This window comes from Helianthus annuus, chromosome 4 (assembly GCF_002127325.2).
Source record: "Helianthus annuus cultivar XRQ/B chromosome 4, HanXRQr2.0-SUNRISE, whole genome shotgun sequence".
Taxonomy (NCBI): domain Eukaryota; kingdom Viridiplantae; phylum Streptophyta; class Magnoliopsida; order Asterales; family Asteraceae; genus Helianthus; species Helianthus annuus.
In genome coordinates this window covers 55,790,462-55,934,640 of record NC_035436.2, presented here as the reverse complement: position 1 = coordinate 55,934,640, position 144,179 = coordinate 55,790,462, and the positions used below count along the sequence as shown (strand labels likewise).

Sequence of the window (144,179 nt, the reverse complement as noted above, 5' to 3'; positions counted from 1 at the left end):
CTTGGATCCGACACGTGTATTAGTATAACCTTTGATTATTTTCGCACTTTTGCACTTGTTTAAGAGATTATCTTAGTTATTGTAGTAGGCCCCTTTTTCGAAGGCGACGTTACCCTCAACCCAGTAGTTTGAGTCAGCAAGGATACAATCCTAAAGGGTCGGATTATTGAAAGATAATGAATTAAGTTATTAATGCAAATTATGGTAGGCCCCGTTTTCGGCGGTGACGTTACCCTCGGCTAAGTAGTCTGAGTCAGCAGGGATACAGTCCTAAATAGCCGGGTTATAGTATTAATAGTAGTTAGCTTATGAGGGGGTCAAAGAGTTTGGATCCCCGCCATCCAATACCTATGGGCATTGAAGGAGATCCTACTAAATTTGACCCAGGTCCCAAGCAGGACCTCTAAACGCTGAACAAGGGCAAGACCTTTACCAAACCGTTCCCTTAACCCCCGACCAGGTAGTCAACATACCTCCATATAGACCGTGGAGATATGAATGGTGAAAATCTTTTATTTTATATAGACAGTAAAATAATGCCAAGACACCACGGACAAACGATAAGGAAAGATCACCTTCAACATAAGTAACTAGTTATTAAAGTCATTAATACAAAACCAAATAAAAAGTGCAAAAGATTAAAAATAAAAAGTATTATACTAAACACTTGTCTTCACCAAGTGATGTAAGAGACTTAGGCAAACATGGCCTTGATTGTCAAGAACTCTTACGATCAATCTTGGATCCCGAGACGACTCACACACTCTATGATGGACAATGGATGATGGTGGTGGATGATGGTGTTATGGTGGTGATGGGTGGTGGATGAAGTGTGAGAGAGGTGGTGTGCCAAGGGATGAGAGAGAATGAAACCAAGCTCCTCTATTTATAGGCTGAACAGAACGCTGGACACGGCCCCGTGTCCGCTGGACACGGCCCCGTGCCCGTCTGACATTCTCTCTCTTCATTAATTGTAATTGCGAATTACAATTAATGCGCCTGCTGTACTTTCAACACGCCCCCGTGTCCGCTGGGCACGGCCCCGTGGTGAGCAATGGAAGCTTCTACTGGTTTGTCTTTTCTGCTGCTTCCTGGGCACGCCCCCGTGTTCACTGGACACGGGGCGTGTTCAGACTTCTGTTCTCTTCTCTTTGTCTTGGGAGGTGCCGTTGAGGGTCCGGGCAGTTTACTTTTGTCCCTTTTCTTGTATTTATGGTAGAATTAGTGGTCTTTTTGCTTCTTTTGTGATTTTGAGCTCATTTCATCCTGAAAATACAAAAGGAAGACAAAAACACTCTTTTTCCAACATTAGTACTTAAAAAGGGTTAGTTTTATGCCTTAATTGATGTGTTTTATATGTTGCATTTTACACACATCAAATACCCCCACACTTGAACTTTTGCTTGTCCTCAAGCAAAACTCTTTTAATGTGGCTTACACTCCCAAATGGAATAGGTAGAAGAGAAGTTTTTAACTTGTCCTAGAGTGTCGGGAATCCAAGGTTTGTATAGGTTCTATTTTTATTTTATTTACAATCTTATTCGTCATGGTTTATTTTGAACTTTTCATAAGATAAACTACTTATTTGGGCATAGCATGCCTTATTAAAACTCCATTTATATACAAGTTCACATACCTCACGGGAGATCACTCAATCACTCGGCCGAAGGTGTATATTTAAGTGAATCGCTCGAGAGCGGCACGGATTTACATTCTCCATATGCTTGCCAAGCGATCAATCCTCCTCCTTTTTAACTTTTTACCTTTGTAAATATCAAGAGGTCTTTTGGGGTGAAGGCTTGGGTTTAAAGGTGGGTGGTTGGTTAGTGGTTAGTAAAAAGGGCGAAAATCGTAACAAGTGTCGGTTTTCGTGAAATACCTTATTTTTGGTGACATCTATTTTTGAAGTATTTCTCCAAACAAGCTTTTTGTAGCTTAAGTTTGTTTTTGACTTCATTCATTTTTTTTTTTCCGTCACTTAAAGGGTATGTTTATGAAAAACCGAGTTTGTTACTAAAATAAAGGTGAAAAAAAATAAAAAAGGTTTTTGGTGGGTAAAAAAAAATTTGTTTTGGGGGTAATGAAATGAAAAGTTTAGGCTCAAAGGGGTTTTCTAGGGGGGTTTTGGGTAGGTAAAAAAAATTGAAAAATAATGGTTTTGAAAGAAAATAGTTAGTCCTAATGCCTCCATCATTTACTTACTTGGGTTTAAGTTGGTAAGGACCGGGAATGTATCGTCGTGGCAAGTTCTAGATTTGTAAAGACCGAGCGGCTATTCACACAAGAAACGAAAAATGAGCATTTAATCTAAATATGTGTATTTTTATGCTCAATAAAGGCTCAAAACTCACTTTTTGTGGGAATGGGTTTTTAATGTGACCAAGCATATATAATCGAATTTTAGCTAGACTTGTTATACCGGTTCATAATTTTCTTATGTTAGTTCTTTTTATCACGACGCTATCGGTTGTAAGTTTGTAAAAATATAACCCTTTTATAACTTGTTATTCCCAACTTAAACTAAGACAAGTAAATAAAAAAAAATGAAAAAGTTTTTGAAAAAATTTGGGGTGTTTAGCGGTTCCAATAGAGTTTTGTGTAAGGCTTGTTTTAGGATTTTGCAAAATTCCAAGGTTTTAGCATCCCCCCCACACTTAATTTACACATTGTCCTCAATGTGTCCAAAAATAAAGTTTTTGGTTGATTAGAATATGTAAAAGTGTGTTTAAAAACAAAGATTTGTGTTACTGGCGCTCTGGACACGGCCCCGTGTTGACCGGGCACGGCCCCGTGGTCAAGTGCCAGTAACAAAAATTATAGAAGTGAAACAGAAGCCTGGACACGGGGGCGTGTTCGCTGAACACGGCCCGTGTCCAGTTACCTGAACTGGGTGATTTCCTGCAGGGGGCTCAGCACGGGGCCGTGTTGGTTGGGCACGGCCCGTGTGGAGCCTTCTGTTATGGAGATTTTTGTCGGTTTGTTCTGTTCTTCTGCATGGTTCCATTTTTTCTCGTTCCCTTTTTCATCCATTACCACCATGAGTGTGATTTATTCTGCAAAAACTAAAAGATTAAACTAAACTAAGGATAGGTCCGCGGAATGCCTCCGTGGTGCGCCACGTTTATAAGGGTCCTTGGCTAGACCCAATTCCCGGTCACACGTCTTTTGATTGGGGTGCCTTGCCTCCCAAGTTACACCGTCGGAGAGCGGCATCCAAGCTTAAGTCGATAACCTTCATGTAGTGGATCGGGTCGTCATCCTCTATTCTTTTCCCAACTCCGAACTTTACCTCATCGTCCCCATATCTCAAAGTTAGTGTCCCGTCATTCATGTCCACTACTGCTTGTGCGGTGGCAAGGAAAGGTCTCCCTAGAATAAGAGGGACCTCGGTGTCTTCCTCCATGTCGAGTATGACAAAGTCAACAGGATAAACGAATCTGCTTACCCTTACCAAGACATTCTCGATGACACCTTGCGGGAACTTGACCGATCGATCCGCGAGTTGTATGCTTATTTTTGTGGGGCTTGTGGTTCCCAAGCCAAGCCTTTTGAACATTGAAGAGGGCATGAGGTTAATGCTAGCCCCTAAGTCGGCCAAGGCATTGCGAACGGGAGATTCCCCTATTGAGCACGGAATCGTGAAACTTCCGGGATCGATTTTTTTTTCGGGTAGTTTATTGAGCACGAGGGCAGAGCATTCTTCGCCTAAATTAACTAATTGCAAATTTTCAATTTTCTTTTTATGTGTAAGGAAGTCCCTCATAAATTTAGAGTATTTGGGCATTTGGGTTAGGACTTCGATAAAAGGAATATTGACATGCAATTGTTTTAGCAAACTTTCGAATTTTGCGAATTGCTCGTTGGTTTTTTGACGAATTAACCTACCGGGGTACGGAACCCGAGGAGCCTTGGTAGGCTCTGTTGATGGGGGAGGGTCCTTCTCCTGCAGATTTGTTGGCGTTGATTCTTCCACGGCTGGAGGTACTTCTGCAGGCCCTACGGTCCGGTTTCGTAGCGTGATGAGGTGAACTTGCGCCTTCGGGTTGGTTTCGGTATTGCTGGGTAATGCGCCTTGTGGTCTTTCGGAAAAATTTTGAGCTAGTTGATTTATTTGTTTTTCTATGTTTTGAATGCTAGCCTGTTGATTCCTAAAGTTTGATTCTAATTGTAGGAATCTTTCCGAATTTTTCTTGTCAGTGTCAGAGACGAGGCGAGATATAGTATCTTCGAGCCTTTCTCTTCCACTTTGTTGTTGAGTGAAATTTTGTGACTCATTTCTTGATTGCTGAAAGTTTGTTCGTTGTGGTTGTTGGTTACTACTATTGCCGGGCTCCCTCCAACCAAGGTTTGGGTGGTTTCGCCATCCTTGGTTGAAAGTCCCTGTTGGAGGACCCGACGGCCTAGGTCTATTATCAATGTAGTTTACCATTTCTTGTTGATCGTCCGTTTCTTTCATGCAACTCCAATTTTCATGTGACCCACCACACCCCTCACAAGCCATAACCGAGACTGTTTTTGTCATTTCTAATTTTTTTATTTTTGAAGAAAGGGCCTCGATTTGGGCTTGTAACGAGGTGCTTTCGTCTACCTTATGGGCGCCCGGGGCGATAGTTTTATTTCCCCGGGGAGTGTGCCATTGAAAATTGGTTTGAGCAATTTCCTCAATCTGATTATATATTTCGTGTGGGCGTCGATTACCTAAAAGTCCCCCGGAGCTAGAATCAAGTGTCTGCCTAGTATGTGGCAACAACCCATTGTAGAAAGTGGATACTTGTTGCCATATTGCGAGGCCGTGATGGGGACACTTGCGTAATAGCTCCTTGAACCTTTCCCAAGTTTCATACAAGGATTCCCCGTCCTCTTGTGAGTATGTGTTAATTTCAGCCATTAATTTAGCAGTTTTGGAAGGAGGGAAATACTTATATAGAAATTTTTGGGCTAGTTCATCCCAGGTGTTTACCGATCCAGCTGGGAGGGTGTTGAGCCAAGCTTTTGCTCGGTCTTTTAGTGAGAATGGAAACATACGAAGGCGGATGGCGTCGTTCGATGCTCCATTGATCCGAAATGTATCACATATTTCTAAGAAATTAGTTATATGTAGATGGGGATCCTCGTCCGCGAGCCCGTGAAAGGTTGCGGAGTTTTGGAGCATTTGTATCAAGTGCGGTCGAAGTTCGAAGTTATTGGCTTCGACATTCGGGGCATTGATAGCGGCGCCGAGATTACCTACGGTGGGCCGTAAGTAATCCATGAGGGTACGTTGGTCCGCCATTGGGGGTGGGTCACCCGAAACTTTCTCTTGGTTTTTGGCTTTTAACCTTTTTCTGAGAAAGCGTTCGGGTTCTTCTAATGGTTCCTTTATGTCTTTATTGGAACTGGAGCTCATACACTACGCGAGGTTGGCGTCGGGTTCCAAATCCTGCAATAAAAACAGAAAAGAATGTTGGTCAGAAGGTTCACCACGGCCCCGTGTCGAGCGAACACGGCCCCGTGGTCGGAGGTACAGTGGTTGTTTTTCAGATCCCAGTTACTGGAAGTTGGACACGACCCCGTGTTGCACCGACACGGCCCCGTGGTCAGCCTTCTGTTAACTTGAAAAACAAAAACTGCCAGTAATGTTGCTGAGCACGGCCCGTGTCCGACCAGGCACGGCCCCGTGCTGAGCTCTGCAGAAGCTGAAAAATCTAAAAAAAAATCCTAAAAATTAAAGAAAAATAAAAAGATGATTAGGCCGTTGATTCCTAACTTTCTTAAAATCCTTGTGTCCCCGGCAGCGGCGCCAAAAACTTGATGCGTGTTAGTGTATATATGTTTTTAGATATATATTTAAGCCCTTTTTACACTTTTAGCCAAGTTTTAAATTTATAAAACACGATATTTACTAACACTAAGCACACATATGGGCAAGTGCACCCATCGTGGACGTAGTATAGTGTTGGTAAGATACCGAGGTCGTCCAAGGACACAAGAGCTTTTAATACCGGTTTATCCTCAACGTCTAATCAAATCAAAAAGTTAGAAAAATGTTTTAAACTAAGAAAAATAAAAACTAACTAAATGCTGAAAAATAAAAATAAAATAAAAACAGATAGACAAGATGAATCACTTGGATCCGACACGTGTATTAGTATAACCTTTGATTATTTTCGCACTTTTGCACTTGTTTAAGAGATTATCTTAGTTATTGTAGTAGGCCCCTTTTTCGAAGGCGACGTTACCCTCAACCCAGTAGTTTGAGTCAGCAAGGATACAATCCTAAAGGGTCGGATTATTGAAAGATAATGAATTAAGTTATTAATGCAAATTATGGTAGGCCCCGTTTTCGGCGGTGACGTTACCCTCGGCTAAGTAGTCTGAGTCAGCAGGGATACAGTCCTAAATAGCCGGGTTATAGTATTAATAGTAGTTAGCTTATGAGGGGGTCAAAGAGTTTGGATCCCCGCCATCCAATACCTATGGGCATTGAAGGAGATCCTACTAAATTTGACCCAGGTCCCAAGCAGGACCTCTAAACGCTGAACAAGGGCAAGACCTTTACCAAACCGTTCCCTTAACCCCCGACCAGGTAGTCAACATACCTCCATATAGACCGTGGAGATATGAATGGTGAAAATCTTTTATTTTATATAGACAGTAAAATAATGCCAAGACACCACGGACAAACGATAAGGAAAGATCACCTTCAACATAAGTAACTAGTTATTAAAGTCATTAATACAAAACCAAATAAAAAGTGCAAAAGATTAAAAATAAAAAGTATTATACTAAACACTTGTCTTCACCAAGTGATGTAAGAGACTTAGGCAAACATGGCCTTGATTGTCAAGAACTCTTACGATCAATCTTGGATCCCGAGACGACTCACACACTCTATGATGGACAATGGATGATGGTGGTGGATGATGGTGTTATGGTGGTGATGGGTGGTGGATGAAGTGTGAGAGAGGTGGTGTGCCAAGGGATGAGAGAGAATGAAACCAAGCTCCTCTATTTATAGGCTGAACAGAACGCTGGACACGGCCCCGTGTCCGCTGGACACGGCCCCGTGCCCGTCTGACATTCTCTCTCTTCATTAATTGTAATTGCGAATTACAATTAATGCGCCTGCTGTACTTTCAACACGCCCCCGTGTCCGCTGGGCACGGCCCCGTGGTGAGCAATGGAAGCTTCTACTGGTTTGTCTTTTCTGCTGCTTCCTGGGCACGCCCCCGTGTTCACTGGACACGGGGCGTGTTCAGACTTCTGTTCTCTTCTCTTTGTCTTGGGAGGTGCCGTTGAGGGTCCGGGCAGTTTACTTTTGTCCCTTTTCTTGTATTTATGGTAGAATTAGTGGTCTTTTTGCTTCTTTTGTGATTTTGAGCTCATTTCATCCTGAAAATACAAAAGGAAGACAAAAACACTCTTTTTCCAACATTAGTACTTAAAAAGGGTTAGTTTTATGCCTTAATTGATGTGTTTTATATGTTGCATTTTACACACATCAATGTTGAAGAAAAGTGGGAAATCAGTTGGAAAATGTTTAGATTTAGTTGAAATCATTGTGAAAACGTGTAGAAATCCATCATATTCGAACCATTCTTGATGAGATGAGGTCACACTTCAATGTTCATAAGAACTTCATGATGACGTCATCCTAGAATAGCCCAAATCGAGTGATTTCACGGTGAAAAGTTGTGGTTTGATGGAGAAGATGATGAAGAAGTGTGTAATGATCACGAAAGCACAAGATTCAGAGTGAAAACTTACAAGAATCGCGAGGAATCGACAGAAAAGAGGCTGAGAATGCACTGGGTCGGGGGGAGCTGTCACATCAATGAACAGTGATGTGACAGGTGGGTATTTATAGTGTGAGGGTGAGAAAGGCGGTGCAAAGCAAATAGATCGGACGGCCTTTCGATCGGATGGCCATCCGATCGGATGGCGTGTGCGAGTTCGTTTCCGACTTCCGTTTCATGTGTTGAGCGTTGCGTTGCGTTTAAGCGAGTTGCGAGTAAGCGATGCGATAGTATTAACAATAGTTACACAAATAACATAACTGACATATAACATAAAAGTATAACTTATTTTCGAGTCCGCGATGAGATTGCGTTGCGATAGAGTTGCGATTGCGTTTGTAAATAACACCTCAAACAAATATAAACATGCACAAGTAACACATAATAGCACACACACACACACAGAACAATACCAATTACTGCGATTCGAGTTGCGATGCGATAGCGATGTGTTAGCGTTAAGTAGATTAGCGTTTAATTATGTTTATCGGAGTGTTACTCCACATATTACAAATCGTAGCATAAAATAGCGTAAACTAAAGTATCGAGTAGCGAGTTCGAGAGTACAAGCAATAATTAAGTCAGAAATGACAGATCTGAATAGCAATCTTTTCTTCCTTTGACTTTGACTTTGACTTATACTTTGACTTTAAAAGTCGAGTTGTTACAAATGAAACTCGAACCCTATGAGAATACCCTATACAACGGGTATATGGTCAAGTAATCGGGTATGGGATTACACTTTTGAAATTATTCGAGGGTATGAGATTTGATGATATACTTGTTTACGTGATCCAGTTACATAATTTGCCCGATTATATCCCCAAAATTATTTTCTTTTTAAAATTTAATTTTTAAGCTTATATTCTCAAATCCAATCCAATAGTTCCCACCATCCCAATTCCTAGGTCATTCCCAAAACTTGTAGCATTTGTATGAAATTTATTTATACCACAGAATCGTTTCTAAGGAAACACTTGATTTTTTTATTAATAGTAAACCAATGGGTATACGCTAAGAATATTTAAAAAACTAACGAATATACCCGAGACTTGTTTGTATGCCCGATACTCGTTGGGTTTTGGGCCGGTATGGGACAAACTTTTATAATTAGGTATACAGATTACCAAAACCGTCTTAAACCCGACCCATTTCCGTTCCTACTAGAGGATGTGCTTGTGTTCAAACAAAATGATTTTTAATTAGAAAAGTTGGAATAATCCTATTTCTTCTATACAGATACATTTTTCTTGTACTTGTAATCATACACATTGAATTTATATTATTAGCTTTAAGTCAATTATTTAAAAAATGACTATAGTAAGTTGGCAAATTGGCATATGTACACCCCACTTGCAATAAGAAAAATGTGAAATTCATAGAATCTAATATGTCACTAATGTAGAGGCCGAAGAGATGTGATTCACAAAGAAAAATATGTTGGGTATGTTTAGCCTCCACCCAAAAACCAATGAACATCTTTTCATTTATCAAAACCCTAAAACGTTCTCAATATTCTATTAGATTTTTGCGAGTTTCTCAATACGATGCAAAACTTCAATCAAGAGCAAGGACAATCTTTTTTGAATAAAAAGGACTTTTGTTACCCAATTGAGAAAAACCATCTTGCTTTTGTAACCATTTTGCTTAGGTGCATGCATGCCCATCAGAATAATAAGGTTCCTAGCTAGCTCTTATCTCTACCGAATTTCTTAGACTACTAATCTATATCTATATCTATACTATATATAAAAGCATATAGGAAGGACTACTTAACATAATTTGTCATTCCCTTAAAACACCCTTTCTTAATGCATAATGTACAACCCTCTAAAGCACAATATTAATTTACTTTTCCCACGGTACCCTTCTCTTTTGGGCGGCCAAATCTCACTCTAAAATTTTCAATTTCCGCTCACTCAAAGCAGATACATCTCCCCTCTCCATTTTAGAACTCAGATTCCACTCCCAATTCTCTCCCTCACAACTTTTACAGCTTGTTCAAAAGAATCCCTAAATCGTGTAGTAGTAGAAGCAAGATTGGATCTAGAAATGAATAGATATATATAAATTTTAAAATAAACGAAAAAAAACTCAAATAACATACTCAAATAAAACGGTTAAAACTAAAAAGTAAATCAAATAAAACGGTTTATAAGAATTTTTTTGTTACGGCGTTTTAAAAATTGAATATCTTATATTGTTTTTAAAAATAGCTTTTTATTTGATAATATTAATGAACCGTTTTAAATAAATATACGACACTTTAATATATATGAATTGGCTTTTAAACGGGTTTCTTAAAACCGTTTTAATTACCTTTGAAACATAATCTTGGATATTACATTGACTTGATGTATAATGCTTAAATTCTTCTATAATCTATTTTGGAAGAGTGAGTTTGCGTCTTGATTTTTGTTTATGCTAAAATAGCATGAAAACGACACTAGTTTCGTTTTTATAACAAGATAAAAAGCCTAAGTTCTTTGTATTGGTCACTTATAAACGAAACAAAATTTGTTCTATTTCTCTCGTTACTTTAATTGGCCATGCAGATATATATTGTTTGTAACACCCCCAAAAATTCCACCTGCGGAAACCTCGCGAGGCGTGTTACGCATCAGAGTTCGAGCCACCAATCACATTGAACCAATGATAGATATTAAATAAGTCATGACATTAACTAATATTATAAAATGTCAACATGTTATCAATTCTCAAAAGTTGTGTAGCGGAAGCATGTATTAATTCGTTTAGTAATAGTTTCATGATAACATTCAAAATCAATGTAACGTTTATAAATCACCCAAGAGTCTCGATCCATGACCACTCCAGCACTCCCAGATAGCAAGTCCATGTTCCAAACGACAATGACCTACAAGCATGCAAACAAGTGTGTCAGACTACGCTGGTGAGTTCAAAGTGTTGCTTACGTGTTATGTTACCAGTTATATGTTAATGCGATTCAATGACGCGTTACGATGTTGCTCAAGTTAGTTACCCTAGGGACTACGCCCTTACGTAACCGAGGAGTGTGCCTCTTAGCAACCCACTATGTTGTCCAGTTAGTTACCCTAGGGGAACCGCCCTTACGTAACCGAGGAGTGTGCCTCTAAACAACCATAGTGAACCCAGATAATTAGTACCTAATAGCGCTATCAACTAATTACCCCCATTGCCCTCCAGGCAATAACCAAAACCGATTAAGTTATTTACCCAATGTTTCCCTTCCAAATGTTTACCAGTTGTCCCAAACCACCGGGACGCATGCTTGAGAAAATGCAATGAACTCACCTTGATTTGCTCGGCAGAATATTTCACTTGTTTTAGTTATTAAATTGGTCAATCGCATCCTATCACAGGTATTATGTTTAATCAGATTCGCATACAATTATTCACGTATTCAAATAGCACATAGGTCACGTTCCATATAACCCACACATACTTGATCAAATTACATGAACAGTATCACATTGGCCCAAAAGAAAACATATTACTTAAATGTGTGCGTGTGGCCCAAACATCAAATGGGTATATGACTAGTTTATTTTGTGGGAGTGTGCGATCAGATTAGCATGTGTTCAACAAATTTAGGTGACAACCACTCATATAATTAAAATGGAAAAACGACAAACTGCTTTTCATATACAACTTTGAATTTCGATACCCACATCTATGTACATAAATCAACCGAATCCTAGTACCACAAGTAATCACACCTCATAACATTAATCCTACCTGTCTTATCAACAATTATCATCATCATATGACATAACAAATTTCGAGATTTACCATAATTATTTCAAATAGAAATCGACACCTATTATCACTTATAATTATGATCACCTATTTCCTGATTATCTCGGCCCACTATGCCTGCTTTCAGTCACGCAGCCCAGTAACATTCACAACCGGCCCAACTTATATAATTTTCATTTAGAAAATTTTAGTGACCCACTTAACAAGTATCAGCCCATTTAAATAAAAACAGTTTCATCCTATCCTTATTTTCACCGAATAAGACAAAAACAACTATCACCAGCCTTTCAAATATTGCACTTATCTTCTTCCTCACATTCACATGCATCGCTGACTTGTACAACAGGCTTGTATATATGTACCCTCCATGAAAACACAGCATCATATAAACAAATGACAGTACCTATGACCAAACTTTAATCATGTATATTCCAACAGTTCACAAAACTCCATCAATCAAAGATATCATTTACACAGACATATATTGATTGCTAAAAAGAATCATGTACGACTTAACATTAGTTCGAACTAACCGCGACGAGTCTACTACCAAGAACTACGGACGAGAAGGAGATATCTTACCGGTGTTCGTTAGCGAACTCGCCGGAGAAGAAGGTGATGTTCGCCGGAGAGGGAGATCGCACCGGTAAGTGAGGGGGTGAAACCTTGCTGCTGCCGTAGGGTTCGGGTGTTATGCGTGTGAGGATAAACATTACGTATATGGATTCATGTATAAATAATTATGGCTGAATATTGGCGGTGGGGTTTGATTGTGTGGGCCGATGCATGGGTTAAGGTGGGCTGGGGGTTGGGTTTCGAACAGTAATCCAAACCAACACTTACTCAATCTTCACATTATAATTGCAACACATAAAGTATGAATAAGTATTATGTGTTAATTTATTTAATTATTACTATTATTATTATAATATAAATATATTTATACACACAATGCATCAACAATGTCGTGTACAGTATCCATGCTATCTTTTGACCCTTTAAGGTTTCGGGTTGCGCGAGTAGGTTGGGTTGGCAAGCGAGATATATGATTTGGTTCAAACGGTTCGGATGTAAAGATTTGGTTTCAAATATTCGTTGACGCACTAGAATTTTAATAAGCATATAATTAATCCATCAAGTAAAATAACTATAAGATTTGATTTATAAAAGGGAAATAGATGGGCTTTTATCTCAAAGTTACGAGTTGTCACATCATCCCCAACTTGAAAGAAATTTCGTCCCGAAATTTGACAAGTAAGAACTGAGGAGTGAAGTGAGGAAATTAGGATTATTGCGGATTTTGCTCGGGTGTCACATTGTTGCTTACCTAACTCTATTATTAAAATCCTGATACATTATTAAAGTTAATAATTGTGATTGTTGAGATGGTATAATATTTAAGAAAAGCATCTGATGCGGTGACAACAAATGAGAGAGGCAGTAAAGAATGTTGCAAAGTACTTTCCTACAGCAATAATTAGCGGACAAGGCACATTATTCTTCTTAGCTTGTTTGGCTTTTTATGGTCAAAGTTAAAGTAGGTGGATTAAGTGTATTGTTATTTACCAATGGGGTGGTGGTCCATTGGCAAAGGCAAAGCCTTTAAACACCTTTGGGGGGGAGGTATTGGGTTCAAGTCCCACAAACGACAGGAATATAAGAAATTTGCCATTAAAAAAAGCGTATTGTTATTTAGCATTCATGCATGCATATGTTACTCCTTAAGGTTAAAGTATTACTGAATTATCTGTTCATTGTTCTCCCCTAATAAGCTTGAGTTGGAAAGTGGGTGGATGTGGATGAGTTCATGAAGAAAAGGCCGGAGGTAGTTAGGGGAATACGATTGATTTCGAGGTTGATGTGAGAGTGTAGATTTTAGATGATAGCATGAAAAAGGTGGCAAATGCATATGGAACGCATTATAAGTTGGCTTTCTCTAGCACTAGCACCACCACCAACCTCCTATGTAGTAAGGCAATCAAAATGACAAGATTTATATGGATATTGCTTTTTAAAAGAACTACTAAGGCTGGTATAACAATTACTATTAATTTCTTTCATGATTGCTCAAAGATCAATTTAAGTAACATGCATGGGAAAATTGTTAAGATCTGAGTTTCTTATGATTGTGTTTTTGTTTGAGAATTATGAATATGAATGAGTAATTGCAGCGGAATTAAAATGGAACAAACTTTCAACACACAATCAAATGGAAGAATTGCTTTTAACACACATGTTTGTCATGAAATCGAATGATTATATTTATTACAATATTCAATTACACTTGCATGCATGCAATACAATCTCCCCCTCAGCCTGAGCTCACACTGGTTTGTTCGTACTGATATTTGCTAATTTACACATATTTTAGTCCCCCGTTTTACCCCTATTTTATGCGTTTTCGGCCGTAAAACCGTCATTCAGATACTTAATTATCTACATTTTTGTTTACAGACCTAAAACAGCATACCAGACAAGATGATAGCGAAAACGAGGACTTTCCGGACAAAACGACGAAGCTGCGAAGATTCTGTTGGAAAAACTGACCTGTGCGTGTTGCACGGTCATGCGACCTCATGCACGACCGTGCATATCCGACAAATCATGAATGCCGGCAGTGAACGAGGCGTGCAACACTGCGCGCAAGGCATTGCAGGCCAACCCGAAAAGGCACGGTCATGCCAAGTGCGGAACGGTCGTGCGGCTCCGACGTTCCAGGAAAACCTCGGAACTGAACGACCACAAGACAAGGCGTGCAACAAAATGCCGGTATGGAACGGCCGTGCCAGATCAAGAACGCCCGTGCATATGCGAAGACCAGTCAACGATCTGTGACGTCATGCTGTATGGTGGCCCACCACCAATAATGCTTAAAGTGCACGGTCGTGCGATCGGGAGAACGGCCGTGCGACACCGAAAAAGCATAAAAACAGAACAGAACCATTTTATTAGTAACTCTGGAATTTTGGAGAGCCAAGCAGGCGATTTTGAGGCTCCGAAGGCTCCTGCAGTCACCCGGATTCATGCCACATTGCCCGGTTTTGCTCGTTTACTATCCGGATTCTTAATCTTGTGCTTGTTTATGGTTTGGATTTCTAACCTTTCCAGAATTTTGTTAATGTTTCAAGCATTTAGATTAATATTTATGTATTATTGTAGCCTTTGGGCAAAAACACAACAATCCCTTGCTTGATTATAACCATTAGTATGTTAATCTATGTTTGTAATGAAATTTGGAAGTGTTTTCTATGATTATCTTTGATGATTAGTTTGCAACCTTGTTATTGATATTGATTTCTTGATTATAAATAATTGTGTTTGATGATTGGTGCTTGGTTAGGTAAGATAGTTGCAAAATGAAGCTTATTTAATCATGTATTAGTAAACTTTTAATTTGGTTAACTAGTTTAACTTGGTTAAAATGTGGGCACCATGATACTCTAACGGGTTAGTGGTTTAATAAAATGTAATTATTGTTAATCAAGAAAGCTTGCCTTCACGGAAGGACTCTAACGGGTTAGATGGTGTTGTTATGAATTCTTGCCATGATTTGTTAGCTTAGTTAGTAGTTTCGGCCAAAATTGCTATCTTGGTGAATTTATGTGCAAGATTTGTAAAATGGACTCGGTTGTGATTTAATCTAGTTTATGCTTGTCTCGGTGGTTGCATTGTGTTTATCGGTGTTGCTTTCCTTGATTAAGTGAGGTTAGAAAACTCCTAACGGATGACTAACTTATTTTTAGGAGATCTTCATAGACATTTATCAATTGCACGTTAAAGAACAATTTTAGGTGGTTAAAGTGTGTTTATCGTTTTAACTTTCCGAATGATTGTCATGTTAGGATTCCCAAAAGGGATACTAATTGTCTTAAAATGGAAAATTGACCGAATGCTTCTAGTGCCAAAACTGACTTAGATGACATGCTTTGGTTGTGTATTAAGCAAGGCTATTTATATATAATTTACTATGTTTTATAAGTATTTATTTATGCTTACTTTAGTTTAATTAAAACCAAAACAACTTATGTTTTTACCGGTAATTTAGTGACAAAGGTCTAGTATTATTTCTCCGCCCATTTCCGTGGATCGATACTTGGTTCTTACCGATACTTTACTACATATATGACGGGGTACACTTGCCCTTTCGTGTGTGTTTTGATGTAAAAGTAATAATCACTTTTATAAATTTAAAACCAATTCGTGTGTAATTTCATTGTAAAAATATGTACAGTCGCGCACGTACCAAGTTTTTGGCGCCGTTGCCGGGGAATGGCGAGTTTTAGGAACGACCCGAGTCATTGTGTTATCGGTGTATATACTTGTTAATATTTGTGTATATTTTCGTGATTATTTATTTGTTAATATTTCTAGCTTTTAATTCAATTTATTCATTTTCGTGACTCTTTTGTACACTTGTAAATTTTTATTCTATTTATTTGTTCAAATCCGGATTTATTTATTCATTTATTCTTTGAGTTTTCGGCTCTTAAAAATCATTTTCATACTAGCCGATTCGATTATTTTCGTTGCTTTAATTTTTATAAAAATTTCGGCCCATTTTCGGATTTTTATAAATTTTACAGCCCATATTTATACATATTCTGCTTATATTCAGCTAAAAAAAACATTATTATATTAATAAACTATTCATTGTGTCAGTTTTTCGTTTGCAGGTTGATGTCCTCAACTCCCGCGCCCGCTATTGCTGAGCCTACTAACGAACCAGCGCATAATCTTAGAAGAAGTAAGAGGCTGCGCGAAAGGTCGCTTGTCGTTGCACAACGCATAGCAAATGCAATCGACGAGCCGGTGATTATCTCTGAAGACGAAAGCTCAGAGGACGAGGAGAGAGTCGTCATGGCGGACGACGACCGACCGCTGAATGAAACAAATCAGCCCGGAAGGGCAGGCCTGGAGCCGAGTATCCTTCAGCCTACTATAGATACTCCTACTTTTGAAATTAGACCTAGTATTATTAATATGGTACAAAATTCTGTACAGTTTGACGGACGTGAGCATGAGGATTCTGGGAGACATATCGCTGCTTTTCTCGCTGTCTGTTCGACATTTAGGATTACAGGTGTTTCGGAGGATGTGATTCGGTTGAGGTTGTTTCCGTTTTCGTTACGTGACAAAGCTAGAGCTTGGCTTATGTCACTTCCTGCCGGGTCCATCAGGACCTGGAATCAGTTGGCGGAGCAGTTTATGCAGAAATATTTTCCACTTGAGAAAACGAACAAACTACGGAACCGGATTGTTTCCTTTCGCCAGGACGAGGGCGAGTCATTGCATGCGGCTTGGGAGAGATTCAAGGATTTGTTGATTGATGTGCCACATCACGGCTTCTCCAAGCGACAGCTGGTTTTGACGTTCTATCAGGGGCTCAGCTATAATACGCAGGAGCGATTAGACGTGAACGCGGGCGGCGATCTTGGAACTAAGACGCCGACTGAAGCGTATGATATTATCGAAAAAGCTGCGTTGAAATCCAGCTCGCGTCGGGACGGAGATAGAGGTCGGGCATCATCTCGTTCAGGAGTTCATGCTGTAGACGATTACACGGCCATTACTGCACAAATCTCGGCTCTTGCATCGAGATTCGACAGGTCCCAGATGATTGCGCATGCTGGCTCGGGATGTGACCAGTGCGGAGTGTCACACGAGCCTGGGGCATGTTTTCAGGGAGTCGTATATGAGGGCCACGAAGAAGTAGATTTCGTGAGTAATCAGGTAAGGCCGCAGAACAACCCGTACAGCAACACCTATAATCCCGGTTGGAGAAATCACCCAAATTTTGGGTGGCGGGCGAACGCAGGAAATCAGAACCCATTGGGGTTCACTCAGCGTGCTCCAGCGCCTCAGCAGGGTCAGCAGTACCAGCAGTACAACCAACCCTACCAGCAGCGTCCATATTCGTACCAGAATCAGAGCACTGGGAGTAGCTCCTAGCAGCAGGCCCCTCAGTCTAGTTCCAAGCTGGAGGATATGATGGCTCAGTTTCTCTCTAGCTCTGAAAAACGATACCAACAAAGCGAAGATCGTTTTCTAGCTAACGAGGGAGAAATGAGGAGTCAGAAGGCCTCGATTCAGAATATCGAGAATCAGGTTGGTCAGCTGGCACAGATGATGTCCAAAAGACCCCCAGGCGGTCTTCCGGGTAATACAGAACCAAACCCGGGCGGACACAGGGATGTGAATGCTGTCATGACCAGGAGTGGAAAAACTACCGGACCCGTCATATCGGACTCAGCACCGATCACTGAAGCGGTCCCGACTGACACACCGGACGAGGTGCAAGCCAGGCTACGCCCAGCAAGTACAGCACAAGTCCAGGAGCCGGTCAAAGATTACACTCCTCCAGTACCTTATCCAGGCAGGCTGAAGAAGCAGAAGAATGAAGAACAATACGGTAAGTTCCTTGAGTTGTTTAAGCAACTACACATCAATATACCGTTTGTTGAAGCCTTGGCCCAGATGCCAAAGTATGCGAAATTCCTTAAGGATATCCTCTCGAATAAACAGAAGCTCGAGGATATATCATGTGTGGTGATGAATGAAACTTGTTCCGCCGTTCTGCAAAACCGTCTGCCCACGAAAATGGGAGATCCTGGTAGCTTTACGCTCCCGTGTTTGATTGGAAACATGTCTGTTAGCCATGCATTGGCTGACTTGGGAGCGAGTATTAACCTTATACCGTATAAGGTTTTTACTAAACTGGATCTGGGTGAGCCGTCACCCACTAAGATGAGCATTCGGTTGGTAGATCGCTCAATAAAGTATCCGCGCGGGTTTGTGGAAAACATGCTTGTAAAAATAGATAAATTTGTTTTCCCCGTGGACTTTGTTATCCTTGACATGGACGAAGATTCAAGGGTACCTTTGATACTTGGACGTCCTTTCCTCAATACAGCGAGGACGATTGTTGATGTGGCAGCTGGCCAAATCACGCTCCGAGTGAATGATGAGCACGTGACATTCGATATCAAAAGATCGATGCAGCATCCGCAATGTCACGATGACAAGCTTTATTACGTCGACATTGTCGATGCATGTGTGTGCTCTCATTTTCAAGGTACTATTAACGAGATTGATTCGGACACACGTCTGTCGTGTGGGGACCTGATTGGCATTACGCAGGAGGGCCATGATTTCGAGCAGCCAGTCTATCAGATTGGTGATGATGGTTCCCAGAGTCCGGAGAGATTTCTTGAAATTGACCATGTGAAAAAAGGAGGAAGCAGAGCCTTCGGTTGAAGATCCGACGCCTTTGGAGTTGAAAGAACTCCCACCACATCTCGAGTATGCATTTCTGGACGAGGAGCGTCGCCTACCGGTCATAACTTCGGCATCATTGGAAAAGGATGAGAAAAATCAGCTTCTTGAGGTTCTGAGACTTCATAAGAGAGCCATTGCATGGAAAATCATGGATATCAAGGGCATCAATCCTTCTTTCTGTACTCACAAGATTCTGATGGAAGACGAGTACAAACCATGTGCACAGCATCAGAGGCGTTTAAATCCAAATATGCAGGACGTGGTGAAGAAGGAGGTAATTAAGTTGTTGGATGCCGGCATGATTTATCCTATTTCGGACTCTGTGTGGGTGAGTCCAGTGCAGGTCGTACCTAAAAAGGGTGGTATGACTGTAGTCTCGAATGATAGGAATGAGCTAATTCCTACCCGTACCGTCACTGGGTGGCGAGTTTGCATTGACTACCGCAAGCTCAATGATGCTACTCGCAAGGATCACTTCCCGCTTCCATTCATCGACCAGATGTTGGAACGTCTGTCGGGGAAGTTGTATTACTGTTTCCTTGACGGATTCTCTGGGTACTTTCAGATTCCTATCGCTCCTGAGGATCAGGAGAAGACTACCTTTACATGCCCCTTCGACACATTCGCCTACCGGCGGATGCCTTTTGGGTTGTGTAATGCACCAGCGACCTTCCAGAGATGCATGGTCGCAATTTTCCATGACATGATCGAGGATTCCATGGAGGTTTTCATGGATGATTTTTCGGTATTTGGGGATTCCTTCGATCACCGCTTGGAAAATTTGAGAAAGATGTTGAAGAGGTGTGAGGAGACGAATCTGGTCCAGAACTGGGAGAAATGCCACTTCATGGTGAAGGAGGGCATAGTTCTGGGACATAAGATTTCGCATGCTGGTATGGAGGTCGATCCAGCCAAAGTGGATATCATTTCACGACTTCCGCCTCCCACCTCTGTTAGAGCGATACGGAGCTTTCTCGGTCATGCCGGGTTCTATCGGCGATTCATTAAAGACTTTTCAAAAATCGCCAGACCCATGACCCGTTTGTTGGAGAAAGACGCTCCGTTCATATTCGGAGATGATTGCTTGAGAGCCTTTGACCTTCTCAAGCAAAAGTTGATTGAGGCTCCTATTTTAGTTGCACCGGACTGGAGTCTACCGTTTGAGATTATGTGCGACGCGAGTGATTACGCCATAGGGGCCGTTCTTGGTCAAAAGAGAGAAAAGCACTTTCACCCGATCTATTATGCGAGCAAAACTCTTCACGACGCTCAAGAGCATTATACCACGACTGAAAAAGAGCTCTTGGCGGTCGTTTTCGCATTTGACAAATTTTGATCGTACTTGGTGCTTTCGAAAACCGTTGTATATACTGATCACGCTGCCATCCGATATCTCTTCAGCAAACAGGACGCTAAACCACGTCTGATCCGGTGGATCTTGATGCTGCAAGAGTTCGATATCGAAATTCAAGATAAAAAGGGTGCGTTGAATGTAGCGGCTGGCCATCTATCTCGGTTAGAGCATGGAGACATCGTGGACGCGCGTTGGGATTCCATAAATGAAAACTTCCCACACGAGTCTTTGATGAGTGTTGAGATATGCGATGAGTCGCCGTGGTTCGCTGACCTTGCGAACTACCTTGCTTGCGGGATTCTGATTAAAGGGTTGACTCACCAGCAAAAGAGGAAATTCTTTTCGGATGTCAAGCACTACATTTGGGATGACCCTTACTTATTTCGGGTTGGTGCTGATCAGGTGATCAGGAGATGTGTTTCAGGGAAAGAAGCGACCGATATTCTGCGCCACTGTCACGAGGGACCTACCGGAGGCCACCATGGAGCCAACTTTACCGCCAAGAAAGTGTTAGACTCCGGGTTTTATTGGCCGACTATATTTCGTGATGCGCAGAGTTGGGTTAGAGCGTGCGATGCTTGCCAAAGGGCGACAAATATATCGGCACGTGATGAAATGCCTCAGACCTGGATTCAGGTTTGTGAAATCTTTGATATCTGGGGGATAGACTTCATGGGACCATTTCCCCCCTCACGAGGTAATAAGTACATCTGGTCGCGGTTGACTATGTATCGAAGTGGGCGGAGGCACAAGCCTTACCCACCAATGATGCCAGGGTGGTCGTGAGATTTTTGAAAAGCTTATTTGCCCGGTTCGGCGCTCCGAAAGCGCTTATCAGTGACAGGGGGACGCATTTTTGCAATACTCAGCTCGAGAGAGCTTTGTCCCGTTACGGTGTGCATCACCGTCTATCCACGCCCTATCATCCACAGACAAGCGGGCAGGTGGAAGTCACGAACCGGGGGCTGAAAAGAATCCTTGAGCGGTCGGTAGGTGCAAACCGCAAGGATTGGTCGGATAAGCTTGATGAAGCGTTGTGGGCTTTCCGTACGGCTTACAAGACGCCTATCGGGACTACTCCATTTAGGCTTGTGTACGGAAAAGCATGCCATTTACCGGTTGAGTTGGAGCATAAAGCGATGTGGGCGCTAAAAACCGCAAATCTGGACCTAAAAGCCGGAGGTGAAGCCGGTTTCTCCAGATTCATGAGTTGGAAGAGTTGCGACAACGCGCTTATGAGAGCTCCGTGTTGTACAAGGATCTGACCATAGAGTTCTTTGCATCATATGCCTACGAAAAGTCGGGCTCTGCTCGACGACCCAAATTCCGCTACAAGGATCGGATAGCTTTCAGATTGTGTGGAAGATGGCACAAGTGGTCGGTTGGTCGTTTGGGAAGGAGACTCGGGATCTACACTAGGGAAGACATGGATGATCCCGATGTCTTCACAGATCAGTTCACCTTCCCGTCTGATGCAGCACGGGATGAGTTTTGGGCTGCAAATGTCGTTGAGGACCCATACAACCCAAGGATGTCAAAGGCCTCACGACTTAAAGACCCTCTGGTGCGAGTGATGCACCATGTGTTTAGCCACACTATATGCGGTCGCATGGACAGTCTTGGTAACTGTCCAACACCAGATTTGATTTTCTTTACGCATTGGTGGAAAAGGCGCCCATCAACTTAGCGGCGCGAATGGCTGAATACTTTGTGAAGTGCTCAGGGAGGACTCCTAGCAGTCAGATACATGGCGGTCAGTATGTGACCGAAATTGCGTACAACGAACACTTAATGACTGAGGAGGTGCTTCAGAGTCTCACTCTGATAACTGAGGGGGTTCATGTTGACATCAGGTCACTGAAGGCGATGGGGGTGATTGTTGAGTTAGATAGAGGGGATAGGTTGAGGGGGCTGAATAACGAGGTCTGGGACCCGTTACCCCCGCTCCCAGAAGAGGAAGAGGATGTAGAGATGCAGGAGCAGCAGCACGGACCGCACACACCACCGCACCACACACCGCCACACCAGCCGCAGCACCATGAGTACTACCAGCATCAGGATTGGCCTGAATTTTATTAGCAGTTCCAGCAGATGCGTGTCACGCAGGAACAGCATGGTACGTACATCGATCAGATTAGGACCAGCCAGGACCAGATCCGGGCTAGTCAGGATCAGCTCAGGGTCACGCAGGATCAGCTGAGACAGAGCCAGGAGAGCTTATACCAGGGGGTGAGTGCCGGATTCTCATACCTATTCGGGGAGATGCACCATGCATATCCCGACTACTTTCAGCACCCTCCACAGTTCCCACCGTGGAACCCACCTGGTTATGGCGGTGCGGGCCCATCTTTCACGAGAGACGATGACGGTGATGATGAGTAGGAGTTGGTGGTGATGTTCGTTGGTGTTTTTTTTTATTATTATTGTTTTAGTACTTGTCATTTCGGGTGTTCTTTTTGCTTAGTATGTCGAACACCCTCGGATTGTATTGTATTTTAAAACACTTTACTTTATGTTGTGTCTTTGTTTGGACTAGTAGTATTTATGTACATTATGGTTTATTTGTGTTTATTCTATTACTGTTCTGTTTTGCTGTGCCATATGACATACTTGCAGATTTTGGCTATCAAGTCTTTGACCGGAGCATATGACAGACGCAGCTTTGGAAGTCTCGATTCATCAGATATCATCTTGAGGGGAGTACTATTATCCTTTTTCTCTATATTTCGGGTTTCGCATTGGGGACAATGCGAAGTTCAAGTGTGGGGAGGGGATTAACTTTGTTTGTCCTCATATGTTTATATATAAAAAAAATCAGAAAAATCATTCAAAAATACCTGTATTTTGTATATATTTTAGTAAATAAACCGGTTGATTGTGTTTTAGAAAGCATCGGACTTGATAAAAACTCGACAAGCAAAATATTTTTGAAAAAGGAAACCGGAAAGCGTGACAAACAAAGAAAGACTTACATGATAGTTTTCACACTTTTACCCATTCCATCCGTTACGTGAGCATATTTGAGCCTATTGTTATATATTTGTTCATGTAGGATATAGGAGTGAGCCGGATGTTATGTGTAATATAGAACTTGTCACTAGTATGCTTGTTAAAACCATGAACTTGTGAATTTGTGTAAAACTGATAGAGGCACTTAGATTACCCCTTTGTTGTAAACCTTGTTCTTTGTGTTGTGCTTCCCGTTCACCTTATATTACCCTTTAGGATTAACCATGTCGAGCCTTCCCGTTTACCTTTGTTTACCCACATTATCGCCCACTTAGCCAAATTTAGCCTTTGTATGTTTTAAACCCTCTTTAGTGTTGAAACTCGGACAAAATAATCGTTTAACTAGCATTTGTTTCAGTTTATTGTATAGTTATTTATAAAAAAAAAAAAAAAAAAAAAAAAAAAAAAAAAAAAACCCAGAAAATAAAACACCCTAAAATAGGGTGAAGTTGATAGAAATCGAGCAATTTTGAATGCTTAAATGTTAAAATTTCGTTGATAAGCTCGATTGCGCTTTAGTCGCCTTTTTAAGGCGTTTGTATGTATAGTTGTATTATTTTCTTGCTAGTTAAACGCTACTACCGAGTTTTAACCATTTTCGCCACTTTAAATGTCTACTTCCATACCCTTCGCCCAAGCCTAACGTTACAACCCGTAAAGACCTCTTGATTTACACTTATTTGCATGTTAGTTGGTGGAGACGAGATCTTATGACAAGCTTATGATATTGCATGTTTCATTGACGAGGCATTGAGTGTTTGCACATACACATTATATGTATGTTTCATAAATAAACCCGAGTGTGTGTGAACATTGTGAGTCGCGTGAAGATTAACATGTTGAGTCGATTAAATGTGAAGTCATGGCTTTTTGGTTGTCGCTTTATAATTGCATATGCTTGTTGGGTTTGAGTCTTTTGATGTTGTCTTTCGACAAACCGGCTAACCGTTTATAGTAGTTTTCAATAAAATAGTGTGTAAATTATCGTTCTTGTTTGTTTCCGTCTTTTATTGCTTTTTAGTTCAGCTTGCTTGAGGACAAGCAAGGTTCAAGTGTGGGGAGATTTTATATTCGCTAATTTACACATATTTTAGTCCCCCGTTTTACCCCTATTTTATGCGTTTTCGGCCGTAAAACCGTCATTCAGATACTTAATTATCTACATTTTTGTTTACAGGCCTAAAACAGCATACCAGACAAGATGATAGCGAAAACGAGGACTTTCCGGACAAAACGACGAAGCTGCGAAGATTCTGTTGGAAAAACTGACCTGTGCGTGTTGCACGGTCATGCGACCTCATGCACGACCGTGCATATCCGACAAATCATGAATGCCGGCAGTGAACGAGGCGTGCAACACTGCGTGCAAGGCATTGCAGGCCAACCCGAAAAGGCACGGTCATGCCAAGTGCGGAACGGTCGTGCGACTCCGACGTTCCAGGAAAACCTCGGAACTGAACGACCACAAGACAAGGCGTGCAACAAAATGCCGGTATGGAACGGCCGTGCCAGATCAAGAACGCCCGTGCATATGCGAAGACCAGTCAACGATCTGTGACGTCATGCTGTATGGTGGCCCACCACCAATAATGCTTAAAGTGCACGGTCGTGCGATCGGGAGAACGGCCGTGCGACACCGAAAAAGCATAAAAACAGAACAGAACCATTTTATTAGTAACTCTGGAATTTTGGAGAGCCAAGCAGGCGATTTTGAGGCTCCGAAGGCTCCTGCAGTCACCCAGATTCATGCCACATTGCCCGGTTTTGCTCGTTTACTATCCGGATTCTTAATCTTGTGCTTGTTTATGGTTTGGATTTCTAACCTTTCCAGAATTTTGTTAATGTTTCAAGCATTTAGATTAATATTTATGTATTATTGTAGCCTTTGGGCAAAAACACAACAATCCCTTGCTTGATTATAACCATTAGTATGTTAATCTATGTTTGTAATGAAATTTGGAAGTGTTTTCTATGATTATCTTTGATGATTAGTTTGCAACCTTGTTATTGATATTGATTTCTTGATTATAAATAATTGTGTTTGATGATTGGTGCTTGGTTAGGTAAGATAGTTGCAAAATGAAGCTTATTTAATCATGTATTAGTAAACTTTTAATTTGGTTAACTAGTTTAACTTGGTTAAAATGTGGGCACCATGATACTCTAACGGGTTAGTGGTTTAATAAAATGTAATTATTGTTAATCAAGAAAGCTTGCCTTCACGGAAGGACTCTAACGGGTTAGATGGTGTTGTTATGAATTCTTGCCATGATTTGTTAGCTTAGTTAGTAGTTTCGGCCAAAATTGCTATCTTGGTGAATTTATGTGCAAGATTTGTAAAATGGACTCGGTTGTGATTTAATCTAGTTTATGCTTGTCTCGGTGGTTGCATTGTGTTTATCGGTGTTGCTTTCCTTGATTAAGTGAGGTTAGAAAACTCCTAACGGATGACTAACTTATTTTTAGGAGATCTTCATAGACATTTATCAATTGCACGTTAAAGAACAATTTTAGGTGGTTAAAGTGTGTTTATCGTTTTAACTTTCCGAATGATTGTCATGTTAGGATTCCCGAAAGGGATACTAATTGTCTTAAAATGGAAAATTGACCGAATGCTTCTAGTGCCAAAACTGACTTAGATGACATGCTTTGGTTGTGTATTAAGCAAGGCTATTTATATATAATTTACTATGTTTTATAAGTATTTATTTATGCTTACTTTAGTTTAATTAAAACCAAAACAACTTATGTTTTTACCGGTAATTTAGTGACAAAGGTCTAGTATTATTTCTCCGCCCATTTCCGTGGATCGATACTTGGTTCTTACCGATACTTTACTACATATATGACGGGGTACACTTGCCCTTTCGTGTGTGTTTTGATGTAAAAGTAATAATCACTTTTATAAATTTAAAACCAATTCGTGTGTGATTTCATTGTAAAAATATGTAACAGTCGCGCACGTACCAAGTTTTTGGCGCCGTTGCCGGGGAATGGCGAGTTTTAGGAACGACCCGAGTCATTGTGTTATCGGTGTATATACTTGTTAATATTTGTGTATATTTTCGTGATTATTTATTTGTTAATATTTCTAGCTTTTAATTCAATTTATTCATTTTCGTGACTCTTTTGTACACTTGTAAATTTTTATTCTATTTATTTGTTCAAATCCGGATTTATTTATTCATTTATTCTTTGAGTTTTCGGCTCTTAAAAATCATTTTCATACTAGCCGATTCGATTATTTTCGTTGCTTTAATTTTTATAAAAATTTCGGCCCATTTTCGGATTTTTATAAATTTTACAGCCCATATTTATACATATTCTGCTTATATTCAGCTAAAAAAAACATTATTATATTAATAAACTATTCATTGTGTCAGTTTTTCGTTTGCAGATTGATGTCCTCAACTCCCGCGCCCGCTATTGCTGAGCCTACTAACGAACCAGCGCATAATCTTAGAAGAAGTAAGAGGTTGCGCGAAAGGTCGCTTGTCGTTGCACAACGCATAGCAAATGCAATCGACGAGCCGGTGATTATCTCTGAAGACGAAAGCTCAGAGGACGAGGAGAGAGTCGTCATGGCGGACGACGACCGACCGCTGAATGAAACAAATCAGCCCGGAAGGGCAGGCCTGGAGCCGAGTATCCTTCAGCCTACTATAGATACTCCTACTTTTGAAATTAGACCTAGTATTATTAATATGGTACAAAATTCTGTACAGTTTGACGGACGTGAGCATGAGGATTCTGGGAGACATATCGCTGCTTTTCTCGCTGTCTGTTCGACATTTAGGATTACAGGTGTTTCGGAGGATGCGATTCGGTTGAGGTTGTTTCCGTTTTCGTTACGTGACAAAGCTAGAGCTTGGCTTATGTCACTTCCTGCCGGGTCCATCAGGACCTGGAATCAGTTGGCGGAGCAGTTTATGCAGAAATATTTTCCACCTGAGAAAACGAACAAACTATGGAACCGGATTGTTTCCTTTCGCCAGGACGAGGGCGAGTCATTGCATGCGGCTTGGGAGAGATTCAAGGATTTGTTGATTGATGTGCCACATCACGGCTTCTCCAAGCGACAGCTGGTTTTGACGTTCTATCAGGGGCTCAGCTATAATACGCAGGAGCGATTAGACGTGAACGCGGGCGGCGATCTTGGAACTAAGACGCCGACTGAAGCGTATGATATTATCGAAAAAGCTGCGTTGAAATCCAGCTCGCGTCGGGACGGAGATAGAGGTCGGGCATCATCATCATCATCTCGTTCAGGAGTTCATGCTGTAGACGATTACACGGCCATTACTGCACAAATCTCGGCTCTTGCATCGAGATTCGACAGGTCCCAGATGATTGCGCATGCTGGCTCGGGATGTGACCAGTGCGGAGTGTCACACGAGCCTGGGGCATGTTTTCAGGGAGTCGTATATGAGGGCCACGAAGAAGTAGATTTCGTGAGTAATCAGGTAAGGCCGCAGAACAACCCGTACAGCAACACCTATAATCCCGGTTGGAGAAATCACCCAAATTTTGGGTGGCGGGCGAACGCAGGAAATCAGAACCCATTGGGGTTCACTCAGCGTGCTCCCGCGCCTCAGCAGTACCAGCAGTACAACCAACCCTACCAGCAGCGTCCATATTCGTACCAGAATCAGAGCACTGGGAGTAGCTCCCAGCAGCAGGCCCCTCAGTCTAGTTCCAAGCTGGAGGATATGATGGCTCAGTTTCTCTCTAGCTCTGAAAAAAAATACCAACAAAGCGAAGATCGTTTTCTAGCTAACGAGGGAGAAATGAGGAGTCAGAAGGCCTCGATTCAGAATATCGAGAATCAGGTTGGTCAGCTGGCACAGATGATGTCCAAAAGACCCCCAGGCGGTCTTCCGGGTAATACAGAACCAAACCCGGGCGGACACAGGGATGTGAATGCTGTCATGACCAGGAGTGGAAAAACTACCGGACCCGTCATATCGGACTCAGCACCGATCACTGAAGCGGTCCCGACTGACACACCGGACGAGGTGCAAGCCAGGCTACGCCCAGCAAGTACAGCACAAGTCCAGGAGCCGGTCAAAGTTTACACTCCTCCAGTACCTTATCCAGGCAGGCTGAAGAAGCAGAAGAATGAAGAACAATACGGTAAGTTCCTTGAGTTGTTTAAGCAACTACACATCAATATACCGTTTGTTGAAGCCTTGGCCCAGATGCCAAAGTATGCGAAATTCCTTAAGGATATCCAGTCGAATAAACAGAAGCTCGAGGATATATCATGTGTGGTGATGAATGAAACTTGTTCCGCCGTTCTGCAAAACCGTCTGCCCACGAAAATGGGAGATCCTGGTAGCTTTACGCTCCCGTGTTTGATTGGAAACATGTCTGTTAGCCATGCATTGGCTGACTTGGGAGCGAGTATTAACCTTATACCGTATAAGGTTTTTACTAAACTGGATCTGGGTGAGCCGTCACCCACTAGGATGAGCATTCGGTTGGTAGATCGCTCAATAAAGTATCCGCGCGGGTTTGTGGAAAACATGCTTGTAAAAATCGATAAATTTGTTTTCCCCGTGGACTTTGTTATCCTTGACATGGACGAAGATTCAAGGGTACCTTTGATACTTGGACGTCCTTTCCTCAATACAGCGAGGACGATTGTTGATGTGGCAGCTGGCCAAATCACGCTCCGAGTGAATGATGAGCACGTGACATTCGATATCAAAAGATCGATGCAGCATCCGCAATGTCACGATGACAAGCTTTATTACGTCGACATTGTCGATGCATGTGTGTGCTCTCATTTTCAAGGTACTATTAACGAGATTGATTCGGACACACGTCTGTCGTGTGGGGACCTGATTGGTATTACGCAGGAGGGCCATGATTTCGAGCAGCCAGTCTATCAGATTGGTGATGATGGTTCCCAGAGTCCGGAGAGATTTCTTGAAATTGACCATGTGAAAAAAGGAGGAAGCAGAGCCTTCGGTTGAAGATCCGACGCCTTTGGAGTTGAAAGAACTCCCACCACATCTCGAGTATGCATTTCTGGACGAGGAGCGTCGCCTACCGGTCATAACTTCGGCATCATTGGAAAAGGATGAGAAAAATCAGCTTCTTGAGGTTCTGAGACTTCATAAGAGAGCCATTGCATGGAAAATCATGGATATCAAGGGCATCAATCCTTCTTTCTGTACTCACAAGATTCTGATGGAAGACGAGTACAAACCATGTGCACAGCATCAGAGGCGTTTAAATCCAAATATGCAGGACGTGGTGAAGAAGGAGGTAATTAAGTTGTTGGATGCCGGCATGATTTATCCTATTTCGGACTCTGTGTGGGTGAGTCCAGTGCAGGTCGTACCTAAAAAGGGTGGTATGACTGTAGTCTCGAATGATAGGAATGAGCTAATTCCTACCCGTACCGTCACTGGGTGGCGAGTTTGCATTGACTACCGCAAGCTCAATGATGCTACTCACAAGGATCACTTCCCGCTTCCATTCATCGACCAGATGTTGGAACGTCTGTCGGGGAAGTTGTATTACTGTTTCCTTGACGGATTCTCTGGGTACTTTCAGATTCCTATCGCTCATGAGGATCAGGAGAAGACTACCTTTACATGCCCCTTCGGCACATTCGCCTACCGGCGGATGCCTTTTGGGTTGTGTAATGCACCAGCGACCTTCCAGAGATGCATGGTCGCAATTTTCCATGACATGATCGAGGATTCCATGGAGGTTTTCATGGATGATTTTTCGGTATTTGGGGATTCCTTCGATCACCGCTTGGAAAATTTGAGAAAGATGTTGAAGAGGTGTGAGGAGACGAATCTGGTCCTGAACTGGGAGAAATGCCACTTCATGGTGAAGGACGGCATAGTTCTGGGACATAAGATTTCGCATGCTGGTATGGAGGTCGATCCAGCCAAAGTGGATATCATTTCACGACTTCCGCCTCCCACCTCTGTTAGAGCGATACGGAGCTTTCTCGGTCATGCCGGGTTCTATCGGCGATTCATTAAAGACTTTTCAAAAATCGCCAGACCCATGACCCGTTTGTTGGAGAAAGACGCTCCGTTCATATTCGGAGATGATTGCTTGAGAGCCTTTGACCTTCTCAAGCAAAAGTTGATTGAGGCCCCTATTTTAGTTGCACCGGACTGGAGTCTACCGTTTGAGATTATGTGCGACGCGAGTGATTACGCCATAGGGGCCGTTCTTGGTCAAAAGAGAGAAAAGCACTTTCACCCGATCTATTATGCGAGCAAAAATCTTCACGACGCTCAAGAGCATTATACCACGACTGAAAAAGAGCTCTTGGCGGTCGTTTTCGCATTTGACAAATTTTGATCGTACTTGGTGCTTTCGAAAACCGTTGTATATACTGATCACGCTGCCATCTGATATCTCTTCAGCAAACAGGACGCTAAACCACGTCTGATCCGGTGGATCTTGTTGCTGCAAGAGTTCGATATCGAAATTCAAGATAAAAAGGGTGCGTTGAATGTAGCGGCTGGCCATCTATCTCGGTTAGAGCATGGAGACATCGTGGACGCGCGTTGGGATTCCATAAATGAAAACTTCCCACACGAGTCTTTGATGAGTGTTGAGATATGCGATGAGTCGCCGTGGTTCGCTGACCTTGCGAACTACCTTGCTTGCGGGATTCTGATTAAAGGGTTGACTCACCAGCAAAAGAGGAAATTCTTTTTGGATGTCAAGCACTACATTTGGGATGACCCTTACTTATTTCGGGTTGGTGCTGATCAGGTGATCAGGAGATGTGTTTCAGGGAAAGAAGCGACCGATATTCTGCGCCACTGTCACGAGGGACCTACCGGAGGCCACCATGGAGCCAACTTTACCGCCAAGAAAGTGTTGGACTCCGGGTTTTATTGGCCGACTATATTTTGTGATGCGCAGAGTTGGGTTAGAGCGTGCGATGCTTGCCAAAGGGCAACAAATATATCGGCACGTGATGAAATGCCTCAGACCTGGATTCAGGTTTGTGAAATCTTTGATATCTGGGGGATAGACTTCATGGGACCATTTCCCCCCTCACGAGGTAATAAGTACATCTGGTCGCGGTTGACTATGTATCGAAGTGGGCGGAGGCACAAGCCTTACCCACCAATGATGCCAGGGTGGTCGTGAGATTTTTGAAAAGCTTATTTGCCCGGTTCGGCGCTCCGAAAGCGCTTATCAGTGACAGGGGGACGCATTTTTGCAATACTCAGCTCGAGAGAGCTTTGTCCCGTTACGGTGTGCATCACCGTCTATCCACGCCCTATCATCCACAGACAAGCGGGCAGGTGGAAGTCACGAACCGGGGGCTGAAAAGAATCCTTGAGCGGTCGGTAGGTGCAAACCGCAAGGATTGGTCGGATAAGCTTGATGAAGCGTTGTGGGCTTTCCGTACGGCTTACAAGACGCCTATCGGGACTACTCCATTTAGGCTTGTGTACGGAAAAGCATGCCATTTACCGGTTGAGTTGGAGCATAAAGCGATGTGGGCGCTAAAAACCGCAAATCTGGACCTAAAAGCCGGAGGTGAAGCCCGGTTTCTCCAGATTCATGAGTTGGAAGAGTTGCGACAACGCGCTTATGAGAGCTCCGTGTTGTACAAGGATCTGACCATAGAGTTCTTTGCATCATATGCCTACGAAAAGTCGGGCTCTGCTCGACGACCCAAATTCCGCTACAAGGATCGGATAGCTTTCACAGCAGTGGTTGTGCTGCTGTGATCACCTTGAGCAGTGAGCTCAACAGAAGGATCCTGAGGAGCAGTGGTTGCTGCTAAAGTCTGCTCAGGAACCTCTGTTTGTGTTTTGGAAGTTTTTGATAGCCTTGTGAAGGTTTCAGAGGTTAGGCTGTTTATTTGAAAAGGATTTACTTGAATAAGTACATGAGAATTATCCTTGGAAAATTTCTTTTGAAAATAGTAACTTAAAAACCTTGGAAAAAATAAAAATGATTTTTTATTGACATTTTTAACAAGATTGTTGAAGATCTCCTGGGAGTAGTTAAAATTTTCTTCATTCAGTATAGCATAACCCAGGTATTTGATCTTCAATGGAATTTCATTGAAAGCAATGGTTTTGTTTGACACACACATTAGGATGGTATGAAATAAAAACCTTGTGGCAGGTGGAAAACTGCCCTTTTGTAAAGTATCTTTTTTCATTTCTTCTTCATACCCTCTTTCAATGAAATCGGTTTGATACTCTGTTTTTGGGAAAGAGGTTTTACCTGTAAGATCATCGAGTTCAAAGACCTCCGAAATGGTTTGAGGTGTGATGGTGACTGAAATACCCTTTATTGATGAAGTAATTGCTAAGGGCTTTTTGTCCATAGTTTCAAGTTTGGCATTTTTCCATAATTCTTGTTGGGTATCCAGGTAAATCGGAGCATCACAAGTCAACAAAGTTTTGTACTTTGAAGATGACAAAGCATCAATTACAGAGTTGAAGGTTGTGGTATGACTTGGTTTTTCAAGTAGACCCAAGTAATTATGAGGAGTTTTGAATGGAAGAGCCATGATTGAACAAAGATGATTAAGAACGAATGATGAAGATGGGTAATTTGAGAGAGAATTTAGGAGAAACTGCTTTGTGAAGGGAATTTTGAATTTGATTCGACAGTGAAAACCCTGTTTGGGGTTTTGATCGGGGTTTTATAGGTGGAAAAAGTGTATGCTGACGTGGCAGCGGTTACAAAAGATCTGACGGCTAAGTATTGTCCACGTGAAGCAATATCAGTGGTTTACAACGATTACAATGAGAACAGTGGCTGATTTTAAACTATCAGTGGATAGCCTATCAGTGGATTAAAAAAACTGATGTTTGATCAACAGTGATTAACAAGGAAATGAAAGAACAAAGGTTGACTTTCAGCAGTGGACAACATTTAACAAAACAGGTGTTTGAACCAAAAACAGTGGTTATGGCAGACTTTTAAGGATTAATGAAAATTTTCATTTTTAGCTATTTTAAGGATGAATTTTTGATTTTCTGAAAACATTTTAATGCTTTTATTCATAGAAAAACAGGATTTTGCCTGTCATTCCATGTTCAGCATGCCAATCCTAGAGATCAAGCTTTCAAAGGTGGATGTGTCTAAAGCCTTTGTTAGCACATCTGCCAGCTGATCTTTATTTGGAACATGATGTAGAGAAATCAAACCTTTTTCATAGCAATCCCTCACAAAGTGATGTCTGATATCAATGTGCTTGGTGGTTGAGTGAGAAACTGGATTTTTGATGATATTTTCTGCTGTCTGACTGTCCAACATGAGAGGTGTCTTTAAGGCAGTGATACCAAAATGCAGAAGTTGATTTTGAAGCCAAAGCAGTTGGGTTGTACAGCTTGCAGCAGCTATATACTCTGCCTCAGCAGTGGATGTTGAAAGAGCTGCTTACTTTTTACTTTGCCAAGACACTAAGCAATTGCCTAGGAATTGGCACCCTCCTGAAGTGGACTTCCTTGTTGTGTTACATCCAGCAAAGTCACTGTCTGATAAACCTGAAAGCTTGATATTTCCATCAGCTGGATACCAGATACCAAGTGTGGGAGCACCTTTGAGGTATCTGAATATCCTTTTTACAGCAATAAGGTTTGACTTTCTAGGGGCTGATCGGGATCTTGCACAAACACATGTTGCAAACATGATGTCTGGCCTAGATGCAGTTAAGTACAATAAAGACCCAATCATGCTTCTATAAAGAGTTTGATCAACCAAATCATCCTTTTCATCAGACATGACTAACTTAGTGGTTGCTGTGAGTGTACTACATGGTTTGCAATCATTCATATCAATTTTTTTTAAAAGTTCTTTGGCATATTTGCCTTGATGAATGAAAGTACCATTTTGCAATTGCTTTACTTGGAGACCAAGAAAGCACTGTAGTTCACCCATTGCACTCATCTCAAACTCAGCTGTCATGAGTTGTCTAAACTCTTCACACATTTTAGAATATGTGCTTCCAAAAATGATGTCATCCACATAAATTTGGACAATCATCAAGTCTTTCCCTCTCCATTTTAAAAACAATGTTTTGTCTATTTTACCTCTTGTGAAACCAATGGAAAGAAGAAAGGTGGAAAGAGTTTCATACCAGGCTCTAGGTGCTTGTTTCAAGCCATACAAAGCTTTATTTAGCTTGTAGACATGATTTGAATAAAATGGATCCTCAAAGCCAGGAGGTTGACAAACATATACCTCTTCTTGAATCTTACCATAGTCGAATGCACATTTAATATCCATTTGAAACACCTTTATGTTGTGGTTGACAGCAAAGGCCAGGAACAGTCTAATAGCTTCCAATCTTGCTATAGGGGAAAAAGTTTCATCATAATCAATGCCCTCTTCCTGTCTGAAACCTTGAACCACTAGCCTTGCTTTATTCTTGACAACAATGCCCCTTTCATCAGTTTTATTTTTGAAGACCCACTTTGTGCCAATAGGACTCACACCCTCTGCCAGTGGTACAAGCTCCCATACTTGTTGTCTTTTAAACTATTGGAGCTCCTTTTGCATGGCCTCTACCCAGCTGTTTTCTTTCAGTGCCTCTTGGTACTTGACTGGCTGATGGAGAGATAGAAAACCAGCAAAAAGACAGATGTTTTGGGATTGACTTCTTGTGAGCACCCCTTCACTGATGTTGCCAATGATTTGGTCTGGTGGATGAGATTTCAAGAAGATTAGATCTCCTTTGTATGGAACAATGGTATTTAATGGTGAGGGTTGCAGATGTGAATCATCTGAGCAAACAACTATTGATGACTTTGATGATCCAACAGTGTCTTGAAATGGAGGTGGAGGAATAGGTGGAACTTGTGTGAAAACATGTTGACTTTTATCCACTATGTGAAGACTTTTATCAACAGTGTTTGATGATGTGGAAGCAGAGGTTAAAGGGCTACTTTGGTCAACAACTGTTGAGGTAGCAGTGGTTGAGCTTTGACAGCTGTTTTGAACATCTGCTGCTCTGGCAATGGATTTGAAGGTTTGTAGTGGAAGAATCACTTCATACCCATTGTCTGATAGAGGATTTTCAGATGGACCTGCATTGTTAGTCTTGACAGAAACATTTTCAAAAGTAAATTTATCAAGATCAAACAATTCTGCAGGGTTTGCATGGATTTTCATTGAAGAAAGTTCATTGAACTTCACATTCAAAGTCTCTTCCACTGTTTTGGTCCTTGTGTTAAACACTTTGTAGGCCTTAGCAGTGGTTGATTATCCCAAATGATATCCACTATCTACTTTGGCTGCAAATTTTGAAATTGAGTCTTTTAAGTTCAAAATAAAGCATGGACAGCTAAATACTTTAAAGTATGAGATCAGTGGTTTGATTTTATACAGAAGTTCATAGGCAGTCTTTTGATTCCTGGGGTTGATTAAAACTCTGTTCTGGACATAGCAAGCAGTGTTTACTGCCTCTGCCCAGAAAGTTAATGGCAAACCTGAATCAGCAAGCATGGTTCTGGCAGCCTCAATCAGTGTCCTGTTCTTTCTCTCAACAACCCCATTTTGCTCGGGTGTCCTTGGAATGTTGTACTGCCTTACAAGTCCCTTTGACACACAAAATTCATCCAACTCCCTGTTTCTGAACCCTATGCCATTGTCACTCCTGAAGACTTTTACTGGCAAGTCTTGCAGTATGCCTGCAGTCTCATCTTTGGAATGTAAGAAATAAGTCCATGTAAACCTAGAAAAGTCATCTACAATTACCAAACAATATCTTTTCTTTTTAAGACTCATGACTTTTACTGGGCCAAACAGATCCATGTGCAGCATTTGCAAGCACTTGGTTGTTTTGGACTCTTCAATGGACTTAAATGAGCTTTTATGTTGTTTTCCTTTTAAACAATAAACACAATGCTCAGGACAGGTGAACAGTTTTTGAGGTAGACCTCTTACTAACCCCTGTTTTGACAAAGCAGTGATTGTCTTGAGATTTGTGTGCCCTAATCTCCTGTGCCAAAGTTCTGTCTCTTTGTTAGAGGCAGCTAAGAACAGACAGGCATCAGTCCTGGGGCTCTCTTTTGACAAATCAACTATATAAACATTGGCACTCCTTTGAGCAACAAGTTGGGTTTTTCCATTTTTTATTATTTCTTTAATCTTTTTAACCATTTCTGGTCCAACAATCCTACAACAATCCTTAGTAAAGAATGAGCCATAGCCCTTATCACTCATTTGTGATACACTAAGGAGGTTGAATTTTAGATTGTCTATTAGATTGACATTTTCAAACTTAATATTTCCAGACTGTACTGTATCAGAACCCATCACCTTCCCTTTACTATTATTACCAAAAGATATATCACCCCCTCCATGAGTTTTGAATTCTTTGAGTAGGGCTCTACATCCTGTCATATGCCTGGAGCCTCCACTATCTACATACCAAATACTATCTAAGCATGCAGAAGCTCCCTACACATCAAGTAAAAGGTTAGTTCATGAGGGTCTCCAAAGCCAATAAGGCTTTGGATGGGGTCTCAACAGTGTCTGTGTTAAGTTCAGGTGGATGGACAGTGGTTAGCTCAGGGGTTTGGACAGTTTTGGGACTGTTTTTCTCTAACCACTGTTGGGGGTCCTGCCCTATCAGCTGTTGATACCCACAGGGATGCCTGTTCACTCTTGGTTTAGAAGGCCTTTTGTAAGCCTCATAACCATGTGGGACCCTTGGGTATGGTGGTTGACCTTTACCTCTTCGGTATTGGTTAGCAGGGGGTGCATCAGTCACCTGAACTTCTCTTTTAACAGAGGTTTGGTTCAGCTGTTTGTAACAGCTGTTTGAACTGGTACAAAAAGTGGTTGATTCTTTACTTGAGGTTTTCATGAACTCATTGGTGTTTTTGAAATGTACTCTTCCTTTTTTACCTCAAAGGATTTCAAGTACACACACTGTTGAGTAGAATGATTTGTTTTACCACAGATGGTGCAGCTCTGTGAAGGCACAATAGTACTTGTTTTGTTAAGATCATAAACTTTTAAGTGAAAACAATCTTTGGTCAGGTGATTTTTCTTTTCACAAAAGTCACAAAACAGGTTTTTAATCTTTTCTCTTTTCTTCTTCTTTTCAGACTCCTTAGCAACAGAGTTTTGAACTACTGTTGGGATGTCCTTAAGAGGAATGACCTTGGCATTAGGAGCTTTGACACCATCTATAGTTGTAAAATCCATGGGTTTGAAGTTTTCAAGGATGTCACACTCATCAGACCATGTGGGTTTGAATTGGTATTTCTCAATCTCCTCAAAAGTTGAGGACCCCACAGATCTTTCCAGAGTGATTTTGTTACCAAGTTTATCAGTTATTTTAACTTCTTGGCCATCCTTGTTGGTGGGTATAATTTCAACAGAGGTTTGAACAGATTCATTTGCAGCAGTGTTTTCAATTTAGTCATGTTGTCTAAAACCTACACCAAATTTTACATTGCTTTTGATCTGTTTTTCAAGCATAACTTCATAACCTTTGCAGGATTCCACCCATTTTTCACAAGTTATTTGGGTGGATTCCAACTCCTTCTTACAGACTTGATATTTTTCTATCATGGTCTGGAGTTGGTCCTTGGTTATGCTATGCTCTTGTTTGAGACTGTAGATTTCATTATCTTTTTCAGCCAATTTGATTTTTAACTCTTTTAAAGATTTTTCAAATTGAACTTCATCATTTAACACTCTATCCCTAAGGTTTTCATTCACCTCTTTGATGTTAGCAAATGTTATGATGCATTTGTCTGAACAAAGGTTTTAAGAACCTGAGATGATACTTTAGCTGCAGCCATCATGGCACAATCACAAACATGCTCTTTCTCTTCTTTTTCACCTTGTTTCTTTTCTTCTTCTTCATACCAGGGGTCAGACAGTGGTTTCAACAGGGGTTCTGAATTTTCTCCCAACAGTATTTCACCAGCAACAGCAGTAACCACTGCTTCAGCAATTTCATCCACTGTTTCAGCATTTGACTGTCCTTCTTCAGTTTCCAGCCCTTCTGGTATTGACTCTAATGCCATAAAACAGTAATCATCATTAGAAGCATCATTAGTAGCATAAAGTGCAAAATTTTCATCACCTAGCTCATCAGGTAAGTTGCTCCAGTCAACAAAGCCTTGGGTGAAAAAGCTTTGCTGATCTGGTTGAACCACTGTTGGTGCAGCTTGTTGAGGTGCAACTGGTTGCACTTGAACCTGAGGGACAGGAGCTTGGACATACTGAATTTGTGGGACAGTGGTTTGGACATAATGCACAGGAACAGGGGTTGCAGGATGTGCATAATGGGCAGTGTTTACATGGGCAGCATGGGTATATTGGGTATACTGCACAGTGCTTTGGTTATTTTGTGGTCTTGGGCTAGGATGTGTGATAATTGGTCCACTATTTTGACTCCTACACTCTCTAGCAAAGTGACCTAACCTGTTGCACTTGTAACATTTAATCTTTGACTTATCCAACCCTACATTTAGATTCCCATGCAACCCTGGAAATTTTCTCCCTGTCCTTTTTGTAAAACTTGTTGGTTCTAACACTCAGCAGTGCAAGTTGGTGTAATATGTCCATTTCCTCTAAATCAGTTGGATCAAAATGCTGGAGATCATTGAGTTCAAAGCACATATTATCAGAGTTCTGGCTTTCTCCATTTGCTGTAAAAGCATAATTGGATGAGTGAGAATCAGAGTTAAAATTTCCACCAGCTGTTATGTCAATAAAGTGATCATAACTCTGATCCTTACTACTGCCAGACTCTTCCTGACCCAAAAGAGTTGTGTTACCAAATGAATAGTCATCTGCAACTTTTACAGACTCTTGTAATTTCTTTTTCTGGTTCAACTCCCTTTCATAGGTCAGGAGTCTACCATGAAGCTGGGTTAGGGTCAGATCTTTGAACCCAACAGAATTCCTGGTTACAAAAGCAATTGTGTCCCATTTATCAAGAAGTGACCTAAGAAACCTGCTATTTTGGGCTGCATTAGTAAATTCAACCTTAACAAGTTTTAGTTCACTCATGAGACAACTAAAATGCTCAAACTGTTGTGTTAATGATTCACCCTTAATGTGACAAAATGTTTCATACTGTTGGTTTAAAATTTCCCTGTTATTTTCAAGTACTTCTTTAGTCCCCCCAAACTGTTCCTTAAGTGCATCCCACAACTCTTTGGCACTGTTACAGTGTAACATCCCAGCATAGATCTCATTTGGTAGTGCAGATGCAACTATGCTGAAGCCTTGGCATCTAGTTCAAGTTTCTGAAAATCCTGATCAGTGTAGTTCTCTAATTTCTTAGGAACAAAAACCTTTAGATCCTCAGTACTCGGCACCATTGGAACATGTGGTCCATAGATAACCGATTTCCAACATCCGGTGTTCTGTTGAGCTAGGATGTGACCCATCCTTCGCTCCTAGATGTTGTATTCATCCTGGTTGTTTTACAGGTACTGATTAATTAACTTTGCTCGTGATTAAACCTTACTCTGTTTTTCAACAAAACGAACAATTAAAAGTATCAACGATTTTGAGCTGAACTTTTACGTCAAAATGATTATTAGATCAAATTTGACTGTCCTAGCTCTGATACCAATTGTTAAGATCTGAGTTTCTTATGATTGTGTTTTTGTTTGAGAATTATGAATATGAATGAGTAATTGCAGCGGAATTAATATGGAACAAACTTTCAACACATTGTCAAATGGAAGAATTGCTTTCAACACACATGTTTGTCATGAAATCGAATGATTATATTTATTACAATATTCAATTACACTTGCATGCATGTAATACAATCTCCCCCTCAGCCTGAGCTCACACTGGTTTGTTCGTACAGAATGACTTGGAGAAGAAAGAGCTAATAGAACAGTACAGGGTACTGTTCTATTTATAGTACCAAACAAACCACTAAAGCATCTTTGCTGACATCACCATGAAAGTGACATCTAACCTCCTAACAACCTACAACCACTGATCTATACAAGCACTGTTATCTAGCCACTGATTACAATACAATACAAAGAGGTAAACTAAACTGCTGCTTCTCATTCCACTGTTATACTCCCAGCAGTGCTTGTGTCTTCAGCAGTACTTGAACCATGACAGTAGATTGAGCATCAGTACTTAGCCTTAGATAGTCTTTAATAGTCTTTAACAGTTGTTGAAGATCAGCAGTTGTTGTAGACGAACAGTGGATGGAGGTCATCAGTTGTTAAGGCCACTTCCAAGGGGAAAGACTGATGCAAACATCTGCTTATTCTGAATCCACTAATCTGATCCAGTTTTGGCTTTAATCAACTGTTCCTTTGTAGGGTTCAATCCCAACAAAAATGATTTTATATTTCTCTTGGGGGGTACTTAATGGCCTCTATTTGTAAGATAATACAGGCCTACGAATATTAAAGTACTAACACTCAAGTTGAAGAAAAGTATGTTTAACTTTATACACATTAATTCAAGTCTACATATGATTTATCTAACAAGTTAGTGAGAATAATAAGGTTCCTAGCTAGCTCTTATTTCTACTGAATTTCTTAGACTACTAATCTATATCTATACTTACTATATATATAAGCATATAGGAAGGACTACTTACTTAACGTAATTTGTCATTCCCTTAAAACACCCTTAATGCATAACGTACAACCCTCTAAAACACAATATTAGTTTACTTTTCCTACACTACCCTTCTCTTTTGGGCGGCCAAATCTCTATCTATAATAAAAGAACAAAAGGTTGGGACACATGTCCCCTCCACATTCATCTGAGACACATGTCCCCTTCTCCTTTCATTTGCTATCATGTTCGTCATTAAGCCTATCCACGTCTCCTTATTCTGAACCTGGTTTTTTTTCTCCATGTATTCTTCCAAACCCTAATCCTTTCCCCAAAATATTCAGCCGTTTCTACTCTTCCCTGTCTCTGCAACTCAAGGCGAACTTCTTATTTTCTTCCAAATATTTCATTGTTCTTCTTTATCTCTCTCTAATATTACCCACCTAAGATCCGCCCCTGCAGAGTCCTATTCAGTAGGGTTTCTTTAATCCCGTTCAGTAGGGTTTTAAATCCAAAACAGATTCTGCAGAGTCCTATTCAGTAGGGTTTCTTTAAAGAACGATGATGAGAGTTTCGGTGTTAAAAATAGACAAAGAACCGGTTAGATCTGCAGGTCAATTAAGTTTTTCGATTCTGTTCAGTGGTTAGATCTCTCCTAATTTGCTTTCCGTGAGGGCAACTTCACCGGTAATCCTTATAATAATCTTCTTTGTTGTTATCTGTAACCGATTTACTCCTTATCTTTCCAATTTGTATGTGATTGATGTGTATGTTAACGATAATTGTTGTTGTGTAGGGATGAAATGTGTATGGGATGATGTGTATAGCAGTTCTCAATTCAAGCGGGCGTTTGTTCCTCCTAGAGGAGATATGTACGGTTTCTGTTTGTTTTGTTTTGTTTAAATTGTTTGTTTTTGTTAGGTTTTAGTGTGTTGGAACGTGTTTTTGTGGATTCATGTGATTTGAGGGGGATATGTGTTTTTGTAATGAATTGTTTGACTTTTGATCCTCTTTCCCTATTTTTTTCATGTTTGAGTTTATTAAAGAGCGATTAGTCAAAGTAAGTTGAATACACAGTGTGATTGATGGTGAGAAAATTAGGATCACAATCATATATTAGCAAGTTTTGTTTGACCTTTGAATCTAGGTTTAATTAATCTAATTTTGTTTCCTTAAATTTTTTAGTATGTTGTTCTTAAAACTCTATTCATCCTACTAGAGGTGGCTTTGATTATGTTCATTGCATTTGATCATCATTGGGAAAGTGTACGATGATCAAATTATTGTCAATTTTATACATATATTGCTACAGAAGTAGACAATGAAGCATATTATCAATTTATTTGTTAGGATCTTCCTTTGGACCTAACGGGAACAATTTATAAATTTCGAGAATTTGTTGAATCGGATGTTGATTTTTGTAAGTGGATTGGCAGTGCAGTTGTTGTAGTTCAGGTTAGTATTTTCATGCATTGGTATTCTTAAAGATGAGTTTAGATAAAATGGTTCAAAACCGATTATTACCCTTTAAATTCATTATCCACTTTTTTCAGGTTGTATGTCTGCTGTTTGTTGTGGTGTTGAGAGCAATGGTGAATATACAGATGAAACTTGATGAAGATGACATTGAAGAAGATGTAAGATGTAACGCTTAGGAGTCGTTGCTCAACCCGCATGTAGCCCAAACATCCGTGTCAGTTAGTGTTAATGGTAAATCTTTCCATTCTGACATATGGAGTTCAAGAATGCGAGAAAAGGTAATTTTCTGATTCTCAAATATACTTAGGTACACATTCAATACAAAACCAATTTGAAGTAAATGTTCATGCGTGAGAACTGAATAATCACGTGTACGTAGTGCTTACCAATTATTGTGTATTTGTGTGTAACCGCCTCTTGTCTCATAGTTAAAGTTAAATCAAAATGTACATTTCTCTACTAATTAATTATAACTGGTTTGGTATTGAACAACCAACCCTCTATATATAACTACTATACATCAATAACATTATCGGCAATGAGTTAATATTCATTTATGTGTATTGCAGTATGACTGGGTAGAAGTAATGTCAAGTAAGCAGGCAAGTCTAAACACTTGATTTCTTCTACAGAGGTCTCATTCTCCTCTCTATTTTGTGTTTTACAAAGCTAAATTTTGCCGAATTTTATTAATTACGACACCAGAAATCTCGGCCCACAACCCCATTTTCTTTATTTACATTTTTCGTTATGTACTTTAGCTAAATGTTTTATTTGGTAAGTTATGTTTACTTCGTAGCTTCACCATTGCTGCATTTTGAAGGAAAACACATGGTTAAAAGAAATAAATTTCTAATTTTTGTTTTAATTATTTTTTTTTCTTAAGTCTCTTCATCAAATGTTTACATTTTGTGTAACTGTTTGGCTGGTGTAGTCTTAAAATTTGTTGTTTCTGGTTTCATTAACAGGTAAAATGTTTATATACATGATTATTTGGTAAAGAGAGATTTGAAAGCTTCTACTCAGGCATTTCTAGCTAAAGGAAAAGTCTCATCTGGACCTGTTGGTAAGAATTTTTTGCAAATATGATTATTTTTATATATAAAAAATAAAGATTTTTTGTTCTTTTTAGTTCATGTAGTTTTTAAAAATAGTGTGTAATTTCGGCAGCTATTGACGCCCCTGGTGGCTTTCTTTTTGACTTTGCATCAACAAGGTAATAAACCTCTTCAAAAAAAAAAAAAAAAAAAAAACTGTTCACTTTTTTTACTTTTCAGCATTCCTAAAGTAAAAAAACTGTAAAACAAAACAAAACAAACCCTGTGTCCTTACTTTGACCTATACCTTTGAACTTATCAAAGGTTTTCTCTCTCCATTTGACCTTACACATAAATGGATCCTTACTTTCTGCAACATAATACTTTTTATACCAGTTTTGAAGTTGATAACGTTGGTCAACTATAAAGACAGGTTATACATTTCAAATTTTTTCACATTTTAGTTATCTAACTACCTAACCAAGAAACTTAACCTTTTCTGTATACTTTCATACACCCTCAAATAGATTTGTTTGTTTGTTTCATCACCAACTATTTATAAAGACTACCTCCACTCTCATATTTCAACATCCAGAATTACTTTCTTGCATTTTACCTGTCAAACTCTCAACTCATGGAGCACGGGTACATCTCTAATAACTTTGCATATCATAATTTACACATTCATATCATATATTATAATTAATACTAAATATATATATTATGGTACAGTAACATCACCTATTTGAAGGACTTGGATTTGGCTCGTCGTGATTACACTGTGAAGGTTCGTATACTCCGGTTATGGAAGCAACCCATGTATAACAATCCAGGACAGTTTTACTTGATCGAAATGATTGTGGTTGACGAACAGGTATATGTTTCAAAAATCTAATTTTTAAATATTTCACATTTTGCCAGTTGTTATATTATTCTAAACCTATTTAAAGGATAAACATATTCATAGTTTATATTTTTCATCTTTTATGTTGTAGGGAACAAGGATGCAAGCCAATGTTCTCCGAAGATGGTTTCCCAAGTTTGAGCATCTTTTAAATGAATTAGGTACATGTTTCAACCTTTGCAGAACTTACTTTTTAAACAAAAGTCTTAGAACTTTCAATAGCCATTGATCTTAAATGGATATGATTAAACAAAGGTGTTATTGTAAAAGTTGGCATTTAACTCAATTAATTATTTTATTAGTGCACACTTAAGTTCGGGGTAAACTATAGTTTTGTTATAATATTTTTTTATTGTTCTGGTATGGTAGAGCTAGCCCAAAAATTAACTATTAGAAAATGCATCAATTTAATATTGGAAGTAGTACACTATCATTGATGCATATCTGCAACTTTAGTTAACAGAAACAAGTACAAGTATGTGGACAACCAAAACAAGTTGAGCATCTACTGTGATAGCAATGTGTACCTATGTGATGATTTCAATGATCCAACCTATGGCTTCTCATTCACATCCTTTAAGGATATCATTGACAAAACTTTTCCTAAAAACAAATCTTTATGTAACCAAAACCTCATAGATTAATTTTATTTTTTCTTAAATACTTTAATCTGTTTATATATTTAATTAGATTTTCATTATCTAGATGTGATTGGTTTTGTTGCTGATGTTAAAGACCATAAGAAGTTTAAGACGGCAAAGGGGAAAGACACCAAGAAAATCTATGTCATTATTCAAGATCTAGAGTATGTATTTTTTTATTCTATATATATATATATATATATATATATATATATATTAATATTCAAATTTTATAATGTTAACACCTTTTGTAAAAACCTAATATTTATTAATTTTTTTAAGGATGGATTCAATATACTTGTCTTTGTGGGATTCTTATGCTGATCGGATTTTAGAGCACTGGGAAAACAGAGATCAACATGGTGTTATTGTTGTCATTCTCCAGTTTGCTACATTGAAGTACTTTGGACCATTTGGATATGTAAACAGTTGTTTCAATGTTTCAAAGCTTTTCATCAATTCTGATATTGATGATATAACTTCTTTTCGAAACAGGTTTTATATGTCAAATAATAAAACAAAAAAAATAATTTTTAACTGTTTTCACTGATCTAATATATATACTTATAACAGCCTTATCCAAAACTCTGCTGCTTCTTCATGTTCGAGTCAATCATCTAGGCTTTCAGGAATTTTTTTATCATTGTATGATGAATATGGTGTCAAAACTGAATTCAACAACATAGCCGAACTTAATCTCAGTGAGGTAAACTACATTATTGTGTTATATTAGTAACATGTTTATGTCTTTATGACAAAACTAATTTTTTTAGGTCAAGTCTATTGTTATTGTTGGAACTGTTCAGATGATAGCTGAGTTGCCTTGGTATTATTTTGCTTGTAAAGCTTGTAACAAGAAGGTTACTAAGAAAACCAAGAATGATACACCTACTGTTGGTGTCTTGGTTGATGAAGAAGAGGTTTATGAGTGCAAAACGGAAACTTGCAAGAATAGTGTGATTCAATATGTGCAAAGGTCTGAATATACATACATACATATACAAATATATATTATTTGAAAGTTATTTTCTCAGTTCATTGTTTAGATTTCATACCTTACATGACAACACTTTGTTCTTTAGGATAAAAATCCCATTGACTGTTCAAGATTCAAGTGGAACTGTGTCGTTGACATTGTTTGATAGAGATGCTTGTAAAATTCTGAAAACAACTACATCAAACTTAATTGAAAAACATCTTGCTGTAAGATTGTCTTATTAAATTTACAATTCTTATATTTTCTCCATGTAATATGTCATTAATATATTACTATATATATATACTACAGGGTGGTGATAAGGGCCTTTATCCCGACGAGTTTGAAGCTCTTTTGGGAAAAAAATTTGCGTTTAAGATTGACATCAAACAATTCAACATTGATAACAACTTTTGGTTTTTTTGGTGTATCTAAATTGACTGATGATGAGGATATCATATGCGAGCTCGAAAAGAAAGCAAACAACATTGAGGTAATACTATTATTGAGTACTTTATTTTAGTTAGATTTAATATTGAAAGTGATTTGTCATAATATGTGAAATACATTGTAGGTCGACAAGTCTGCTTCTTTGACAAACAGGTTCACTGATATGGATTCACAAGAAACCGTTCACTTGAATGTATGCATTCTATAATCTCAAAAATTTCTCATCAGTAATATATCTTTTTTATTATATATGTTTACATTCTTAACCTTCTAAATTTAATTTTCTGAGAATTTATTTTATATACAATCCAGGATGATAACCCGATTGATGTTACTATGAGAATCTGTGTTGGCACCCATTCAAACGAGAATCTCAAATCAAAGGTATGTTAATTTAAAAATATACTTCAAATTATGAACACTTTAATCTATTTAATTCAAATTATGTTCAGTCTTTATTTGTGAGACCAATTGTTTATGTCATTTTTAGGCTGTTACTGAGTCGATGGATGATAATGTCATAACTCCTTTGCGAAAAAATTTGGATGGCGATTTCATTGAAAGTAAGCATGTTGGTGAGGCTGTAATCTTTAAGAGGAAATCAAAGAAACCTGATTTCAAGAAAAACTTGGTGGAGAATTATGATTTTGAGGAAAATGGAGAATTGTCAACCACCAAACCAGTTAACCATGTCAAACCAACTCTCCTGATTCCCAAAATTGAAAAATGAAGACTTCAAACGCTTTATGTTCCAAGTGTTTGGATTATGTTAGTTGTTTAAGAACTATTTCATCAGCTTGGAATGATTCCAAGTTTTATGTTTTAAGAAGTTTAATTTCCTTTTGTCGGACTCATTGCTCTAAGACATATATGCCAAAACAATTATTATGTTTTGGTTTGTAATGTAATGTTTTGTTACATTTATGTTTTGATTTTTACAGCATTATATTTTTGTCATTATAATGTAAAAAAATAAAACCTTTTTCAACCAATATCATCTTTCAACAACTTTATTCTTATAGTACAGATTATTATCTTCACTTGGATAATTACTATAAATTTCAGTCAGTTTTTAAAAATCGACAATCACAATGAATTTGAGTGTATTATATTATCAACAATGAAGGCTATAAAACACTTATTAGCAAATTGTAAAACAATGTTTGGTATTGAGTTGGACAACTTTATTCTTATAGTACAGATTATTATCTTCACTTGGATAATTACTATAAATTTCAGTCAGTTTTTAAAAATCGACAATCACAATGAATTTGAGTGTATTATATTATCAACAATGAAGGCTATAAAACACTTATTAGCAAATTGAAAAACAATGTTTGGTATTGAGTTTGACAAGGACGTATTCAATTATGTAGTTTTTTTTAAATGCCACATTTAAAGCACCATTTTTGATACATCAGTCGTGAGGTTTATACACTTTTAACATACAAAATTTATTGAATATCAAAGTATTTGTTTAATTATAATGTATTTATAAAATGTAACAACTCAATAAGTTGTTTTTTGATTTATCGCCAAATGTGCTTTATTTTTTACTCTAAGTAAATTAATTATTTTCACACTTATGTTTTATTTTCCACAGATCAAAACGATCGATCTTTTGAAGCAAAGCTTATGCGAAAGAAAAGGAAATTGCATATGGCAGCCAAAAAAGGACAACTCTCTGATTTTAGTTCCACAATCAAAGGTCATATTTCAATACATTCTCATATATGTCATTCAATATTTTATTTTACAAATTATAAATCAGTTATTTGAAACTAATGAAATTTGCATCTTATTTTTTGTATTCAGACATACAAATTCGAAGTCCGCTATCTAACATTTCAAATGGTATATATTTAATTTTTTTGCTTATTACTTATTCAATAATGTCTTAAATGTCTAATGTCATTATAGATTGTAAAGAAAGAAGACTAATGAGAAAAAAAAAAGATGGATAAAAGAAAATCCAACAACAATTTAAAAGGTAATATATATGTTTAAAAGTTTTTTGTTAATAATAACATATATTTTAAAGTTAATGTTCATTAGTAAGACCATATATAATTAACATTTTTAATTCCTGTAAATAATAATTGTATATTATTATTACAATACTCAATGTTTGATATGTTAAAGCAGGTTTGCAAAATATCCAACTCAGTTCCAACAAATCACCAAATAACAGAAGTGTCATTTATGGGAAGGAAGTGGTTATTCCTTATCAATCAATTCAAAATTAACATACCATTGTTACTTCTTCAGATATCTATTATACTCCTCCGCTATCACATATTACAAATGGTATATATAAATATACTTTCTATTTAATCCGTCATTTAAAAACTACATATTTCCATTTAGTTTTTATTTTTATATACAACATTCTATGTGTCTGATTACACTAGCCCCAAGTTTTGTCGGAGCATCAGAAAACGATATCTGGATAGCAAAAAACTAACCTATAAATCTACATCTGTAAACTTTCAAAGTTCAAGTACACAAACATATATCAAATTATCTGAAAGTATTCTAGGTACTGACATATTTTAATTGCAAAATATAAATTCAAACTATTTTACATTATCTATTTTTATATTTATATGAACAAATGTTAAATATGAATTCCTTTTTCAGGTACATCTACGTTAAATAACAATATTCAAGCATCTTCATCCAACAATTTGCGAGAAGAACACCATCTTAACGGAGAAATTATTACAAACATATTTTGTGGCAAATCAAAAGGTAATATTCGATTTACAATATCTTTATTTATAAGTTTCACTTTTAGAATACTATATTATAATTATATATTAATCAAATTAAACAATGCCATTAACAGATTACTTGGATCATGGTGATCAAAGTCATACATGTGAAACATGTCATGCAAAATTATGGAAGGATGAAGTCTTAAGAAGTTATCAAAGAAAGACTAAATCAAGCTTTTCTCTATGTTGTGGTTACAGCAAAGTCAAACTTCCAGATTTCAAGGACCCCCCCCCCCCCTCTGATTATAAAAGTCTTTATACTTCTTTGGATTCAAAAAGCAAACATTTTTTGAAAAACATTCGTCGTTACAACTCAATGTTTTCTTTTACTTCCATGGGTGGAAAAGTATATTCCTCCATTAACAAAGGTAATTCTCCCTTTGTATTCAGACTTACTTATCGGTGAAAATTATCATACTATTGGAAGTCTTCTACCAACGGATGGATCAAAGCCTAAATTCTCTCAGTTATATATATATGACACTGAGAATGAGGTTGCAAACAGACAAGCCGCTTTAGGGTATGTTTCCTAAATCATTTATAAAATTTCATTTAGCTAAAATACAGTTTTTTATCTAACCTTATTTACTTTATATTGTATTTATTCCAATTAGGCAAACCAAAAAAGTCTCCACATCAAGTACAGAAAATTTGGATTTTGAAATTATTCAAGATTTGAAGGCAATGTTAGATTCACAAAATGAGTTGGTTAAGTCTTATAGAATGGCTCGAGATTGTTTTCGAAGCAATCCTCATACAAATCTAAAGATACGCCTTATTGCAAAAAGGAATCAAGATGGGAGGACATATAACTTGCCAACTACTTCCGAAGTTGCTGCTTTAATAGTTGGAGATATTGACACTTCGTTTGAACCTAGAGATATTATTGTCAAGACTAAAGAAGGTTATCTCCAACGTATTAGTGAACTACATCCTTCTTATTTAGCTCTTCAACATCCCCTACTCTTTGTGTACGGTGATGATGGTTATAGAATTGATATCCTTCATCGCGATGTTTCTACTTCAACCATCAGTAAAAGACATACATGCACAATGAGAGAATACTTTTGTTATAGAATCCAAGACAGAGTAAATACTTTTTCTTTGATTCTTAATTCCAGAAGGCTTTTTCAACAATTTTTGGTTGATGCGTATACTATGATTGAAAGTGAAAGGCTCTTATACATACGTACTCAATAAAAGAAATTAAGACGCGAGACTTATGAGAATTTATGTTCTGTTAAAAATCAAGGAAAAAGTGATGTCTCCAAAATCGGCCAGCATGTTATATTACCTTCTTCTTTTACTGGTAGTGCACGGTACATGTTTCAAAATTATTTAGATGCCGTGTCACTTTGTAAATGGTATGGATATCCAGATTTTTTCATAACAATCACATGTAACCCAAAATGGCCTGAAGTGAAGAGGTTTCTTAAAGACACGACTCTTAACCCGGAAGACAGACCTGATATTTTAGGTCGATTATTTAAAATGAAGTTGGATTCCATTATCAAAGACTTAAGGGACCATGCAATTCTTGGAAAGCTTCAAGCATGTATTTCATATCTTCATTTTATTCTTCAAATGTTTCTACATTGTTATGACATTTCTAATAAACTATGTTATATATGCATATGAACTCACTAAATGGTAACAAACATTATAAATCAATTATATGACACAAACTTTTTATTTTTTTTTTATTATTGTAGTTGTATATACGGTGGAGTTTCAAAAACGTGGATTGCCTCATGCTCATTTGTGCTTATTTATGCATGCCGACCACAAACTTCCAACCGTTGATTATATCGATCCATTCATTTCTGCCGAAATACCAGACAAAGACAAAGATCCAGAGTTATATTCTCTTATAAGTGAGTTCATGATTCATGGTCCTTGTGGTGTTGAAAATATGAACTGTCCATGCATGGTTGACGGAAAGTGTTCTAAAAAATTTCCAAAGAAATTTCGTGAATCTACATGCATAGATGGTGATGGTTTTCCTATTTATAGAAGACGCAACAATGGTTTTTTTTGTTGACAAGTCAGATGTCAAGTTAGATAATCGAAGCGTTGTGCCATACAACAAAATACTTTTACAAAGATATCAAGCACACATCAACGTTGAGTGGTGCAATCAGGCTGGTTCAATCAAATATTTGTTTGAATACATAAACAAAGGTCATGATAGGGCATCAATTTGTTTTGTGCCAACTTATGAAACAAATGACCATGAAAAGAAGGTTGATGAAATCAAAGACTACTATAGTTGTAGATACATATCTGCTTGTGAAGCATCTTGGCGGATTTTTTCTTATGATATACATTATAGGAATCCTTCAGTCATTAGGCTTCCTTTTCATCTTCCTGGATAACAACATGTTATATGTGAGAAAATTGAAGAAATAGAAGGTGTCTTAGATAAACCTTCAGTGGCTGCTTCAATGTTTTTAGAGTGGTTTCGTTGCAATCAAAGTTACCCAGAAGCACGTCAACTAACTTATGTCGAATTCCCTACAAAATTTGTTTGGAAAAGCAACAAACGTATGTGGAAACAAAGAAAAAGAGGGTTTTCAATCGGCAGAATTCATTCAGTTTCTCCTTCTGTTGGGGAAGCTTTTTATTTAAGAATTTTGTTGAACAAGGTGAAAGGTCCAAAAACATTCGAGGATATTAGAACAGTGAATGATGTTGAATACCCTACTTTTAGAGATGCATGCATATGGCCTTTTGGATTATGACAGCGAATATGTTGAAGCAATTGTAGAAGCAAGTTTCACAGGCTCGGGTTATTAGTTACGAAGTTTATTTTGTACAATGTTAATGTCCGAGAGTATGTCTAGACCTGAATTAGTGTGGGAAAGAACATTCACTTACTTGTCATATGACATTCTCTACAACCGACGTCTTACTTTAAAACATCCAAGTATTATCCATTATATTATTTTATAAACAAATGTTAAAGTAATGTAATTTATATCATTTTAACAATATTTTAAATTTTGTAAAGGTTTAGTACTTAATGAAGATCAAATTAAAAACCTAACATTGTTTGAGATCGGAAAGTTTCTTCTCAGAAATAATTCGACTCTAAAAAGGTTTTCAACAATGCCTTTTCCTAATCATGATTGTATATCTTCCGCAAACAATCTTTTACTTAGTGAAGAGCTGGCTTACGACAAGGAGATATTAGCTGAAGAGTTTCATAACCTTTTTTCTTCACTAACTGATGAACAACGTGTTATATATCAAGAAATCATCACGGCGGTTGATAACAACAAAGGAGGCGTGTTTTTCGTTTATGGTTACGGTGGAACTGGAAAAACATATCTTTGGAAGACCTTATGTGCATCTATAAGATCGGAAGGCAAAATTGTTTTAAGTGTTGCTTCAAGTGGAATTGCATCTCTTTTGCTATCAGGATGGAGGACTGCTCACTCCCGATTTCAAATTCCTATAAATTTAGATGAGGATTCTTTTTGCTTCATAAAGCCAGACAGCGACCTTGCACGTTTATTACAAGAAACATCACTTATTATCTTGGATGAAGCTCCAATGGTACATAAACATGGATTTGAAGCTTTGGACCTATCGTTAAAAGACATCTTTAGATCTGCATCTGGAGCATCATCAGAATTACCATTTGGTGGAAAAGTTATAGTTTTTGGAGGAGATTTCTGACAAATACTACCGGTGGTCCCAGGTGGAAGTAGACAACAAATTGTAAATGCTTCTTTAAGTTCGTCTTACATCTGGAGAAATTGCAGGGTCCTTAAATTGACAAAAAACTTGAGGTTGAGTACCTCAAATGATTCAGTTGAAATAGAGAAAACTAGGGACTTTGCAAAATGGCTTTTGGATATAGGGAAAGGTAATGTTGGTGGTATCAATGACGGTGATGCAAAAATACAAATACCCGAAGATCTTCTCATCAAAGACTCATCAGATCCCATTAATAGAGTTTGTATATCCGTATATTCTAGATCATTTCAATGATGAAAATTTCTTCCATCAAAGAGCAATCCTGGCTCCAAAAAATGATGTTGTTCAAGAAATTAACGACCGGTTGCTCTCAGTTTTTCCTGAAGAAGAAAAGCAATATCTAAGTTCAGATAGTATATGTCCAACAGAAATGGTTAATGAGAATTTAGATGACAGTTTATGCTCACCGAATATTCTTAATGGAATTAAAGCTTCAGGTTTGCCCAACCATAGGTTAGTGTTGAAGGTAGGTGTTCCGGTTATGCTTCTTAGAAATATTGATCAAAAAAGTGGACTGTGTAACGGAACTCGATTAAAGGCGGTCTATTTGGGTCAGCGTGTTATACAGGTAGAGATTATATCCGGAAGTCACATTGGAGATCGTCATTATATTCCTAGAATTACATTGATACCTAGAGGCAAAAAAAACTTCACATTAAGGTACAAAGAAGACAATCCACGCTTGCGGTATCTTTTGCAATGACCATAAACAAAAGTCAAGGACAATCTCTCTCCAGAGTTGGTTTGTTTTTGAAAAAACCAGTCTTTACACATGGTCAATTATATGTTGCATTATCAAGAGTTACAAGACGAGATGGCCTCAAAGTTGTTATTCTAGATAGTGATGGTAATCTTTTAAATACAACATCAAATGTTGTATACAAAGAAGTTTTTAGAAATTTGTAAAGTATGTTTATATATTTTTTTTGTACATCTTTCATGTCAAATTATTTAGTTTGTTATTTATTTACTTATTTTTATTATTTACATTAATCTCTATTATTTCATACTCTAAACAAACATTTCATAGGACATTTTAAAAAATGAAGATGTTGACTTATATTTCCTAAACAACTTACTAAATTGAAACTTATGTTCATAAAATTAAAAATCGAACTGACAAGCGTCAAAATATTATTATTTTAAATTACTTGGTTACATGTTTTTTTCTATTCTTTAAAAAATCATACATCTGTTATGAATAATTCATTCGGTGGATGACAATTATATGCACAGTAAAAGCGCACAGTAAAGGAAATAATTCATTCGAATTATTATTTATAGGCCCCACCAGTTTTGTTTTTATTTCCTTTTCTTTTCTATATAAACAGCATTCGATCTTGTGATTCAATATACGAAAAAAGAGAAAATATTCTGTAAGAAAGAAGAGGGGATACTAAGAGAGATATATTTCATATTGAGGAAGTTTTGATCTCTAGTTTTATAACACGTTATCAGCACGAGCGCTGTCAACCAAGCAAATCAACAAAAGCAAAGGAGCTATTACCATACTCAATGTAAGAATTTCATATATTTAAATATATATACATATATATAGGTTGAAAGCCTAAGGGTGCACCAGTGAGTTGTAAAACCATACACCTTTAGGATGATCTTTTAGATCCCGTTTCTCCTTTATATATATGTATACTTATAATATAGTTCTGTGATAAATTAAAATTAGTACAGAGAACCTATTGCTCTGGAGATATAATAATCATGGGACTACTAACATTTATTTATGTACCTAACATTTTTGTTTATGCATCTAATATTTATTTATGCCATATAACATTTACTGGCTACAGTGAACTGTTTCAAAACGTATCATGGAAGCCTTAACCAAACGTATGGTGTAAGCTTAAATTTTCTTATCTATATAAGAAACTCACTACTCGAGCTAATCTACACATAAGCTACAACTTCTGATATAATTCAACTCATACCCAAAATAACCCATACCCAAACTTTTCTTAGTTCAACAAAACCAAATATTCAAATGGCAAATCTTTCAGTAGCATATGCTGAATCTTCAAATGCAGCAAACATTCATCGATTCCTTCGGTTTACTGATTTACCCAATCGTGAGAGGTATCTAAAACTCAAGAATCTTGAAGTTTTTTCTATTAGCGGTATTGATTGGTATCAGATGGAAATGTTTGATCCAAGTGGTTTACTGGCGAGATTACTACCACCTAATACGCCCTGGCGTCGTTTCTTCGACATCCTAGAACCGTCATACGATGAACTTGTATATGAGTTCTTGTCCACTTTCTATTTCAAATATGATAAAAGTCTTACCGATGAATCTATTCATTTTCGACTTTGTGGACAATCTTATAATATGTCATTAACAGAATTCGCAGTTCATCTGGGCATATATACAGATGAAGAAGTTAAACAACCTATTTTTACGGAGGCATCAACCTCTTATTCCCCTGAGGAAATGAAAGAATACTGGCTAAGCCATTCATCGAAAGAGTGGTGTAACAATAATAATTCTATGAAATTCATAGACCCTCGTTATCAATATATGCATCGTGTTTTAGCCAACACTATCACGGGGCGCAAGAATAATCAACATAGGGTTAGTGCTACCGACCTTTTCCATCTGCATAGTATTTTTGAGCAAGTTCCTTGTAATATTGCCCACGAGCTTGCTACATATCTTTTAAATCAACAAACAAATCCTCTGAGAAGTCTCATGGGAGGGTCTTACATTACAAAAATAGCAAAATCATTAGGTGTCTTAAGTAATCAGATTATCCAAGGATTATCTCCACCAAAGGCATCTGGGATTGTAAATTTTAACTCTGTTAGGCTAACCCCTGTTCATAATTATATACTAAATCAACCATTCCAGTCGGAGGAAGCTCAAGTTATCTTAGAAAGTACCTCAACACAAAATTTACAACAATCATTGTTGCAGCTTCCTCGACCGTCTTTTTATCGATTTGATCTACAACCACAGCTGCCACCCGTACAAGAACATATTACAACTAACCTATCTCAACCGAACATCTTACAAAACATCTCACCTTTAGTTTTCGAGGAAGATTCAACGATGCAACAAACTTTGTTTGATGAAAACATGATATTCCAAGAGCAGTTAGCATCAGAATCATTTTTGCAATCACCATTACCGCAACAGTTTTTCCAATCACTATTAAACGAAGTAGAACAACAACTGCCACCAATTAATATAACAGAATCATGTACGGTACCTCAATTGAATCTACCTTCAGATTCAATAGGAGTCGAAGTGGCTAGGTTAAACGATCAGATTCGAAATTTGTCTAAACAAATAAAACGACTGACAGAAAGAAATAAATGGTTGGAAGACATGCTAAAACAAATAGCTAATAGTATGCAACTAACTCTACCACCTTCACCACCTTATGATTCTGAGTCTGAATTTGATTCATTATATAATGTAAGTTTGTTCAAATCATAATAGACTATCAAATTATTATGATTAAATTGTTTAATACATACATTCTATTTTGTGTTTTTACTTACAAGTAATACATATATGATCATAAATAAGAAGTTTATGAATCATAATCAGTTGGCATGACCGGTTAGACCACACCGAGTAAAATAATAATGTAAAATGTATTGAAGAACTAACAGATCCTTCTAGAAAATTATAAAATGTAATTTTTGTTCTCAAGAAAAGTTAATCAATGAAAGTAGGGTGTAAATCCCTAAGTATTCTGGAATAAGCAAAGGATATACATATCCAACATGATACCGTTTAGTGTTTTTAAATCGATGCATCGTCTAAATGGTTATCAAATCCACAACCTGAAGTTTGTGTGATTATGGCTTAGCTAATGTGATAGCAAGCATATTATTCCAGATTGATATAATGATTTTGATAATAAATCAATTTCACATAATGATCATTGCAATACACGTAAAACTTCATGTAGTTTGGACATGATTTATTGAGACAATCACTGGATGTGTTTGCAAAGTGTATGATCATGAGAGCAAAAGTTCATGTATCAATTCACATCAAGCCAATAAGTTATAATTCTCCCCATATAGTTGGTTTTTGGTCAGGAACCAAAGATGTCTCATCAAAGGTTATGGTTGTGCGACATATATTAAAACTCACCGCACAAAGATGGGACTTCTAAAAGGTTTGAGAATATGTTGGGTATAAACAATCGTCTGTGATTGAATACTTAAAGCCATTAGTGAGAAATTCGTTCATGGCTCATTGGTTTTCACTTTAGTGAATGAATGTTCCCAACATTAGGGGGAGATAACAAGCAGTTGGAAAGTGAAAAGTGAAATGAATTATCATGTCATCTTGATCCTCAGACTATAAACTATGAACTAGAAGGTTAAAGTATAATTCATTTTCCAGTATTTAAATAGTCTGGTAATATAAAGAGAATTGATACATGTCTTATGAAAGTAATGAATTACTGGATACTAAATGTTTACATGAAAGTCCTCAAGGATTTAATTTATTAAAATCATGTAAAATAAGTTCTCGAGAATGATATGATTGTTGTATACAGATTCATATTTGAATACGTTGAATATAATTGGAACTCCTGATGAGTATCCTAAAGCATTTAAGTGCTTATAAGGTTAAGTGAAAATATCTTATGGATATAATTCTTGTGCACCAATAAACATACATAGAATACCTGTACTTGGTGATTATGGTATCTCAATGTACAATGTATAAGCATGGTACAATATGTATTATACAAATGATGCAAGTGTTCAAGACATCTTTGCATATGATGTAGAAATCAATGAGGAGGTTTATGTAATAGAACTCCTAAGAGTGCATGCACATACATTTCAAAGTGAAAAGAAGTAAGTGAATGATTGTAAATGTCTGAAGCTTTGGTTTCAAAACCTCATGAATGTATCTTTATAAACTTAAAAAGGATAGTATGGATAAAATAGTTGGATTGAGTGTTGTACAACTCATTAGATATTATGATAAAGAGCAATATGAGTTTGATAATATCATCCATCTTTATCAAAAGTCCTCTCCTAAAAGTTCACTATAATCCCAGTTTACAGTGATGATATCTGGGCACCATCGAGAGAATCTGTCGAGCTTTTAGAGGGATAATTTTTGAAAGACCTTGATATAATGTAATTATTGTTCGACCTGTAGTTCAGGCATGAAGGTAAGTCCATCTAGAATATATCGGGTCGGTTTTAGTATGAACAAAGCTTATCTTTTATGTACGTTAAAGGTTATTCAGTCACTTCTTATAACAGATGACTACTTTGATCTCCTACCAAAGTTGAGATTCCGAGTCAAGAAATATTATAGATAATCACAATTGTGCATTAATATTTCTTGCTAGCTATTCAGCTTATATATATATATATATATATTTATTTATATATCTTGGATGAATTTATTGGTGTGATATCGCATGTGTCAAGCAAGGAGACATTAGAATGTGTTAAAACAAATATTTCAATACATCTAAGGTATGTAAGATATGAATTTATATTTTTCTAACCTATCAAAACAAGCTTGGTTAGTTTTGTAAATGTAGGGAATGTAACAAATCACAGTTATGGATCTTATGATATTTATTTATAAGAAGAGGCACTAGAAGGCTCATATGAAGATATACAACTTTGCGAACATAAAGAATTACGCATCAAGGAATGAAGTGGCAAAATATTAACTAAAAGATCTACGCAGAAGGCTTAAACGATACATAATGAAATCAGGGGAGTATTACAAGTTACACTCTTATATACCACCAAGATTTTTGAATATACTCGAGACTTTATTAAAGACAATCAAGTCGAGATGAGATATGTCCAATCCAGCAACAATTCATCCGATCTTTTCACAAAAGCACTACCTACAGCAACTTTCAGGAAACACGTTCATGACATTGGCATGCGTCACTTATGGAGAATATGATGCCTTACAAATTGCAACTTGAGGGGGAGCTATAGACTGCACTCTTTTTCCCTTAGCTAAGGTTTTTTCCCACTGGGTTTTTCTTTAGCAAGGTTTTTAATGAGGCAGTACTTAATTACCCCAAAATTTGCAAAGTGTCATCCAAGGGGGAGTGTTATGAATAATTCATTCGGTGGATGACAATTATATGCACAGTAAAAGCGCACAGTAAAGGAAATAATTCATTCGAATTATTATTTATAGGCCCCACCAGTTTTGTTTTTATTTCCTTTTCTTTTCTATATAAACAGCATTCGATCTTGTGATTCAATATACGAAAAAAGAGAAAATATAGGGGATACTAAGTAGGGGTGTTCAAAAGTATCCGTATCCGAAAATCCGATCCGAATTATCCGATATCCGAATCCGAAATATCCGAAATATCGGATATCCGAAATTTCGGATATCCGAAATTCGGATATCCGAATTTTTCGGATTCGGATTCGGATAGTGATTTTCAAAATTTTCGGATATTTCGGATATCCGAAATATCCGAAAAATTTAATTTTCATTTTTTTCGGATATCCGAATATCCGAAGTATCCGAAAATATCCGAAATATCCGAAAAACATCCAAAATATCCGAAAAACATCCGAAAATTTATATTCGGATATCCGAAACTATCCAGAATATCCGTTTCCGAATATGAAAAAAATAATAAAAAAATAAAAATTAAATAAAAAGTTGGATTTTCGGATATCCGATTCACTATCCGAATCCGTATCCGAAAATTCGGATATCCGAATTTCGGATATCCGAAATTTCGGATACGGATTCGGATAGTGAAATCTACTATCCGAAAATTTAGGATATCCGAAATTCGGATATCCGAATTTTCGGATATCCGGTTTTGAACACCCCTAAATTACTAAGAGAGATATATTTCATATTGAGGAAGTTTTGATCTCTAGTTTTATAACAACATCATATTTATTCATATGTTTTAAATTTTATTTTTTGAACCGTGTGTTACACGGGATATAAGCCGGTCTCACTCTAGAGGGTGTTTGGGATTCCTTATTTTGAGGGTAAAGGACTTTTGAAGGGCAAAAGTCCTTTTGAAAGTGTTTGGCTTTTCTTCTTATGTGAGAGGGATTTGCCAAAAGTTAGAAATTCCTGACTTATTTTGGCCAAAAGGACTTTTCAAAAGTTGAAAATAAGGTAAGCCAAACATGCCCCTAATATTTCAATTCCCGCTCACTCCCCTCTCCATTTTGAAACTCAGATTTCTCTCTCTCACAAGTTTTACATCTTGTTCAAAAGAATCCCTAAATCGTAGAAGCAAGATTGGATCTAGAAATGAATAGATTTGGCGACGGCGGCTAGGGTTTCGCCGCTTGTAGGAATCTGCCAACTGCAGCAGCTCTTATGGAAAAACTAGAGAGTAAGAATCTTGATCTTTTTATGAGTACTTTAATTTTTGTTTGTTTGTATCATATCAAATATACATATTCTTCGAGTGTATTGTTAGGTATAGGTGGTTTTTGTGACCCTGATTATGATAAGTTGATTTAATGTTTGTATTGTAAAATAATAATAATGGCATATTATTAGCACTTAAATAAATTGAAGTTATCAATATTGGGTTTTGCTTAAGGAATCTGATTTTTGGCCTTGCTTATCGTGACTAAACTGAGCTATTATATATGCAGCAGGTCATTAGTGGCCATTTGGGGTGGGTGAGTTTAGTCCAAATAACAAGTGGTTCTCTGCAGATCGAACGATTAAGGTAATTGTTTTATTCAATAATGAGTGCTTCTATACATATTTTCTTGAAACTGACACTAAAGGATTTTTTTTTGACAGATTTGGGATACTGGATCAGGACGGTTAAGGTTGACACTATAGAACAAGTTAGAGGTACGGTTCTTAAACTAACGTATATTCCCGGTTAGTTGGTTACACATTTTGACCCGCTACATGTGCCACCTCAGATGATGCCATACACTTAGCATCTGAAACAAATATCGAATTTCTCATATTGCAGGTCTCGCTGTTAGCATCAGGCATACCTACATACATGTTCTCTGCTGCTGGTGATGACAAACAAATTAAATGCTTGCTGGGACCTAGAACAGAACAAGATTTTAGCTATTTGCTTTTAATTGATTTACTTTTGGGTCAATAATCAGATCTGTCAACTGGCTAAGTCAAGCTCTAAAGCAATTTTCCTCCAAGTGAACTATGAAGAACTCAAACCCAATCTCCATATTCATCTTCTGTCTTTTCTCAGATTCCACAAAGGCCAAGATTTGCAGCTTTAGCTGCATTGTTTCAATTGTAAGTTTTCTTTACTTTTAGTTTTGATTTAATGGTAGTCACATTTTGATTTAAAAAAATTGTAGTCGTCGTCTTTGGCGTTCGCTTTATAAGACTCATCTTATTTAATTTGTCATGCCTTTTGCAATCAGTTGCTATTGATTTTCAGTTTCAAATGTGTTTCTGTATAAACAAGCCTATTCGGATTAAGATATCAACATAATAATTAATGTTAAAAGAAATGGGTCGAGTCTCAAGTCTTTGTGTTAAAATGTTCATCCAGGAAGACTTCGTATTGCTGCAAGTTCCCTTTTTAGGTTGGATGGCAGCAGCAGCTTTAAACCGTCTTCCGACTAAAAGAAAAAGTCTCAAGGGGAATTCCGGTGAGAGTGCAAATCATCTATTTCTAACTTGCAGGTTTGCTAGAAAAGCATAAAGTGAGGCCACAAGTGGGTGTAAAGCGTAAAAAGGCCGCTCGATCTCCCAAAGGCATGATCCTCTTCGCTGGAGGTAAGAATGTGGTGCGTTTAAAAAGCCCGAAACCATAAAATTTTCAACTCAAGGCACAAGAGAACTTGTGGAAAAGATAAAAGTCTTTTTCGTTTTTAAGAATAAAAAATAGAGGGAAGATAGATCAATTAGCTTGGTTGTCTTGGTACATAAACTTGCTGTATCTTTTCTTCCTAGCTGAGACGCAAGGAAGTAAAATTTTAATAAAAATAATAAAACATTGAATAAACAAAGGAGTTCACCAAGTTACAAAATATCATAAATCTTTAAAGTAAACCACAAGTTTTATGCTCTTTGGAGAAAATGTGACGATATATATATATATATACAAACCTCCAAACAAACTGCTAAAAAGACCAACTAATTAACTACACTCAAAAAGACATTATATATAATATGCATTATTTAGATACAAGTACCATAAATTAACACAAGTTCATCGACTGAGAACAACATTACAAGTTCTACAAATACTCCGATGATCTTGGTTCCAACTAGAACCAAACAGACCCGTCCTGCTTCGGTTCTGTGTAATCCGTACCCAAAGAAGACCCAAACATCATTTTGAAACAATCTTGCTGACCAATGTTATTGAAATGGTGAGCTTGTTGTGAATGGGTTATGTTAGAATCAAATCCATGGTGAAGAAAGTTGTTTTCTTGAAACTGGATGCTTGACTGACCACGAAACGAGTCGTTTAATCTTGCAATTGGATGCTTGATGGTCAAAGAAACGGGTCATGCTGCGTGTTGTTTTCTTGAAACTGGATGCTTGATTGTTGAAGAAACGGGTCGTTTGAGCCAGAGTGATTTCTGGGGTGAGGTTTCGTGTTGTTTTCTTGAATATTATTGTCATAAAACGACATCAGGTCGTTAATCATCTTCTGCCCGTCTTCAGATACTCCAAGAGCCGTTGGACTTGGATCAAAAGAAGACAATGCAGGTTCGACCATTAACGAACCACCAGCTTGCTTTGGCTGGACGAAGTTAAAGTTAGGAACCCCGACAAACTGAGCCGATGAGCCACGGGCGCTCTATATGGGCAGTTCATCTGATGATTATCTCTCGAGGGTCGGTCCAGAAACCCATTAAGAGGTTGGTTATAAGGACAATTCAAGAACTTGCAAGTGTAGATCTTGTGCTCAACTACTTGGTTTGCCGGAGGGGTTTTCCTCTTTCTATCAGTCAACAACCCGAGATTTGGTTTGACATCTCTGACGTCAAAGTTGGGTTCCGGTTCATGTTGACTGCTTCAACATCATACTCACCAGCATCATCATTAACTGCAAACGAACCACTCCATCCTGACGGCGTAACCGGCGGACATAATTCAGGGTAAAGTTCTCTGGCCAACGCCTTCTCCTGGTTAATCACGGCTAGCCACGTTGCACTCTCCTTTGCAGTCATCTTATCCTGTAAACACTTGGACTGTCTCACGAGCTTCCTAATCTTAGCCATATCTGGAAACATATGCTTAATCACTGCAAGTCAACACGCCTACTTTCCACGCCTTTTTCAAATCACGTGGCTTCTTATATGGCGGAGGCCCTGCTTGATCCTTCTGCAGCCCTAACTGCGGCCACCACTCTTCATTCCCAGCCCCTTTTTCAAAGGAAACTGCCGCTAAGGCGGATGACAATGCTGCATAAGAACCGACAACAATGAGCCCAGAGTCGTGTCTTGAAGCTCTTGCAAGGTGTGTGGCGTAGGCCCGATTGAAACTGCAGCCTCGTTTTCTCCTGCAACCGAGTTAGCAGCTTGGAACTTGGCTACGGCCGCAGGCCCATTATGATCAAACCTCACTTTCTCCTTCCACCATTCCCAGAGATTATCCGAAGCACGGCTTTCCTTTCTCCGGTATAATCTCGTACACAAAACCTTGAGCTTTGCAAACTTCCATCATCTTCAACATGTACTTCAATATCCCATCTTGTGCTCTAGACATCTTCTTCCTGAAAGGGATTTACAGATGCTTTTTTTACTTGAATTTCGAAGGTGCTGATTTCACCCAGTAAGTAATATGCTTATCGGGTTTTTTAGTCATCACTGTATCAGGGACCGACTCTCATTTCCGGTTGTTAGTGCACATTTTAGTAGTATTTTATATTTGTAATGATGAGTAACAAACAAAGACTATTCATCACCTTTTGAAAAGAAAAGAAAAGGTTTATCAATCAAGTTAAAAAACACAACCTAAGTGCCATTTTTGTTATGCAGATCCTAGCTTATTTGAACCCAGATCCAGGAACAATTTGAGCATGGAGAGGTGTTTGTATTGTATTGGATGATGGAGGAGAGGTACTCTACTAGCAGGAACAATGTCCCCTTTTGTACACTCTCTTCATAAATCAATGACTTAACGAAGAAATCATCACTAGCGTGAATATTCATTCTTGCTTCGGGTCAGGACGTCCAGTAATGCTAGGTCTTTAAATGGTGTCCCATAGCGCTCTCAAAAGTTAATTCTCATGTATTGGGTTGTTGTATAGTGATAGGTTGTTAATTGTCTGTTATCGTAGGTTTTAACGTACTGAAGATGACTGCTATTGAAAGTTGTCTTCAAGTTGTAACATTTTGTTGGTTAGTTACAAAATATAGATTTATATATCATGAAAACTTGGTACAGAAATTGGTTAATGGCCGGGGAGAGAATTGTCAGTTGGCTAGCAATGTGTAAGATAACACTGCTTTTGTACGTTTTTGCCCCAAAGCAAATAGAAAGAAGGCTTTATTTATGGCCATGAAAGGGTGTTAACGACCTTAAAAAAGGCCCTTTTTGTCATCTATCTCGTGCTGAGTTCAATTGATTAGGTTTTGTAATCTTATTTGATGTTCACTGGCTTTGTAGAAATTCATGCCTATGTGTGGTTCGAACAAAATATTTTCATCATAAGGTTTGGTATTTGTTTTCAGTTACTGTAGTAACGATTGGTGATATCCTTTACCACTTCAATAACAAACCAAGACCTTTCTTTACCTACCAATGCATCTAAATATAATTCAATTCACGAGATGAGATCAAATACAAACCTTAATATTGGTAAGAACTATAGGAACCAATCACTATTAGACATGTGTCCTTCATTAAAAAAATTAGACAAGGGTATTTTAGACTTTATCATTCTATTTTTTGTATTTAATTAATTTTAAATTTTAATTATCCCCTATATTCATGCAATATTTCAAATCAAAATTTGAAATTTTCCAGAAATCTTCATCTTCGCAGGCAACGAACAAAAAGAATAATACGTAACTTCCCATCTCACTTTCCCATTATCTGCTTGGTGTTCATCTCCTTGTTTTGATAGGTAAATTTGATAGATTCAAACATAGGAAGTTCAATGGAAGGATCATCAGCCATGGAAGTTACCCCAGGTTATTATTTAATCTGCATGTTATAAAAATTACGTTTATTCATGTGCTGATATAGCCGCCGTATGTGATTCGTAGATCAGTTTCTGTTGTGTTTGTTGGTTGGTTTCATTAATTTTTCTCCAAAACCATTTGTGCTATATTAATATGCTGATACGAATCTCAATTTGTATGACATTATTTTTTTGTGCTATATGTTTTTTTCAGTAATACAAAGTCTAGGCTTATGAATACTCAATTTGCTAGTTTCATATTTTGTTTGCATGTGCTATGTTAATGTGCTGAAACGATGCGCCAAACGAATGTTTCAAATTTTGTTCCATGTGCTATGTTAATGTGCTGATACGAATCGCCAAACGCCCGTTTCAAATTTTGTTTCATGTGCTATGTTAAAAAATGACTTCAATACAATAAACAAGAACAACAATAATCACACATTTGACCATAACACGTTTGACCGTTATAAGTTTTAATTTTTCTTTGTGTGGTTTTTTTTCGTGAATCGTTTATGGGGAGGGGGCGAATGGCACGAACAAGCAACAATAATCAGCACCCTTTCAACACACATCAACAAGAACAGTCAGCACCATCTCCGTGAACAATATCACACATCTCCGTGAACAAGAACAGTCAGCACCCTCCGAACAATATCAGCACCATATCCGTGAACAAGAACAGTCAACACCATCTTTTTGAACAAGAACAGTCAGCACCCGTGAACAATATCACACATCTCCGGCAAAAATATCTCCGCCAAGAACAGTCAGCACCATCAACAGCCGCCGTGAACATATCCGGCAACGATATTCAGCACCCTTTCAACACCCGCCGGCGGTGAACATCTCCCTCAACAACAACCAGCACCCTTCAACTTCGCCCCCCCCCCCCAAAAAAACCCTAAAAATTAGAAAAAAAGAAGATGAACAGTTGGAGATAAATGCTTACCAGATTGAAGCTTTTCTCGATCAGCACACTCTTCGTATCCTTGTTCTTTCTCGGTCGATCAGATAACGATGGATGATTGAATAAAGTGTGATTCATAGAAGTTGATTTCTTTTTATATTTAATTAGCACAGATAACGATGGATGAATTAGGTAGGAAGAGTTGTAGTTGGATACGGACGTAATAAGGGGAACAATCTGATAGTTCGGAGATTTAGTGGGGTCCACAAATAGCACATTTACTTTATTACCCCTGGTTGCATAATAATATCTTTTAATTCAGAGGTTTTTAATTGTAATCAGTACAAACCGTTGATCTAGAATTTGGATGGTTCAGATCTGTTCTTATGGTTCTCACAGTATGTGCTGTTTGTACAGGATCTCAACCCTTCAATTCACTGCAATAATAAACTATCAACTTATTTTCTACTAATAATCTTACGAGATTAAGAGAATAATATAACTTGTATGAGTGTTTGAATTAATATAAGTTAAGTCAAAGATCTTGTAAGCATAACTTCAGTTGTGTATTTCAATAATATGGTATGAATTTGTTTTTTATATATATATTTTTAAAATAAGATAATAATTATTTGTATGAATTTGTATTCTAATTAATAAATTTAGTCATCGATCTTGTTCATAACCGATGAATCAAAATTGAAATAATTCAAACAAAGTTGGTTTTCAAATATCTTAATGGATTTTTTTTAGTTTTGGTTAGTTTTAAATATGGCTTAAAATTGAATCGAACCACTCTATGCACAACCCTAAAATCAACAACCAAAGTGTTGTGTTCCTTACCACTCTATGGTTTGTCGTTTTATCTACATATAAGGAAATTGTCTTGGTATAAATGGAACAGTGTGACAGCATACAAACATCTGATAAGTGAGTTGAACCTATCGAAATCATGCACCAATTCTTTTACAAAATGGCAATATAAAGTAAACATTTTTGAAGATTACGAAAAAGTAGAAAAAAATACTGGATATTAGTTTATTTATGAATCGCTAGATTTTTTGCGACTAATTTCTGAGAATTTACCGGCAAAAAAAATTATGGTCTAGGAAACTTCCGACTAAGTTCCGACAAAAAGAATAATTGGACATCTGGACGCAAATAATTAGAGGAACATATTTTCACTTTTGGAATCAGCCATATACGGAAGAAAGGATAGCTTGGACGAGATCTATTGGAGGATTTTTAGACCATTATTGGCGTGGAATCAGCCATATACGGAAAAAGATTTTGACTGGTTGACTGGAATGGTGGTTGAATGGTTGGAGTGTATCAAAGTGATGGCACTTAAAACAGGACCGGTAATCGTTTTTGGATGTCGTATTGGTCAGGGGCGAAAGCGCAAGCCCCCACTTTTGGTCACTTAAAACATCAGGTAAGATTTGTCGTACACTTTTGGTCGCCAGCTAAGGCTTAGCCTGCGGTTTTTGCAGCTTAGCCTTCGCTTTAGGCGAAAGCGCAAGCCCCCACTTTTGGATGTTGGCTAGGCATAACACGTGCTTTTTCAACGACCACTAAACTTCCGTGAATATATTGGATAAGAACAATCTGGTCAACATAACAAATTAGGTAAATTTCACTTCAATTAATGGTATCAAACATCATCACATTCTTTCACCTTTTTTTTTTCTTAAATTTAATGGTATGAACAAATGATGATTCCAATACATTACTAGGTATATGGGACAAATCTTTGCAAACAAAACTCAAATTTAGCAATCAACTTGCAACCGAAATCACCATAGTCACAAATTAGCAAACCTCGAACTACAACAAATGGGCCAAATGGCATTTCGGTTGCAAATAGGTGGCAAATGGCTTTTTACAACCACACCATTTTGTTTATAACTAGAAAATTGTCAAAATAATAATAAAATAATAATATGTATTTTTACACAGAATAATACATAAGTTATTTCCTAACACAATTGGTTAAAATTTAGGTATAAAAAGAACACCTAAATGACTTAAACCAGTGGCTCTGATACCACCTTCTGTCGCAACCCCCGACCCCTACCCTGGGAGCGGGAGCCGCGAGACAGCAGCCGGTGGTATTGGTGTTTATTAATTTGGCAGCGGAAATGAGACATCAGGATCGTAGTTAGGAAATAAATTTCAGAGTTTCAAAACTCCAAACTTTGATAATAATTAAATGGGATAAAAACCCATGTTTCATTCATAATATCTTTATAGGGATAAACCCTAGTTGCTGAAAACATAAACTTATATTTAGGTAACTTTTATAGCCACTTTCTTTAAGCCTTCAGTGCTCCATAGCTGGCTTCTAATAGCTTCACATTAAGGAACCATTGGAACTGATTCCACCCTACCCGGTCAAAACCCATACCCGAACCAGCCAAAACCCGGCCAAACTGGTTCTAAAAAAACGTTTTGTGCACCTCTACGTGTTATGGCTCTGATCTGAACTTGGAAAATTGCTTCTATTTTTCATAATTTAAAAGATTGTAGCAACAAAAATCTAGAAGTGATTACACAAACAAATAGGGAAAGATAATGAACAAAAACATAACGGAGAAACAGTTTGTGAAACGATCCATATCGACGTGTGTTCCTATAAAACCTGCTTTCTAATCTTCCTTGTCATTAGACGTTCGGTTATCCGATTCTGCAACAGAAGTTGAACCACTTGCAGGATAATGAAAAGGGTCACCCGCCGATGGTTCTTCTTTTCCCATGGTTACAATAAGAAACACGACAGCAAGCAAAAACACGATAATGTAGACCATTCTCATGCCAAGAAGCGACATAAGATACCCCAAAAAGGAAGGCCCAACTGTCTTTTCCGTCACTTTTCCCTCTCTAAATCTTTCAAGGAACAGTGTGATTTGGGATTCTTGATCTTTGCTGCGAATGCTCTCTGACCCGTTAACCTGATTAGCATTCAACACAAGGAAAAACTCAGTACTTGGTACACCTAATATTAGTTTTTTGTAAACATGCTTAACACATTAATTATTTGCCGATTTTTAGAAAAAAAAAAAACAAAAAGGTATTTGCGGGTCAACCCAGATCATACTAAAAAATGGCATGCTTCAAACCAAACCTATTTTTGACTTGTATGTTATCCCAAGTGGGTCAAATAATTCTCTTTGCCTAATATAAACAAAATGGGTCAGAAAGGTCACACACTTTAAAAAAGTTTTCAATAATATATATTTAGGGAAATTGGCCTGGAATAATCCCACCTAGACCTTATTGGCCATTAATAATCCCACCTCAGAATATTCCCCCCACCAGTCCCACCTTTCACATATTTTTCCTACAATGGTCCCCCGTTAAAAAAACATAACGGAGTTAAGCTTTTTTCCAAATTACAAATAGATTTTTTAGGGCTTTTGATTAGAACGACAATATGAGTCCATTGATGTAAAACTTGCCTCGAAACGGTGCTCCAAACGATGAAAACAGCGCTTCAATTCGGGTGTTTAAATTTCCAATTAACAAAAATCAAGTCACTTGGAGCACCATTTCGAAGTAAGTTTTACATCAATGAACTCGCATCATTGTTCTGATCAAAAGCCCTAAAAAATATGTTTGTAATTTGGAAAAAAAGCTTAACCTCGTTAAGTTTTTTTTTAACGGGGGACCATTATAGGAAAAATAAGTGAAAGGTGGGACTGGTGGGGGGAATATTCTGAGGTGGGATTATTAATGGCCAATAAGGTGTAGGTGGGATTATTACAGGCTAATTTCCCTATATATATTTATATTGCACACACAATCCCCTACATCGTTTAATTCAAACTTGTAGATTATTCTTTTTGTAACACTTTAGTTTTTGAAATGATAATAAAAGAATTAATTATATAAAATGAGCAAAGAAATATGAAGGTCAACCCAACCCGACCCAATTTGACTAAAAGAGTTGACCGTCGCATCCTCAACCCATGTTGACCTGTTACCCTACCATACCATTTTGCCACCTTGAGTGCAAATGAAAAGATACTTACTGAGTAATAAACTTCATCTCCGTCCCAAACAACCATCTTTGGCAACGGAGTTTTCCTACCAACTTCAAAAGCCTCAGCAAAATCTTGCCACTGGTTAACACCCACATAAGCAAATACAAACTCACGGTTCGCAGATGCAGCAGTCCTTAATAACTTAAAAAACTCCTTTGATTCATAGTGTGTCTCGTCCTCCACAATCGTCAACACAATTTTCCTTTTATCGTCTTTCAATAGCTTTAGACTCTCTCCGGTGATCGGTAGGGTCAATGGCAATAGATTTTGCCGAATAAACTCTTCCACAGACTTATCTATGTATTCATAAGAGAAGAAAAACAAACATCAGAACAATATTTGATCAAGAGTACAATGCCATTTTCGTCCCTGAGGTTTGGCTAGTTTTGCGACTTTCGTCCAAAGGTTTGTTTTTCAGCATTTGGATCCAAAAAGTTTGAAATCTTGCCATTTTCAACCGACTCGTTAACTCCCATCCAGTTTTCTTTTTATCAGTCAGGGATATTACCGGTTTTTTAGACGTTTCTTTATTAAACTAAAAACACTATAAGAAATAAAGATCCACCTCTGTTGACTTTATTTCTGATAGTGTTTTTATTTTAATTAAAATTTTCTAAAAAGACGGTAATACTCCTGACTTAACGGAGAAAAATGGATGGAGTTAACAAGTCGGATGAAAACGGTAAGATTTCAAACCTTTTGGATACATATGCGAATAAACAAAGCTTTGGATGGAAGTCGCAAAACTGGTCAAACCTCAGGGACGAAATGGCATTTTACTCTTTGATTAATGTCCATTTCGCCACATCTATGTTTTTTTTTATAAAACTTGCAACTGCATACGACACCGAACAAAGTCTAGAAGGTGATGATATTAATGAAACATGCCATGACATAACAAAGTCAACTAACCTTCAAAAGGACCATAAAAGATACTCTGGTCATCGAAATTTGGATGAAGAGCCACCAAAGCAGGCGTCTTATCGAGTCCATATAACGCCATAGTCGTTTCTGAGAAATCTTTTGCCACGGAAAACCATGCATTTTTCTTTAATTTTTTCGCCAAATTTAATAATGCTAACTCATCCAATCCAATGCCTATGAATATAGGAAAGGACGTCCCGGCTGCTTCAACAAACTTGGTAATAGCAGAGTCGGATTCGAGAACGGTAACATCGGGAGCAACAAACTTCCGTAGGTACCGAACTAGTTTGTCTGATTTTCTTGGCCCGTTATAATCGGTGGGAACTCCATGCACGAAAATCTTCAAGGTGGGGAACCCACTGTTTCATAATAGATGCATGTTTTAGAGAAGAGTTAATTACACGGATGGTCCATTGTGGTTTACCAAAATTTTGGATTTGGTCCCTAGCTTTCCACAACTACACGGATGGTCCCTGTTGTTTGCACTTTGTAACACATTTAGTCCCCACCTTGCCTAAAAGTACATGGATGGTCCTGTGTTTGCACTTTGTAACGCATTTAGTCCCTAATTGGACCTGCTAAATGTGTTACAAAGTGCAAACCACGGGGACCATACGTGCACTTTTAAGAAATTAGGGACCAAATCCAAAATCTTGGTAAACCACAGGGACCATCTGTGTACTTTACTCTTTAGAGAATATATCTTCTACAGATTTTAAAAGTCACAATGTAGAAATTCATACAAAAACAAACCACATTGATTAGAGATAGTGAACAGGTCACGCGGGTTGATTAACGGGTCAAACTAGGTAATCTCGGGATCCAGGTCGAAACAAGTAGGGTTGACACATTTTTGTCTAAAAGTTTGATTTATTTATGAACAATTAGTGTCATATATGATTAGAAGTGATAATCTAGATCCTTTTGACTCCTGTTACCGTTTTGGATTTGTTTTTTTCATATTACCTGTAATAAAATAACATTAACTGACCCATTTATTGAAAGAGTCACATCTAATACGGTTTTCAGACCGGGTAAAAGCTTTAAAGTGAAAAATCAACTCCAACTGAATATATGTTGTTCGAAAATGAGATGGAAATGGAACAAAGGCATGTAACATACTCGAGGTCATATTTTTTTGCAATGCGGGAATACTTGTCAGCATCTATTTTTGCAACCACAACAGGCGTCTTCAATCCAGAAAGAATAGGGGCTGCTTTATCCAACTGAATGAAACATTTAACTGTTTATAAGGTGTCATCACATGGTATACAGAACACAAATTACAAGTGCACTAATTTTAACGTTATTTTACTAATTTCGAGAAAATATGTTAAAAGAGGGGGATGGTTAATTATGCATCATGTGGTGGCGTTGATAGCCGAAAGACAAGGGAGTACATGCACTAACTGCCTTTGTCTTAATTGCCGAGTGTTATGTGCCTTATGTCCAAGGTTTGATACAAAACTACCATCGAGCCGGGGGTCTCACTGGAAACAGCCTCTCTATTCCTACGGGTTAGAGGTAAGGCTGTCTACATCTTACCCTCCTCGGACCCTATCTTAGCTTTGCTATTGGTGGGATTTACTGAGTATGATGATGGTTGCATACTGTTGCACATACATACTAGCCATTTTAATTTACCCATTTTAGAAACTACAAACTAGAAAATGGATCGTTTATAAGAATCTAACAGGCACATATATGTAGTCCCTGTATATAAGGATAAGAAATTACGGGCCGCTACCCCTCTTAATATGCTACATCCGCCACTAAATGGGTCCAAATTGCGACCAGCTTCCATTAATAATGGGTCTCCATACAGATTGCGAATTTGTAAAATTTGGTACCAAAACGGTGTCTATGTTCAACAAATTTAAAGTCCCTCAATAACCCATGTGAACCTTCGAACATTGTGGTTTCCCATGGGACTATGATGATTTTTTTCTTTGTGCATATACCCTTAACCGAATGGTATATTCCACGGGGCAACCAAAAACAAACCTGTGACAATATTGGTTGGTATGCAAGCCAGCAATCACACTAATTGCCACTGTTAATATATATAAAAATTTAAAACAATCCTTATTCATAACTAGGGGTGTTCTTTTAATCCAAAACCCGAAACCCACCCGATGCCACCCAACCCGAGAAACTATCATACCCGAATTACCCGAACCCGATGTATAGCAAACCCGAACCCGATTGACCTTAAACGGTTTGGTTAATGGTTATAGTTTTGGTGATTCGGGTTAACCCGAAAAAACCCAAACAACTTTCAAGCTCGTATTCAAATTCCATATACCCCAAAAATCAAAAAACAAGCAAATTACACATAGATCTAAAACCAACCTCCGGAGAAAGACGCTTGCAGTGGCCACACCAGGGTGCATAAAAATCAACAAAGATGTAATCAAAGGAAGAAATTGCGGCTTCGAAATTGGATTCATCGAGCTCCAACACCTTCCCGTTTACCTCAAATTCATGGCAGGAGATCAAGGGGACGACACAGAGTGCGATTATTAACAGGATACATGACATCTTTCAACAATTTATTCGAAGATCAAGTGGTGATGATTTTGCTTTTTTTCTTTTTGTATGTAGTTCCTGATCTGGTTATGGTTAGGGTTTTGTCAACGAAAAATGAGATCAGACAAATCAGTGTTTGTTGAAATTTATAGGTTCGACTACTGCAACTATATTTTAATATTGTTGTTGTTAAATAAATGCATATTGGTTGCTACTAAATACACCCCTTGTTACTAATTACAACCCGGTGTTTAAAACTATTTATATATCCGAAAATCCGATCCAAAATATCTGATATCCGAATCCGAAAATTCGGATATCCGAATTTTTCGGATTCGGATCCAAAATATCCAAAAATTTAATTTTTATTTTCAGATATCCGAAGTATCTGAAAATATCCGAAAACTTAAATTCAGATATCCGAAACTATTCGAAATATCCGGTTTCAAATATGAAAAATAATTAAAAAAAAATAAAAAAAGGTTGGATTTTCGGATATCCGATTCACTATCCAATCGGATATCCGAAATTTCGGATATGGATTCGGATAGTGAAATCTGGTATCCGAAAATTTCGGATATCCGGTTTTGAACACCCCTACCCCACATAGTTGTCTTTTTTTTATTTACTGATTGGTTCTTTATTGATTGTTGAGTAAAATGCAATTTTACCCCCTACGCTTTTACCTCACTGACACTCTTACCCCCTAAAACCAAGATCCTGTTGTCCTACACTCGGAAATGTAATCAACCTTGGCCCTTATGTCATCTCAACGTTAACTTTACTATTTGAATTTGGTGAAATGACCAAATTACCCTATTTCATTCTTTAAAACCCTAATTTTTATTTTCATTTTCCCCAAACCACCTGCAGACCTATTCAAGTTCTTCATTGATAAAAAAAATCAAGTGTGAAAAATGTGTAGATGTTCTTCCAATGTGTATCGTTCCAAAGCGAGAATGATGAGGACCGAACCGGGTGACATGATTTGTGCATGTGGTCCAAACGGTATACAAATTGTCCGAGTCAAAGGCAAATTCGGGTCGTCGATATTTGCGTTGTGTAAGTGAGTAGATTATGCACATGTAATTCAGTTTCTTGTAGTTTCTGAGTTGTTATGCATCTTATGATGTCTGATTGTGGTTAGGAGGATGTGGCTTTCTTAGATGGGCTGATGTTGGTGAGGAAAAGGGATGTCAAATTTGTCGTGAGGTAATGCTTGCTTTAATATAAAATGTCAAAGATAATGATGATTTGGCTAAGTGCAGAGACAAATTGGATGCGTACAAAGATCAGGATGTTGAAATGGAAACTGTATTTAAGGATTAGTTGGTTCATGTTTGTGTTGTTTTATCTGATTAAGTAGTTAAATGTTTTAGTTGTGTTACTAAGTATTTTTCTTTTTGATTAGTTGTACTGGATATATTGGTTATTGTAATGCTATATGTTTCTTTTGCTAGTTCTTATTGTTTGTGTTAATGTTATTTTGGTAGCCACAATGTAACCCTGATGCAATTGATGACATTCAAAAGGATGAAGTTGTAGTTGCACCAATAGAAGAACCTGAAAGTTATGTATACTCTATGGATCAAGATTTTGAGGATATCCGACCTTATTTAGAGGAACAAAGGGCCAATGAAGAGTCGTTTGAAGACACGACAAAAGACCATGACCATGAAGTGTTGGAACATGCATGGGATTACAGTTTTGATGATGAAGAGGAGGATTGGTACCACAATCCACATGGAGGGGAGCATGGTCCTAATTCAGATTGGTCATGTTTGGATGATTGTCACTGGAAATAGAATAGTAGACCAGTGACTATATTGGCTATATGTATTGTTTGATTTTATATGGTTGTAGGTTGTTTATTGGATTTTGTACTTAACTAGTATTATAATCAAATTATTTTCTATCATAATTTTGTTTTCATACATATGATACACAGTGGTATAAAATGCAGCCACATATAATCACAAAAACCATATATTCTTTAGTTGCAAAACCATTAAAACAGTACAACAATCAAACATTGTCTAAATTCTCGTGAAGTAACAGTTTTAGAACCCTCATTCCCCCTTGACCTTTGCAGTTTCTCATGTTGTGTCCAAGGTTACCACATTTACCACACTTGGTGGTAGTGCCATTTCTGGTTATCTTGCCTCCTTTGTCAATGTAACACCCCAAAATCTGTAAGTCATAATATAATATTTTTATATTATGTTGACGCAATTAAAAAAAGGTGAATATAATTTTACCATATGTAAGTAAATAAAATACTAGTAAGTAAATTATTGTGAATAAACCAAGTTAACCAAGTTAGAATATGGTGTGATAAATGGCATGCTATGAAAGGTTAAGGGCTAAATATGTTAAATGGAAGGAAGATATTATGACTAAACAAAAGTGCAGGAAATTGACTAAGGTATATGTGTGTGTGTCGTGAGATAGAGAAGGGGGGAGAGGGTTCAACCTAACTAACAAGAACACACTCAATTTCAGCAAATTGATGATGATTTTAGGCTGGAAATCAATGCATGAAGCATAATCCATGTTATCTTAGTTGTTCCTAACTTAAGGTAAGTCACAATTTGTGAAATGATGAACATTGATGAAATGGGTCTTTGATTAATCCGTGTATACATGCGAAATTAGGATGGTAAGAGGCTATAATCATCATATGAGACTTGAGTTATGCATGAAATTCGGATTAATTTGATGTTATTACGTAAACCCACTTGTAGGTAATAATGTAATGGGAATGTTGATGAATTATGTGTTACACTAGTTGTAGATTGATGTGTGAAGTTAATTGTTGAATATGATGTTATATAAATCTGATTTTGAAAGGAGATTAGGTGAAAATGATGAGTGTGATGATCTTGATAAGAATTTGGTATGATTGTGCACAAGTTACTTGTACACTATGCTTGGAAAGTAGTACGCGCACCAAGTGTTCGATGAAATGCCTAGTATAGGTTAGTATGTGCTATCACTTGTAAGGAATGCTAATTAAGTAGTAATGAAGATGATCATGTATTATAAATATGAAAAGTGCTTAGTTATGAGTGTGTGTATGCTAACTGTGTTATAAATATGACGACATGTACGATTAGGAGTCATGTCAACATGGACATAAACATGGAAGGACAACGGGTCAAAGGTAAACACGGAAGCAATGCACGAACTCGGATGCACAAGGTAAGTAAACTCCCGGACTCCCTCTTTAGTAGTAAAAGGGATTAATTGTATGATAATTGTTAGAAGCTAGGGGTGCAAACGAGCCGAGCGGCTCGCGAGCTACTCGAGATCGGCTCAAGAAAAAGCTCGAAACGAGCCGAGCCTTATCGAGCCGGAGCCCGAGCTTGAGCCTAAAATAAAGCTCGTTTGCTTATCGAGCCCGAGCTCGAGCCTCGCATGTGAAGCTCGTTAGGCTCGTCGAGCCTTATCGAGCCTTAGTGTAAACGAGCCGAGCTTATTCAAACGTGTTTACAAGCCGACCTTGAACCTAAAAATAAGCTTATTTAGTAAACGAGCCCGAGCCCGAGCTTCACTTATCGAGCTCGCGAGCCTAAAAAGTCTATTATTTATATTATTTTTATTTAATATATTAATTAATAGATAATAAACGAGTCGAGCCCGAGCCGAGCTCGAGCTTGAGAAAATACAAACGAGCCGAGCTCGAGCCTTGAAAACAAAGCTCGAATCGAGCCGAGCTCGAGCCCGAGCTCACATAAGTTAATCGAGCTCGAGCTCGAGCCTGGTCAAGCTCGGGCTCGGCTCGGCTCGGCTCGCTTGCACCCCTATTAAAAGCTATGTTGAAATGCGTTATTAATAATGATATCAAGTAAGTAGTATTAAGTAAGTGATTTTCGACTCACTTTTTAGTAAGTATAGAGAGTTTTGATATCTATGAATGTGGGGAATCATGTAAGATTGTGTAATAAATGGGAGTACTAAGGTAAGTATTGTTGTAGCGGGTCGAAAGTAGTTGATTATGTCGGAAACAACTTGGTAAAATTAAACGGGTCAAAATCAAGAAAGCATGATAAAAGTATAGATTTGATTATGGGGACATGGGGTAAAGTGTTAGAATGATTTGGGGGCTTGGAATAATGTTATTTTATGATTTGGGAAGCTCGGGATGCGCAAACGGGGGCCGAAACGTCGAAAAGAACGAAATCCGGGCGCCGGTGCTGCAGGGGCGGCGTCCCAGACGCTGGTAGCAGCGTCACCGACGCTGGTCTGCAGCTGGCCGACGCCTTAAGTTGCTGTCTACGCGACAGCCGACGCCAGCAGCCCCGTTTCTTCGATCCCGAACCCCGTAATCTCATTCCTAAGCCCCATTAAACTTCCATAACGTACCCCAACCTTACCAAATAGTTTTTGTGAGGTGCGGGTGAGTATAGAACTCATATTTAAAAGTTTCTGAAATGCACACCAAACTCATTAAAGAGTGTTTATGCGATGCGAGTAAAAAGGGAACGTGTAGGCAAGTACGTGTGAGAATAAAATAAGTATGTAAGCCTTGTATGCATGGATTTAGTTGCATGTTAGTAAATGGAAATCATGGGTAAACATGAATAGAAATAAGTATGTACGTAGACTAGTGTGTACGAGACTTATATATGTGTATAGATGTTTGTGGTTAAGATTGTTAGAATGAATATGTAAGCATGTAAGTTGTATGAAAGAGTTTGGGTAGGGAGGTATGCATGTATTAAGTAGGATTTTTATCTTTTAAGGAGTTGGGTTAGATAAGACGCATGCGTGTTAATAAACCAAATGTTTCCGAATTAGTGAGATTCGTATGAAGGTATGTATGGTTTTAATATATACGAGTATTGATGATACTAACTGAGTTATCTATGAGAATGAAATGAAAGTGCAGGTATGTAAGTGTTGGGCTCTCAGCGATTGGAGGCCCGGTGTAAAGAAATAATTCGGAAGAGCATCTTAATGGAGTAGAATACACAGATAGAATGCTACGATTGTTTATATATTCATTAATTATGTACGATGTCACTATTTACTAATGTGTTAGTTATATGGTGACCGCAGGTTATTCGGATCATTATTATCATCATGAGGGACAAGTGGACGAGGATCGAGTTGAAGATCATGGATTGTACGGAAAAGTTGTCACGTGGGTTGTATTCATATGTTATAAAGGTTACTTTAACTAAGGATGAACGATGTACATATTTAAAGAAGTCGTTTAAATTGGTTTCCAAGTATGTTAGAACAGTTATAAAGAAAGAAATTTTAGGACTCGTATTTCCGCTGCGTCGTTTTAAAGTTAAACGTGTTAGGGTCTTACAGTCAAACTCCTTCTCAATCTCTTTTTCCCCAAAGGCCTTCTTTCTCTTTTTCTTTGGCCTTCCAACCTAAAAAAAAGAGTAAATTAATGCATACATGCATGAAAGTTATAGAGGGTCAAAACAAACATGTTTATGATGTTTGGGTGGGATAGTTGTTTATGGACATTGAGAAGGAGTCCACATTTCAGGCCCATTGATTTGTTCTATGACATTCTCATAGACCTTCTTCCATGTTGACAGCCAGTACACTTTCAATACCCACTCTTCTGGTATACAACTTTAATGTTGTTCATTGACATATACCCTATGGCTGCAACAACATGTTTGCAAGGCATCTCAGTCAAGTCCCACTTCCTGCATGCATAAGTTTAAACATTCACAACACATTGTAATCTTGGACCTGTGACTTGATACTTGTCTGAATCAACCATTAAAACAAACATTTTTGAGGTTTGTTTTTTTGATCTCATTAAAGACTTTAGTGACATGAGGTGTCAGTGGCCCAACAGACTTTGCTTGAAACTTTTTCACATTCACTATTCTCTTGGTAGAGTATTCCCTAATGAATTATAAGCAGGTGATAATAGGCTTGTCCCTTGCCCTAGTTATTTGTCTGTTAAACACCTCACATATGTTTTTCAGCAGCATATCACAATTAGCTCTTCCTGTAAAATAAGTTCTTGACCAAGCTGTGTATGGGATCTCATTCAGCCAATCATACATGGCTGGTTTTGGTTTCTTAATCTCCTCCTCAACATTGGTAAAAAAAGGAATGGAAGTTTTTGTGGCTGTTGGCCATATAAAATGATCGAATTGCCCTTCTCGTTAACAAAAAAATGGATGAAGTTAACCGAGTGGACTAAAATGGCATCAGTGAAACATTTTTGGACCCATATGCGAAAAATGAAATCATAGGGGCTAAAATGACATTTAACTCTACTTTTTTTAAGAGCTTATGTTAGTTATTTAAATTGAGAAGTAAAGTTAATACTTATTTGTATTTAAATTTGGCCACATAACATCAACTTTAATCCCCATTTATTAGATAAAGATATAGTAAACATAAATTGTTTTATCATCTTTAACTGTTGTGTGAGTGTGGGCTGCCCTATACACCGTGAACCCAACAATAATTTTAGAAGATTATTATCTTACAAAATAACTAAATAGCTAGTAGTTTTGGAATTATGATATATTCAAAAAAAAGTTAAATGCCCGAATAGTCCTTGTAGTTTGTCCTTTTTTCACCTTTAGTCCATAACTTTCTAAAATTACAGTTACAGTCCCCAACTTTTCAATTTTCGTTCTCGGGTAGTCCCTGTGTCTAACAACAGTTAGTTTTCTCAGTTAAGAGTGTATGAAATGACAAAATTACCCTTTCCTTACTAAGGGCAAACCGCAGGGACTATCCGGACATTTAATAAATAAAAAAATAAAAATATAATTAATAAGCCAGTATTGTTAGAAGATTCATCCGTTTGGTGAAAGGAAAGGGTTGCAAGTTCTCTTTTATCATGATTTTGTGGTGGATTCGGTTGATTCTGGATTTGTGAATGTTAGTATCGGAGCAATTTCCGGTAACAGTCAACCCGGGTTGGTTTATTCTGATTTGTATGTGGGTGATGGATGTCGAGAAACAGAAGATGATAGGGGGTAGGGTGAGGGTGGGGTAGGTTGTGGGGTCCACTTGAAATTTGACTTATTAATTAGATTTTTATTTTTTTATTTATTAAATGCCCGGATAGTCCCTGTGGTTTGCTCTTTTTAAGGAAATGATATTTTTGTCATTTCACACCATCTTAACTGAGAAAATTAACTGATGTTAGACACAAGGACTATCCGGGAATAAAAATTGAAAAGTTAGAAATTATAATTATAATTTTAGAAAGTTAAAAACTAAAGATGAAAAAAGGGCAAACCAGGACATTTAACTCTTAATAGAAAACAAGTTCAATACATTTTTGCTTGGAGGAAACAATCTCGTATAAAAAAATATCTAAAATAAAAACAAAAAAATGATAAAGATTAGGTAAGTTTGATTAGCTTGATAAATGATAGATGATCCATTTGGGGATATACCAAACTAGTTTTATACCCGTCCGGTGGACGGGGACATGTATTTTTAAAAGACGTAAAGTAGACAAGCAAACAAAAGAAATAAAATGATTATAACTAACAATAATATTAAAACCAATAAGACCATTAACACAACAGAAATTTGATTGAAATACCGCAGCGTAGCGGAGGTAATCTTACCATTTATAATACATTTATTCAAATAATATCAATTCACTATTTGAGAAACTTACATTATGGTCATTTGAAATGTGATGGCATTAGTCAATTTTTTTTAAAGAAGTGTGAGTGTTAATGGGATTGGTTGTGTTTCCCCATCCCTCACACCCGCTACCATCCTTGCATCAAGAGGGGCACCGGCGTCTCCAAAACCACAATAGATCGCGTCTAACCTTGGTAAGTTTAGCACTTGGGATGCTTCCACATGTTGACAGTTTTGCTCATATTATTGGTTTCTTAATATGTTTCTTACTCAGATTGTACTCGTCCTCAAATTTCTTGGCAATAACGTGGTCATCTTGCCATTGAGGCTCGTGGGAAATCCAACATGCAAGATGTTCCAATATGCATTTTGGATTTTTTTCCATGATCTTATTGATCGATGTTGAGTTTTGAGATCAAACATGTTTTGCTAAAACATTTTATAGCTATGGCCTATGAAGGCTTCTGAAATCTATCTATGCATTTGACTGTTTGTAGATTGTTATAAAGTTCGATAACACTTGAAAGTATATCTTGGATTCAATAAAAAAATATTAGTTTAGAGTTGAAGTCTGAAACTTGTAAAACTTGTCAGTATGTTTGACTTTTAGGAATTGTAGCGTCTTCAAAGGGTTTGATACCCCATATTCATCCACGGTTCAAACACAAGGATATAATATTTAATTATTTATCATCTGATAATTAATTAAGTCCCCCTACATTAGTAAAAAGTTCATATCAAACCCTCAATATAGAGAAAATTACAAAAAGGCCATCATAACTTTCAAATGGCATTCCAACCACTTGCTCAAATGTAAAAAGTTAACATATATAAGTTGCTAATTCCAATAACCACCACTAAACTCACCTTCATGAAAAACGATGCCACCGACCGGCAGACCAAGTCGATCAAGTCGCCCCGAACCCGGATACGCTTTGCTCACAAACTTATCCTTCAAGTTTGAACCACGATGATCACCTAAACCGTATCCGTAGACAGAATACCTCTGTGGTGCTAGGAAACTCCATATGAGGCCTTTGTCTAGGTGCACTTACAGACCTGCCTTTAGCCCGTGAAGACTCTGTGTACGCCATGTAGTTAGGCTGGTCCGAGTAGCCACTAAGACAGCTTCTTGAACTATCACTCTTAGCTGGGGTAAACGGGCTACTCTCATCAACCCGTTCTTAGAAGTATACGCGTAAAAAGGAGGGCTATTTTGGATAATGCTTAAAGAAACTTATTCCGCAATGTCATGAGGAAACCACTTTAAAGGGCCAGTTAGAGAGCTTACTTTGCATGAGCCACCTGGGCTCAGGCCCTTTGGGTGGAGCGTTGACCCTCAAGAAGTGGTCAAACTTTGACTTTGACTGTAACTGATCTGGTCCGATTGGAACATGTTCTGTCGTCTTATGTGGCATTTCGTGGTGTCCATTTCAAGGATTTTTCGGTGTGATCGTCGTACAACCTAGAACAGTTATTCTGCATAATAGATTAGCGGTCAGTTTGATGTTTATATGGTTCAGTTCACAGTTTTTCAAACCATGCTTAATGTTTCAATTCACAATTTACAACTGAGAACCAACCATTCATCTTTATTTTCTTTCTACAACATTCAACTATGAATATTTCTAACATTCATGAATGTTATTTTATCATTTTTAAAAACTTAATACAATCATGATGATTGAAAAAAAAATAGTACAAACAGACCAAACCGAACTGTTATGACTACGGTTTGACCAGCCTAACCAACCCGGCCTACTTTGTTTGCCTCTTTACAGAACCACAGTAAACAGTTTGGATAAATTTGAATAATAAATGGAAAGAACCCAGCAGAAAACATAGTAAAAAATAAATATAAGAACAAATAACACCCACCTTTAGCATCGATAGTTGGTTATGTTTTATCATCCATGATTGATGGACGTGCTCAAACTTTTCGGGAGTTGGAGGCAGGGCCCCCGCGAGTAGCAGTTTATGTCAGATATGAAACCTTTGGTTGCTAATCATGTTGGGTTGACGGGTTAGATTGTCCAACCCGAATTCGACCCGTATTTTTATCCATGTAAAAAATACGAGCTATAAACCCGTACGACGATTCACACTTATGAATTGTGTAACCCGAACATGACCCATATTTTTCTCCGTGTCTAAAACACCAACTTTAACCCATACATGCTTATACATCTTGACCGGAGCACTAACCATATTTTTATCCGTTTCAAAAACAGCCCTAACCCATCCACACTTATAAATCGTGTAACTCGGACACGGCCTATATTTTTAACTGTATCAAAAAAAAAAAAAAAAAAAAAAAAAAAAAAACGTAACACATACACCCTAAAAATTTATGTAACCTGGACACGACCCGTTTAACCATTTATCCTCAATGTCTAAAACAGGTTGTCGGGTAATAATCAAGTTTAAAACGTGTTAATCATGTCGGTGTGTTGTGAAAAAATGCGTTGAATAGGCTAAGTGGGGTATATTTATTTAAAACGTGTTAACAGGTTGAACCTTTTAATTAAACACATCAACCCGAGCACAACCTAGGATCGAACTCGAATAAAAGAAACAACCTTTGTGGTCGACTGGGGTGACTCGGTAATCTGGACCCGGCGGCGGCAAGCACGAGTTTGAGCCTGGGATCGAACTCGAACCAAAGCCTGCAAATGTCTAAATTCATCAGCATCTCACTTGAATAACCCATGGATTGGAGAAGAAACTTAATATAAACGATAAAAATGATTAAGGTTACCGAAAGAATGTGTATGATAAGATAACTCTTGACTCATATCCACTATCCACGACACTTAACCACCGGATCTACGATTTAGTAATAGAATACCTAAAATTAACAGACATTCTAGCCACGAGACACCACGATACCTCACCCTGTTATCACAAGCAAACATTCAAGAAACTTCATCATTTAAAGGAACACAACACACTTGATTAGTTTTAGGATTATAGATTCTCGTAGTCATAAGTTACCTGCAGATCTTTGAGTTCTGCATTGCCACCCATCAGATTCTGCTCACATGTAGTTTCCTTTAAAACCCTTCCAAATGAGTGATATCACAACCTTCATGTAACAACAGTTGAGACATTTAAAGCCATGACTTATGAGCTACACTAACAGCCGGAAATCTTGTAACACTCCCAACAATCTTGCCACTTTCTGCAGTTTTCATCAGATCACACAACTTGGTTAGAGGATGTTTCGCATTTTGTTTCGAAAGTAATTGTGATATGAAAAGAAATTATACAATGATCACCTTCAAAACGCTAAACACCCACTAAAAAACCCAAGTGGGGATAAAAATATACAGGTAACTGCACTGCATATTGGAACAACCCAAATCAAATGATATGCCCGCTTGAGAGTACCGTTGGTCTGAACAACTAACAAAAGAACTTGTGCGAAGATCAAACCATTAATTCATCCTTAGGTTACCACCACCGTCGAAATCAAACAGCCTGCATATAAAGAAAATGCAAATTAGCATTTTCGAAATCATAATGAAACAAAACCATATCAGGCAGTGAATGAAAAATTAATACAATTACATATTCTAATTGATATCTGTATGTGAAAAATTGTGAATGAAAAATTAATACAATTACATATTTACATATTCTAATTGATATCTGTATGTGAAAAATTGTGAACCCCAAGTTCTAATGCGAAATTCCCAAAAATAAGAAACTAACAGTACCTCTGGTTGAAACTGAAAATGGCGAGAGACGGGTGTTGGAGGTATCATTCCGGCGACGGATTCCAGACATCTTTTCTGAGAAACATTATATTTTCCTGCAATTAAAATATGGCAAAATTTTGAAAGAGGAATCAAACAGAGGATTCATTCGATGATATAGCGGATGGTTAATTGGGGATAATGATGACGGTATGAAACTTCGGCATCGCTTTATACCCATCCTTCTATTGTTCTTCAGAAGCATACAAATTACCGATTTAAACCACTGAATCATATTTATGGTGGAGTCTGGGAGAAGAGAGGAAGAAGAACTCAAGAAAAGGTTTGATACCTAGTTTTATACCCACTATTTAACAACTGCATTCTTGTACAAACCCAAAAACCGTCTTCAACTGCAGCGAAATTGCGGGAGGTGGACAACATGGGAGCGCTTCATCATCTAAAACCAATGCAAACTGAATCCCTGGAAGATAAACTGCAAGGTAACTGGATATTGATCGTGGCCTCCGTTCTTCGCGATATGTAAAGTCAAAAGAGATTTCAGAAACTGTCAAATAACCTCCCCTTCTAGAAGTTTTTATTGAATTATAAGGGTCAGGATTTAATCTTAGTTTGATCTAAGGGTTCATATTTCTTGTTGTTCCCATTGACTTTAATGGGAACATAAGAATAGATAATAGCGACTTACAAACAAATCAAACGTCGTCGTTAATCCATCTTTTATTCGATCTGCGTACCATCATCTTCATCAACTGCAACAAATTAGGGTTTCAACTTTCACACTCTCTACAATTCCTCTTCAATTAGGGTTTTGTGCGATCACACACGCATCCTCAAATCTCCATCTTCACTCGAAGATCGCAACAATGGCGAATGATTCTGAACAAACACAAGATCTCGTAGGCTCCTATTTCTTAAACCTATGGCGATTGAAGTCCAAAACAGCATCAAAAGACGTTGAAATGATGAATTCGGACAACGAAGACGAAGATATGGAAGAGGACGATGAGCCTGTGCCCACGGAACTCGATACGGTGAACAGTTCCGGTGGATTCTCGATCGTGTTGCTGGATAAGTTATCGGTTCAGTATCCGAGTGTGAGTTTGCATGGACATGATGTAGGTGTTGTGCAGGCGAATTGTCCTGCACCTGTGAAGCGTTTGTTTTATTATTTTGAGATGTATGTTAGGAGTGCTGGTGCTAAAGGTACTGTTGCTATTGGATTTACTACTGAAGGGTTTAATTTGCGCAGACAGCCTGGGTACGTAATCGAATTCGATAACTGATTGATTGTTGTTGGTTTATGTTTTTTAAATTGTATAATAATTGTTACTTACTGTGGTACTTAATTTGGATTAGATATCATTTTGAACCTGTACTTGATGCATTAAAATCTGTAATAGTTAGGATCTGGTTGCAAACACACATAAAATTGCAGAAAAATAAACAACACTAGGATTTTCGAGGTTTGGTCTAAGATGACCTACATCCACGGGCTGCAACCAGGATATAGTATTATTGTTGCGATAACTAGATAAGTGATTGTTGTTGGTTTATGCTTGTTAAATTCTAAACTGATTGTTAATGTGTTACAGTGCTAGTCGTTGAAATATGTAACTGCTATAGTTTTTTTAACTTTAGAATGTAGTCATTAGTGGTTGCTTTGATGAGAGTTCTTGTGCTGTGTGGAAGTTGGTTAGGTCGGAGTTGCAACATGAGACACTTGATTTTGAGTGAGTTTCCAAAGAGAAATTCAGTAGAAAATGGTTGTTGATGTGTTACTTAATTTGGAGTAGATATCATTTGGAACCTGTACGTGATGCATTAAGGCTGTTTGGCAACCTTGTGTTGAGCCATTAAGAGGCCAGACCAATTAAGAAAACTTACCCATTAAGAGGCTCGATGAACCATTAAGAGGTGTCTTTTAAGTGAACCAAACACACTCTACCCCTGACCGATTCAGAGGTAGCCTCTTAATGATACCAAAGAACTCCTAAAGTTTGTAAGACCATCTCCAACCCATTGTCATGGATGATGATGTGGCAGGTTAATGATGGAGGGCCGAGGAAATTAAATTTCGGGGCTAGTCCATGACCGATTTTTTTGGTCTCAACTCTCAAGTCTTTCCCCATGGAGCTGTTTGTGGGATGATTATTTATTTATTTATTTTTTTGAATCTGATTATAAGGAGTTTTGCGGGTTGTGATTTATTTATTTTTTTGAATCTGATTATAAGGAGTTTTGTGGTTGGAGTGGATACTGATGTGGAAATGTACGGAGGTTAGTGACATGGCGTTGAACTGATTGGTTAGGAAAAGTTTGTGAGAGGTTTTTGGGTGTTGCTGATGTGTCAGATGACCGGGCTTTATTTTTAGAGGTTTTTGAGTTTATTCATTGCTGATGCATTAATTGCTATAGTTCTTCAACTTTAAACTGTAGTCATTAGTCATTACTTTGATAATATTGCTTGTGCTATGTGGAACATGAGATTCGTTGATTTTGAGTGAGTTTCCAAGGAGAAGTTCAGTAGAATATGAGATGAGGAGAAGAAGACGACGTGAGATTTTTATTCGATACTAGTTCTGAGATTGCTCTCAACCTTCTAATCTTGATTTAGACATGGTTTAAAAAAAACGCTCGAGGCGTCCTTCTTGAGGCGCGCCTCGAGGCGAAACGGCAAGAAATCGAATAATAGGTGGCGCCTCACTGCTTGTTTTTATACGTACGCCTCAGTGGTATGAGGCGGACGTTTCGTGTCGAGGCGGAAGGGTAACTAAGAGGCGTATGTACCTTTTAGGCGGGAGAAATTAGGGTTTTTTAGGATTACCGAAGAAAACAGAGTCGATTATGAAAGAATCGGGATGAAATACAGAGGTAGCTGGAGACGTACCTGCCTTGGAGCGATGAGTGACCAAGAAAAATTAGGGTTTCATTTAGTCCGTATATATCCCAGACAGATCCATATATACACTGAGATAAAAATATAGAACATAATTACTTAATCCCAAAATCACTGTTTTACTTCTAATCCTTTCTAGAACCTACATAAGTCGCAGCATGTTTTCTGACATGTAACATGAATGGTTATGTTTCACTAATCTCGAAAAGCGGTGTATCTTTTAGTAATTAAGTAGATTAAATGTACATATTACTAATACGAACTTGATGATTATTTGAAGCACCATGATAGCTATTTTCATTCATCTAAGGTATTTCTGAAATATTTTTGAACTTGGTATACCGTGACAGGTGGGAAGCAAACAGTTTTGGATATCACGGGGATGATGGACTGCTTTATCGTGGGCAAGGAAAAGGAGAGGATTTTGGCCCAAAGTATACCACTGGTGATACAGTTGGTGGTGGCATTAACTATGCTTCACAGAAGTTATTTTTCACGTACTTTGTTTTCTAGCCTTCTTTTTTCACGCAAGATGCTCATTCTTTCAGAAGTTTTATATGAATGTGTTCATGTTGTTGATGCCAGGAAGAACGGTCAAGTGGTTGGAACAGTAGAGAAAGATGTAAAAGGTCGTTTATATCCTACAATTGCTGTTCACAGTCAAAACGAGGAGTAAGTTTGTGTTTTTTGCTCAAGACTTAACTTTTTGAAACTTTCTTTGCATTAGCTACAATCTAGTATTGAGCCATTTGGTACTACTTTAGTGCTGCCAGATTCAAAGTATACATCTGCCACTTAAATCGATGGTCAAATATATGTTTTGCTTTGAACATTGGGTATATGCATGGTTTAAAAAACGGTCGAGCGCGCCTCGAGACGAGGCGGTAAGAAAATGTGTATGAGGCGGCGCCTCATGGGTTATTATCTATATAACAATTAGGAACTTTGATGAACAGTAGATTTGACTTTTGACTTTTTTATATTTGTTGCCTTTTTTGGTCTATGTTTTAACGTAAATTTCGTTCGAAACGAGTCGGGTCATATATAATATGTTTCGTTACACAGTATAAATTCGAGTTGCTTTACGTTTCGACTCCGCTGCAATGCGCCGTACCATTCTTTAACTTAAAAAACACTATTTTCTTACGTGCTTATTTTTATGCACGTGTCGGTATAAATTCAAGTTGGTCTACGTTTCAGCGTAATTTTTTTTTTCGGAAATATGCCGGGTTAAATATAATATGTTTTCATGTTTATTTTCAAGTATGTTTTTAGTTAGTCTACGTTTTGACGTAAATTTTGTTCGGAAACCGCTCGGGTAAAATATAATACGTTTTGTTAGACGATACAAATTTGAGTTACTTTACACTTCGACGCCATGGCGATGCACGGGGCAATATACTAGTGTTTGTATGTACGCCTCTAAGGGCCGAGGTGTCGAGGCGAGGCGGTAAGAAAGTTCTTTGTTTGATGTTTTGTATTTTATTTTTTTTTAAGATGTATAATTTTTATATTTATTTTTTAATTCCGGCTCGGGCTTACGCCTCGTGAGGCAAAGGGAAAACGCCTCGAGGCTCGATTCTGTTCTTTTAAACCTTGGGTATATGTTTTTGCTATGGACATATATGGAGACATGTCTGGGATTTTGCCCTCGTGTTAAAAAAGTTTGGTGTGTTGCAGGGTGAGTGTTAACTTTGGTAAAGATCCGTTTCTCTTCGATATCAAGGTAACATGATATTCATATCCTTTCAACTTTCTTTTTGACTTTCTAATTTGAAGTCTTTCAAGTATTACTTTGGTTAAGTGACACGTTCAGTTAGCACTTTCTCTTTCTTTATAAAAAGACTCATGTGTACTCATCCACCTTGTAACTTGAAGTTATTTGATGGTGAACATGTTATGTTGAGCTGAAAGTTTTACACCGAAAACATTGATAAAACAGTAATTATGCTAATATATTTCTTGGAACTTGGGTGGTTAAGAGTATTAGACTGCTTGCATGAAGTCTTTTGGTTTGACAAAACCTTAGGTCTTGTTGGTATAGTTGGTTTCTATATTTCCTTTTCTTAGCGCATAATGTGCCTCTAAATCACTAAGAACTCAAATTGTTCAAAACTGTATATTTACATTCAGAAGTTTTTTGTCATCATATCAGAATACAATGTTTTAGTTAGTTCTGTTACTAGGTTAGAGACCCATGTATAACACGGGTTGAGTAACCGAAACATTAAATAATTAGTAATGAAGTTTTAGGAATTATAAAACGATATTTTGAGATAAGATGTGATTGAAGTTACGTATAAGTAAGTACTTTAAGTGATAAACCAATTATATTGAAAATGAAAGGAGATGGTTATACTTCATATATCTCTTTTCCATAAGTTACTAACTGATTATTTAATATGTTATGTTTTATTACTATTGCTTTTTTTAGTTAACTTATTTAAATTAAGGAATAAAATACGAAGGGTGAAAGAAAAAAAAGGGGAAAAGAAACCAGTTTATCTTTTACTTTTGTTAATATGTTGTTTGTAACTCACTAGTTATCTTTCTATTTCGTACACCATCATTCTTTGTGCATACTGCATAACTTCTAGTTGCTTTGATTATTTGTATGAAGTTGAATTTCTTCTTAATTATTGGTCTTTTATGCTTCTATATAATGTTGTTGCCACATCATTTTTGTGTTTGTATTGGTGAACAGGCATATGAAGCAGCTCAAAGGGCAAAACAAGATACATCTATTGAAAAAATAAGTATACCACAGACAGCGAGTTACGGGTGTGAAACTTACCATATTTTGTTTGCTTAGTTGCTTTTAGTTTTTTTTTGGCTCATTTGCTTGTTATGTTTAATTTTATTTGCTTGTTATTTCTGATTGTTACAAAATATTCTCAGTTTAGGTTGTGCTGATGTTAAAAAGTTGGTTAGCATATTTAGGTAGATGATTTACGTATGCAAGTGGATGAACCACCGTTTAAATTTCATAACTATTTTGTTGTATCAGAATTGTTCGTTCCTACCTACAGCATTATGGCTATGAGGAAACCTTGAATGTATTTGATGAGGCTAGCCAAACTTCAGTTCCTCCTGTTACCGGTTTTCATGATAATGGCTTCAACGAGCATGCCATGTATGCATTAACTCATAGAAAAATTCTTCGAAAGGTATGCCCATGATATTTGTTATCATACTGTTTGATGGCTTTGCAGTTTTTTTATTCTCTATATTCATCAGGTTTCATTTTTTAGTAATTTGTTTGTCTAACTGCAAGACTTGACTTAAATTTTATTTCTTTTTTCTCATTTCTTTTTGAAGCTAATTATGGATGGTAAAATTGATGATGCAATTAGTAATCTACATGAGTGGTATCCCGAGACCATCCAGGTAAAAAGTTCAATTTATTAGATACTGCTTTTATTTACTGTGGTTAAGATTCCTATATTCTACTGATCCTAAATTTTGGTCTCTGCAGGATGATACATCAGCCATTTGCCTTATGCTACACTGTCAAAAGTTCATCGAACTAGTTCGGGTAAACGATTTCTCTTTAAAAGTTTGAATGATGGTTCCCGACATTTAACTGTATCAAGGCCTTGGTTTTAAAAAGCTCGCCTGAGGCGTTTTACACACAAGGTGACCAGAAAAGCATCTCAGGCCCTCGAGCGGCGCGTCATGTACGTGCGTAAGGGTCTTAAGGAGGCTGATATGTAAAAACGACCAAACGGATGAAGAGATTATGATTGGTTTACTTGATTAAAGCTGATTTGTAACATCGATGTAGCTTGTGGTTGTACATAAAGCTTTTTTGGTTGTACATAGAGCAACATTTAGCGTATTGCACCTATAGTCGAAACCTAAAAATGCCTTGGAGCGCCCCATGCTTTTTAAAACCAAGATTAAGGCTTATTGTGTTGCTTTACAACCTTCAGTTTATGCTTCTATAATAAATGATTGTATATGTTCATGACGGAAAACCTTGAGCTATTCTTTGTTTTTCAGGCTGGACGTCTAGAGGAAGCTATGGATTATGGGAAGAATCGATTTGAAAAGTTTTATAACTTGAAACACTATGAAGATCTTGTGAAGGTAATCATCAAACTCAAAACCGAGAACATAAGCAAAATACTGCGACCGTCACTAAACATCGGTGATTTATTTAGCCATTTTAAGCTCTGTTGATGAGATTTTTTTCAAGCTTGCGCTCGGCTCATTTAGTTTTTTTATTGAATATTTGATTATTTTTTTATATACATATATAATTATTTTAGTAAGATATCTGTATTTATAATTATATTTTTACTTTAATAACATGACATGTTATTTAGTTAATTTTGCATAATATATATATATATATATATAGAGAGAGAGAGAGAGAGAAAGTATAATGTACTTCAAGGCTTAACCTACATTAACATACATGACAAAAAATATAACGTGCGTTATTATCATAGAACGTGCGTGATTATAGTCCCATGCGTGATTATGTGGTCCCATGCGTGATTATGTGGTCCCATGCGTGATTATACCCCTGATCCAACGGTTACCATTGTCTCCTACGTGATGTATGATAAGGCTTTTTGTATGTTAACCGTACTCTATATATATATATATATATATATATAATTATTGTGTAGTATATATGTTACAATAAATACAAATTATAATGTTTATACAGATAATGGGCTCATTTAGGCTCGTGAGCTTAGCCAAGCTCAATATATGAATCTTGTGCACGTTTATTAAACGAGCTTAATTTCAGGCTCGAACTCGAGCTCATTTAAAGCTTGGCTCAATTCGGACTTTTAGCGAGCTGATATTGAGTAGCTCACGAGTTGCTTGACTCATTTATTTCTAGTTTTTGAGATTATGACTGTGTGTAGGACTGTGCTGCTTTGTTGGCGTATGAAGAACCAAATAAATCAACAGTGGGGTATTTGCTGGAGGAATCACAGAGAGAGAAGGTGGCGGATGCAGTAAACGCCATAATATTGTCTACAAATCCGGACTTGAAAGACCATAAAAGCTGCTTGCATTCGTATCTCGAGACACTTCTGAGGCAGCTAAGTGCTTGTTTCTTACAGAAACGATTACTCAACGGGAATCAAGGAGAAGCTTTCCATCTGCAAAGAGTGCTCCTTGCGAAAAACACTTAGCTGTTTGAAACCTTTGGTATACTGTCGATATCGCGACTTGACATTTTTCTATTCAAATGTTTCTGGTCGTAACTAAACCAAAGCAGTAGCATGTACATTTTTTCATGGTTTTTCCTCAACACTTGAAGAATGCGTTTGGGTGTTAATTTCTAACACTCACACGAACAAAACAAACGCGGTTCCATTGTGTTCTAAAAACGTACACAATTCATTGTGTACCAAAATAAACGTAATAAAAAAATTCAATACAATATAATATTGATGTATGCAATAAGACATAATAAAAAAGCATAACTCCATTGTCAAAATAATGAATCCATTTAATAAAACGCAATAAGAAAAAAACAAATTTTCAAAACAAAAAATTCCTTCATGGTGAAGTCATGATGAAATGGATTCTCACTTGATGGCAACAAAGAAGCTGCTTGCAATTAATTTGAAGTTGCTGCATCATGACTTTTTGATTCACTTCAACATACATACGCTTCTTTGTAACGTGCAAAGATTGCTTAGGTATATCAAACAACGCCGCTTGAAGAGAGCGCAGGTGACGGTGGAGACGTGGTGGAGCGGTGGTGGTTGTGATTCAATTGGGTGGTGCGGTGGTTCTAGAGGATTTAGCGGCATAGATGGGATGAATGGTGTTTATGGAAGATGGGGTTTTAGATTAGGGAAGATGGTTTCTGATCCGGAAGATTAGAAATTGACTAAAATGTCCTTTCTTGTTATTTTTGTTCTTTGCCACACGTCATTCTATTATTGCTTCCTACCCTTGCTACCTAAACCAAACAATACTTCCTATTTAATTCTTTCTCTTGTTTTATAGACGCATTAAGTTTTGGTTATTCATTGTAGTTTTAGAGTATTAGTGTGAAAAAAAGGTAAAATGAACAAAATTTTGGTTATTGGATTGTGTTTGTGTCAGTATGCAAATAGAGTGTTGCAAATAGAGTGTTTGAGTTCATATGTTTGACAATATTGTTAGGTTAATTTTCGGGATTTGTTCATTAACATTTCAAATACAACTAATTTAACAAACAAATATTTTATTTTGTTGCGATTATCTTAAGATAGGTTGTTGTCTATGTTGAAGCCTTTGTCTATCCTCATCACATTCCTAAATGGTTAGGAATGACATAATTATTTTTTTTTAACAATCTGACCTTACTCTACACCTAAAACTACACCATTGTCTACCGCTAGACATAAACTCGCAACCTCGAGATATCATTTTATACATTTGGATACAACTACAACAAATACTCTTTGAATGACATAGTTACCTATCTTCAAAGAATTCATATCAATGAATGGATACGAAGCATAATTAAAAAAATAGATATGAAGCATAATTCAAAAAAAAAAAAAAAAAAAAAACTTTTTTTTGGAAACTCTATATTTATATTTTGCATACTCTTTTTTTAGTGTTGTAGAAATGTATCATATGATGGATTATTTTCAGAAACATTTATCAATGAAAATTACCAATCACGTATTAGCAAAATGTAAAAATCAAATATAAGTCAGAAAAATGGATGTTACTTGTCAACTATACACCAATTTGAAAAGTAAACGCTAAACTCCAAATTTTTACTAGATCACAAAAGTAGATGTTAAAAAAAGCTAATCATCAGACATTTTATTTTATAGTTGTATCTTCTATATATACATATAATAAAAGAAACCAATAAATAGACACGTGTCATTCATTGAAGATGTTTACATTTGTAATTTCCTACATTTTTATACTTATCTTATATCAATTAATTAAATAATAAATAATCAATTAATATTAAATCTTATCTTACTTTGAATTTCGGATAGAATCATTCTATTTTTTCTAATAATATATTATCTTCAAATTTAAGTTATAAATTAAAGATATTTTTTAAATAATAGCACAAAACAATAATTTTAAACTTAAAGAAACAATAATACGCTCATGTAAAAAATTTAAAGTACAAACAAAATATACAAAATAACTTATTAGACATTAGATCAAACTTTAAAAGAAACACTAATTAGGAAGAGAAACTAATAATATAATTCTATTTTTGATTTTTCAAATTTAGGTTATAATTAATTCGAATTAAACTTAACCAAGTTTGTGATTTGATTCGAATTAAACCGAACCAAATTTATGATTTTTTAAACGAATCCAATGGCGTATGATTTACTATACAAAATTACATTTATTTAATCAGTGTAATACATGGTGTTTTTAAAGATATAACTTTTTTATTATTTAGTATATATTCGCCCCGCTTGCGGTATGCGTATATAATGTATATGTGTGGATGCTCGGAGGGCAAAAGTGAAACTGCACTAATTTTAACCTTATTTTACTAAGTTCGTAAAAATAACGTTAAAAGCGGCGGACGATTAATAATGCATCATCATGTTGTGGCATTGATAATAGAAAGACAAAAGGGAACATACACTAATCGGTCTTTGTCCCGATTGCTGAGTGTTATGTGCCTTATGTCCAAGGCTTGATGCAAAACTACTATCGAGCCGGGGGTCTCACTGAAAGTAGCCTCTACATCTTACACTCCTCAGACCCTACCTTAACTTTGCTATTGGTGGGATTTACTAAGTATGATGATGATGATTTAGTATATATAATTAGATTTATTCAACCCGCATAATACACGAGGTTTATAAGGATATAACTTTTTTATTATTTAGTTTATAAAATTACATTTATCCAATCCGTGTAATAAACAAGGTTACAAAATTATATTTATTTAACCCGTGTAATACACAGTGTTTTTAAAGATGTAACTTTTTTTATTATTTAGTATATATAATTAGATTTACTCAACCCGTACAATACACGGGTTTTTATTATTTGGTATATAAAATTATATTTATTCAGTACAATACATGGGGTTCTTAGAGATATAATTTTAATATATAAAATTACATTTGTTCAACCCGTATAATAAACGAGTTTTTTAAAGAATAATTGTTTTAATTTAGTATATAAAATTACATTTATTCAACCCGTATAATACACGGGGTTCAAACCTAGTTTGATATAAAAGAACACTAATCTCTTAATTTATTAGAATCTTTTAATTTTTAATTTTATTTTGGTCAAAAATCCGTTCTGGCCAAAACCAAATTAACCTTTTTATTTAAATGACCCGTACCCATTTTGCTTAAAACCCGTTGTGACTTGAACCCGGTATGACATGTTATCCCGCCTCCCCGTTTTGTCAAGTATACGGCAATGTGATCGCATATCCACTATAGCTCACGCGTATAACAAGGTGCCTCGTAACTTCTGGTTATGGGCGTGATGTATTACTAACATGACTATAGAGGTATATCTCATCTCAAAAACTTCTTGTTTCGTGATTTCTAAATCTTGTTTAAGACAGGTGTAACATGTGTTTGTGAATGGGTCATGATCTATAACATTTGGTCGGACCTAGAGGTGCAGAAACTGGATTTTTTTGTCCAAACTGGTTCGGGTTGGAACCAGTTCTGGTTTGGGTCATACTTGGTCGAAACCAGTTCGTGTTAGAACATGTTTTAGGGGGGGGGGGCATCGATTCATCTCACAACCCCCGTCCCCTAACAACCCGGTAATGGGCGGCCGTAGCCAGTTTCAATGGTATCGGTGTTTATCATTTTGGCATCGGAAATTACATCAGGACCGTAGTTAGGAAATATTTTATCAGAGTAAAATACCACACTTTCATAATATTAAACACGTGGGAAAATCCCAAGTTTTAAGTACACACATTTTCATAAGAATAAATCATATTTTATTTAATTAAAATCTCTTTTATTTTAGATAACTTTATAGCCACTTTTCCAAGCCTCCAGTGCTGTCCAGCTGGCTTCTATTTGGCTTTCACATTTTGTTACCTGAAACGCGTTTAAAAACATTTTGTCAGTGGGAAATACTGGTGAGTGATCTCAGTTTAATCAAGTTAAGTAAAAACCATTGTACAGTATTAAGGGCGGTCGCGCAATTACATTTGTTTCCATCTACTTCAATTACCACCCACGGTACTGTCGACCCGACTTGTGGTCATGTTACTACTCACAATGTAGTAACAAATTTTGTATACAAAACCCCCAACATACCGACGATAATTGTAGAATACAAATACTCAATTACTGTATAATATAATATTAATTAAGTGAGGTTTTGTAAAAACAGTTTGCAAAAAGGAATTACTCACTTTGCTGTCTTAGGGTTTCCTTTAAGGATTTCCTGGTGATTATCTATAAATTTCACAAATGCACACGTGTTAGTATAATAACCCAATATTTACATTAGTAATACCCTCCCCGAGACGGCATTCCAACGACTACGTCGGGCAGAACCTCGACAGCCGTTACGGAACCTTGGATCAATCGGGCAGCGTATCTAATACGTAACCGGGGTTATGATACTTACAACGGGGCAGAACTTCGTTATTTAGGGGGGTATACTACCCAAATATTACTTTAACTATGCAGAAATTCGAGAGAGGGAAAGGTCGTGAGCGAATTCGACTGAACTGCCGAAGGTTGCTATTTATAGGGCTGATATTGGACTCCCTCGCGGCCCGCGAAGGTTGTAGCCAATGGCTACGCGGCCCGCGACGTAGGCTGGGTAGGCCCTAGCCTAGCCCAGTCATCGATCTAGCTTCGACACACGTCCGACACATGGCAGCACCGGGCTGCGCCTCATGTCCCTTCGCTTGCGCCCCGCGTAGACCAGGGAGTGGTCTTACGCGGCCCGCCAGAGACCCATTTTTCTTATTTTTATTTAATTTTAATAATAATAAAGGTATTTGGGGTCCATTTTTCGTATATGGGGTGTATTTTAGGACATATAGGGATACTTTAATTATATTAGGGGTGTCGGAAAATATTTAGGAGGGTTGTTATATCCTCCCCACCTTGTTTTAGAGCCTATCCTCGAGATCTACTGGCATAGGTGTGGATATTTCCTTTGCATCTCTGATTCAAGCTCCCATGTATACTCCGGTCCTCTCTTGGAGTCCCATTTCACTTTGACCAGAACTAATGTCACACCCCAAAATCCACATGCGGAGTACCACCGCTTGGGGGCGTGACTGACCAGGATCCAACCACCAATTATACTGAGGATTGGTGATTAGTAATAATGTTCGCCAACCATAATGGTTAGCAAGCATCATAGTGTAAAGCTCAAAAGTTTAGGTTTAAGTAGCAGTTCAAATAAGTAGCGGAAGCATAGACAAAACAGTTTAAAACAAGGTTCGTAGTTCAAGTTTAGTTAGAACCCAACACATGGGTTAGACGACCACTACACATCCCCAAGTAGCAAGCTCCTGAGTCACTGGGTACCTGCAAAGCATGCAGTAGAGTATCAACAAAAATGTTGTCGAGTTCACGAGTTGTCCAGTTTTTAATTACCAAAAACTTGTTTCACCAGTTAATTTATCTGTTTATACATGCCATGGGGAGCTACCCCATAAGTAAGCGACTAAACTGTTTTTCCAATACCGAATACTAATTAACCCCACGTTTTCGCAGTGCCCCGTTTGTCAATGTTCTATCATCATTGACGGTTGCCAGAGTACATTAGTTCACTCCCGTTCCCAGTAACAAGGGTCGGTGTGAGGCTGGTTAGACCTAAATAGCGCTATCAACTAATAACCCGTTCGCCAGACCCCGGCGACTAATCGGTATCATGTACTAGGGACTTGAGTGATAGAGTTTCGTTTAGTGTTGCTCGTTGCATTCCGTATAAACAGTAATTAACTAAGAGTCCCATTTAAGGGGAGAAAAGTAGGTTTGTATCCCTTACGAGAGGGATAGCGTTGCTTAAGTTTCCGTTTCCCAAACCACCGGGAACGCATGCTTTAATAGTTGTGAACTCACCTTGGGTTGCTCCGCAGATTAGTTTTACTTGGTCAAGCACGCTGGTCACCACGTCCTAACATGGTTACCAGTTTGGGTCAAACTCGGATACAGTTAAGTCACGTAGATTCTACACATAGCATACATATCATACCAGTACTCTACACGTTATTGGGCCTGTTCTAACAGTTAAACAGCACATAGCACAGTAGCACAGATACAAGCCCAGAACACGTTGTCACATTTGGTGGCCCAATAACTGAGTTGGACAGCCCAGTCGAGACCAGGTGGTCTTGACTCGAGAACACGCGGTCTCGAGTCGTAACCAGGAGATCTCGAGTCATGAACGTCTGGTCTCGAGTGGTGTAGGCATGGGTCGCAACCTTAGAGGTCTCGAGTCCAGCCTTGAGTCGAGATCATGAGGTCTCAAGTCGAGATCGTGAGGTCTCGAGTTGTAGCTTGAATGGTCTCGAGTCGAAACCAGAGGTCTCGACTCGTTTGTCTGCTGATTCTGGTACATCTGCGAGACTTGTACTAACCAATAGAATTTCATATTCATGATTTTATGTACTATCCAATGAGAGTTCACAAACATGATTTCTTGTCTAAACTTTATTCAAAACAGATCAAAACACACAATTTCAAATCTTCATATCATGTTCATAATACATTCAAATAGTTCATCATTTTAGGGTTTTCATATATTAACTCAAACATGTTCATCCTATAAACCTATGTTCATTCAATCCAACATAACCCCAAACCGGGTCACAATTCAATCATCATCATCGGCCCTATATCTAGCACATAACCACCGGTTCATCCTTAGATTTAAGTATATTTATGCCTTTTTTTTCATAAGAATCTTGCACACCATATTTAACAACATCCTTATTAAATTTAACGCATAACCAAACATGTAGATCATTTCCAACCAAGAACATATAATCACCCAACATCTTTAACCGATCATCTACATTATTTACTCATGCAAATTATTCATGGAAAACATTTAAACAAAGCATGCATATCATTTATCAATCAAAGCATCACAAACTCTAAAAGTGTGAAATGCTAACCGAATGGTGTCTGATGTGAGAGTAGTATGGAATCAGCCGAAAAGAGGACCTTCGAGCTAGGACAAGAGCTTGATTTCTGCTACACTTGATCCGAGACAAGAGGAGAGGGTGGTGTTGCTAGGGTTTAAGGTTTTAAGTGTGAGAGAGAGAGTGTGTAGGAGAGTGTGTGTGGGTTTTGGGTTTTATACAAGATGGTGCACCCTACATGGATTCCGAGTGGCTTTAGGGGTGCATGGCCCAACCGGCCCAACCGTTTACTGTTTACTCGAGACGAAGTGGTCTCGAGTCGGGCCGTTGTGTGTTGGGCTAGGTTACCTATGTGGGTTGGCGGCCCACAGATTGCAAGTCAGCGGTCTCGACTTGGAACCGCGGTTTCGGTTCATTACATATATACTTATATACAACTATACTTTATATGTACACATTATTAACACACAGCACATCAAGATAAATCACAAACATTCATTTAATATAATATGTACACGTATGATGCCAATACAGATAGTTGTTCGGGAAAACCTAGAGTGTCACATTATCCCCAAGTTTTAAGAACTTTCGTCCCGAAAGTTAAAGCAGCCACTGTCAAGCTAGTGAGATCGTTTCAACGGGATGTCACATCATCCCCCCGTTAGTTTGGAATTTCGTCCCGAAATTCGGTTGTAGCTTCAGTGCTGGGAGTTTCATTTGGGAACAACTGGGGATACTTGCGCTTCATCTGGTCTTCCCGCTCCCAGGTAAACTCTGGGCCACGTCGCGAGTTCCAACGAACTCGTACGAGAGGTATCTGGCTACGTTTGAGGGTTTTGATCTCTCGATCAGTGATCTCAACCGGTTCCTCGGTAAAGTGTAGCTGTTCGTCAATAGTGAGTTCCTTGAAAGGAATTATGAGTGTTTCATCTGACAGACACTTCTTCAGATTTGACACGTGGAAGACGTTGTGCACCGCACTCAGTTCTTCAGGCAGATTCAATCTATAAGCCACCTTACCAATCTTCTTGGTAATTTCGAATGGTCCGACATATCGCGGATTAAGCTTGCCTCGTTTACCAAAACGAACCACACCCTTCCAGGGTGAGACTTTAAGTAGAACCCGGTCACCGACCTGGAATTCTAGAGGTTTCCTGCGCTTATTAGCGTAGCTTTTCTGGCGGTCACGAGCTGCCGCCATGCGTTGCCTGATTTGGGCAATCTTTTCAACTCCATCCACGTTGAGGAGTTTTACCCCATCCACGTTGCCTCTTGTTCAACTCCTTTTGGTCCAAAATTTGCTGGAGACTCTTGTGATCGGTGTAAATCATGCACTTGGTACCGTACAAGTAATGTCTCCAAACCTTAAGTGCAAAAATGACTGTTCCGAGTTCCGAGTCATGTGTCGTGTAGTTCCTTTCGTGAATCTTAAGTTGTCGAGAAGCATAGGTGATAACTTTCTCGCGTTGCATCAACACACACCCTAATCCCTGAATAGACGCGTCACAGTAAATCACAAAATCGTCGGTACCTTCAGGTAACGAGAGAATAGGAGCGCTACAAAGGTTATTCTTTAGTTTCTGAAAAACAGACTCTTGAGCATCATCCCACTTGTAATCAACACCCTTCTGTGTGAGAGTCGTGAGGGGTTTAGCGATCTTCAAAAATCCCTTAATGAATCTGCGGTAGTACCCTGCCAATCCGAAGAGTTGGCGAACTTTGGTTGGGGTTTCAGGTGTAGGCCAATTCCTTATAGAGTCGATCTTAGCTGGATCGACGTGAATTCCGTCCGTATTGACTACGTGTCCAAGGAAATGAACTTCTCGAAGCCAGAAGTCACATTTCGAGAACTTGGCGTACAGTTGCTTATTGCGAAGGAGTTTGAGAATAAGACGCAGGTGTTGTCCAGGCTCTTCTTGACTTTTTGAATAGATCAGGATGTCGTCAATAAACTCAATCACGAATCTGTCGAGATAAGGCTTGCACACTCGGTTCATGAGATCCATGAAAATCGCAGGCGCGTTAGTCATTCCAAAGGGCATGACGAGGAACTCGTAATGACCTTAACGAGTTCTGAACGCAGTTTTGAAGATATCTTCGTCACGAACTCTCAGCTGATGATAACCTGATCGCAGGTCAATCGTAGAGTAGTAGCTTGATCCTTGCAACTGATCGAGTAGGTCGTCGATGCGTGGGAGTAGGTAACGGTTCTTGATGGTAACCTTATTCAGTTCATGGTAATCAACACACATACGGAATGTGCCGTCCTTCCTTTTGACAAAGAACACTGCGGCTCCCCAGGGTGACAAACTAGGACGGATAAATCTTTTGTCCAACAGTTCTTGTAGTTGCGTAGAAAGTTCCTTCAGTTCTACAGGGGCTAACCGATAAGGCGCACGAGCTATAGATGCCACTCCGGGAGCTAGCTCGATTCGGAATTCGACCTGACGATGAGGAGGGAGTCTAGGTAGTCTTCAGGAAATACCTCGGAGCAATCGCGTACAACTGGAAAATCTTCGATCCTCTTTTCCTTTTCCTGTGTGTCGGTGACGAGTGCTAAGATAGCGGTGTGCCTCTTTCGTAAACACTTCCGGGCTTTTAAGAATGAGATGGTACATGTGACAGCTCCATCTTTGTCACCTTGAACGATAAGGGGTTTGCCAGAAGGGCGGGGAGTAAGGATAACTTTCTCTTGGCAGAGGATTTCAGCTCGAGGCTTGGATAACCAATCCATACCAATGAGTCAATGACGACGTCGAAGCTTCCGAGAATGATGGGGAAGAGGTCGATAAAAAAGGTCTGACTAGACCAAGTGAGTTTGCAGTTGTTGATAACATGCGAGGTCTCGATGTTTCTGCCATTAGCTAACTCGACGATATGCTTAGAACTTAATTACGTAGGCGGGTGCTTAAGCTTCTCACTAATACGTAGGGATACATAACTAGCATCGGCTCCAGAATCAAACAATATAGAAACATAATGATCATCGAGTAGGAACTTACCCGCCACGACGTTGGGATAATTCCTGTTTTCTCCAACTCCAATCACAAAAGCCCTTCCTCTTGCACCAATCCCAGCATTGTTGTTGTTTTGATTGTTGTTTCCAGCTCCCTGGTTGTTGTTGCGGTTCCGGTTCAGTTCAGGGCAATCCTTTCGCATGTGCCCGTTGCTCCACATTTGTAGCATCCACGGTTGCTTCCTTGCTGCTGTTGTGGTTGTTGTTGATTTATCTGGGGATAATTCATCTTAATGTGCCCCTCGACTCCACACTGGAAACAGCCCCTGATGTTCCCATGATGTTGTTACTGCTGCGGTTGGTTCTGCCTTGCGGGATGAGGGCTCCTACAATCCTTGGCCTTATGCCCCACCTTATTACACCGCTGACACTTGTCCCTTGCACAGGGTCCATTGTGATGTCGGCCACACTTGTCACACTTGGGTCGTTTTCTTTGGTAACCACCCGTTCGCGGGTCAGGGCCCTCGCTCCCAACGACCCTCCTTTGTTGAGCTTGAGGTGGTATGGTGCTGGGACTCCCACTTTGGTAGTCATCCCACTTGCGTTTGCCGTATTCAAAGGCATTAGTTGTAGCAGTTACACGCCTGGGCAATCTGCCCTCTTCTACCGCTTGGTTTGTGAAATGGTGTGCTAGACGGATGACTTGCTGGATTGTAGGGGGTTTGGTTGCGATCACTGAACCCTGGACTTCTGGAACTAAGCCCCTAAGGTAGAGGGCGATTCGCTTGTAGGGAGGCTGCGACAAGTTAGGACACAATGCAGCCAAGTCATTGGACCTTTTCGTGTACGCTTCGATCTCCGAGCCAACCATCTTTAACCCATAGTATTCCATTTCCATCTTCTGCATGTCATCCCTGTGACAGAATTCTTCCCTGATTAGGTCCTTGAAATCGTCCCATGGAGTGGCATTTGCATCTGCCAATCCGAGCATCTGGAATTGCGCGTTCCACCATGAAAACGCTTTTCCTTGAAACGTGCTAGTGGCGTACTCTACTCGTTTGCTACATGGGCTTTCACCTTCTTCGAACGCAGACTTGACCCTCCTGATCCAATGTAAAAGACCTGTTGCTCCTTCCGTGTCATCGAAGGGGTGTGGTTTGCATTCCAAGAACGCCCTGAGGGTGCCAACACGGGGTTGGGTGTATGTGGATGGTCCTTCTGGGTTGGTTGCCAAGGCTTCAGCGACCCGAGCGTCTATCAGGGCCGCCAGTTGGTCCCTTGTCAGGGCTATGCTGTCTCCATCGAGTCCGGTCATTTTCTTGGTGTTCAGAAAACACAGAGTGAGAAAGACGTCGTAGTGAAACAAGAATGAGGAGGAAGATGGTGAATACATCTAACTAGGCACACTAGTACGTATAGTAGAGCATAAAGCATAAAGTAAACAATCAAGTAAACGCAAGTCCGAGCTATGAGGTCTAATGCGTTGAGTCTTGCACTTGGAGTGTAGTGTCGTCGCGAGTCACGGGTTATAGTCTGGTTTTTCTCGAAAAGATTCCCTTTTTAAAACCAAATTCACTATAACCAATGGCTCTGATACCAATCTGTCACACCCCAAAATCCACATGCGGAGTACCACCGCTTGGGGGCGTGACTGACCAGGATCCAGCCACCAATTATACTGAGGATTGGTTATTAATAATAATGTTCGCCAACCATAATGGTTAGCAAGCATCATAGTGTAAAGCTCAAAAGTTTAGGTTTATGTAGCAGTTCAAATAAGTAGCGGAAGCATAGACAAAACAGTTTAAAACAAGGTTCATAGTTCAAGTTTATTTAGAACCCAACACATGGGTTAGACGACCACTACACATCCCCAAGTAGCAAGCTCCTGAGTCACTGGGTACCTGCAAAGCATGCAGTAGGGCATCAACAAAAATGTTGGCGAGTTCACGAGTTGTCCAGTTTTTAATTACCAAAAACTTGTTTCACCAGTTAATTTATCCGTTTATACATGCCATGGGGAGCTACCCTATAAGTAAGCGACTAAACTGTTTTTCCAATACCGAATACTAATTAACCCCACGTTTCCGCAGTGCCCCATTTGTCAATGTTCTATCATCATTGACGGTTGCCAGAGTACATTAGTTTACTCCCGTTCCCAGTAACAAGGGTCGGTGTGAGGCTGGTTAGACCTAAATAGCGCTATCAACTAATAACCCGTTCGCAGACCCTGACGACTAATCGGTATCATGTAGTAGGGACTTGCGTGATAGAGTTTCGTTTAGTGTTGCTCGTTGCATTCCGTATAAACAGTAATTAACTAAGAGTCCCATTTAAGGGGAGAAAAGTAGGTTTGTATCCCTTACGAGAGGGATAGCGTTGCTTAAGTTTCCGTTTCCCAAACCACCGGGAACGCATGCTTTAATAGTTGTGAACTCACCTTGGGTTGCTCGACAGATCAGTTTTGCTTGGTCAAGCACGCTGGTCACCACATCCTAACATGGTTACCAGTTTGGGTCAAACTCGGATACAGTTAAGTCATGTAGATTCTACACATAACTAACACATAGCATACATATCATACCAGTACTCTACACGTTATTGGGCCTGCTCTAACAGTTAAACAGCACATAGCACAGTAGCACTGATACAAGCCTAGAACACGTTGTCACATTTGGTGGCCCAATAACTGAGTTGGACAGCCCAGTCGAGACCAGGTGGTCTCGACTCGATAACACGCGGTCTCGAGTCGCAACCAGGAGATCTCGAGTCATGAACGTCTGGTCTCGAGTGGTGTAGGCATGGGTCGCAACCTGAGAGGTCTCGAGTCCAGCCTTGAGTCGAGATCATGAGGTCTCAAGTCGAGATCGTGAGGTCTCGAGTTGTAGCTTAAATGGTCTCGAGTCGAAACCAGAGGTCTCGACTCGTTTATCTGCTGATTCTGGTACATCTGCGAGACTTGTACTAACCAATAGAATTTCATATTCATGATTTTATGTACTATCCAATGAGGGTTCACAAACATGTTTTCTTGTCTAAACTTTATTCAAAACAGATCAAAACACACAATTTCAAATCTTCATATCGTGTTCATAATACATTCAAATAGTTCATCATTTTAAGGTTTTCATATATTAAATCAAACATGTTCATCCTATAAACCTATGTTCATTCAATCCAACATAACCCCAAACCGGGTCACAATTCAATCATCATCGTCGGCCCTATATCTAGCACATAGCCACCGGTTCATCCTTAGATTTAAGTATATTTATGCCTTTTTTTTCATACGAATCTTGCACACCATTTTAACAACATCCTTATTAAATTTAACGCATAACCAAACATGTAGATCATTTCCAACCAAGAACATATAATCACCCAACATCTTTAACCGATCATCTACATTATTTACTCTTGCAAATTATTCAAGGAAAACATTTAAACAAAGCATGCATATCATTTATCAATCAAAGCATCACAAACTCTAAAAGTGTGAAATGCTAACCGAATGGTGTCTGATGTGAGAGTAATATGGAATCAGCCGAAAAGAGGACCTTCGAGCTAGGACAAGAGCTTGATTTCTGCTACACTTGATCCGAGACAAGAGGAGAGGGTGGTGTTGCTAGGGTTTAAGGTTTTAAGTGTGTGAGAGAGAGTGTGTAGGAGAGTGTGTGTGGGTTTTGGGTTTTATACAAGAAGGTGCACCCTACATGGATTCCGAGTGGCTTTAGGGGTGCATGGCCCAACCAGCCCAACTGTTTGCTGTTTACTCGAGACCAAGTGGTCTCGAGTCGGGCCCTTATGTGTTGGGCTAGGTTACCTATGTGGGTTGGCGGCCCACAGATTGCAAGTCAGCGGTCTCGATTTGGAACCGCGGTTTCGGTTCATTACATATATACTTATATACAACTATACTTTATATGTACACATTATTAACACACAGCACATCAAGATAAATCACAAACATTCATTTAATATAATATGTATACGTATGATGCCAATACAAGATAGTTGTTCGGGAAAACCTAGAGTGTCACATTATCCCCAAGTTTTAAGAACTTTCGTCCCGAAAGTTAAGGCATCCACTATCAAGCTAGTGAGATCGTTTCAACGGGATGTCACATCACCCCCCCGTTAGTTTGGAATTTCGTCCCAAAATTCGGTTGTAGCTTCAGTGCTGGGAGTTTCATTTGGGAACAACTGGGGATACTTGCGCTTCATCTGGTCTTCCCGCTCCCAGGTAAACTCTGGGCCACGTCGCGAGTTCCAACGAACTCGTACGAGAGGTATCTGGCTACGATTGAGGGTTTTGATCTCTCGATCAGTGATCTCAACCGGTTCCTCGGTAAAGTGTAGCTGTTCATCAATAGTGAGTTCCTTGAAAGGAATTATGAGTGTTTCATCTGACAGACACTTCTTCAGATTTGACACGTGGAAGACGTTGTGCACCGCAGTCAGTTCTTCAGGCAGATTCAATCTATAAGCCACCTTACCAATCTTCTCGGTAATTTCGAATGGTCCGACATATCGCGGATGGAGCTTGCCCCGTTTACCAAAACGAACCACACCCTTCCAGGGTGAGACTTTAAGTAGAACCCGGTCACCGACCTGGAATTCTAGAGGTTTCCTGCGCTTATTAGCGTAGCTTTTCTGGCGGTCACGAGCTGCCGCCATGCGTTGTCTGATCTGGGTAATCTTTTCAACTCCATCCACGTTGAGGAGTTTTACCCCATCCACGTTGCCTCTTGTTCAACTCCTTTTGGTCCAAAATATGCTGGAGACTCTTGTGATCGGTGTAAATCGTGCACTTGGTACCGTACAAGTAATGTCTCCAAACCTTAAGTGCAAAAATGACTATTCCGAGTTCCGAGTCATGTGTCTTGTAGTTCCTTTCGTGAATCTTAAGTTGTCGAGAAGCATAGGCGATAACTTTCTCGCGTTGCATTAACACGCACCCTAATCCCTGAATAGACGCGTCGCAGTAAATCACAAAATCATTGGTACCTTCAGGTAACGAGAGAATAGGAGTGCTACAAAGGTTATTCTTTAGTTTCAGAAAAACAGACTCTTGAGCATCATCCCACTTGTAATCAACACCCTTCTGTGTGAGAGTCGTGAGGGGTTTAGCGATCTTCAAAAATCCCTTAATGAATCTGCGGTAGTACCCTGCCAATGCCAAGAGTTGGCGAACTTTGGTTGGGGTTTCTGGTGTAGGCCAATTCCTTATAGAGTCGATCTTAGCTGGATCGATGTGAATTCCGTCCGTATTGACTACGTGTCCAAGGAAATGGACTTCTCAAAGCCAGAAGTCACATTTCGAAAACTTGGCGTACAGTTGCTTATTGCGGAGGAGTTTGAGAATAAGACGCAGGTATTGTCCAGGCTCTTCTTGACTTTTTGAATAGATCAGGATGTCGTCAATAAACTCAATCATGAATCTGTCGAGATAAGGCTTGCACACTCGGTTCATGAGATCCATGAAAATCGCATGCGCGTTAGTCATTCCAAAGGGCATGACGAGGAACTCGTAATGACCTTAACGAGTTCTGAATGCAGTTTTGAAGATATCTTCGTCACGAACTCTCAGCTGATGATAACCTGATCGCAGGTCAATCGTAGAGTAGTAGCTTGATCCTTGCAACTGATCGAGTAGGTCGTCGATGCGTGGGAGTGGGTAACGGTTCTTGATGGTAACCTTATTCAGTTCATGGTAATCAACACACATACGGAATGTGCCGTCCTTCCTTTTTGACAAAGAGCACTGGGCTCCCCAGGGTGACGAACTAGGACGGATAAATCTTTTGTCCAACAGTTCTTGTAGTTGCGTAGAAAGTTCCTTCAGTTCTGCAGGGGCTAATCGATAAGGCGCACGAGCTATAGGTGCCGCTCCGGGAGCTAGCTCGATTCGGAATTTGACCTGACGATGAGGAGGGAGTCCAGGTAGTCTTCAGGAAATACCTCGGGGCAATCGCGTACAACTGGAAAATCTTCGATCCTCTTTTCCTTTTCCTGTGTGTCGGTGACGAGTGCTAAGATAGCGGTGTGCCCCTTTCGTAAACACTTCCGGGCTTTTAAGAATGAGATGGTACATGTGACAGCTCCACCTTTGTCACCTTGAACGATAAGGGATTTGCCAGAAGGGCGGGGAGTACGGATAACTTTCTCTTGGCAGTGGATTTCAGCTTGAGGCTTAGATAACCAATCCATACCAATGACGACGTCGAAGCTTCCGAGAATGATGGGGAAGAGGTCGATATAAAAGGTCTGACTAGACAAAGTGAGTTTGCAGTTGTTGATAACATGTGAAGTCTCGATGTTTCTGCCATTAGCTAACTCGACGATATGCTTAGAACTTAATTACGTAGGCGGGTGCTTAAGCTTCTCACTAATACGTTGGGATACATAACTAGCATCGGCTCCAAAATCAAACAATACAGAAACATAATGATCATCGAGTAGGAACTTACCCGCCACGACGTTGGGATAATTCCTGTTTTCTCCAGCTCCAATCACAAAAGCCCTTCCTCTTGCACCAATCCCAGCATTGTTGTTGTTTTGATCGTTGTTTCCAGCTCCCTGGTTGTTGTTGCGGTTCTGGTTCAGTTCAGGGCAATCCCTTCGCATGTGCCCCGTTGCTCTACATTTGTAGCATCCACGGTTTCTTCCTTGCTGCTGTTATGGTTGTTGTTGATTCATCTGGGGATAATTCATCTTAATGTGCCCCTCGACTCCACACTGGAAACAACCCCTGATGTTCCCATGATGTTGTTGCTGCTGCGGTTGGTTCTGCCTTGCGGGATGAGGGCTCCTACAATCCTTGGCCTCATGCCCCACCTTATTACACCGTTGACACTTGTCCCTTGCACAGGGTCCATTGTGATGTCGGCCACACTTGTCACACTTGGGTCGTTTTCTTTGGTAACCACCCGTTCAGTGAACACGGGGGCGTGGCGAAAGTACAGCAGGCGCATTAATTGTAATTGTGAATTACAATTAATGAAGAGAGAGAGTGTCAGGCAGGCACGGGGCCGTGCCCAGCCTTCTGTTCAGCCTATAAATAGGAGTGCTTGGTTTCATTGCAACTCATCCCTTGGCACACCACCTCTCTCACACTTCATCCACCACCCACCACCACCATAACACCATCATCCACCACCATCATCCATTGTCCATCATAGAGTGTGTCAGTCGTCTCGGGATCCAAGATTGATCGTAAGAGTTCTTGACAATCAAGGCCATGTTTGCCTAAGTCTCTTACATCACTTGGTGAAGACAAGTGTTTAGTTTAATATTTTTATTTTCAATATTTTGCACTTTTTATTTGGTTTTGTATTAATGACTTTAATAACTAGTTGCTTATGTTGAAGGTGATCTTTCCTTATCGTTTGTCCGTGGTGTCTTGGCATTATTTTAGTGTCTATATAAAATAAAAGATTTTCACCATTCATATCTCCACGGTCTATGTGGAGGTATGTTGGCTACTTGGTCGGGGGTTAAGGGAACGGTTTGGTAAGGGTCTTGCCCTTGTTCAGCGTTTAGAGGTCCTGCAAGGGACCTGGGTCAATTTTAGTAGGATCTCCTTCAATGCCCATAGGTATTGGATGGCGGGGATCCAAACTCTTTGACCTCCTCATAAGTTAACTACTATTAATACTATAACCCGGCTATTTAGGACTGTATCCCTGCTGACTCAGACTACTTAGTCGAGGGTAACGTCACCGCCAAAAGCGGGGCCTACCATAATTTGCATTAATAACTTAATTCATTATCTTCCAATAATCCAACCCTTTAGGATTGTATCCTTGCTGACTCAAACTACTGGGTTGAGGGTAGCGTCGCCTTCAAAAGAGGGGCCTACTACAATAACTAAGATAATCTCTTAAACAAGTGCAAAAGTGCGAAAATAATCAAAGGTTATACTAATACACGAGTCGGATCCAAGTGATTCATCTTGTCTATCTGTTTTTATTCTTATTTTATTTTCAGCATTTAGTTAGTTTTTATTTTCTTAGTTTAAAAATCTTTTCTAACATTTTGATTTGGTTAGACGTTGAGGATAAACCGGTACTAAAAGCTCTTGTGTCCTTGGACGACCTCGGTATCTTACCAACACTATACTACGTCCACGATGGGTGCACTTACCCATATGTGTGTTTAGTGTTAGTAAATATCGTGTTTTATAAATTTAAAACTTGGCTAAAAGTGTAAAAAGGGCTTAAATTATACATCAAAAATATATTACACCTAACGCACATCAATTTCTGCTACACTTGATCCGAGACAAGAGGAGAGGGTGGTGTTGCTAGGGTTTAAGGTTTTAAGTGTGAGAGAGAGAGTGTGTAGGAGAGTGTGTGTGGGTTTTGGGTTTTATACAAGATGGTGCACCCTACATGGATTTCGAGGGGCTTTACGGGTGCATGGCCCAACCGGCCCAACTGTTTACTGTTTACTCGAGACCAAGTTGTCTCGAGTCGGGCCCTTGTGTGTTGGGCTAGGTTACCTATGTGGGTTGGCGGCCCACAGATTGCAAGTCAGCGGTCTCGACTTGGAACCGCGGTTTCGGTTCATTACATATATACTTATATACAACTATACTTTATATGTACACATTGTTAACACACAGCACATCAAGATAAATCACAAACATTCATTTAATATAATATGTACACGTATGATGCCAATACAAGATAGTTGTTCGGGAAAACCTAGAGTGTCACATTATCCCCAAGTTTTAAGAACTTTCATCCCGAAAGTTAAGGCAACCACTATCAAGCTAGTGAGATCGTTTCAACGGGATGTCACATCATCCCCCCGTTAGTTTGGAATTTCGTCCCGAAATTCGGTTGTAGCTTCAGTGCTGGGAGTTTCATTTGGGAACAACTGGGGATACTTGCGCTTCATCTGGTCTTCCCGCTCCCAGGTAAACTCTGGGCCACGTCGCGAGTTCCAACGAACTCGTACGAGAGGTATCTGGCTACGTTTGAGGGTTTTGATCTCTCGATCAGTGATCTCAACCGGTTCCTCGGTAAAGTGTAGCTGTTCGTCAATAGTGAGTTCCTTGAAAGGAATTATGAGTGTTTCATCTGACAGACACTTCTTCAGATTTGACACGTGGAAGACGTTGTGCACCGCACTCAGTTCTTCAGGCAGATTCAATCTATAAGCCACCTTATCAATCTTCTCGGTAATTTCGAATGGTCCGACATATTGCGGATTGAGCTTGCCCCGTTTACCAAAACGAACCACACCCTTCCAGGGTGAGACTTTAAGTAGAACCCGGTCACTGACCTGGAATTTTAGAGGTTTCCTGCGCTTATTAGCGTAGCTTTTCTGGCGGTCACGAGCTGCCGCCATGCGTTGCCTGATCTGGGCAATCTTTTCAACTCCATCCATGTTGAGGAGTTTTACCCCATTCACGTTGCCTCTTGTTCAACTCCTTTTGGTCCAAAATATGCTAGAGACTCTTGTAATCGGTGTAAATCGTGCACTTGGTACCGTACAAGTAATGTCTCCAAACCTTAAGTGCAAAAATGACTGTTTCGAGTTCCGAGTCATGTGTCGTGTAGTTCCTTTCGTGAATCTTAAGTTGTCGAGAAGCATAGGCGATAACTTTCTCGTGTTGCATCAACACGCACCCTAATCCCTGAATAGACGCGTCGCAGTAAATCACAAAATTGTCGGTACCTTCACGTAACGAGAGAATAGGAGCGCTACAAAGGTTATGCTTTAGTTTCTGAAAAACAGACTCTTGAGCATCATCCCACTTGTAATCAACACCCTTCTGTGTGAGAGTCATGAGGGGTTTAGCGATCTTCAAAAATCCCTTAATGAATCTGCGGTAGTACCCTGCCAATCCCAAGAGTTGGCGAACTTTGGTTGGGGTTTCAGGTGTAGGCCAATTCCTTATAGAGTCGATCTTAGCTGGATCGACGTGCATTCCGTCCGTATTGACTACGTGTCCAAGGAAATGGACTTCTCGAAGCCAGAAGTCACATTTCGAGAACTTGGCGTACAGTTGCTTATTGCGAAGGAGTTTGAGAATAAGACGCAGGTGTTGTCCAAGCTCTTCTTGACTTTTTCAATAGATCAGGATGTCGTCAATAAACTCAATCACGAATCCGTCGAGGTAAGGCTTGCACAGTCGGTTCATGAGATCCATGAAAATCGCAGGCGCGTTAGTCATTCCAAAGGGCATGACGAGGAACTCGTAATGACCTTAACGAGTTCTGAACGCAGTTTTGAAGATATCTTCGTCACGAACTCTCAGCTGATGATAACCTGATCGCAGGTCAATCGTAGAGTAGTAGCTTGATCCTTGCAACTGATCGAGTAGGTCGTCGATGCGTGGGAGTGGGTAACGGTTCTTGATGGTAACCTTATTCAGTTCATGGTAATCAACACACATACGGAATGTGCCGTCCTTCCTTTTTGACAAAGAGCACTGGGCTCCCCAGGGTGACGAACTAGGACGGATAAATATTTTGTCCAACAGTTCTTGTAGTTGCGTAGAAAGTTCCTTCAGTTCTGCAGGGGCTAATCGATAAGGCGCACGTGCTATAGGTGCCGCTCCGGGAGCTAGCTCGATTCGGAATTCGACCTGACGATGAGGAGGGAGTCCAGGTAGTCTTCAGGAAATACCTCGGGGCAATCGCGTACAACTGGAAAATCTTCGATCCTCTTTTCCTTTTCCTGTGTGTCGGCGACGAGTGCTAAGATAGCGGTGTGCCCCTTTCGTAAACACTTCTGGGCTTTTAAGAATGAGATGGTACATGTGACAGCTCCACTTTTGTCACCTTGAACGATAAGGGGTTTGCCAGAAGGGCGGTGAGTACGGATAACTTTCTCTTGGCAGAGGATTTCAGCTCGAGGCCTGGATAACCAATCCATACCAATGACGACGTCGAAGCTTCCGAGAATGATAGGGAAGAGGTCGATAGAAAAGGTCTGACTAGACAAAGTGAGTTTGAAGTTGTTGATAACATGTGAGGTCTCGATGTTTCTGCCATTAGCTAACTCGACGATATGCTTAGAACTTAATTACGTAGCGGGTGCTTAAGCTTCTCACTAATACGTAGGGATACATAACTAGCATCGGCTCCCGAATCAAACAATACAGAAACATAATGATCATCGAGTAGGAACTTACCCGCCACGACGTTGGGATAATTCCTGTTTTCTCCAGCTCCAATCACAAAAGCCCTTCCTCTTGCACCAATCCCAGCATTGTTGTTGTTTTGATCGTTGTTTCCAGCTCCCTGGTTGTTGTTGCGGTTCCGGTTCAGTTCAGGGCAATCCCTTCGCATGTGCCCCGTTGCTCCACATTTGTAGCATCCACGGTTGCTTCCTTGCTGCTGTTGTGGTTGTTGTTGATTTATCTGGGGACAATTCATCTTAATGTGCCCCTCAACTCCACACTGGAAACAGCCCCTGATGTTCCCTTGATGTTGTTGCTGCTGCGGTTGGTTCTGCCTTGCGGGATGAGGGCTCCTACAATCCTTGGCCTCATGCCCCACCTTATTACACCGCTGACACTTGTCCCTTGCACAGGGTCCATTGTGATGTCGGCCACACTTGTCACACTTGGGTCATTTTCTTTGGTAACCACCCGTTCGCGGGTCATGAGCTGCCGCCATGCGTTGCTTTTCTGGCGGTCACGAGCTGCCGCCATGCGTTGCCTGATCTGGGCAATCTTTTCAACTCCATCCACGTTGAGGAGTTTTACCCCATCCACGTTGCCTCTTGTTCAACTCCTTTTGGTCCAAAATATGAAATATCCTGCCATTTCATCTGGCAGTTGTAGTTGATAGGCTACAAGTCCTATTCTTCTAATAATCTCAAAAGGTCCAACATACCTGGGGCTCAACTTTCCCCTTTTGATGAATCTTGCCACTCCTTTCCAAGGAGAGACTTTCAATAACACTTTGTCTCCTACTTGAAATTCTAACGGCTTGCGTCTGTTATCTGCATAGCTCTTTTGTTGATCACGTGTTGCTTTCAGTCGTTCCTTGACTTGAACAATCTTGTCTGTCGTTTCTTGTACTATTTCTGGTCCAGATAATTGCTTTTCTCCAATTTCTGCCCAACAGACTGGCGTTCGAAACTTTCGTCCATAAAGCGCTTCAAATGGTGCAACATTGATACTGGTATGATAGCTGTTATTGTAAGAAAATTCTATCAATGGTAAGTGATCGTCCCAATTACCTCCGAAATCAATTACACAAGCTCTAAGCATATTTTCCATTGTCTGAATTGTCCTTTCGCTTTGTCCGTCTGTTTGAGGATGATAAGATGTGCTTAGATTCAACTTGGTTCCCATCGCCTTTTGGAAACTTGTCCAAAAATGAGAGGTAAAACGGCTATCTCTATCAGAAACAATTGACAAGGGAATTCCATGTAATGAAACTATTTCATTTACATACAGCTTAGCTAACTGTTCCATACTGAAAGTTTCCTTCATTGGTAGGAAATGAGCTGTCTTAGTTAGCCTATCTACAATCACCCAGATTGTATCATTACCTTTTCTGGTCTTTGGGATTTTGGTAACAAAATCCATTGTTATGAATTCCCATTTCCATACGGGCATTTCTAACTGCTGCAACATTCCTGAGGGCATTTCTAACAGAAAACTCTTGTATTGCACATGTTGAATAAAATATAATGACATATGTTAACATATACGGTCGTCAAGATTTCTATTTTAAAAATAAACTTTGGTGTACTATTCATTTATTATAACATTTTAGTTTCAAACGGGAGCCTATGATTCTTGATTTACCATAATTTCAATCACCGACCTCCAAAGTATACATCTACTCATAATACTTGGGATATAACTTTAAAATTATATAAAAAAACAAGTGTTTATCCTTATCTAAATATTTGTTTAAAATTATTTATAGAAAAAACAAATATTTATTCTTATCTAATTTTGTTTAAATTAATTGTTATTATTTAATATAAGAGAAGATAAATAGGAAGATAAGATGAGAAAGCATCATCAGAAAGTGACACGTGTCCAAAAGTGATTTTCATTTATTAGAGCATCCACAATAAGGAGCACAAAAAACATCTAAAAGCGTGACTAGTCACCCGCCACATCAGAAAAACACTCATTCTTTAAAAACACTCAAACCCACCCAATAAGGAATCTTAAAAACACCTAAAAACAATGTCATGTCATCAACACCTTTTACATTTACATTTTTTTAATTAGTCTATAGGGTGTGGATGTCATAATTGGGTCATGATTTGCCACATAGGCCCATTATTCATGCCCTATACCACCCCCTAATTAAATCACGGTGGTTCGCGTGAATTAAACCACGGCAACCACGTCCCCCTTTTTTCCATTATTCACGCAAACCCTAACCCCCAACATAAAGAAGAACAATCGCAGCAACAAATTCTTTTCCTTTGTTTGTGATAATCAAGTTTCACAAGAGAAGAATAGCAGATATTTTGTTCCACAGGTACTTGTTTTATATGATGTGTATTTTTAATTCACAATCGAAAATTAGATGATCGTAATCTGCACTGGTTCGATGCGTTGGTTCTCTTTTCTGATTATCATCATCCTCTTTTTAGTTTTTCTTTTAATTTGTTTAATTGGGGCGTTGATTTTGCTTTTGATATGTGTGTGCATACAAGTGACGAGTTGAAAAAAAAATTAATGAATAGCAGATATGTGTGTTTACTGTGCTTCTCTTTTAATATATTTCCGTATGTGTTCTAGGGTTCGCTAATTTCTGATTCAACACCTAACTTGTTGCAAAATTGCTTAAACTAATGTAAATTAATGGTAACTTGTATCGTATCCAGCTGTTTGCCGCATACGAGTTTAGTTAATTGTTATGGCGGTATATGGAATTGAATTCGTATTTGAGTTTTGAAGTTTCAACCACTCTGGTTTTGTAATGCGACATTGACCAATTTAGAAGCTAAATTGGTATCAGCTTTTGGATGTCTAATAAGTCGTGTTTTAGCTTCTGAGTTAATATGGATGTTTATAATTTATTTAGAAGCCAAGTTAATGCTTTAACTTTTAAGCACATTGATATCAGTTGATTAATGCCAATAGGTTAGTTGATTAAGCATAAGTTTCTTTCCTTATATATATATGACCCTGTTTCAGCTTAGAAAGTCATAGGGTTTGAATTTAGGGGTGTAAACGAGCCGGGCCGAGCCGAGCTCGACTGGGCTCGAGCTCGGCTCGTCATATTTTTATGAAGCTCGAACTCGAGCTCGGCTCGGTTCGAGCCTACTTATTTGAGATTGAGCTCGGCTCGCGAGTTTAAACCAAAGCTCGAGCTTGGGTCGAGCTATTTTAAAAACAACCTCAAACACACCGCCAGTTTTACCGCGGATGCGACATTATGGGAATAGTCGATTTCAAAAATGACTGGCCTCTTATTATTTAACCTAGTATACTACTTCAAGTAACAGAGAGTTATAGTCCCATGGTGAACACTAGTGTTGATTTAAGAGTAGATTTAAAGGGTGTTTGAGTTTAACATTCCTAAAAAAATTTGAGTTACTAAAAAAAGAAGAGTAAGAGAAATTTGGATGCCAATTTAGTTTTTGGTACATCTGGGAATTAAGGAACATCAATTGGTGGAACATGTTTTGGGACAATAAATTTAAGTAACTTTTTCATATCTGTAATCATAAGAGATTAGCTGCAAAAGGAAGCTCCATAAGCAAATGAACAATTTGAAGAGGGAAAAAGGGAAGGTGTGCTCCAAGAACCGTGATATATGGTTTAAAACTTGGCACATCATTTTTATATCCTTAAAGGCTCTATGGTTTAGGATAATATTCTCAAAAATATGACTACCTGCTGTAGAGTTAGTGGTTAGCATCTACTTTAGTTTAGTGGTTTTCCGGTCTCTATTTGTATGTGTATTTTTACTAAGTTATGTAAGGGTGATATTAATACAACTGGAGTTAGAAGGAATGCTATAACATTGACATCATTTGTTAAACACAGTGATTTTCTTAATTTTTCTTGTTGGTGCTTCTTTGTGTGCTTCTTTGTCCATTTATGCAGTTCTTTTTATGTGTTTCTCATTAACTTATAGTTAATACTACCATGGATCTAAGCAACCCGAACAACCCGCCACAAACCCCGTGGACGACACCCGTTGATCCGATGTTGAGCGTCTATTTGGGGTTCTACAACAAAAATGGCACAAAGTTGCAAACCCAGCACGAGCACTTGAACTCAAAACATTGAGATATTGTATGTATGCTTGTATCTTGCTGCATAACATGATTATCGAAGACGAAGGTAACGCCATATGTGAATATGATCCTAACGACATTCATGAGAATGCTGTACCAATTGATGAAGGGCAACAAGAATCTAACATGTGGGCGTTATACAACGAGACTACGCATAACCATCTTCGTTCGGATTTGATTGAACATGCTTGGCAATTTGGTCGGGTTAACGACAACGAGTAGTTTTTTTCTTAATTTATAATATGTAGTTTAAATTTGGATGTTATTTTTTTTTATTAATTTGAATGTTATGTGGTTTTATTACTAAAATTTATTTAATTTTATTTGTTGTTTATTTAAAATAAATAAAATACATTTCACACAAAAAAAGGGGTGGATAGTGGTTTGGGTCATGATCACACCCTTAGGATAGTGATTTTGAATGGTGAATTAGAGGGCGATGACATGGCGCTGACGTGGAGGATCATGATGGTCATGAGGGTCATGACCACAGACGATGACATGACGCTGACGTGGAGGATCATGGTGGTCATGAGGGTCATGACCACACCCTATAGCCTTATTACCCAAGACCCCCACCTGGCCCCACCACCTACACACTACCCCACCTTCTCTCATTTTTTTTAGTTCTTGCACAAATACATGCATAAAAAATGGATCCTACAAACATCAACCACAATAAGAAAAAATGAAAAACAAGTCAACGTGGGCATGGAAAAATGAGAAAAAATGGCTATTGGGGATGCTCTTAGGCTACATAGTGTGGTATAAAGCCCCTAGGGGCTTTATCACGTCACCACAGCGCCACGTCAACGCCACATCACATAGGGGGCTTTAAAGCCCCTTCCTTTAACTTGTATACAATTGTTTAAAGCCCCCATCATCATTACCTAATTATTTTTTTATTTATATTTTTTTATTTTTTTAATTTATATGCTACTAAATAATATACAAGAGTCTTATAATATTCTACAAAACCTTTTTAAAACCCCTTTAAAAAATACACCAAAAGGAAAAGCCTACTAAAAGAAAGACAAAACCTTTTTAAAATCCTTTTTTAAAAACCCTTTAAAAAATACACCAAGCAACTGTCTTCTCCCTCATACCTCTTCACACCTCACCACCTACATTCTCTCACAATCAGCCATGAAACCTGCAACTCAACCTTCTCTCACAATCAGCCAAGAAACCTCCAAAAAAAAAACGGTTATTCTGACCAACCTTCCCTCGATCTCCTCAATGTTGTGCGTTAGCACGATGGCGGAAGGGCTATAGCGCCCCCCCTCTTAACGACGATGGAATGGTGGTTGGCATCCCGGGGCGCTATAAAAGGTGAGGTGGCGGGGTGGCGCGATGCCACACCCTGTGGCCTTAGTATAGGAAGACATTACAATATATATTCAAAACCAACTTGTTCTAATTAATAATGGCAGATTTTAAAACATCAACTTTAGATAACGTAAAAGTTAATTTATATTTTTTCTGGTGAGTACCGGCTTAGTCTGTTTTCTAAGGTGGTGTTTTTTTTTAAAGATATGCGTAGGCTCTGTCTGCGCCGCGCAAACATTGTCATTTGCAGACTGTTTATTTTTCCGAAGACGTTTATTAAGAAACGTCTACGCGAGCTCTTCTTGGTGCAGATTTGGCCCAGCCACTTCTAAGATTTTCTAAGGTCTGCAGATGGTTAAACACCACTGTAACAACTCTCAAAACATCCCACAACAATCCGTAACAAAAAACCCCGAACACGTACCAACGAAAATCGAAAACGAAAGAGTTAAAAAAAATCATTGTCGTGTGACGCGACAAGACAGTCTTGAACTGTCGCGTGGCGCGACGACGCCTGATTCCCCAGGTGCCACGTGTTGCCATGTGGCAAGCCTACGTGGCTGACTAAGCACACCTAAGCCCTAGCCTGCTTCTTCGCGTGACGCGACCAGGCAATCCTAACCCGTCGCGTGGCGCGACAGAGGCCAGATTCCATCCGGATAAATATGACCTCTTCGCGTGTCGTGACGGGGATTTTTGAGTTTGTCGCGTGGCGCGACGAGGCCTGTTTTCAGCTATATGTAGAGCAGTTCAAGGGCTTTCAAACTGCACAAACGAATTCGAAAAATTCAAACTCTATAACCTTCGTTTCTCAAAACTCTCAAATCCCTGTTACAATTCCTGTGTACGAAACATTGATCACTAAAATGATGTCCGATTGATCTGAAACCCTAGCAACGAAAAACCGAAGTTCTGCCTGAATAAGGTGAGACTTTACACGTTGCGGTTTTGATCTTGTGATTATCGTTGAAGTTTGATTTGGTTTCTTACACTAATACGTGTTACATTTGTGTATCTAGGAATTAGAGCTTATAACCAGGAGGTTGCCAATATAGCAATGTGAGTCATTCTCTTTTGTCAAATGCTTTCAAAACCCTAAATGTTTTCCAATTATTACTTATATTACAGTGATTAAGTCTTTGTATTCTTACTGGAAAACTACTGCTGGTATGTGGGGTTTTGTATACATTACTTGCTATACTTTGCTATTTGGACAATGAGTTAGCCAAATAGTGATATGGCCACAGTCACAGGAAGTGCCGAGTGACAAATGTCATCGAGTAATTCTTTGCTATTGGACAATGAGATAGCCAATAGTGATGTTGTAAGATATAAATAAATGTAAAAACCCTAATGTTGTAATTATAAGGAATATGTTTTCATACAAATGAATGAACTCACCAGTATTTTCTGCTGATCAAATATTTTTAAATGCGTTTCAGGTGATTTACTGTGAAGAGAAGAAAAAGTGTTACGAGGCACCCAAGCTTAAACAAGTGGTTATGTCACTTGAATAAAACGTGTTTTGTAATCTAGGGTTTATCCATATGAGAACCTTTTATGTAAATATGAGTTTTATCCAACAATTTTATGAAATGAAAATTTCGGTGTTTGAAAACTCTGATATTTTTTCCTTACACCCGGTCCTGCTAAAATTTTCCGTTGCAATAAATTTTAATAAACACAGGTACCACTTGTGCTGTTCATGGCTCTCGTCCAGGGTAGGGTTGGGGGTTGTGACAACCACCACCCACCACCACCGTCCATCACCACCACCATCCACCACCACCCACCGTACCACCCACCACCACCAGTTTACTTTAGAAGTCTACATACGTTAAAAAAACAAACATGTTTCTTCTTGCAGACTGCAGAGGTTTGGTCCACTTCTTCTTCTAAAGATGTCTGCAGATGTGGTCCGCAGACTGCAGACATTTTACCTCTTAAAAAACATACAACACCGAAATAAATTATATCCGTAATTTAGTTCTAAAAGAGCTAACGAACGAAAGTTATAAGATGAAAATAAAACTATTGGGTTAAAGGTCTATATTATTTAAAATGTAAGTGATTAATTTGAAACCTTAAAAAAATATTGGGTAAGCTGGATTACCCCTGCACCTATAGTCAATGACCAAACCGAAGTCTAGGGTAGCTCAACTAAAGAACCATGAGTCCGCCCTTTTGAACGGTGGAATATTACATGTAATTTTTTTGAACGGTCTCCCGAGCATTCTCGAGGCATCCACTGGACCAAACAGAATACTCCGAGAGTAACCCAAGTCCACCACCAATTCTAGGGAAACCCGATCACCCTCCCGCCTGTAGACACGACGGTGAAATTACCTATAAAACCCGTAATTCTGCACCAAGTGAGAGTTAGAACCTGCATCTCCCAAGAAAAATACAAGCCTTCCACCATTGATCTAGAAATCATTGGCGGAATATTACATGTAATGAAAAAGATAGTCCGGTCATCCTCGAAAAAGAGGACTAGATAGTATAATAATAGCAATCAATCACGTCCACTGTATTTAAAAAACCCGGTAAACATAATAGCATGGTCCGGTAAGGATAATTTCCTATGATAAGCTCCTGTTTAAGCACACTTGAATAACATAATGACGTCCTGAGAAGATAACGACGTTAGCGATACACCATTTCAACGCTCGATTCAATGTTGTTAATTCGCATCAGCAGTAACGAACGTATAAAACTTTGATCGTTCTGCTTCGCGTATATTGAAACTAATAGTAGCTTTGTGTTTTCCTATCTACAATTCAAAATTTCTTATTTAAATATATGTTAAACATATGATGATATCATGTTTGATGTGCAATCACAGGAAATTCATAACCTTGATTAGAGACTCTGTATATTTATAAGTTATCACATGCATGGTTTGAAACCTACTTTCAAATCCATTCACGTTAACCAAACACTTGTAAAACAAAATAATAAAGTGAGTGGAAACTGAAAAAGATATATGTTTTACACTCAGTTGGAGAGACAAACAAAAAAAGGGATGGGGGATAAACAAAAATAGAAAATGAATACCCCCCATTATAGAACAAATCTAGACATGATTACAACAATGAATGAGTGTGTTTTTAATGTACAAAATCACATATGTAGTACCTAAACAGCAGAAAGGGTGGTGGCCCATTTCCCGAGCTCATAGGGATCGGCGTAATAATATAGTTTAACACGGTTAGATAACGAGAGGCCTGTAGCCAACGGGCCTTGGAAGTCAGAAGAATCGTCTAGATCTGCAGGATCATCTGCAAATGAAGCAACGTCTCCAAGTAGTCTAAATGAGACACGGCGAGCGGTCACTGGTCTAGGAAAATCGAAGTACATGGCCGTCCCAGCCCTCACCTCCGGTAACCGGTATTCTGCAACTACCACCATTTTCCCATTGTCCTGAAAAAAAAAACAAAAATGGCATCATTAAATAGTAACTAGTGGGATCACCGCGCTTCGCAGCGAGCTTTTGGTTGGCATCGATACTCGGTATAGTAACTATAGCAACTGAAAAAAAATATGCTCAAAATGATATCGACACATGTTTTACATCATTGAAAACCCCAAAAAACGAATATTATAGGTATCGATTTGGTTCCTCACGCTAAAGAGCAAAAAAATACACTATATTTAACTTGTTCGAATAAACTTTTTATCGAAACACAGATAAAAATAAGCGCGTCGCAACAGTAATTTCGAGATTCTATTAAATCTATCTACTATAATAAAAGAAACCAAGTTTTGGACACGTGTCATTCATTAAAACCATCTATTTTTATAGATAATTAATATCAATTAAAAGATAATAATACAATTAAATTTAATATAAATTTAAACAATTCATATAGGAGATGATATATATAATATTTTAAAATAGAGTAAATTACAAAAATCGTCCTTCATGTATGTCACTTATTGCAAACTGTGTCATTTGTCTTCAATAATTACAGAAAACGTACTCGATGTTTGCAAACCCTTACAAGTTATGTTCTTTAGCTCTAACTCAGTTAATTTAAATGATTTATTTATTTTATTAAACTAAAATAGTTAAGGGTAGGAACTATTTCAAAAATGTTTAAAAGTTGTTTATTGGTTCTATTTACTCAACCCGTACAATACACGAGGTTCTTAAAGATATAACTTTTTTATTATTTAATATATAAAATTACATTTATTCAACCAATGTAATAAACGAGATTTTTAAATATATATTGTTTTATTATTTGGTATATAAAATTGCATTTATTCAACCCGTGTAATAAACGAGATTTTTAAAGATATTTTTTTTATTATTTGGTATATAAAATTGCATTTATTCAACCCGTGTAATACACGGGGTTCTAACCTAGTGTTATTTTATATTACAAAAATAATGAAAGCATAAATGGCGTCACTTTATAAAAAAATTTACCGATTTAGATTTGATGCGATATCAATACCTTTTTTCTTAGTTCTACCCTTCGTCTTTCTTCTTATTGCTTTCTACTTATTGCTGGTATTAGTGTTTTAAGTCTTAATTGTTATTTGTTAGTGTTAAATGTTTGTTTTAAGTCTTAATTGTTAGTAATCTTAAGTCTTAATTAGTTCCTACTTTGCTACAATTGTTAGTGTTTTGCAAGTTGCAAAAGGTTAATTTGTTAATGGTAGGAGAGTTTACTGAATTGTTAGTTTAAATTGCTATAGATATAAGGATAAATTACATTTTTCGTCCTTTATGTTTGTAGGTGGTTGCAATGGATAGCCTTTAACTTCAATAATTACAGTCACAATCCTTTATTTGGAAAACACGTTACACATTTCGTCCTTTATCACTAACCAGGTTAAAATTTTCAGTTATGTCTATCCATTTAAGGGTATTCTGGTCATTTAATGCTTTTATTTAAAACATTAATTAATAAATAAAACAAAAAAATATTATATAACACACATCATCCCCCAAGCCTACCCTGCCTCAGCTATTTCTTTCCCCTCTTTTTCTCTCTCTCTCCAACCCACCATAAACAATCATCTCCAGCATCTCTGAAACCACCTACTACCACCGTCATCGTTGTGAGTCTCCGACGAATCACCGCCGTCACAACCGGTACCACCGTCATCGTTGTGAGTCTCCGACAAATCACCGCCGTCACCGTTTGATTTCTGGATCTCAAAACGATGTGAGATGATGAAGATGAAGATTCCATGTGAAATGAAGTTGTATCTTCTTTCTGGATCTGGAAGTAGTCGATTCATAGTGGAAGCATCAGTTTTGGTTTGAAACCTATGAAGTATAAACCCTAGATGGAGCTGATTTGGGGGGATTTGGTTTGCAAGCTTTTTAATGTAAATCCTTATCTAAATTTGGGGAACCAGTTGTAGTGGATTAGAATCCTATATAAGAACCAGAATAATGATATGTATGTTTTATTAATTAATTTGGTAAACAAGGAAATTCAAGCCAAGATTCACTTGCGGGTTCATTCAGGTAAGCTTTGGGGATGATAAGTGCATGGATTAGCGACATCGACATCGGAAGAAGAAAGTTTCAGTTGTTGCACGCATCGGGATCGGGTTTTGACAAATTCCAGTGAGTTCGCGTTTTGATTTGTGAACCGAGTGGCATGAGTTTGTTGATCTTTGTGATTCGCATTATTTACAGGTAGTTATGACGGTTTTGGTTGCAAAGATGGTGGTGGTTGTTGCGAAGTTGGTGGTTATGCCTGTGGTTGTCGGAGGGTTGGGGTGGTGGGATGGTGGTTGTGGAGGAAATGGATGACTAGATTTGATCAGTCGGTGGTGTTGGTTGAACTTACGAAGAGAATATGTTATAAATATACATATATTAATTAATTGACCAAATTACCCTCAGGGGTAATGCACATGATTAGAGTTAACTGAAAATTTTAACCTGGTTAGTGATAAAGGACGAAATGTGTAATGTGTTTTTCAAATAAAGGATTGTGACTGTAATTATTGAAGTTAAAGGCTATCCATTGCAACCCGCTACAAACATAAAGGACGAAAAGTGTAATTTATCCTAGATATAAAGTCTGCATGATATCCCACCGCGATAACCGATATCTCAAATATCAGTCCTTGACCAATATCCGATTTTTTACTGCATTAACTGCTTAAGAAGTTAAGAGTAATAGTAATAATAACTAGCTAGCTAGATTAACAAGAATTAATGAAATACCACTGTATGTGCCTATATGAGGGGTGTAACCGAGCCGAGTCGAGCTCTGCTCATTAATAATTTTTCAAGCTCGAGGTCAGGTTGGACTTGGCAAGTTCATTATATATTAAATATTTAAGTATTCTTTTATAAACATGTGTAAATATTTATTTAAATAATTTTTATCATATAAAATAAAAAAAAATAGTATATTTATCTAAATGATATGCTCATTTAGGTCCGTGAGCATAGTCAAGCTCGGTGTATAAAGCTCAAGCTTGATCTCGTTTATTAAATGAACTCCAACGTAGGCTCGAGCTCGTCTAAGCTCAGCTCATTTCAAGCCGGTCTAGAGTGGCTCACGAGAGGCTCAGCTCGTTTACACCCCGATATACAATGTATAGCAAGATGTTTGAGATGTTTGTGGTTACAGAAAGTACCTGTAAAACAGATACTTGAAGGTAAAGAACTGCTGTAGATATAAATTTATCTTCCCAAACAACCGATGATGACGGTGAATGGGTAACTCGAGGTCTTATTGCATTAAACCCGTCAAGCCGGAACCCTGCCAGCATTGGTGAAGCTGGAGATAGGTATTGTTCCAACACGAGCCCATCAGCAATCAACCTCTCGGCCTCAATCGGTACCTTGAATCGGTTGAGCGGTGGAGCTCTCTCCAACCAGCTTTTTACGCTACTTTGGTACGAGGTTTGTGTTGGTATCTCTAATTTCACTGGACTTCCAACTACAACGATTCTCTTTGCATGGAGGCACGGATCACTATCTATAGACACACTCCGGGAGAACGGGTTTTCATCCAGTGATAGAAGATCAAAACCGCTATCGAAATTTAAAGAAGAGGTTGAACCGGTTTTCTGGATACTTAGTTTGATCCAGATTATACGACAACAAACGGGTTTTGGAAATGAAAAGTTGATGTGTCGTGGACTCGTGCCACCGGGCTTTTCAGGCCCACTAAGCTCAGGAGATGATGTGATGAGTGATCCAACGTCCCATTTTCCCATTATTCTTCGTTCTTCATTGTCTATCTTATTGCTTGCCCATATTTGCACCTGCATGGTAAAAGTAGAAATCAAAATGAATCTCCACTATCTTGTAACTCGTGGGTTACCACCCGCGCTCCGAGGCAGGTTAGAAACGTACATAAATATAAGAAAATCATGACGGGACATTTTACGTAACGATAAAAAAAACCACGTCGCGACGGTGTATTCGAAAGCCACCAAAAAGTTAGTCATCGTATATCAAAGCAAAGTTATTCTAACAAACTTACACCAAAACGTATATAAAGATAAAAACGACGGCCGCATATTGCAGCGGGTCGGTTTAAACTTAGATAAAAAAAAGCACATCGCAATGGTGTATTTAGAGATGAGCGTTAGGCGGTTAAAAAACGTGTAAAACAACTGGTCTGTTTAAAAACGTTACGAAAAATAACTTGCGTGGAGCGTTACGAACGAAACCGTTAAAAAATAAAAATTCACCTCAACGTGATAACTTTATTAAAGTTCAGGGGTTGTAGTGTAAATCGGTTAAAGAAAAAAAACAACTTTATTAAAGTTCAGGGGCCGCAGTGTAAGTTGGTTAAAAAAATAAAATATAACTTTGTTAAAGTTGAGGGCACAAATGTTAAACTTATTATAGATGAAGGGCAGAAGGGGTGTAAATGAAAATTGTCCACTAAAAGACAAAAAAGTACTATTGTTAAGTACCCATAAATGTTATTATAATAATAATGATTATTCATGAGATGAACTGAAACATTGCAAAAACAAACTGTAAATGAACGGATCTAGTCGCCTCATGGATCAAAACAGGTTCGGGCCAAATGGGCTGTTTCAACAAAGGTCAATTTGGTTTGGGTAAAAATGGGTTCCGACTAATACGGGCTTGTCTTGAGGATTTTGATAACTTTATGGACATTAAGTTTATCATAACAAATATAACTATACGGCATAAATTTACTTACAGTAGGAGAATCAGACATAGAATAGCCACATGGACTAAGAACAAGGATAACACTTGAGACATTGGAAAGATTGCCAAGAACGATAGCAAACTCAGCACGCGAGGTCTTAGGAGGAGCTTTCCAGTATGACGATTCTTGTGATACAGTATCCAAAGGTGCAAGCAACGACAAGACTGGTGCTGAACCGGGTGCAGATTCAATCTAGCAAAAGTAAAGAATGCAAGAAACATTTAAGAATTTAGTACACACACACACACTATATATATATATATATATATATAGAAAAAGTATATCGTACATTACGGCTTAACGTACTTCATGTACAACAACCTACGTGATTTGTTCTATAACATGCGTGATTAATGTTTTCAATATGCGTGATTATTGTGTTTCAACATGCGTGATTTTGGGTTATTGAGTTATAACGTGCGTGATTTTAAAATGAACGTGCGTAATTACCAGTCGTACATGATGTACGTTAAGCCGTAATGTACGTTAACCTTCCTCTATATATATATATATATATATATATATATATATATATATGTATGTATGTATATAAGATCACTTGCAGCTATACTCCTCTTTAAAGATATACAATCAAATGGAGTAGCAGAAGCAGAGTTGTTTTAAGCTAACAAAACTCAGGGGTTTACACATTATTTCATCCCTAAAGACAAAACGATGCGTTGATCATAGAACGCCCATATTAAGTAATCAAGTTTTAAGTAGGTGTGTTCAAGGTCGGGTTCGGATAGTTATGACAAAAATTCTGAGCCACCCGCTAACTGCGCCTTCGCAAAATGACAAATCAAACAGAACAGATTTGATGGGGCAGCCGGATAGATGGTCTGAACTGGTTTTTTAAATTCTTTTTCCAAAAGTGTTGGTTAGTATTAAAATTTAAAAAAATAAATAAATAAAATGGTGCATGATTAAACCGTCATACACACACATAACTACATATTCCAAAAATAAAAACTGTGTATAATAATAGAAGTAAAACAGCTGAATCCAAGTTTCAAACCAAACCAAATGGTTAAACCGTCAAACTGAACCGGGGACTAAAACGTTCGGCTCTCGAACCGGTCAAACCAGCCGACTTGCTTTGGTCTGGTCCGTCTGGATGGTTCGATCGTTTTCAACGAATTTAAACACCCCTAGTTTTAAGCAGGTGATTATCTCTAAATTAAATTAGCATGAACTTGTGTGTGAGACGGAAATAGAATAAATAATTAATGGAAAGAGATACCGAGTGCAGGATGCTGCCAAACGGGAATTCAGCTAACGATTGCTGTCCTTTGAGTAAGTTATGTCGAATGGCATTAGGTCCATTTCTGTCAGACTTGATTGTCGTTCTTCTGGAAAGATAATCTCTTCCTACAACTTGGTCCAACGCTTTATAAGCAGCAACGTCAGACCTGCTACTTCTTCGTTGGCTAACTAAAACCCTAACATAGTCGACGATCAGTGCATCAAGAACATTATCATGACAGCACAGCTTACAAATAACCCCATCCGTACTCACAGACCTACTTAAAGAATCACCAGTATAACTTCCAAGAAGAACTACAGCCCCTCTACCCCCACAGCAAGCTCTGCAAGCCTTACGTCGACACTCTGAGCACGAGTACATGGATGCCGAGGAAGAAGATGTCACGGGTTCAGCACGAACCTGACACGGTCCCCCACAACAACCCTCGCCAATTTTATTTATATTCCAAAAATCAATATCTATATCATCATCGAGATAAGTAGAATCCAGACCAATAGCTCCAACAGTTTTATCTTCTAATGAAATGTGACCGGCAAGTGCAAGTGCATTGGCAGCCTTGCATAATGAAGTCACGTAAGTTTCCTCAAGCAGCATGTTGGGATTTATAGTGGCTGGATCAATGCCGATAGATAATAAAGCTCTATCACGTTCAGCAGCAGATAGATTTAGACCAAGACGTTCAATTTCTAGCTTCATCGCGTCTACAAAGCTCAACTTTTTAGCCTGCATAAATCCATTGACATTGCATCTTTAGAACTTAAGAAAACAACTTGTATCTATTTTGTCTATGAAATGAAACTGCAGTGCAGTCATACAAAGGAGGTTATGGTATAACAAGATTTGCAACTAGTCTAATCTAACAATCAGTCAATCAATATCTACATTGTCAATGACTAGATGTGTAGAAAAAGAGGGTTGAAATGTAATTCTTCCAATCTCATAACTGAAAGCTATCGAAACCTAAATTGCGCAAGAGTGTACCAACAAAAAAACACAGAAAAAGTTAGTGTGCGTCATATTTATGCAAAAAAAATATATATATATTCTTCTCAGAATCTCTTTATTGTGTTTAGTTGTCCCTCCGCTCTTATTTTATTAAAAAAAAAAAGAAGTTAACGCTTTCCACAGCCTCTATTGTTGAAATAGTGACAATATTTCACATGAGAAGTATGAAATATGGGGGTATTGAAGAAATCTATAAGAATGTGACAAATGAATATGCATATCATGTTTTATTTGGGAAAAAGTAATCAAGCTACACACAGATGCAATGCAGTTAATGATGGAAATGTGTGATCTAGTGCAGGATGATAATTCGTCACAATTATGTGAATGTGTAAGATGTGACTATGTGATTAAGTTAATGAATATGCATATCATGTTTTTCATATGCCCCTAAAACCGTATTCTGAACCTAAGCATGACCTAAATCTATTCCAGCCTGTGCCGGACAAAACTATGCAATAGCAAAAGCATATAACGGAAAAAGCATACCATACGTGAGGCAGTCAACCTCTTAAAACAACTTATATACTGCTGAGGACTACTTTCAGTTGGCTCTTTATCTTGTACAGAAACCTTAGGAGGAGAATCAATTGCTTCATCAGTTACATTATCATGAAACGGGTTGAGAAACGGATCATGGAAAGCAGTTTCCGGCACTGGTTGTGAAATGGGTCCCGATATAAAATCATTGCCTGATAAGAGGTCCACCCAGTTGCTGCTGGTATTTTCAGATTTTGCAGGGGGCAATACATCATCAAAAGCAAAAGGATTGCTGTTTATATCAGATGAAAAAGGATCGCTGTTGATATCAGATGCGAAAAGTTCGGTATCTTTGTTGATTTTATTGATATGATCCCATAACTTCATGCCAGGTCCTTCAGAAGTGAAAAGATCTCCCCACGGAAGAGAGATACCAAGTATCTCTACCTGTTAAATAAACCAGTAAAGAGCAACAGATAGAAAATTAGAAAACTTACATTAACCACCACTGTAATAATAAACTTCTAACCCGGAGGTGGCGGGTTCGAGTCTTGCTCGTTCCCAATGCCCCTACGGTAGCGGATTTACCCCCAGACTCAGGCTTACTGGGTGGCGGTCTGCGAGGTGGGATCACCTCAGCGGTTGGGAGGACCGTGGAATATCCCCCCCCCCCCCCCCCCCCAAGAATCAATGAAAAGCAAGGTGACAATTAGATACAGCACTTGAGCAAATCTTGGAGGTCTCCTACTTCATTTTGCTCTAAAACACATATAAGCATCACTCAATCTAATATTGGCCACAGAGATTTTTTTTTGCCAATGAGGAAAAGGAAGTCTGGATATTTGCATGGATGAGCGATCGGTACCGAGTATCAAAAATACCGGTACCGAAGCGTACCGTACCAACTGAATTTCGGTAACCTTTTTTGACGTTTTTTGGGTTACCTTGAATACCGTACTGTACCGAGCACTTTCGGTGCCAGTATCCGTATTCCGTACTTTCGGTACCGGTACGGTTCGGTACCGAGCTCATTCCTAATCATTTGTTCGCCGGAATTATGGTCAAGTGTTGTCATTACACACGGATGGCATGCTATTTGGAAACAGCAATTCAACTGACCCGCCATTTACAGTTCATCTATGCAGATCCATTACAAGAACATCTATCATATCAATAACTCGTGTGCTATTTTTGCAGCCAAATTATATGACCCTACCAGCATTAACATCATGTCACACCTAAATTGCTAACATAACAGTATGGTATAGGTGGCAGACTGGCAGAGGAAGTAAACCACTGAATCTCGAGAGAAGCTATGTAGTTACTGATAACTATTTTGTAACCAGATGATGCTTGATTAAAATAAGAAAATACACACAAACTTATGGAACTAACAAAATTGACATTAGTGGTAAAGCTATGCAGTTAATATCGGTGATATATCCGTTATCTGTCCCCATGTAAAATATCAACCAATATTATTGGCGATATTTCCGATATTTGACCGATGTATCACCGATATTCCCAATATCAGTACATTTCTTCTTAGTTCTACCATTCGTCTTTCTTCTTATTGCTGCTACTAGTGTTTTAAGTCTTAATTGTTAAATGTTGGTGTTTTAAATCTTAATAAGTTCCTACTTGCTACAATTGTTAGTGTTTTGCAAGTTGCAAAAGGTTAATTTGTTAATGGTAGGAGAGTATACTGAATTGTTAGTGTTAATTGCTCTCTATATATAAATTCTGCATGATATTAAAATTACCGTTATCCCACCACGATAACCTATATTTCAAATATCGGTCCTTGACCTATATCCGATATTTTACCGCATTAACTGCTTAGTGGTAAAGTAGTAGTATTAATTTGACTGTACCTCCCCGAGTGTGATTGGGGTTTTGGATGACACGGCAGGATAGAAGGTAAGAACAACCACACGAGTAAGGAAGTCTAGCTCGCCTTCTAGTTCTTCGAAATCATACAAAAGTGGAAGGTTGGTTGTATCTTGGGCATGTAGGCGTGCACCAGCTCCTGTCACAGCCATATCCTCAGCACTACTAGGTCCCGGTATGGGTATTGCTATGTTCGTACCATTTGCACACTGAGGAATAGATGCTCCCTGTAAACAAAGAAAAACCTTGTTAAACTTATCTAGTTAAACTAAAACCAGAATAGTGCCTAAGGTAACCAATGGAGAGTGACTTTTTACCAAGTTAAATGATATACATATTAGAACAGCTCAAATCTTATCCACAGTTATTAGGTTTCTGTCTAAAATGGGACCCATGGGTATATGTTAGCAACTGCTCAGCACTGCATTCATTTATTTATAATTGGTATGACCTATTATGTAAGAATGATTCCTTCTAACAGCATCTATCCTCCTGTAACAACGTGTCGACCCACTTCGGCTTCACAATGACCCATGACTCTTTTACAGTCGATCAAGCTCGACCAAGCTTTTGTTCTTTTTGCTTTTTTTGTAGCATGATTAATAGTTCTGACTTCAATATAAAAATGCACACGTTGAGGATCTTACAAGTTACAAACATTTGTGGGCTAAAGCAACGTCTGGCACATGACTTTGGTCTGATCTACCAATGACAGATGTGCTGAATAGATCAGACAACAATCACGTATCATCAGTCTCTCTTCATTTTTGAAGTTCGCTTGCTTATGGACTACGTATATGTGTGATTCCTGAATAGTTGGGTGTCCAAAACATCCTTAGTGATTAGATAGACCAAACAACCAAGAGATGCAACCACAAGAATTAAGGCTGATTGCAGTTCTTGGAGCAAAGAATATAATCACTCTTGTGGGGTGGAGAATGGAGATGTTAGTTAAAACTAGCATTGTGATGAAAGATGGGACCAAAAATGACTGCAATTAAAACTCTTTAGCTATCTCTATATAGAAAAATACCAACATATGCCTTTATATATGTTTTATTCTTTCACCAGTTAGAGAAGAAAAGAAAGTGTGGCTGCTAATTTAACACGTCAAGTGCAGGAAAAGATTAATCAGACCTCGACAACAAGTTTAAGCCTGTCAAGATCACGTCCGGTTCTCACATCAACTCTGGATGGAAACGTTGAACTATCTGCACCATGTGAAATTGTGAGAAGAACCTGACAAACATGACAGGGCTCGCCAAGATGTATAAAGAGTTCCATTACATCTGCTGCCTGTGGCGAAACCTGTACAACAGAAAAACTGGATGATAATATTTCATTATTGTAATTAGCAATTAAGAGAAGGTCCATGTTTTAAGCCTTAGAAAACTGAAACATATTATGGTTACCCAGATGAGGTCTTTTTGCTTAAAGCTAAGAAGACTGCTTCCATCATCAGGACTCGGCATAACGCTAGCAACCGGCTTAAGAAGGCAACCAAATGGTCTGCTGGTCACCTATCAGGAAAAAAGTAAGAGATGAGTTGATGCTTGATTGCAGCTTTCAGAACAACATGAATAAGACTCGTATGTTTCTTCTTTCTTGAAATGCTACACTGAAGCCACTGAACATGTAAATACACATAACTTAAATAATATTTTTTTAAGATGAGATGCACCAGAAACACTGTCGTATAGCATCTTAAGAGTTCTGTTCTTAATTACAGAATGATTTGCAAAATTTTAGTTTAGGTAAAGTCAATTGTGGTTGCACCAAAAATAGCAGCAAACTGCATACTTCAATACAAGGACAAAAGTAGAACAAAATGAGAGTTATAACTCATAAAAAAGTCAAGGCAATGGGACAATTTGAAAACCATGGAACATTAAGGGTTTGATTCTACTTCTGAAATTTAAGATAATCGACTTAAAGAATAATTATGTGTAAACGTTGCTATGCATGGACTAATATTACTTCCTACAAGGTAAAGGCAAAAAATATGTGCAGTATTAATTTGCACAGGTAAAAGCGATAAATGGGTAGACTATAATACAAAAAGATAATATGATCAAGAGGTGTATAACACATAAACACAGGGTAGTTTCAAATTTTAAATGCATGATCCTGCAAGGTATTATTTGTGGAAGCCCTATACCAAACACCAGAGATAGGTTCCTACAAGCAGCTACTTCTACATTAAAGGCCCCAGATTCTAAAATACCAACATGTTTTTATTAATATATATATATATAACTAAAAATAGCCATTTTATTAACAAAAAAGCCAATGGGAATATCCACAATACAAAGCATGAATGAGTTATCTATATCCATGTAAATGTTAATCTGAACTAAGCACACAACACATTGGGGCATAAACTAGTTACTTATAAAGTGAGCTTCATTATGTTATGACTTATGACTCAGTTATTTACTAATATACTAACCCTAAAGAGTTGTAATATACATGTATATCTTCAAACTTCTCTCAAAGTCTATGCTAGTTATAAGCCCCTCGTGACTTCTTTCAGTGGTGTATTAGGAAAAAAACAAATAAAAACAATACATCACAAGCAGTTACATACATGTAAGGGATGAACTGGAAGTGATGGAAGATGCTTGAAAAGCCGTATACCAAGGAACATCTCTAACTGCTTCTGACGAGAGCTATCAACAAGTGTGTTTTTATATCTTCTCTGCAACGATATTTTCAGATTTTGTGCCACAGAAAACTGCTTAGATTTTCCTGCTTCCTCCCTAAATATACTAAGAACCTGACTATGCATTGCTTTAGATCCAGTGTAAAGCGTTGCATGAATATCACCAGCTAGTAGAAAAAGATCAGCCAGTATACATACTGGTGACAAAACCGTCGACCTTTTAAACTCCTCAAACGACATGTCAAAACGCTTCCAAGATTTATCAGGACACGGATGATTCCACGTCGTAGTCCTGGTATTGTGATCGATATAATACGATTTTCCCGTTACAGCGTCGGATCTTTTTTCCCAACCCGGTGGCAACGGGGCAGTATATCCACCATAATTTTTAGCAGATTGATAATCGATAGCCAAATCACTATCAAGAGATATTCCAAGACGTCTACACTGCTCTGTGAAAACTTGAAGTGCACCAAAATAACTAGCAGCATTCGTCCGATCCAAAGAATCGGCACAGTTGAAACGAATGACTCCGTTTTGATGTAAGCGTAAGCAAAACGCACCAACAAGGTCATCGTTGTAAATCACTTCACCTTGACAATCCTTCATGCTCTGACGAGAAGGTAAATAATCTCCTTCTGTAATGCCTATGGATATTGTCGGTGCTTTTAGGAGGTACCACAGTCCTTCGATGGTTCGTTGTTCACCCTTTAACTTAGTACTGGCATGCCAATCGTAATTTATTAAATGAACTCTAGTATTAGGAAGTTTTCCGGTTGATTTAACGTGGTTTATAGATTCCTCAAAGTGCTGAACTAGAATGCATTCTGACTTCCCTTCTCCACTTCGTAGCAGATTAATCAACACAATTGGAACTACGGGACTTTTCTTTTGATTTGTACCAACTATGGTTATATTTCTTTTATCGTATCTCTTGGTCAATCTTTGATAGTACTGCGCACTTCCTTTATATGGATCGCGGTCTGAAACGTATATTTCTGCTTCTGCAGCGGTGATCTTTAGTTCTGCACCCCACCACATAGGAATAGTGCCTCGTCTCCATATATAGGTATTGAAAGGAACACTTTGGCTAGGCTTTTTTGGAACCCATACAATTTGCTCACATTCAACTTCATTGCCTGCTCAGCAAAAACGTCAATTAAAATTAAGATCAAATGAATTATAAACCATCAACAGCTTGATATGTAAACCTCCTAACAAGATAAAATATAACTGTTCTAACAATTATTTACCCCTTTTAGATATTTCAAGAGAATAACCCATAAAAGTACACTCATTTTGTTACTGTCATAACTATTATAATAACATAAGTTTTATAACTGCATATGACACAAACTAACTGTAAAAGAACCAAAAAATAGCAGGTAAATGTTTGGGGTCAACCTAACCTAACACAAACCAAATATAACACTTTACCAAAACCGACCGCTTTCCAGTTTTGCCAACTCCAACTATAAGTATAGGTTTACACTCATGTGCTTTAAACACGAAATTTTCATTTATTATTCTAGGTTGTTCCAGATCATTAAACTATTGCAAGGAACTAAACATGGATTAGATCTACAATCTATCCCATTCCACAAAGAATTAGGAGATACAAGATTGAACTTTTGACACTTGATTTGATTATAAATAAGTTCAAATTCACTATTGTGCACAATCACAACAGCAGATGATGGGTATGTTTGGCAAAAGTGGCTGGTGGCTGAAAGCTGGTAGCTGGTGGCTGTAGCTTTTTAGATATATTTAGGTGTTTGGCTGGAGTTTTTAATAAAATATATAAAATGACTAAAATGGACATAACTAAAAAAACATAACTAAAAAGTTCATTATCTTTAGAGGTTAAAATAGTCATTTTTTCCCTAAAAGCTTGTAGCTCCTTCTAAACGCTACTGGTAGGAGTGTTCAACCAAAAGCTTCAAGCTCCTAACCTAAAAGCTTCAAGCTCCTTCAACCAAACAAGGCTTTTTATTGAGTAGGAGCTTTTTCTTAAAATCTTAAAGCTAGAAGCTCCTAAAACCTCCATGCCAAACATACCCGATGACTATCTAGTACAACTCTTTTAGAAAGTTGGGCTACAGAACTATATTGAGAAGAAGAATCGACCTACAACTCACATTAGAAAACAACTCATATTGCAAAAGCTCAAACACTCATGAGTAAAAATATGTGTCAATGAAGTAATAAATAAAATACATCCACAGAATTTCACAAGATAAATATATTTATAATACAGAACATAAACAGTATGGGCTTAGAATATGGATTTAAACCTGTGCTGTAACATGAATTTATGCCCCTTGCTAAGTATCGTGTGCCCGGATGAAGCCTGCTTCGACGAGCTATTAGAGCAACAATGCCTTCTTGCGGACCCAAGCTTCCAAAACATCGACATTCTGCAAAACCCTGTTTAATTGACATAGATCATGTTAACTCAAATCTAAAATTAGATTCTTATTAACAAGGTTATATAGCCAATTGCGATTGGAATAGAAGTAATAATATCTTTATAAACAGGGTCGAACTGATGAAGATGAAGTACGAAGGTATAAAGCAAGGATCAATACCTGCAGTAAAACAACACAGTGCTGCTCTAGGCCAACTCTTTTGAAGGAATTTGAGAACCATCCATTCCAAACAAATTCCTCATCGGGGTTTCTTACAGAAGTGTGACTTGGAAAGGGACGAGTTATATCCCTTGTTTCACAAAAGAAGTATTTTCCATCTATATCAAGTTCAGCCAGTTCTTGAATGTTCTTTATTTCTCCTTTCCCCTGAGGTTGAGGATTTTGAAGTGAAACTTTGACCAATTCGCTCTCACTAACAGTGTAGACACAACCATCGCCAGGCAAATTCGGAATGCTAGGAGTCAACTTTGTTGCAACAAGAAGCAAACCGGAGCTCCCAAGCACTGCATAACCTAATATAGCTTTCGCATAAATTATACTCTTACAAACCGCCCTTGAACCGTTTGTGATGTAGTTTAATGCCTCATCTTGGAAGTTGAAAACATCATAACCTAGCTTACGCTCGTGTCTAAGATATCCGGTTGTTGGGTCGATATAAATGACCTGAGTGTCGTTCCTAGAAGACAAACTAACAACTATGTATACCTCACTAGAATCAAGTGTAAGAACAACAACAGATGTAGCCCTCGGTCTACCAACTGCAATAAGTGTCCAACAAAATCAAGAATGAGAATCCATAAGTATGCATTAATATAAGCATGATTGATCAATGACGGAAAACTCCATAAATCTACAAAATCTTCAAAAAGTTTCAAGGAGCTAACCAGGCGATTCCATGATCTCACGATGAACCTGCCTTTGTACGACAGGAATAATGAAAGTGTAGCTTGTTATTAAACCAGATCTGAAACATATATACAAAAAATTAAACCAGTGCGACCTAATTGCTAATTACATGACGATTTAATTGAAGAATCTGGAAACAATGATGTAATCGTAACTACATATTATGAAAGTTAAAGGGCACAAAATACTAGTTGATGTGATGAAGTGATTGAAGAAAACAGTGCGTATAGTTTGAAGGATTGTGAGATCAATCGATGAGAGCTAACCGGATAAACAGAGGACGATTGATTGATCGGAAAATCAATGGAGCGCCGCCGTGCCGGAAATTACAACAGATCGTCGGCGAGGTGTCAACTGTCAGAGAGGAAGCGATCCAAATGAAACCGAAGAGGAGTCCTTTTTTGTTTAATAATGTTTATCATAGCTTTATGTCACGATCCGCCTAAATACAGAATTTTTTTCGCGAGTTCCGGAAGATTCCAGAACACTAAAGAAGCGTCTACGGCTGCCGGAAGTTTCCGGAACAGCCTACAAGTTGCTGGAACATCTTGGCGCCATCGGAAGACTCTAGATCAGCCAAGAATTCTCTAGAAACACCTTGAAAACACTTGATATTTTGCAAGAAGGCTCTAGAAATCAACTTATAAATATCCAAGATATTATGTAAAGAATTATCTAGATGGAGAATAATCTAGAACTAGGAAGGACTAGTATAAATAGGATGATGGGGTCTCATTTGGAGATCACCCAACAATATCACAAGTAAACACACTTGTACTTGTAAACACACTCTTGTAAATCTTCTTGTAATCAATACAAAGTTGTTTCTTTGTATACACAATTTGCAACCATCACTTGAATCACTCAAAACACTACATCGTTGGGGCACATAGCTTAACTTAGATCAAGTCTAAGTTGCTACACGTGAGTTAAAAGTTTACTCCGTGACAAGTGGTATCAGAGCGGGACGATTCATTCGGGATGGCAACCGAAACAAAAGGCGATGAAAGACGCACAACTAAGAAAGAACGAGAGGCAACATATGATAAGCGCATTGGTGACACCGAGGTGGCGGTCACTGAATTGGGTGCGCAACTCGACCTTGCATTCCAACGAGTACAGGCGTTGGAAACTGATTTCGAAACTTTCAAAGACGACGTCAAGTCTCTCATGGGAGTTTGGCGTCACGAGCTTACGACATTGTTCAAGGAGGAATTGTCGAAGCTACGAAACGAGGTGGAGAATAGTATTCGAGATTGTCACCACAGCTTCTTGGACCTAGAAGCAAAAGTGAAGGAAAATAAACAACTAGTTGTGCATTCAGCCAACACCGATCTCTTCACTCCTAGAGTCGAGATCCCAAAGCCAACTCCATTCCTTGGCAAAAGAGAAGCACGAGCGGTTGACGACTTTGTTTGGGAGATGGAACAATACTTGGGAGGAGTGCAAATCAAGGACGATGCCACCAAAATCAAAACGGCCAGCATGTACCTAAAAGACACGGCAGCACTATGGTGGAGACGTCGATACACGGACATCACCAAAGGTACGTGCACTATTAACAGTTGGGCTGAATTTGTCCAAGAACTAAAGAAACAATTTTACCCGGTCAATGCTGAGCACGAAGCTAGGAGCAAATTGAGAAAGCTCAAGCATACCGGAACCCTCAAGGACTATGTCAAAGAATTCACAACACTTGTCCTTGAAATCCCCGATCTATCGGAAAAGGATTCCCTTTTCTACTTCCTCGACGGGTTACAATATTGGGCTAGAACAGAATTAGACCGTCGCAACGTTCAAGATTTAGCTACCGCAATCGCCATAGCTGAAAGCTTGATCGATCTTAAGGAAAAACGCCCAACTAAACCCGTTGTCGAAGAACCTGATGACGACATAGGTGGGGGAGCAAAACCAAGTTACACTCGAAGGACGGAAGGTCCAAAACCCCCAAGATATAACAACAACCAGTCCGCAAGGAGAGGATGCTTCATTTGCGAAGGGCCGCACGATGCACGCGATTGTCCAAAGAAGTCTAAGTTAACAACCCTCATTAGGACTGAAGATGATGAAGCCGAGGGTAGCGAGGAGGCTCGTCTAGGAGCAATGCAACTACAAGCCCTCAATGCTTTAAGTCTAACCCGAAGGAAGCCGTTAAAAATGGTTCATGACCCCTCGAGAAAAGCCAAGGTTAGTCATTCAAATGGAGAGCCAAAAGGTCTTCGGTTCATAACTCTTGAGATTAACGGAGAACAAGCAAAAGCCTTAATCAATACCGGAGCCAGTCACAATTTTATTACCCGGGACGAGGCCAAAAGACTTGGTTTGCGGATCACTACCAAAGAAGGACTAATGATGAAGGCTGTTGGCGGGGAACCTAAGTCAATCGAAGGCGTAACCTATGACGCCAAAGCCAAGATTGGGACATGGAAGGGCAAAATTACTTTCTCAGTCGTTCCCATGGACGACTACAAAATTGTGCTCGGGTTGGCATTCTTCGATAGGTCCAACGCCATCCCTGATGCATTCCTCAACACCTTGTACCTCATCAAGGACAAGGAGGTTCACACGGCACCCATGGAGACGGATACAAGGCACCGAGGCAAAACCTTATCCGCCATGCAAATCGTGAGAACAAAGCAACAACCACGTAAGGGACACGACGAGGGCGTCGTGAATTTAGGTGGGGGAGAATGTCACGATCCGCCTAAATACAGAATTTTTTTCGCGAGTTCCGGAAGATTCCAGAACACTAAAGAAGCGTCTACGGCTGCCGGAAGTTTCCGGAACAGCCTACAAGTTGCTGGAACATCTTGGCGCCATCGGAAGACTCTAGATCAGCCAAGAATTCTCTAGAAACACCTTGAAAACACTTGATATTTTGCAAGAAGGCTCTAGAAATCAACTTATAAATATCCAAGATATTATGTAAAGAATTATCTAGATGGAGAATAATCTAGAACTAGGAAGGACTAGTATAAATAGGATGATGGGGTCTCATTTGGAGATCAGCCAACAATATCACAAGTAAACACACTTGTACTTGTAAACACACTCTTGTAAATCTTCTTGTAATCAATACAAAGTTGTTTCTTTGTATACACAATTTGCAACCATCACTTGAATCACTCAAAACACTACATCGTTGGGGCACATAGCTTAACTTAGATCAAGTCTAAGTTGCTACACGTGAGTTAAAAGTTTACTCCGTGACATTTACCTAGCTTCCTTACTTTTATGTGAAGTCTATTAGGTTGATATTAACTAGATTTACCATTCGTCGCATTGGCGTAAAACCATGCCGAATAGTAGCATTGTCGTATCACCGTCAATGACAAACAATACTGAAGTTACGATGTGTTTATGTGAAGAAATTAGATTGCAGCGTAAAACATAGAAAATAATAATTAAGTTGATTTAGGACCTGCACGTTGTAACAAACCTGTCAAACGAGAAAAAAATAGACGACGGAAAAACGTTGAACCACATGTTAACTCACAAAATCTAGTACGAAGTGTAAAACAAACGTAAAAACATTGAACCACACACACGTTACGCCGTGTTAACTGGCAAAATTTAAAACGAAACGTAAAATGAAAAATCTGCGAAATATAAAAAGTATGGGGGATCAAAGTTAAAAGTAAAAAAGTTGTGTGATTAAATTGCAAAAGATGAAACTTTTGGGTTAAAAGTAAAAAAGTCAAATAGATATATTTGGGTTAAAAGAGTAATATCTTTTTTTTTTTTTAAACTCTCAAAGTATTTGAGGACAACACCTATATGAACAATTATGTTATTAATTTATAGTTTGTTAATATGTGGTTAAATTTTTTATACATACTAAAATTGTTTTTTTTTTTTCGTATCCACTTTCTCAAGGTCATAGAAAAGATTGCAAGTATGTTCAGATTTTAGTCTGTGAAACAATTTGGGGGAATCATCAAACACCAAGTTTTTTATCTAATAAATGCTAATAGTTTATTATCGTTTAATATGTATATAGATATAGATATGAGTCACATGACAAATGAATAGGTAAATTTGAAACATTTAGGACGGATATTCGGATATGAGATTAGTTTTAAAAGCTTTGTGGGTATGGAAGAGTATGGCATTATCAGTGGCGGATCCAGAAATTTTTTCCACTGGGTTCACTTTTCTAGATGCTCCAATTTCATATGATCGAATATGATAAATTTCGGGTCAGTTCGACAGTTCGGATCGGGTAAGCAGGGGCGCAACTATTAAGGGGTGGGGGCGCCCGACCCCCCAACTTTTCGCCCAGTAGTGTAATATATGTGGTTTTCGTATAGAAATTTTTGGGTATATATGTTTTCGACCCCCTGATTCTATAGGTGTGAACTGAATCGATGAAGATCTTCAATAGAATAGAGGATGATTCTGGATTTGAAAGCATGAATTGATAGGTGATAGATGTTGATGATGACGACGAAAGTGAAACTAGAATTATATAGTGGAGTCTGGAGTTGCAGAGCTACAAACAGGAAAAAAAAATGGAGAAAAAAAAAGATAAAATATGGCTAATGCAGGATTCGAACCTGCGTGTTAAGGTAAAGAGATGTACAATTAACCAGCAGAACACTAGAACATTTGTGTTATAGGTTCCCCAAATATTTTACTTATGGGTTCCTTTTCAGTTTGTCTTATACATTTAAGCTAAAAATTAAAAACCGAATGGGTTCCTGGGAACCCGATGTTTATACATAAGTCCGCCCCTGGGCAAGGGCGAAGGATTTAAGGGGCGGGGAGGGGCGCCCGCCCCTCCGAACTTTTCGGTCAGTAGTGTTATACATGTACGTTTCGTATAGGATTTTGTAGGTATATACGTTTTCGACCCCCCGGTTTTAATTTTTTTATTTATATAGCCCAAATAAAAAATTTAATTAGTCCAAATATGATAGCCCAAATCATATTATTTGGTAGAATACTAGAATGTATATTATATAAACCAAATCAAATCATTATATAGCCCAACTTAAAAGCCCACCCTATCCAATCTTCATAAGGTTAAAGGTTTGTGTTTTTTCTCTTTAGGTTTAATTTAGGGCTGCAATTTATGTGATTTATGTTGAAATTAGGGGTGAAATTGGTCCGAATTTTTGCCCTAAACTTGTTGAATCTTTCTGTAACTATGTCTAATTTTATTTGTTTAATCTTATTGTGATTTGATTTATAGAAACTAGAGTTTGAAATTTAAGGTGATTTGTTAACTTGTTTTGTTATTAGATTATGCTATGTAGAAGAATAAAATAATAACTTCTTTTTTAATGTTTGACCCGACCCGACCCAAATCGAATCACCGACGTCCGACCCGAACATACACCTCGAAACCACACGATAGAAAAAAAAATTTAGGTCCGTTACTTTCCGACCCCCCGAACTTTTTTTTCAAGCTTCGCCACTGCCCCTGGGCATTATGTGATACTTGAAACATACGTACTCGTTTACCCGAACCATGCCATGTGCATTCGGTCACCCGACATATGGATTGGGCCAGCCTTGCTTCCACAACATCAAACTTCCACAAACCCTTATTAAAAATAGTAAATAATATAATAGAACGCAATATATATGTGTGAGAGAGATGTTGAAAATGGGGCTACATATGAAGTCCGTAGATTATTCGCAAGTATGGACCTCCAATCCGGTCGAGCTGGCCACAATGGTGAAGTCTGCTGAAGTCTCGACCCCTAGATTCGTACATGTCCCACCGATGTAGGTGCTCTGACTTTACTCAAGTTTTGATAGGCCCCCTTTTGAGATGGAAGAAGTATGTACGATACGAGCACTAATACTAAAAATGTTATTTGCCTATGAATTTGAAGTAATGCATTCTTTCCTTAACTACCATATCATGGTTGTGATTAGGCCATGGGGTATGGGGTTTGAGTTGGGGCGTGGGTTGGGGGAAAACGTCCAAGCCACTACCCCGGGTGGGCTTGGGTTGGGGCGTGGCCCTTTGGGGCTTGGCTTTCAAGCCAGGCGTGGGGCGGGCTAGCAAGGTGACATGGCAGGCTCTCAATGGCCAAACCAATCTAGCCATTTCACATGCTCCCATGTGTCAACTCATACCCCCAACCCAAGCCCCAACATACCCCATCCAAAGTGGGTTTGAGAATTGAGTTTTGAAATTTACACGTGTCAACCAAAGCCCCAACCCAAGCCTACCATACCCCACGGTCTTATAATTGTAGTCATATTGTTTCCAAAACTATATGACCCGGCATACGCTTTTGCATATGATGACTCTAATGTTAGGGGCTCTTTGGCAACATCTGAATGGTTAAGTGCTGAACCAGTAAGAGATCTGAATCATT

At 38.4% G+C, this 144,179-nt stretch overlaps 4 protein-coding genes, 2 long non-coding RNA genes and 1 pseudogene across 7 annotated transcripts; 3 read left to right on the top strand and 4 right to left on the bottom strand.

The window, feature by feature from the left end:
* The first annotated feature begins 52,854 nt into the window (after positions 1-52,854).
* LOC110933540 lies at positions 52,855-53,430 on the top strand. The gene has a single exon (XM_022176759.1). It carries the CDS (start codon positions 52,855-52,857, stop codon positions 53,428-53,430), a length of 576 nt encoding a protein of 191 aa, XP_022032451.1.
* Positions 53,431-61,888: 8,458 nt separating this feature from the next.
* LOC110933541 lies at positions 61,889-65,520 on the bottom strand (annotated as a pseudogene).
* A 2,697-nt stretch (positions 65,521-68,217) lies between these two features.
* Positions 68,218-73,398, bottom strand: LOC110936659 (protein disulfide-isomerase 5-2). Its single transcript, XM_022179074.2, has 5 exons — positions 73,055-73,398; positions 71,825-71,928; positions 70,691-71,061; positions 69,767-70,074; positions 68,218-68,686 (listed from the first exon to the last, which is right to left on the bottom strand). The coding sequence occupies exons 1-5, from the start codon at positions 73,241-73,243 to the stop codon at positions 68,384-68,386; spliced, it is 1,275 nt and encodes a 424-aa protein (XP_022034766.1). The 5' UTR covers positions 73,244-73,398; the 3' UTR covers positions 68,218-68,383.
* An 8,192-nt stretch (positions 73,399-81,590) lies between these two features.
* LOC110936662 lies at positions 81,591-85,163 on the bottom strand. Its single transcript, XR_002590182.2, has 7 exons — positions 84,881-85,163; positions 84,550-84,644; positions 84,109-84,310; positions 83,825-84,011; positions 83,589-83,725; positions 83,410-83,496; positions 81,591-82,309 (listed from the first exon to the last, which is right to left on the bottom strand). It is a non-coding gene; the product is annotated as an uncharacterized LOC110936662 (long non-coding RNA).
* A 66-nt stretch (positions 85,164-85,229) lies between these two features.
* LOC110936661 (ran-binding protein M homolog) lies at positions 85,230-109,905 on the top strand. 2 transcript variants are annotated; one of them, XM_022179076.2, is made up of 11 exons: positions 85,230-85,810; positions 87,799-87,945; positions 88,034-88,120; positions 89,129-89,174; positions 90,153-90,229; positions 90,456-90,615; positions 90,767-90,835; positions 90,924-90,983; positions 91,451-91,537; positions 92,332-92,620; positions 109,893-109,905. In XM_022179076.2, the coding sequence occupies exons 1-10, from the start codon at positions 85,416-85,418 to the stop codon at positions 92,602-92,604; spliced, it is 1,401 nt and encodes a 466-aa protein (XP_022034768.1). In that variant the 5' UTR covers positions 85,230-85,415; the 3' UTR covers positions 92,605-92,620; positions 109,893-109,905. The 2 variants fall into 2 exon arrangements, with proteins under 2 accessions (XP_022034768.1, XP_022034767.1); XM_022179075.2 differs by lacking the exon at positions 109,893-109,905 and having other exon boundaries at positions 92,332-92,778.
* Positions 109,906-115,752: 5,847 nt separating this feature from the next.
* Positions 115,753-118,022, top strand: LOC110936663. The gene is made up of 2 exons (XR_002590183.2): positions 115,753-115,928; positions 117,537-118,022. It is a non-coding gene; the product is annotated as an uncharacterized LOC110936663 (long non-coding RNA).
* Positions 118,023-121,973: 3,951 nt separating this feature from the next.
* On the bottom strand, positions 121,974-138,313 carry LOC110936664 (probable phosphoinositide phosphatase SAC9). The gene is made up of 13 exons (XM_022179078.2): positions 138,111-138,313; positions 137,823-137,902; positions 137,098-137,696; positions 136,804-136,936; positions 134,435-135,648; positions 133,260-133,367; positions 132,985-133,155; positions 131,832-132,074; positions 129,967-130,404; positions 128,449-129,195; positions 127,197-127,397; positions 125,647-126,279; positions 121,974-122,451 (listed from the first exon to the last, which is right to left on the bottom strand). Exons 2-13 carry the CDS (start codon positions 137,833-137,835, stop codon positions 122,167-122,169), a joined length of 4,785 nt encoding a protein of 1,594 aa, XP_022034770.1. The 5' UTR covers positions 137,836-137,902; positions 138,111-138,313; the 3' UTR covers positions 121,974-122,166.
* Positions 138,314-144,179: the final 5,866 nt, after the last annotated feature.

Excerpts from the sequence above, each read along its gene's own strand:
- LOC110933540 (XM_022176759.1), top strand. The coding sequence starts at position 52,855 with ATGACGGTGATGCAAAAATACAAATACCCGAAGATCTTCTCATCAAAG.
- LOC110936659 (XM_022179074.2), bottom strand. The coding sequence starts at position 73,243 with ATGTCATGTATCCTGTTAATAATCGCACTCTGTGTCGTCCCCTTGATC. Across the intron at positions 71,929-73,054 it reads GCAAGCGTCTTTCTCCGGAG|TTGGATAAAGCAGCCCCTAT; the intron begins GTTGGTTTTAGA and ends TGTTTCATTCAG. Across the intron at positions 71,062-71,824 it reads GCAAAAAAATATGACCTCGA|TGGGTTCCCCACCTTGAAGA; the intron begins GTATGTTACATG and ends ATTATGAAACAG.
- LOC110936661 (XM_022179076.2), top strand. The coding sequence starts at position 85,416 with ATGGCGAATGATTCTGAACAAACACAAGATCTCGTAGGCTCCTATTTC. Across the intron at positions 85,811-87,798 it reads AATTTGCGCAGACAGCCTGG|GTGGGAAGCAAACAGTTTTG; the intron begins GTACGTAATCGA and ends ATACCGTGACAG. Across the intron at positions 89,175-90,152 it reads CGTTTCTCTTCGATATCAAG|GCATATGAAGCAGCTCAAAG; the intron begins GTAACATGATAT and ends ATTGGTGAACAG.
- LOC110936664 (XM_022179078.2), bottom strand. Across the intron at positions 135,649-136,803 it reads AAATTCATGTTACAGCACAG|GCAATGAAGTTGAATGTGAG; the intron begins GTTTAAATCCAT and ends TTTGCTGAGCAG. Across the intron at positions 133,156-133,259 it reads AGCAAAAAGACCTCATCTGG|GTTTCGCCACAGGCAGCAGA; the intron begins GTAACCATAATA and ends TCTGTTGTACAG.